Source organism: Oncorhynchus masou, chromosome 1 (genome assembly GCF_036934945.1).
Source record: "Oncorhynchus masou masou isolate Uvic2021 chromosome 1, UVic_Omas_1.1, whole genome shotgun sequence".
Classification (NCBI taxonomy): Eukaryota; Metazoa; Chordata; class Actinopteri; order Salmoniformes; family Salmonidae; genus Oncorhynchus; species Oncorhynchus masou.
In genome coordinates this window covers 35,858,262-35,970,761 of record NC_088212.1, presented here as the reverse complement: position 1 = coordinate 35,970,761, position 112,500 = coordinate 35,858,262, and the positions used below count along the sequence as shown (strand labels likewise).

Genomic DNA, 112,500 nt, shown 5'->3' with positions numbered 1-112,500 from the left:
TTTTTTAAATTATTATTATTTTTTATTTTTTTTACCACTATTTTGTGATATCCAATTGGTAGTTACAGTCTTGCTCCATCGCTACAACTCCTGTACGGACTCAGGAGAGGTGAAGGTCGAAAGCCATGTGTACTCCGAAACATAACCCTGCCGACACGCACTGCTTCTTGACACACTGCTTGCTTAACCTGGAAGACAGCCACACCAATGTGTTGGAGGAAACACTGTACAACTAGTGACCGTGGTCAGCTTGCAGTATCCTGGCCCACCACAAGGAGTCGCTAGAGCATCACGGCCGGCCAAACCCTCCCCTAACCCGGACAACGCTGGGCCAATTGTACACCGCCTCATGGGTCTCCCGGTCACACCAGAGTCTGTAGTGATACCTCAAGCAATGCGATGCAGTGCCTTAGACTGCTGCACTACTCGGGAAAGCTATTAAAGTTATTATCTTATCATATAAAGTGTGCATATTTAACATAGCATGCATATGTCATCGGAGGTCTGTGGAGATCTTCACAATTCCTGAAATAATCTGCTCAGAATCTCGAATGGCATTGAGCACTTGAACCATGTACTTTTATTGTAGTCTCAACCGCAATCCAGGTAATTTGGTTATGCTATTAGATGAAGAACAGTGATTACACATACATGTGTTGTATAAATAAACAAAATATCTGACATTGTATTCCCATTTTAACTTTTATGTGCTTTTAAATGGTTAAAAGTGCAGTGATAGACATTTGGGTGACAACTAAACCAAAAATATGACATTGTTTTTCCATTAGAATGTGGTTGTGCTTTTAGATGGATGAAAGCATATTGATAACACATTGGAAATTCAACTAACTTTTGGCTGTTTTCTTTTCAGTCTGTGAATATGGTTGTAATCTCATTGATCAACATCTCAACCAAATATTACCCAATTATCCACATTAAAATGATGTAGTGTGCCCAGTGGGATATGTCATCATATGTCATATGTATCCTCCATACCATTTGGGCATCAGGAAGGGATGGCCATAACAATACTAAAGATTAAGAAATGCTCATATCTCAGTGTTCCTGTTCCCCCATTAATAGCATTAGCTCTTCCGGCATACAGAATCATTCTGTTTTGCGAAAGCACTGATGGCACCATGAATCATTTCTTGGTGTAATGTATTGTACTAATAAGGCCTTATGAGCAAGAAGGGAGAAGGATAATCTGACCATTGTAACCGCTATTAGTCTTAATTGTGGCTTCTGAGTGAGGCGGAGCAACCCGATTTGATCACTTGAATTTATTTTATAGTGGATTATTATTGGGGAACAGTGGAGTGCTTCCAATCTGTCTCCTCTCTGAACAATCAACAGTGCTATAAGGGCAATCTAGAACCAGTCAATCACAGTGAGCAATGATTCCCACTAGCAGGCTTCTCTTCTTTCCCTCCCCAGGCAGACAGTGATAGTTCTTAAAGAGGGGAGGGGAGGGAAGGGAGGAGGAGGAGAAGGAAAAGGAGGGGTTGAGATGGGATGGGGAATAATGTTGAGGATTATTTTCAATATTTTCAATCTAATCAGGGTATCAGTCTTCATCCTGAGAATTATCCTGAGAATTATGTGTGGATGGATGCAAAAGATACATTGAGGAAATAATGTGGATTGTTTGCATTCATAATTTTGGCAAATGAAAAAGCATAACTGCTGTGTAAAGCCCTGTGAGCATTGTGTGTACTCTGAGTATGCTTGCTGAACAGATGCCCATTTTGGTGCTTTTTATCAACATATTAATATCAGGGATCAGTGTAACTGGCAGAGAGCATGTGTTTATTTGCCCTTTGAAATCAGTGGGGTTTGGCAATGGATAGGTCCAGTTTGCTCAATTGGACAGTGAGTCACATCCCACTGGGCACAAACTGGTCGAATCAACGTTGTTTCAAAGTAATTTGTCAATATATTGTTGCGTGGAATCTCCGTGAAAAATGTTGTTTTGAGGGTGACATTTTAACCACAGGATTTTGTCATCATGGTAACCAATTTTCAACACAGACAAACCTTGTATAAAATATGTCGAATTTTTACCTTTTTAAACAATGTCGGATCTGGGCAAGACCTCCTACTGGAGCTATCCATTTCGTCTCCCACTCAGGCTTTTAACCAAGCCCAGCTCTGCTTAGCTTTGATATTTGACACTGACAACTACCAATGTGCTATTGTGAGAAGTTGTTTTGAGCGAGTTGGTGAATAAAGGTGGAGATCTCATTGCTCAACGTCTAAACCAAATACTACCCACATTTCCATGTTGAAATGACGTGGAGTGCCAAATGGGAAATGACAGAATGACATTAAACATCGCATGGATTTGTATTAATTTTAAAAAGTATTAATGTGAAATATAGGCCAATATTGCACTATGTTTAGGAAGACTATAATATAGCCCATATGTCGTATGTGGAGAATTAACACAAACACCGCATACAATTCATAGAATACACAATACATTAACCAGCATGTGTAATTAGGCCATGCATGATTGTATCCATGTTCTGGTGCAAGAGGATAACCACATTTAAATTAGGCTTACTATACATTCATCGCAGACTGCTTATTGATTTTCTGGGGGGGGGGGAGCACTTGACCGCACAGAAGACATCCCTCAGGAACCAAACACCTGAAATGCATTCGTTTTTCCAGTATTTTACTGAAACCCACTGGCGCGTAATCGTGTCATTGGCGCGACTCGCAGATTCATGATATTTTAAGCATTCATATTTTATTAATTACGTTAGAGTAGGGACAGATGCAATAACATTGACACATTGCAATTTACAACAGTAACCTAGCTTGCAACACGTTCGCTTGCACGAATGTCCATAGACAGTAGCCTAACGTCACAAGAAAATCAAATTAGTCACAGTGACACGTTCTTTGCAATGACCGAAATAAACTTTCACATTTTACATTGGGCATGTAAGAGCTACCCACTGGGCACACACTTGTTGAATCAACGTTGTTTCCACGTCATTTCAAGGCAAATTACGTTAAACCAACGTGGAATAGACGTTATTAAATATATGTATGTGCCCACAGCCTGTGCACAGTGGGTAGCGACCAACCAAGGTCTAACGATCAACAACCCTTACAAATAGATCCACTCTCAAGGGGATATGAATCCATAATTAGACTATAGCCTATTTATCAAATAATTGTTCATGTTGGCTTATTAAGAGCTCATGTGTTTTATGATGGACATCTACCCCAAGCGAACCAATTTATCATTCCGCTGATGTGTGTCATTTGGCGCTATAAATGTGACTAACGTCACCGAATAGCTCAGGTGAATAGCTTACATTAGATACATCCTTGTTGTACATTTGATTTCACTGGTAAGTTTAACTAACTCACCTGTCAACACTGATCACGCACAGGGTCATGATGGAGGCTGTGCAGCACATTACATCCATACCAATGAAGATGTTGCAAAACACCTCCCCAAAAAGCCACTTGCCTCCAGTTAGGTCTGTCACTATAACAAAGGGCATGACAACTATGGCCACGGAGAGGTCTGCCACAGCCAGGGACACAAGAAGATAGTTTGACGGTTGTCTTAATTTTTTCACCACGCAAACCGCTATGACAACCAGTGTGTTTCCCATTACCGTGACCGCTGTGATGATAGCCAACATCACTCCGATTATTATCTTCTCTCCACTGCCGAAATCAAGTAGTGTCTCCCCGCACGTATCGTTCCACATGGCTGTTGGACCAGCTGTGACCAGGACGTTATAGAAAATCTCCAGAGTGCCATTGATAACTTCGGAAACATCCTCTCTCTTATTGGAAGTGGGATCGACGCCCGAAGTATTGAACATTACGAAAACGTGATCCCGGCGGTGATGCAAGGGACACCTCGCCAGTGTACTCCAATTAAGCGCATTCTTGATCAGTAGGCTACGCCTGTGATCTTGGGTCCAGTAGTTTATTGTTTTCCTTTGTAACAAGACAGCCAGTACTGAGAAACTTAAGTCCAAACCTTAAAGACATGCACAGTCAGAGCGTTTCACCTTCCCAAAAGAGTGATCCGCGCCTCTCCAAATGCGCAAGAAGAGGCGAAAAACAATGATGAATTTTATGGCCAGCATCGAGTTATCTTCAAAGAAATCTTCCCAGAAAAATCACTAAAACGTCATAAAAAACGTTGCATGTTTAGCTATTTTTAGGTTGATTTCACAACGCGCTTGTTTTCCAGTGTGGCTTAGGGTAGGCTAATTCGCTGACAGAAATACATTTTCCCACGAGCGGTTCAGATCCATCTGCGAACGCTCAAACACGAAAATGTGTTCACAAAGATACAAGTCCATGCAAGGTAATTGAAACGTATCAAACATTTTACTACTCATGTACTTAAAGCTATAGGACTTGGTGCATACCTGCTATTATGATATATTGTTCGATTTTTTTCCAGCAGGGAAAAAAGGATTTAATCAAAAAAGCAAACGGATCATATTTACATAATCTCTAAACTTAATTGAGGACAGTAGGTCTATACTGGTTCAAATTGAGGACATCAATGTAGGGTACTAGTGGGTAACTAGCCCCTGGGGTAAACTGCCCACTCTGTAATTCACTTTAACACCACAAGATGTCACCAAATTATTTTTTCCAAACATTTCCGTGGCTGCCACTGCTCTTGCTCAACAAAAAAATGTCCTCTGTGTCATCACAACTTTTGTTGTCACTACAGATCCGGGTTTGATCCTGGGCTGTGACGTAGCCGGCTGTGACCGGGAGACACACAAGGTGATGCACAATTGGCCCAGCGTTGTCCGGTTTAGGGGAGGGTTTGGCCAGCCGGATGTCCTTGTCCCGTCGCGACTCCTGCGACGGGACTCTTGCGACTCCTGTGGCGGGTGGGGGGGGGGGGTGCATGCACTCTGATATTCCAACTAATATGTTTTTTTAAATTAATTATAAACAACTATCGAAAACCTTTTGCTTCTGAATGCCATTTTAAAGACTGCTGGGATTTAAAGTCTTGCATTATTAAAATAATATTTAGTGCATTTGTACATAATGTATTGTACGGAAAAGGAACAACATAGAAAGAACAAAGCAAATTAATGTGCGGGTGAGTTAAAAAGAGAGACTTTACATCAAATCTCCTCATGGTGCATATATTAATGGTGACATGTGCAACACCATTTCCCCCCCATATTTTATTTTTTAAATAAAAATAAGACAACTAGACTTAGCTTTTAAGCATTCATTACTAGAGAATGTATAAATTAAACTGATTAAATGGATTTTAACACACTTGTGTGAAACCCTGTGTCATAATCGTCTACTGGGATAACTGGCACCCCGGTGGCAGTTATCCCGGGACATAAAAGAAACGCAAATTTTCTAAAAACAAAAAAAGTGAAATAACAAAAAAAGTGTCAACTGTCGCCATTTATTTCCCTTTATAGTTTATTCACCTAGGCATGACCTTCATCCACATACCAATTTTTTTCCAAACATTGCTTTTCTGTGTCAGCAATTAGACATTGTTCTTAAGGGGGACACGTTACCCCCTTGTACCTACTAGTCTAATATAGGATGGGCCAAGGGCAAAATTGTGGTGCAGATATGTTGGAAGAGAACAGTATACCGGGTCCGCAGGGTATCCCAGTTTTTTATTTGTTTTATTTTAAAATGTGTTTCACCTAATTCAACAGTTTGACATGACTTATTATGCCTCTTTTGTGGTATTTTAAGGGGTATTTTGAAAACAGTATACATGGAAGGATAAGTAGAAGGCCCCCCAACGCCCCAATGTTTTAATATATATATATATATATATATATATATATATATACAGTACCAGTCGAAAGTTTGGACACACCTACTCATTCAAGGGTTTTTCTTTATTTTGACTATTTACTACATTGCAGAATAATAGTGAATATATCAAAACTATGAAAGAACACTTATGGAATCATTTAGTAACCAAAAAAGTGTTAAACAAATCTAAATATATTTTATATTTGAGATTCTTAAAAGTAGCCACCTTTTGACTTGATGACAGCTTTGCACACTCATGGCATTCCCTCAACCAGCTTCACCTGGAATGCTTTTCCAACCGTCTTGAAGGAGTTCCCACATATGCTGAGCACTTGTTGGCTACTTTTCTTTCACTCATCCCAAACCATCTCAATTGGGTTGAGGTCAGGTGAGTGGGGAGGTCAGGTCATCTGATGCAGCACTCCATCACTCTCCTTCTTGGTCAAATAGCCCTTACACAGCCTGGAGATGTGTTTTGGGTCATTGTCCTGTTGAAAAATAAATAATAGTCCCACTAAGCACAAACGAGATGGGATGGCATACCCTGCAGAATGCTGTGGTTGCCATGCTGGTTAAGTGTGCCTTGAATTCTAAATAAATCACAGACAGTGTCAACAGCAAAGCACCTCCTCCTCTATGCTTCACGGTGGAAACCACACATGTGGAGATCATCTGTTCACCTCCTCTGCGTCTCACAAAGACACGACGGTTGGAACCAAAAGTCTCTTACTTGAACTCTGTGATGCATTTATTTGTGCTGCAATTTCTGAGGCTGGTCACTCTAATGAACTTATCCTCTGCAGCAGAGGTAACTCTGGGTCTTCTTTTCCTGTGGCAGTCCTCATGAGATCCAGTTTCATCGTAGCGTTTGATGGTTTTTGCGACTGCACTTGAATAAACTTTCAAAGTTCTTGAAATGTTCTGGATTGACTGACCTTAATGTCTTAAAGTATTGATGGTCTGTCGTTTCTCATTGCTTATTTGAGCTGTTCTTGCCATAATATGGACTTGTTCTTTTACCCAATAGGGCTATCTTCTGCATACCACCCCTACCTTGTCACAACACAACTGATTGTCTCAAACACATTAAGAAGAAAATAAATTACATAAATTAACTTTTAACAAGGCACACCTGTTAATTGAAATGCATTCCAGGTGACTACCTCATGAAGCTGGTTGACAGAATGCCAAGATTGTGCAAAGCTGTCATCAAGGCAAAGGGTGGCTAATTTGAAGAATCTCAAATATAAAATATAATTTGATTTGTTTAACACTTTTTTGGTTACTACATAATTCCATATGTGTTATTTCATAGTTTTGATGTCTTCACTATTATTCTACAATGTAGAAAACAGTTCAAATAAAGATAAACCCTGGAATGTGTAGGTGTGTCCAAACTTTTGACTGGTACTGTATTTATTTCCTGCATTTCAACACATTTTGCCATGGGGTAGAGAGAAAGATGTGCAGTTTATAATGCTAATCAAACATTTTGAGAGAATAATATTAATGCTGAAAAGCTACTTTTAACATAAATAGTTTTTCTTCCAAAACATTAAGTATGTCACGATTTACTAAGAGTGGTGGGTGGAATCAGGCCCAGAGAGCAGGTTTCAGTAATTTGTCAGTTTATTCTCCGGCGCACAAACAACGATCACGCCAACACACAGGGTGAATACTATTACCCAGCCCAAACACAGGAGCAAAATAGTCCGGAGAATAAAACACACGAAAACCACCATATAACAGGATAACAAAAACAATCCCGCACAAAACAAGGGCGGGACAACCTACTATATATAAGGACGCTAATTAAACTAAAATACACACAGGTGAAACTAATAAGACAAAACCAACAGACAAACGAAAAAGGGATCGGTAGTGGCTAGTAGGACGTTGACGACGACCGCCGAGCACCGCCCGAACAGGCAGGAGAGCCAACTTCGGAGGAAGTCGTGACAGAGCCCCCCTGACGCGCGGTCCCCGCAGCGCCCCGCCACCGGCCTCTAGGACGACCCGGAGGACGAGGTACCGGGCGATCCGGGTGGAGGCGGTGAAAATCTCTCAGGAGAGAAGGGTCCAAAATGTCCCCCACCGGAACCCAGCATCTCTCCTCCGGACCGTACCCCTCCCAGTCCACGAGTTACTGTAGGCCCCCCACCCGGCGTCTCGAATCCAGAATTCCCCGAACTGTGTATGCCGGGGACCCCTCGATGTCCAGAGGGGGCGGAGGGACCTCAGGCACCTCACCTTCTTGCAGGGCACCAGCCACCACCGGCCTGAGGAGAGACACATGAAACGAGGGGTTAATACGGTAATACCTAGGAAGTTGTAACCTATAACACACCTCGTTTATTCTCCTCAGGACTTTGAACGGCCCCACACACTGCGGCCCCAGCTTCCGACAGGGCAGGCGGAGGGGCAGGTTTCGGGTCGAGAGCCAGACCCTGTCCCCCGGTGCAAACACGGGGGGCCTCACTGCGGTGCTGGTCAGCGCTCCTCTTCTGCTGTTCTCCCACTTTCCTTAGTGAATCCTGAACGGCTTTCCAGGTGTCCTTGGAGCGCTGTACCCATTCCTCCACCGCAGGAGCCTCGGTCTGACTCTGATGCCATGGGGCCAGGACCGGCTGGTAACCTAACACACACTCAAAAAGGACAAGTTAGTTGAGGAGTGGCGTAGGGAGTTCTGAGCGAGTTCAGCCCAAGGAACATACCGTGCCCACTCACCAGGCTGGTCCCGGCAATAGGACCACAGAAACCTGCCCACATCCTGGTTTACACGCTCCACCTGCCCATTACTCTCGGGGTGAAAACCTGAGGTTATGCTGACCGAGACCCCCAGTCTCTCCAGAAACGCCCTCCACACTCTGGACGTGAATTGGGGACCCCGATCAGAAACGATGTCCTCAGGCACCCCATAGTGCCGGAAGACATGGGTAAACAAGGCCTCCGCAGTCTGCAGGGCCGTAGGGAGCCCGGGCAACGGGATGAGACGACAGGACTTAGAAAACCGATCCACAACGACCAGGATCATAGTACTTCCCTGGGACGGGGGAAGGTCGGTAAGAAAGTCCACCGATAAGTGTGTCCACGGCCATTGTGGAGGGGGAGGGGAGGGGTTGTAACTTCCCTCTAGGCAGGTGCCGAGGAGCCTTGCTCTGAGCACACACTGAGCAGGAGGAGACATAAAATCTCATGTCTTTAGCCAGCGTGGGTTACCAGTATCTCCCTCTCAGACTCCGCACTGTCCTCTCGATGCCAGGATGACCCGAGGAGGGGAGAGTATGAGCCCACCGGATCAGCTTGTCCCGGACCCCCCTCGGCACGTACAGAGTCCCCACTGGACAGTTAGGGGGGGCCGGCTCTAACCGTGAGGCCTCCTCTATCTCCGCGTCCACCTCCCATACCACCGGTGCCACGAGACATGACGGTGGAATGATGGGAGTTGGCTCAACGGACCGCTCCTCGGTATCATAGAGGCGGGACAGTGCGTCGGCTTTGGTGTTTTGGGAGCCTGGCCGGTATGAGATGGTAAACCGAAACCTGGTAAAAAACATGGCCCATCTAGCCTGACGTGGATTTAGTCTCCTCGCTGCCCGGATATACTCGAGAATATGATGGTCAGTCCAGATGAGAAAAGGGTGTTTCGCCCCCTCAAGCCAATGTCTCCACACCTTCAGAGCCTTGACTACAGCTAACAACTCCCGGTCCCCCACGTCATAGTTTCGCTCCGCTAGACTGTGCTTGCTCAAAAAGAAAGCATACGGGCGGAGCTTGGGTGGCACGCCCGAGCGCTGGGACAACACGGCCCGACCCCAGCCTCGGACGCATCCACCTCCACTATGAACGCTAAAGAGGGGTCTGGATGCGCCAACACGGGCGCATTGGTGAACAGCTCTTTCAAACGACTGAAAGCTCTGCCCGCCTCTGCTGACCAACGCAAGCGCACCGGTCCTCCCTTCAGCAGTGAGGTGATGGGAGCAGCCACCTGACCAAAACCCCGGATAAACCTCCGGTAGTAATTGGCAAACCCTAAAAACCGCTGCACTTCTTTCACCGTGGTCGCAGTCGCCCAAGTACCTTACGCACCAGAGACACATGCGCCGCACGTGTGGCAGAATAGATCAAGATGTCATCGATGTACACTACCACTCCCTGCCCGAGCAGGTCTCGGAGAATCTCATCTACAAAGGATTGGAAGACAGTTGGAGTATTCTTCAACCCATATGGCATGAAGCGGTACTCATAATGACCAGATGTAGTACTAAATGCGGTTTTCCACTCATCTCCTCCCCGGATACGCACCAGATTATACGCGCTCCTCAGGTCCAGTTTTGTGAAGAAGAGCGCACCGTGAAATGATTCCACCGCCGTAGCGATGAGAGATAGTGGGTAACTAAACCCCACTGTGATGGAATTTAGACCTCTATAATCAATGCACGGACGCAGACCTCCATCCTTCTTCTTCACAAAAAAGAAGCTTGAGGAGACGGGCGATGCGGAGGGCCGAATGTACCCCTGTCCCAGCGATTCAGCAACATATGTTTCCATCGCTACCGTCTCCTCCTGGGACAATGGATACACGTGACTCCTAGGAAGTGCAGCGTTCTCCAGAAGGTTTATCGCGCAGTCCTCTCGACGATGGGGTGGTAATTGGGTCGCCCACTTTTTACTGAAGGCGATAGCCAAATCGGCATATTCAGAGTGAATGTGCACGGTGGAAACCTGGTCTAGACTCTCCACCGTAGTCGCACCAATGGCAACTCATATACACCTACCTGAACACTCCTCTGACCACCCCTGAAGAGCCCAGGTCGCCAGGACATCACCGGTTGTGTTGAGCTAGCCAGGGAACTCCCAACACCACTGGAAACGCAGGTGAATCTATAAGGAACAGACTAATCTGCTCCTTATGATCCCCTGTGTTACCATGTCCAGCGGCAACGTAGCCTCCCTAATTACTCCTGACCCTAATGGTCGGCTATCTAAGGAGTGCACGGGGAAAGGTTGGTCTAACGACACCAGGGGAATCCCTAGCCTTAACGCAAGCCCACGATCCATGAAATTCCCAACTGCGCCTGAATCGACTAGCGCCTTATCCTGTAGAGAGGGAAAAAAACAGGGAAAGAAGTCAACACATACACATGACCGACAGGAAGTTCTGGGTGAGTCTGGTGCTTACTCACCTGGGGTGATCGAGCAGTGCTCCTCCTGCCCTCCCGACTCCCAGACGAGTTCCTCCAGCACCGGTCGGCCTTGTGCCCTCGTCGACCACAACTGGTGCAGGAGGACACTCCTCCGGTCCCCTCGAAGCCGCCCCTCCTAATTCCATAGGGATAGGGGCAGGAGGGATGGGAAGTGGAAACGACAGGGCCTGATCCGAACGCCCGCGGGCAGCCAGCAGGTTGTCGAGACGGATAGCCAAGTCAATAAGTTCATCCAGTGTGAAGGTGGTGTCCCGACATGCCAGCTCCCTGTGGACCTCCTCCCTGAGACTGCATCTGAAATGATCGATCAAGGCCCTGTCGTTCCACCCTGCTCCTGCGGCCAAGGTCCTGAACTCTAGAGCAAAGTCCTGTATGCTCATCGTCTCCTGACGCAGGTGGAACAGCCGTTCACCCGCCGCCCGACCCCTTGGTGAATGCTCAAACACAGCTCGGAATCGTCGGGTGAACTCTGGGTAATTATCCCTCGCCGAGTCCGGACCATTCCACACTGCGTTGGCCCACTTGAGGGCTCGCCCAGTCAAGCAGCAGACGAGGGCGCTCACGCTCTCCTCTCCGGAGGGAGAAGGACGCACGGTAGCCAGGTATAGTTCCAGTTGGAGAAGGAAACCCTGGCACCCAGCTGTCGTTGTGGTCAGATGGAACAGGAGGTGCTGAAGAAGGGGGTGCTGGAGATGAGGTGGGAAGGCCACTCCTCTCCCATCGATCCATCCTCTCCATCATTTGGTCCATGGCCGAACCAATCCGGCGAAGCACGCTGATGTGATGGAGGACCTTCTCTTCCATCGATGGGAGAGGAGACGCGGCTGCTCCTGCTGATTCCATTGTTTTCCGGTGCGGGATTCTGTCACGATTTACTAAGATTTGTGGGCGGATACAGGCGCAGAGAGCAGGTTTCAGTAATTTGTCAGTTTATTCTCCGGCGCACAAACAACGGTCACGCCAACACACAGGGCGAATACTATTACCCAGCCCAAACACAGGAGCAAAATAGTCCGGAGAATAAAACACACGAAAACTACCATATAACAGGATAACAAAAACAATCCCGCACAAAACAAGAGCGGGACAACCTACTATGTATAAGGATGCTAATTAAACTAAAATACACACAGGTGAAACTAATAAGACAAAACCAACAGACAAACGAAAAAGGGATCGGTAGTGGCTAGTAGGACGGTGACGACGGCCGCCGAGCACCGCCCGAACAGGCAGGAGAGCCAACTTCGGCGGAAGTCGTGTCAATTTAACCCATATTGTAGTTAATTATAGGTCATATTTCATGGAAATCTATATATACATTTTTAGGAACTCAGTCAGGGTCTCAACTTACTGTTGAAAGTTAGAATAGTATAATACACAAAATTTGGTTGTGCATCAGCAGTTTTTCTCTTGTTATGTGAGACACTGACAGTCATTCAATTAGCCCAAAAACTGAAAACATTTCTCTCCACACTATGGCTGTATGGGTAGAATTGCAGAAAAATTTGTTGTAAAAACGCTTTTTTTCCTATCCAACCCATGGCAAAATGAGTAGAATTGCATGAAATGAGTTATAAAATTGCTATCTTCTCCCTATCCCATGGAAAATTGTGTAGAATTGCAGTAAACTTGTTTTAAAACTACAACAATTTCTCTCTACCCAATAGCAAAATGTGTAGAATTGCAGGAAATGAGCTATAAACCTTAAAAAAGATATATGCGATGTCAAGAGGGGGGCCATAAATATCCTTACACATTATTAAACATAAACCAGCTAAATGACTGCTTTCTGTTCTTTTTCATCTCAATTTTATCCAGAAGTTTTGGACATATTACTGTTTTGCATTATATAGGGAATGAAGGGTAATCATTGCTGGCGATTGAACCAGTGACCCATGGAGTTATGGATTGGATTAGTGTATTATCGCCTGTGCCATCAACACTCAGACCTCTTTGCAGAGGTCATAGTATGATTGATTACAGGGATGGTATACAAAACTAATATGTTTGGAAAAGTGATATATTTTAAAGACTTGAATTGATTATCCTGCCAAAGCTAGGTCATGATTGTTTATAAAGACCATCTTAAATTGTGTTGGTTTTGAGGTGTCAAGTACATGGTGATTGGAATTAGAATAAAACAAATAAATACAATATATCTTGCTTTCTATTAAATATATGGTAAAGGACCTGATTTTTTTCCATGCAAATGATCTGTGGACAGTGACATTGCAGGTCAGACAAGAAACAGTCCTTCTGGTTCCCTTCTATGCCACCCCTGGGCATAACAGAGGGCACCTGTTAATAAAAATAAACCGATGAGGAATATTCAGTCAAAACCACTGTAGTTTAAAACATATTATTTTCAACATTGGAAATATGCTGGGGGAGACAGACAGTCCACACTGCAAACTGCAAACAGGACATAAGGGATAGAGCGCTTCCCAGGCTGTTCACGTCATCATCCAGGGAACAGCTGTGGTACGTTAACCCTTTTGGGCCTTGGGAAGGCCAGCTCCTTCCCACATACCACCACTGCCTGGGCTGTCTGTCTCTCCCCCGGATGTGATCACCAGCACAGCCTAGGACTTTGCTCGCAATTACCCACTGCTGGGTCTGATGGGCATGCTGGTGATGATGATTGTTGCATTAGATTACCAACAGTGTCTAGTGACAGTGCTTGGCCAGCCCTACTGTCATTGAAATTGCCCCACTTACAATGAGGCACATGATTAATTATTATTATTAATCAATGGTTTGGATGCCAAGGAACGGTGGTACATGTTGTTACCCAGGAAAACAGGGAGGGCACAAGCATCGAGATCTTATGAAAACAACCTGTCAGCAGACAGTCAGTCTCTTGTAATGGGAGAGGCGGGGAGAAGTAGATGTGATTAAATGGGATTTAAACTGCTCTGGGAGACTGGTGGAACATTCCTGCTGTGGAATTTTATGCAAGAGTGCCAGTTTATGCAGTGAGTGACAGCTCAAACTAACTGTAGATAGTAGCTGCTGATTGGGATGTCACTTTGGCTTTGTGACAGTCCGTCGACAGTCAGCCCAGCAATCTCTGTTCTTTTTGTGACTCCAGGTAATTCATCAGTTCCCTAAAACTCTGCCTTTTGTAATACTTGATTAGAGTGAATTATTTTGTTATCAGAGATGAATAAATTGGGAGAAATGGGTATCTGAGTCAGTCTTCCCAAGCTACTTAGTCTTTGACAGGGTAAAAATAGCAATAATCGTCCTGGCCAATCAAACACAGAGCTCCCTTCGCTGCTGTCTTCTCTTTTACCAGCAGATTGTACATTCTGTGGGAGAGTTTGTGTGATTATGATGGCTCATTCTAGGTGAGATGAAGGTAAACGTTGTTCATCTCATTTAGTTGCTGGTAAATTGAGGATTATTTGTTTCTGTGACCTTAAGCCCTAGACATTATCTGTCAGGGGAAACGGTTCTGGGATGTGAAACAATCACATGATGATGATAACGAATGCCAATAATCAGAGTAATTATAAAAGTTGTATTCAGTGGTTTGTGGCTGTCCAACAGCTTCATCTCCTTGAAGGTAATAATTAACTGGACTAATGTCTAGGATAGGTGATGAATTGATTTCTGACAGGATTGCAAATGATTACATTTCTTGCTTGATAATATTTACAAAGTATGCAACATCATTAAACCCATCTGGCTCCCGAGTGGCGCAGCAGTCTAAGGCACTGCATCTCAGCGCTAAAGTTGTCACTACAGACCCTGGTCCGATTCCAGGCTGTATCACAAACGCCCGTGATTGGGAGTCCCATAGGGTGGCGCACAATTGGCCCAGCATCGTCCAGGTTAGAGTTTGGCCGGGGTAGGCCGTTATTGTAAATAATAATTCATTCTTAACTGACTTGCCTAATCACCAACAAACTATCATCTTCCAAATACACCAACACAGTTTTGAAGAGGACACGACAACACCTTTCCCCCTCAGGAGACTGAAAATATTTGGCATGGGTCCCCAGATCCTCAAAATGTTCTAAAGCTGCACCATCGAGAGTATCCTGACCGGTTGCATCACCACCTGGTATGGCAACTGCTCTGCATCTGACCTTAAGGCGCTACAGAGGGTAGTAAGTACAGCCCAGTACATCACTGGGGCCAAGCTTCCTGCCATCCAGGACCTATATACTAGGCTGTGTCAGAGGAAGGCCAAAAAATTATCCAAGACTCCAGTCACCCAAGTCATAGACTGTTCTCTCTGCTACCAAACGGCAAGCGGTACCGGAGCGCCAAGTCTAGAACCTAAAGGCTACTTAACAGCTTCTTCCCCCAAACTATAAGACTGCTGAACAACTAATCAAATGGCCACACAGACTATTTACATTGACCCCCCCCCTTTGTTTTTACAGTGCTGCTACTCTCTGTTTATTATCTCTGCATAGTCACTTTACAAATTACCTCGACTAACCTGTACCCCTGTACATAGCCTCGTCATTGTTATGTACATTTCTTGTGCTACCTTTTGATTGTTGGTTAAGGGCTTGTAAGTAAGCATTTCACAGTAAGGTCTAGACCTGTTGTATTCGGTGCATGTGACAAATAACATTTGATTTGTTACGGTTATTTTATTGTTGTTTTTCTATTTTCTTATTTTTTTCATTTCAATTTGAATTTGTATTATGCCAAGATAATTCACCCAACTGACAGGTGTGGCATATAAAAAAGCTGAATAAACAGCATGATCAATAGACAGGTGCACTTTGTGCTGGGGACAATAAAAGGCCACTCTAAAAATTTCAGTTTTGTCACACAACACAATGCCACAAACGTCTCATGTTTTGAGGGAGTGTGCAATTCAAATCAAATCAAATTTATTTATATATCCCTTTCGTACATCAGCTGATATCTCAAAGTGCTGTACAGAAACCCAGCCTAAAACCCCAAACAGCAAGCAATGCAGGTGTAGAAGCACGGCACAATTGGCATGTTGACTGGAGGAATTTCCACTAAAGCTGTTGCCAAAGAATTTAATGTTAATTTCTCTACCATAAGCCGCCTCCAACATTGTTTTAGAGAATTTGGTGACTCAGCCTCACTCCCACAGATCACGTGTAACCATGCCAGCCCAGGACCTCTACATCCCGCTTCTTCACATGTGGAATTGTCTGAGACTGGACAGCTGATAAAACTGTGGATTTGCACAAATGAATAATTTTTGCACAAACTGTCAGAAACCGTCTCAGGGAAATGTCTACCTAAGCCATCTTTCGGAGTTCAATTTAAGAGTCTGCTATCACGACCTAAACATTCACAATAAAGGCTGCCCTTTTATAATCTCCATCCACTCAATAGAGGAAAATGAAGTGTTCATAGATTCCTGGAGCAAGAAGATATGACTTGCGAAGCACAATGAAACTATTTGTTTCATGTCAAACTTTAGCATGCAACAGTGCTTCCAGTGGGTGGTGTCATGTTGCCAAGTTTGAACTATCTTGCTCCCTTATCTTTTTCTGAAATGTTGCCCAAAATTCCACTTGTCAGGACACTGCATCTCTCTTATATGGTAGATTGGGCAACATAACTTGTGAGTCACACCAGACAGGAATAGGCGAAGCGAAAAGGATAATTGAGCCCAAAATCTATTTTCTCCAGCAGGTGGCGTTTTTTCTTTGGCACATGACGGAGTACAGGGAGTGGTTTAGCTCAAGAGATTGAAGGATTCTACATACAGAACTGCCCACTTCCTCCGCAATATCTGCCGAGCTCACCGGGACAGTTAATCAAGATTTCTTTCCCGCGGCTACGTTTACTTAGGTTTACTGGAGCTGCTTGCTTGTCAAGTCATAAATTATTACACGAATCACTTGTTGGTTAAATACAAAATTACTATTATAACAATAGTTATAGGCCTATATAATTGTTTAAAAACCAGATTAATTCCCAAAGATGTTCATGAGCTAGGTCCTTTATTTATAAACTGAATATCAACTGTTGGGGGACAAAATCGCGCAACTCCACACACAGCTGATTGCTGAGTGCAAAGAAATGTGTTCTAATAGGCCCAGTCACTGCGCAACATTCCTAAACGCAATCTCTGAAAATACAACAGTTTTGATGGCAATTATTTAACAGAGCAGCATCCCAGATTTTCAGTGCTGTATGATTTATTTCTCAACACATCATTTTATTAGTGCCCGTTGTAGTTTTTTTAGGACATTAAATAAGCAACAAGATCATATTTAGTGTCTGTGAACTAGCTGATGATTAGCCCATTGTGGTAAACAATGCCGAGGAGCAAGCCCATGCTTCAGCCATGTAGTCACGATGCTGCATCAGGCTACAGGTGATACTGCTTTTGCTAAAATAGAACACCTGCCTGATAATATGAAACATGTACAGGCCCTAAAGATATTGCTTTTCATCAATATGGGCCAATTGAGATATCGCGCATGACTATCATATTTCAGTTACCGTGTGTGACCACATATGATCAATTATCTTAACCACTCAAAAATGGCAACTGCCTGCAACACAGGGTATGTTCAATTTTATCTCGTTGCAACACATCAAGCAAATATCTCACATCCCCTTGTTTGCAGCTATCAAAAGTATGAAGGAACTGTAATCCAAACAGCAGGCCCACCATCCATCTTCCACTCAAGTGATTTGTGCTACTGATTTTGGTGATATTTTTTTAAACCTTTATTTACCTAGGCATATATTATATCCTGTTATCATCCAGAAGCAGCATCAGAAGATTTAGAGGACTGCAATGACAAGTCACAAGACAAAACGTTTTACTTGACTCAGGTGCCCTCTAGTGAGTTTAAACATTCAGAGAAATAAATAAAAACGACTTGCTACTGTAGTCTATAACCATACTATATAACCTTCAAAGTCAATGGTAAATCTGACTGATGATTAGCATTGATGCATGCTAAACAACTGTCTTACAGGTAATGGTAATGATGGACATGTTTAGAATTGGCCATAGCATCTTCTACAAAATCATGTAAAATATTATAAAATAGATAACATTTTCACAGCATCATTTGTGGAAATGTATGCTGTCAAATAAAGTATTGCATTATAATGTTCTTACACACATACACACACACACACACACACACACACACACACACACACACACACACACACACACACACACACACACACACACACACATATATATATATACATTTAATTCACTTGTATTTTGTCAGACTAGCTTGGTTTCCATCCAATTGCTGACAGAATTTCATGCAAATATTCTAAAATCGGCATAAAATAATGCGCATTTTCCCACCAGAGATGTTTCCATCAAATTGACTTGTTGCAGATAAAATGCTGTGCATGATGACATAGTGCATATAAAAATACATTTTGCTTTTAAATGACCAGGTGCTGAAAAAATAAATGGGCTCCCATCGCTTTTTCAACTCAACTTTTTGGTGCTATCGCTGTTGGCTAGAGCGCATTTATAGACTACATGATACTATTTCATATTATTATGGAAAAATAAGCGAGATTATTTTAATTTGTCCAACGGCAGCCAAGCATTGATTATCACGTCACCAGAATAATACCCTCGATATTTACTCCAAAGAGCATCAAACTCAACCTTGCACTTTCATCACCCTGTGAAGTTATCTCTAAATCCACAGGACTAAACTGCATGTTTAAAAAAACTCCTATTGTGGACCACAAAATCACAAATGTCACAGTGTGACTCCCAAGTTTACTACGATATGATCTGATTTGATGGTTATTATGTCAATATTTGTGCATAAATGCGTTTCCGCCGACATTCTCGTATAATTCATTTTACCGACACAAAAATATCCCACCTTGTCTTGCGTATTTTGATTTGTTGACATTTGGAAAATTTACCGATTTTTTTTATTTTTCCATCCATCAGCCTGTCATGAAATGTTGTATCCGACATTTAGTTACTCCATAAAAAAGTGACTGAAACATGGTTACTGACAGCTCTCGAGAGCCTTACACTTTTGACAAATTTGTTCTATTAACCAATAGTTTATTACCATGGGCGTGTCCAGGTGGCCAAACATTTCCCGGTAATTTTGACTACAGATGGCAAAAGGTCTGTACCAATGTTGAGAAGAAAGTGCTCCATACGCATTTAAAGTCAGTATAAGAAAAATAAGGTTTGGAGTTATATTTGAATTGTGAAGAACGTACGACGCAACGAAATATGCATTTAAGTTCCTGAAAGTGTTTATCTCTCGGCTCCCGTTTTTCCCCTGGTGCATTTGCTTGTAATCAAAAGCAAGCACGCTAGCCAGCTAACGTTAGCTAGCTAATGACGAACCTATTAACATTCATTTGCTTTTGCTAAAACATACATTGCTAGCTATTGCAATATTTAATATACCTTTGGTGTGAAATGTAACCATCTATTCTAGCAAGTAGCTATTAGTCTTGTACATTTTAGGGAGAAAATATGCAGGCAGGTAACTAGCTATTCCCAACTGGGGTGTATTCATTATGGAAACAGTAACTTGTATGTTTGGTGTATACGGTTTCTGTTGCAAAACGTTTTGCAACAGAATCGGCGTAATGATTACACCTCTTGGCTGCAACCGCTTGCGCAAGCGTCGAGATAGACATTGCGACGTTTGACCTGACATTAACAATAATGGTGTCTACACCTTGCTGATTGTGCTCAACTCAGGTGGTTCTCAGTCTGAGTAAGGTACACTCGGCAAGATGCTCCCTATCTTTTGCCCCATCAATACATTTATCATAAATGTTTTGATACTAACAAAGTAGCTAGTTCTTTCATTATGACTAAATACAAATGACACGCCATCTGGAGCGTTCACATGGTTTAGCAAGTTTACACAATTCCCCTTGCCAATAAGCCTTTGCATTTGCACTGCAGGCATTGCATGTGAGAGGAGCTAGCTGGAATGGATCCAAAGAAGCCTTGTTTCCCAGGCCTCCCTGGTGCAACCCGCATTCCTTGGCTGCAGCAGCAAGCATGGGGTCGAGGACTGCGTTCAGATGAACCAGCAATAGGACGAGCCAGAGGCCTTATGTTTGCAACAGATGGGTCTGCTAGCTTAGGAAGAGCCAGGGGTTTCACCACCGCTGGTGATACACTGCTTATGCAGTACGGGAGAGGAGTGCCCTTCCCAGTGAGCGATCCCTTCATTGGCTTTGCCAGGGGGATACCCATGCCTACATCAGAAGATGGTGGGATTAGCCGCCCTAGAGGGTGGCTTCTCTCGACAGCTGATCCGACCGTAGGTGTGGCAAGAGGGGAACCCCTTCTTGGTTTGGGGCCTCACCCTGGACAAGCCACTCCAGGTCAGCTTGCAAAGCAAGACTTGCCTGAAGAGATGCCAAGTCTGCAGGCAGAAGAGGAAGTAGTAGCCAAACAGGTTTGTGTTGTGTTCCTTGGGGTTGTAAAGTCTTTCTCCTAACTTCTACCCAGACCAGGGTTCAAGGTTTGCACTTATTGGACTAGTCTATTAGTTCCATGCAAGCTCAATCAAGGGCAGATGAAGTATTTTAAATTGTTAAAATACCATTTAAGCCAAGTTATTTTTTTCTCTTATAGCTCTTGTAACGATATTGTAATTGGCAGGTGGACATGTCCACCCAAGGCCAGGGATCGTCACTGGTGTCCATGTTCAGAGGCATGGGGATCGATCCCTCAAAGACCTGGGGCAGGGGAGGGCTGCCAGTGGGTGAGTAATCTTGAGTTTATGAAAAACTAGGTTTTTATTCCAAATGGCACTCCATTCTCTATGGGCCCTGGTCAAAAGTAGTGCACTACATAGGGAATAGGTTGCCATTTGGGACACAGTCCATAGATGAAGGCATACTGGATGAAACTACCTGGGAAGAGTATCACGTGTTCTCCTCCAGCTCAAATGGCATGGGTTAAAAGTAATGGTTGGCCTTTACATTTAATAAATTTGAAGATTGGAAATCCATCATATTGATGCACTCTGATTAGGGCTGGGCAATATGGCCTAAAAATCTTCTTTTTTTCTCTAACATATGGGCGATTCACAATATGTCTAGATTTAAAAAAAATAAAGTTTTCTCTAAATAAGTGTTGTTGTACAATTTAAAGGTAAAATACACTGCATTTCAAACAGTCAGAAATAATCAAATTAATTCAGGGTTTGTGACGTTATACCTAGGCTAAATAGACTATATATACAAAAGTATTTGGACACCCCTTCAAATGAGTGTATTTGGCTATTTCAGCAACCCCTGTTGCTGACTGTTGTATAAAGTCAAGCACATAGCCATGAAGTCTCCATAGAAAAACATTGGTAGTAGAATGACCTTACTGAAGAGTTCAGTGACTTTCAACGTGGCACTGTCATAGGATGCCACCTTTCCAACATGTCAGTTTTCACACATTTCTGCACTGCTAGAGCTGCCCCAGTCAACTGTCACATTCTGACTAGACAGGACACGTGCGCATGTTGATTTTGTCCATCCACACCAGACGCAAACAGAATACGCAGGTTGAAATCTGAACTCTGAAACAACTATATTAATTTGTCGAAACACATGAAACATTCATGGCCATTTAGTTAGCTAGCTTGCAGGTGCTAGCTAATTTGTCCTGGGTTATAAACATTGGGTTATTTTGCCTGAAATACACAAGGTCCTCTACTCTAACAATTAATCCACAGATAAAAGGGTAAACCAAGTTAGTTTTTAGAAATCTCTCTTCCTTCAGTCTTCTTTGGACTGTATGTGGCGGTTAGCAACTGACTTTCAGTTGCATTAACACCACCGACTGGAGTGTGGACCTCAGTTCATCTTTCAATCACCCACATGGGTGTATGCTCCTAAAAACCAATGAAGAGATGGGAGAGGTGGGACTTGCAGTGCCTCAAGTGTTAAAAAAAACAACAAACAAATGGAATCAAGTTCTATTTTAGAGCCTTGCTATGAAGACGCTCATTGGCGCGCGAGAGCAGTTTGGATGAAATTATTGAATAACATGTATGTGTACATTTATTTTGCAATGCCTACGCATGTAACGCGGGCGGTGTGGTCAGTATATAAGTGCTGTTATTGTGAAGTGGAAAAGTCTAGGAGCAACAACGGCTCAGCCGCGAAGTGGTAGGCCACACAAGCTTACAAAACGGGACTGCTGAGTGCTGAAGCATGTAAAAATCGTCTCCCCGGTTGCAACCCACACTACCAACTTCCAAACTGTTTCTGGAAGCAATGTCAGCACAAGAACTGTTCGTCAGGAGCTTTATGAAATGGGTTTCCATAGCCGAGCAGCCGCACCCAAGCCTAAGATTACCATGCGCAATGCAAAACTTAGTCTGGAGTGGTGTAAAGCTTGCTGTCATTGGACTCTGGAGCAGTGGAAATGCGTTCTCTGGCGTGATGAATCATGCTTCACCATCTGGCAGTCAGGGACTGGGTTTGGCGGATGCCAGGAGGACGCTGTCTACCCGAATGCGTAGTGCCAACTGTAAAGTTTGGTGGAGGAAGAATAATGGTCTGGTGCTGTTTTTCATGTTTTGGGTTAGGCCCCTTAGTTCCAATGAAGGGAAATCTTAACACTATGAACACCTTTTGGGATGAATTAGAACGCTGACTGCGAGCCAGGCCTAATCACCCAACATCTGTGCCCGACCTCACTAATGCTCTTGTGGCTGAATGGAAGCAGGTCCCTTCAGCAATGTTCCAACATCTAGTGGAAAGCCTTCCCAGAAGATCGGAGACTGTGATAGCAGCGAAGGTGAGACCAACTCCATATTAATGCCCATGATTTTGGAATGAGATGTTCGACAAACAGGTGCCTAAATACTTTTGGTCATGTAGTGTATATAAGCCTGCCACAACCATGATCATTTTACCAAAATAGTTCAAATGACTGTCAAGTTTATGAAAATGCCCTTTTGTTAAAAATGTAACTAGAACCATGCATAATGCACATTCACCGAATAATGACTTCTTGTAGCAGGCATTAAACTATAGAAAAGTAACAGGTCTCATCAGCAATCTCTCAAGCCCATGTGCTAGTGATTAGCCAGATAATCTTTATTTAAAGTTTTGCCAACTTGGATCTATTTGCTAGATAACAAGGTTGAACAGTTGAATTGTAATGTGCACACCCTTCTCTGTCGCCAACTATTTGCAAAGCATGTTAGCCTGTCCACTTTGTTTAGATGTTGAAATCAAGTGGCCTACCTTATTTCTCGGAATGAGAACGAGTTGCCAATTCCTTATGTAATTGTTTTATACTTATTGCACATTTATAAAACAGACTAGACAGCTACTATAAGTCTTTGGCTAAAATGCTGCTAGCAGTATGTGGTACCCCAATGCCACGCGTGACAAACTGCATTAATTTACCATAATCAATGTCCATTGATACTGTTGTTTTCATAGTGTCTGCTCTGCGTGCAATTTGAGTAGTTGAGGCATAACAAAAAAAAATTGTTAGAAAAGTTAACTTCGCCTCTATTATAGTAAAATAATGTCTCAGTATGTTTTGGTGTCCATATAAACCATTTCTGTTCGACCAAACCTCATGCAAATGGCGAGTTGAAACTGCTTGTCAGAGAGGAAGATGTGATCTCTCAACTTTGTTGGTGTGAGTGACAGGTGGAGGGGCTTGGTGTGTGTGTGTAAGCCAGAGGAAGGGGTGAAGTGAGAGTGCAAACATCTGTCCAAAATAAGCAAAATCTGTTTCTATGGGCTTGTTTTGGACCTTAGCTTTCTCTTGCCTCCCTGCCTTAAGGACAGCCTTTCCCATTGTTAGGGTGGAGACAAGTGCATCTCATCTTTATATACAGATCTCTGTTGTAAATAGAAGGTGCACGCAGCAAAGGAGACAATTCCAAAAAGATGTGAGAACAAGCGGACATTAACACTAATAAAAACGAAAAATAGGAATTTGGAATAATGCGCAAAAACATAAATTCTAATTAATCGCCCTAACTCTGACGCACTAAAGTTGAACCATTTTTGTTACACAATAAATAGATTTGCCTTATCCAACATAGCCTCTAAGTTCTGAGCACTCTGTCAAAATGTAGACAGAATCAAAGAGTAATTTGAGCTTTAAAATATTTAGGGATGTTGCTTGATTTCCTTATGCTGCAACTGAGGCCTTGAGGATGAATCCACTGAATCTTATTGTGTTTTCTCTGGTGTTTGGCCCAGGGAGGGGTGCTTTTGGAGCAGAGCTCCAACCACAGACAGCCCCTGTTGGAGCAGTGGCAGTTGCCGGCCCGGGTGGAGACAGATTCCCTGAGGACATGATGGGCCAAGGTAACAGGTGAGAAGAAGAAGGTGATGAGCTCAAACCCTGCGACTTAACCTGTTGCTAAAGCAGGCCAATTCCTCCATGCTTCTAAGGTCCTTAGGGTCCTGACAGTAATGCTTCTAGAATGCATCATTCATGCTGTGCACATACACAGGTCCCTCTCACATATCCCCATCCTTTTCAGTATATGCCCATCTCATTTCAAATTATTATTGAATTATCCGTTGTTAATGTGGAGGTAATCAGACTTTCCACTTTTCGGTGTGACTTATTGTCAAGGTTCGTTCCCGATAATTCAAAGACAACTAGGCCAGATAATGAAAATTGAGAATTTTTTCTTCAGACAAATAGATGAGCAGTAAGATTAATTCGATAGCAGCTTTTTTTCCTAATACATATTATTTAACGCAGTTATGGATGGGAATTTAAAACAAATTAAATGAAGAACTTGTAATGCTTCTGTTTCTGTCTGCAGCTTCCTTGGCCGAGGTGTACCATCTCAGATGGTGGGAATGGGACGAGCGTCGATGCTCCCCTTGGGTACTGGGAGGGGACCCACTGTGCTCCCTACTCTCCCTCCATCCCCACCCAAAGAGGCTCATATGACTCCAGGTTGCTCTCAAACTAAGGGAGAACTTAAGATGGAGGCCACCTGGTAAGTACTATTATTTGTAAAACCATGTAATGAAACCATCTATTATGAAGCAAATTATGTTGCTTAAAATTATGTTACTATCGTTGAAGGCAGTCAAATGAGGCAGAAATGTATTTAAGTCAATTATGAATTGTTTTATGAGGACTATAACTGTTGTTATGCCTATTCATTGAAAGGTTATTTCCTCTCCCTTTGCAGTGAAACATTACACAAGACTGGTACCAAAGGAACACCATTGCCCATAGGCTCAAACCACATCACCATTCACTGCAGAAATGAGGCAGTCTATCAGTACCATGTCACTTTCACGTAAGTACATGTATTAAGTCAAAAGTGTTAGCTACATATTTTATGCAGCATTCATGTGTAAAATATCTGCTCTGGAAATATCATTTGGTCTGTTAAAGAGGAGTAACTTATTACATTTTATCCCACTTTTCAGTCCTAATGTGGAGTCGATGGGTATGCGATTTGGCATGATGAAGGACCATCGCCCCACTACTGGGGAGGTTGTTGCTTTTGATGGCTCAATTCTCTACCTCCCTGTGAAGATGGAAGAGGTATGTCACTTTTCTCTGTCTGGCCTACTGTGTCTGTGACTATAGATGTGTATTAATTATGTGCAGATAATTGGCTTATACTTGTAAATACACAAAACGGGAACAGTTGCTTACGCATTTGAGTTATAGTAACTACTGTTTTAAAAGTGTCTTCAATCAACTAGACCCAACATTAACACGCAATACGGATGTGGCACATAGGGCAGCTACACTCCTGTCTTTAGCCATCTTCCCCTCTGTGCCCCATGTTGTGATGTTAATCTTTCCTCCATACAGGTGGTTCACCTAAAGAGTGTGAGACGAACTGACAACCAGGAGGTTGACATCAAGGTCCAGATGACTAAGATCCTTCCACCCAACTCTGACCTGTGCATCCCCTTCTACAACGTGGTGCTGAGAAGGTGACAGGGCCGTCCTTATTCATTTGGGCAAAACTTAGCCATCATTATGGCACACTGTAGCAAAATATTTTACAATGGAAAACAATGTTTCTTATTGGACAAATTTGTGTAGTCCCTGCTGATTTTCTGTTTGCTTCCATTTTGAATCTAATAATAACACACTGATGCTGCAATATAAACTGCTAATTGCTAATTGACATTTTCACTTTAAATTAGGATATATTGGGGGTGTTTTTCAACAAAAGGCCTGTGGTCTACTTACGAGGGAAGTTCTCTGTGCGCTAAGCTGGCCTTAGTGTACCCATATTGTCAGTAATGAGCTAATCTCTTATCTATTGTGCTTGCTTGATAGCTTCATGCAAAAACATGCTTTATTGCGAGGCTTCAGCTGTTTTACACAGAAAACCAGACTTCTTTTAAAACGTTCCATTTCCCCCTAAATCCTAAAGATTTTTCACTGAAGTAGCGAATTATACACTGAACAAGAATATAAATGCAACATGTAAAGATGATTAAACAGCATGATTATTACACAGGGGCACAATGTGCAGTATTTATCGCAACACAGATGCCAGGTTTTGAGGGAGTGTGCAATGGGCATGCTGACAGCAGTAACGTCCACCAGAACTGTTGCCAGAGAATTTAATGTTTATTTCTCTACCAGAAGCTGCCTCCAACTTCCTTTTAGAAAATTTGGCAGTACGTCCAACCGTCGTTGTGTGGGCGAGCGGTTTGCTGATGCCAACGTTGGGAACAGAGTGCCCCATGGTGGCGGTGGGGTTATGGTATGGGTAGCCATAAGCTACTAACAACGAGCATAATGGTAATTTGAATGCACAGAGATACCGTGAAGAGATCTTGAGGCCCATTGTTGTGCTACCATCACCTCATGTTTCAGCATGATAATGCATGGCCCCATGTCACAAGGATCTGTTCACAATTCCTAGAAGCTGAAAATGTTCCAGTTCTTCCATGGCTTGTATACTTACCAGACATGTCACCCCTTGAGCATGTTTGGGATACTCTGGATTGATGTGTACGAGAGCGTGTCACAGCCATTGAAAAGGAGTGGGACAACATTCCACAGGCCACAATCAACAGCCTGATCCACTCTTTGAAAAGGAGTTGTCACGCATTTGTGAGGTCGGACACTGATGTTGGGCAAATAGGCCTGGCTCGCAGTCGGCGTTCATCCCAAAGGTGTTCAATAGGGTCGAGGTCAGGGCTCTGTGCAGGCCAGTCAAGTTCTTTCACACTGATCTCGAGAAGTATTTCTGGATGGACCTCGCTTTGTGCATGGGGACATTGTCATTCTTAAACGGGAACGGGCCTTTCCCAAACTGTTGCAATAAAGTTGGAAGCACAGAATTGTCTAGAATGTTATTGTATGCTATAGCGTTAAGATTTCCCTTTACTGGAACTAAGGGACCTAGCCCGAAACATGAAAAACAGCCCTAGACCATTATTCCTCCACCACCGAACTTTACAGTTGGCACTATGCATTCAGGCAGTTAGCGTTCTCCTGTCATCCGCCAAACCCAGATTTGTCTGTTGAACTGCCAGATGGTGAAGTGTGATTCATCACGCCAGAGAAACCGTTTCCACTGCGCCAGAGTCCGCACTTTACACCAACGATCGGCATTGCCCATGATGGTCTTAGTCTTGTATGCGCTGCTCGACCATGGAAACCTATTTCATGAAGCGTCCCGACAAACAGTTCTTCTGCTGATGTTGCTTTCAGAGGTAGTTTGGATCTCTGTAGTTAGTGAGTGTTGCAACCAAGGCCAGACATTATTTTTTACACGCATCAGCACTCTGCGTTCCCATTCTGTGAGCTTGTGTGGCCTACTACTTCTCTGCTGAGCTGTTGTTGCTCCTAGATGTTTCCACTTCACAATAAAAGCACTTACAGTTCACCGGGGCAGCTCTAGCAGGACAGGAATTTGATGAACTGACTTGTTGGAAAGGAGGCATCCTATGACAGTGCCACGTTGAAAGTCACTGAACTCTTCAGCAAGGCCATTCTACTGCCAGTGTTTGTCTATGAAGATTGCATGGCTGTGTGCTCGATTTTATACACCTGTCAGCAACGGGTGTGTCTGAAATAGCCGAATCCACTAATACGAAGGGTGTCCACATCCTTTTGGCCATGCTGTGTATCTGTGACCAAAATATGCATATCTCTATTCACATGTATTGTGAAATCCATAGATTAGGGCCTAATTAATTTATTGCAATTGATTGATTTCCTTATATGAACTGTAACTCATTAAAATCTTTGTTGCATGTTGCGTTTTATGTTTTTGTAAAAAAAACACACAAAAAAAACAATAATAATAATAAACATCTCACTGGCTTTACCAAATGTTAAATTTGTCTGGTGCAGCAAGACATTGTTCTCCTCATGTGTGTTGTCAAGGGTAATGAAGATCCTGGGACTGAAGCTTGTGGGGCGGAATCATTACGATCCAAAAAGCGCAGTCATACTTGGGAAGCATCGGTAAGTGATTAGATTAGAAATTATACTCCAATTGAAATCTCAATGATCATAGCAGTTGACTCAAGCCCCTTGGTTTCTGTCTTCTGTTATCCTAGGTTGCAGGTGTGGCCAGGTTACTCAACGTGCATAAAGCACACTGACGGAGGCCTGTACCTCCAGGTGGATGTGTCCCACAAAGTGCTGCGAAATGACTCTGTCCTCGACTGCATGTGAGATTATTTCAGTGCACCTTACACCACATAGAAGCATTGTTGCATTACGTAACTTACTAACTTTTGTGATACTCTAAAATATGCATGATAAATCTCTTCTCTTGCCAGTTATTTGTTCACATGGTGTGCATATCCACATGATGCACTGTCTACAGTATGTGATGAGTTCATAAAATTTTAAACAGGCCGTATTCTTATGCTGGTCATAGAGATATTTACAAATAGCATATTCATTGATACACCATGTACAGTTGAAGTCAGAAGTTTACGTACACCTTAGCCGAATACATTTGAACTCAGTTTTTCACAATTCCTGACATTTAATCCTAGTAAAATATCCCTGTCTTAGGTCAGTTAGGATCACCACATTATTTTTAGAATGTGAAATGTCAGAGTAATAGTAGATAATTATTTATTTCAGCTTTTATTTCTTTCATCACATTCCCAGTGGGTCAGAAGTTTACATACACTCATAGTATTTGGTACCATTGCCTTTTAAATTGTTTAACTTGGGTCAAATGTTTTGGGTATCCTTCCACAAGCTTCCCACAGTAAGTTGCGTGAAGTTTGGCCCATTCCTCCTGACAGCTGGTCTGTGTCAGGTTTGTCGGCCTCCTTGCTCTCAAACACTTTTCCAGTTCTGTCCACAAGTCATCTATAGGATTGAGGTCAGGGCTTTGTGATGGTCACTCCAATACCTTGACTTTGTTGTCCTTAAGCCATTTTGCCACAATTTTGGAAGTATGCTTGGGGTCATTGTCCATTTGGAAGACCCATTTGTGACCAAGCTTTAACTTCCTGACTGATTGAGATGTTGCTTCAATATATCCACATCATTTTCCTACCTCATGATGACATCTATTTTGTCAAGTGCACCAGTCCCTCCTGCAGCAAAGCACCCCCACAACATGCCACCCCCGTGCTTCACAGTTGGGATGATGTTCTTCGGCTTGCAAGCCACCCCCCTTTTTCCTCCTCTGAACATAATGATGGTCATGGCCAAACAGTTCTATTTTTGTTTCATCAGACCAGAGGACATTTCTCCAAAAAGTATGATCTTTGTCCCATGTGCAGTTGCAAACCGTAGTCTGGCTTTTTTATGTTGCTTCTGGAGCAGTGGCTTCTTCCTTGCTGTGCGGCCTTTCAGGTTATGTCGATACTGGACTCGTATCTCTAAGAGACAGAACGTGTCTCCTTCCTGAGCGGTATGACGGCTGCGTGGTCCCATGGTGTTTATACTTGCGTACTATTGTTTGTACAGATGAACGTGGTACTTTCAGCTGTTTGGAAATTGCTCCCAAGGATGAACCAGACTTGTGGAGGTCTAGAAAAAACAATCTGACGTCTTGGCTGATTTCTTTTGATTTTCCCATGATGTCAAGCAAAGAGGCACTGGGTTTGAAGGTAGGCCTTGAAATACATCCACAGGTACACTTCCAATTTACTCAAATTATGTTAATTAGCCTATCAGAAGCTTCTAAAGCCATGACATTTTCTGGAATTTTCCAAGCTGTTTAAAGGCACGGTCAACTAAGTGTATGTAAACGTCTGACCCACTTGAATTATGATTCAGTGAATTATAAGTGAAATATTCTGTCTGTAAACAGTTGTTGGAAAAATTGTCATGCACAAAGTAGATGTCCGAACCGACTTCCCAAAACTATAGTTTGTTAACACAAAATTTGTGGAGTGGTTGAAAAACTAGTTTTAATGACTCAAACCTAAGTATGTAAACTTCCGACTTCAACTGTATATTTCCACACACATCAAGCTTTCACGGAAAGTAAATCTGCCTGCTCTTAGAGGTTTGGACACCGTTTCAAATTGGTTGAGACATACTATCTCATGGACTTGAGACTGTGGGGTTATGTCAAGGCTAGGGCACTAAAGGGTCACATGCAAGGAACAAATGAGTTTACATTTTAGTCATTTAGCAGATGCTCTTTTTCAGAACGACTTAGTGCATTCATCTTTAGGTAACTAGGTGAGACAACCACATAGTAAGTACATTTTTCCTCAAAAGTATTTATCAGCAAAGTCAGTGGTAGAATAAAAAGACAAGTGCGAGTGTTATTCCCTTGTTTTTTTTCTTTCGTTCTTTTTACTTGGCGGTTTTAAATGGAATGACATGCAGAGCATAAATGGGGTGATTTTCAGGCCAAATTGGGGTGAGTTGCGGGGCCCTGATTGGTAACCTTTGACCTTTTGACCCCTCTCCCATCCAGGAACGTGATCTACCAGCAAAGCAGGGAGAGCTTCCAGGATGAGTGCACCAAAGAGCTGATAGGCAGCATTGTCATCACCCGATACAACAACCGCACCTACCGCATCGACGACATTGAGTGGGGCAAGTCCCCCAAAGACACCTTCACCATGGCCGACGGCACAACGACCACTTTCGTCGAGTACTACAGGTAAGGCTGGAGAATTGTGTGCATTTGTTATGTAGAGTTCTTCTAGCGTTAGCGCAATAGCATGCTAGCTGTTCCCATAGACTTCCAGTCATTGAGCCAACAACTATCCATTTAAAAGCGCCTTGGCAGGAATGTGTGTGTGTATATACACTGCTCAAAAAAATAAAGGGAACACTTAACCTCTAGCGTCGAGAAATCCCGTATCTGGGAGTGTAATCATAGCCTCAAGCTCATTACCATAACGCAACGTTTGTTATTCATGAAAATCGCAAATGAAATAAATATATTCAAACACAAGCTTAGCCTTTTGTTATGCTTTTCAACCAAAGCGACACACGCATTTGTGTAAGAGTATTGATAGCCTAGCATAGCATTAAGCCTAGCATTCAGAAGGCAACATTTTCACAAAAACAAGAATAGCATTCAAATAAAATCATTTACCTTTTGAAGAACTTCGGATGTTTTCAATGACGAGACTCTTAGTTAGATAGCAAATGTTCATTTTTTCCAAAAATATTATTTGTGTAGATGAAATAGCTCCGTTTTGTTCATCATGTTTGGCTAAGAAAAACACCGGAAAATGCAGTCACTTACAACGCCAAACTTTTTTCCAAATTAGCTCCATAATATCGACAGAAACATGGCAAACGTTGTTTAGAATCAATCCTCAAGGTGTTTTTCACATATCTATTCGATAATCTATCAGTGGCAGTTGGCTTCTCATCAGAAGCAAACGGGAAAAATACTGCAGCTGGAGATTACGCAATAATTGTGACGGAGGACACCAAGCGACCACCTGGTAGATGTAGTCTCTTATGGTCAATCTTCCAATGATATGCCTACAAATACGTCACAATGCTGCAGACACCTTGTGGAAAACGTAAGCTGACTCCAAGCTCCTTCACAGCCATATAAGGAGTCATTGCCGTGAGGGGGTTTCAGAAAATGCGGCACTTCCTGATTGGATTTTTATCTGGGTTTTTTCTGTAACATCAGTTCTGTGGCACTCACAGACAATATCTTTGCAGTTTTGGAAACGTCAGTGTTTTCTTTCCAAAGCTGTCAATTATATGCATAGTCAAGCATCTTTTCGTGACAAAATATCTTGTTTAAAACGGGAACGTTTTTCATCCAAAAATTAAAATAGCGCCCCCTATAGCCAAGAAGTTAAACAACACAATGTAACTCCAAGTCAATCACACTTCTGTGAAATCAAACTGTCCACTTAGGAAGCTACACTGATTTCACATGCTGTTGTGCAAATGGAATAAACGACAGGTGGAAATTATAGTCATTTAGCAAGACACCCCCAATAAAGGAGTTGTTCTGCTAGTGGTGACCAGACCACTTCTCAGTTCCTATGCTTCCTGGCTGATGTTTTGGTCACTTTTGAATGCTGGCGGTGCTTTCACTCTAGTGGTAGCATGAGACGGAGTCTACAACCCACACAAGTGGCTCAGGTAGTGCAGCTCATCCAGGATTGCATATCAATGCGAGCTGTGGCAAGAAGGTTTGCTGTGTCCAAAGCATGGAGGCGCTACCAGGAGACAGGCCAGTACATCAGGAGACGTGGAGGAGGCCGTAGGAGTGCAACAACCCAGCAGCAGGACCGCTACCTCCACCTTTGTGCAAGGAGGAGCACTGCCAGAGCCCTGCAAAATGACCTCCAGCAGGCCATATATGTGTCTGCTCAAACGGTCAGAAACAAACTCCATGAGGGTGGTATGAGGGCCCGATGTCCACAGGTGGGGGTTGTGCATACAGCCCAACACCGTGCAGGACGTTTGGCATTTGCCAGAGAACACCAAGATTGGCAAATTCGCCACTGGCGCCCTGTGCTCTTCACAGATGAAAGCAGGTTCACACTGAGCACGTGACAGAGTCGGGAGACGCCGTGGAGAACGTTCTGCTGCCTGCAACATCCTCCGTTCTGCTGCCAACAACCGGCATAACCGGTTTGGCGGTGGGTCAGTCATGGTGTGTGGTGGCATTTCTTTGGGGGGGCCGCACAGCCCTCCAGGTGCTCGCCAGAGGTAGCCTGACTGCCATTAGGTACCGAGATGAGATCCTCAGACCCCTTGTGAGACCATATGCTGGTGCGGTTGGCCCTGGATTCCTCCTAATGTAAGACAATGCTAGACCTCATGTACTGGAGTGTGTCAGCAGTTCCTGCAAGAGGAAGGCATTGATGCTATGGACTGGCCCGCCCGTTCCCCAGACCTGAATCCAATTGAGCACATCTGGGACATCATGCCTCGCTCCATCCACCAACGCCACAATGCTTTAGTCCAGGTCTGGGAGGAGATCCCTCAGGAGACCATCCGCCACCTCATCAGGAGCATGCCCAGGCGTTGTAGGGAGGTCATACAGGCACGTGGAGGCCTCACACACTACTGAGCCTCATTTTGACGTGTTTTAAAGACATTACATCAAAGTTGGATCAGCCTGTAGTGTGGTTTTCCACTTTAATTTTGAGTGTGACTCCAAATCCAGACCTCCATGGGTTGATAAATTTGATTTCCATTGATAATTATTGTGTGATTTTGTTGTCAGCACATTCAACTATGTAAAGAAAAAAGTATTTAATAAGAATATTTCATTCATTCAGATCTAGGATGTGTTATTTTAGTGTTCCCTTTAATTTTTTGAGCAGTGTATAAAGATAATTCCATATTTTTTTGCAGCTTTGCCACAGCTGCTAAATGAATATATGGGAAAACTTGTCTATTTTAACTTTTTTCCTATAATCTGAACAGCAAAAACTATGGCATCACCATAAAAGAGATGGACCAACCCATGCTTATCCATCGACCCAAAGAGAGGTCCAAGCCTGGGGGAAAGGTAAAACTATTTCAAAGGATATTATGAAATGTAGCTTTATCTTGACATAGTTAACTTTTTGTACTTATTTATTTCATACTCATTGATTAACAGGATCTTGTCTTTCCTCACACACCCAACTACCCTGTAACAAAGTACTTGTCTGTATCCTTGTAACAGAATGACACCTTGTGGCTTGAGTCTGTATTCATTACGTCTTTATGTTCTACTATCACACATGCTTTGTAGATAGTCATTTGAGTTTTTGAGTTGGAGCCATTTTCTCCATAAAGATACAATATACATTATATTTTATTGTGTGTTTTTGTCTTACAGCAAGTCATAACCGGCGAGATCCTGCTTCTGCCAGAGCTCTCCTTTATGACTGGAATCCCTGACAAAATGAGAAAGGACTTCCGCGCCATGAAGGTGAAGTCATTGTCGGCAATGAATTCTCCCTAGGGAATGTTCTATGACATCCACTGTACATGAAGGCAACACAGTAATTTGATAGCAATAGTAACCAGCCAATTTGTCTATCAAAGACTTTAGCTGCGCTTGCTTTAGTTTTCCTGGCGCAATGAAATCAATTGAATAGGGGGGGGGGGGGGGGAATTATATTTGTACCCAGAAACGTCACATAGTAACTCGGGCAGAGAGTCTAGTACTGTATAGATTCTGAAAGTGCTGGTTTTACCGTCCCAGGACTTGACGATGCACATCAATGTGAGTAGTGAGCAGCACACTCACTCCCTGAAGCAGCTCCTGAAGAACATCAACACCAACCCAGAGGCCCAGACAGAACTGGCACGCTGGGGGCTGGAGATCAGTCAAGACATCCTGGTGGTGAGTATACACTGCACAATCAAACAATACATATAATTTATCTCGGAGACAAATTAGTTGTGTAGCTAAAGTCACACATATAAAGACACAATTAACATTTATTTATCTGTTGGTGAGTAGGTTGGGGCAGTATTCAGATTTTCTAACCGTTCCTGAACCATACTGGGGTATACGGCAGTGTACACAAGGGGTGCTTTTTCTTTCCAATGAGAAAAAAAACAACAGCACAAAAAATAATAAGTCATCAAGGATCTTGATCCAGGAGGGGATTATTTATCTCTGCTGTATCCAAGAAGCTTGATCTGGCATGCTAGCTGCTTACCTAGTAAGTTAGCAAACCAAATGCATAGCTGGAGCCCTGAGCTGGAGATCATTTATTTGGCACCACCAAGCCTAGTGGTGAGTAGGGTGACCACATTCCCGGATTATACGGGACAGTCCCACATTTTGTCCCTTTGTCCGGCGACCAACAAGCATGTCCTCACAGCAACTTGCCCAAGCCTTCCCCATTTCTCCTTCATCCAAATCCAGATTGCTGATTGCTGATGTTCTGAAATAGTTGCAAAATCTGGATCCCTACAAGTCAGCTGGGCTGGACAATCTGGACCCTCTCTTACTAAAATTATCTGCCGCAATTGTTGCAACCCCTATTACTAGCCTGTTCAACCTCTCTTTCGTGTTGTCTGAGATCTCCAAGATTGAAAGCTACTGCGGTCATCCCCCTCTTCAAAGGGGGTGACACTCTAGACCCAAACTATTAGACCTCTATCTATCGTACCCTGCCTTTCAAAGGTCTTCGAAAGCCAAGTTAACAAACGGATCACCGACCATTTTGAATCCCACCGTACCTTCTCCTCTACGCAATCTCTTTTACGAGCTGGTCATGGGTGCACCTCAGTCACGCTCAAGGTCCTAAACGATATCTTAACCTTCATCGATAAAACAATGCTGTGCAGCCGTATTCATTGACCTGGCCAAGGCTTTCGACTCTGTCAATCACCACATCCTCATCGGCAGACTCGACAGCCTTGGTTTCTCAAATGATTGCCTCGCCTGGTTCACCAACTACTTCTCTGATAGAGTTCAGTGTGTCAAATCGGAGGGTCTGTTGTCCGGGCCTCTGGCTGTCTCTATGGGGGTGCCACAGGGTTCTATTCTTCGACCGACTCTCTTCTCTGTATTCATCAATGATGTCGTTCTTGCTGCTGGTGAGTCTCTGATCCACCTACGCAGACGACACCATTCTGTATACTTCTGGCCCTTCTTTGGACACTGTGTTTTAACTAACCTCCAAACGAGCTCCAATACCATTCAACTCTCCTTCCGTGGCCTCCAACTGCTCTTAAATACAAGTAAAACTAAATAAATGCTCTTAACCTCTTGAAACTCCCCATCCCGGATCCGGGATTGTGACTAAGCCTCAGGCTCATTAGCATAACGCAACGTTAACGATTTCTGAAAATCGCAAATAAAATTAAAATAATGCGTTTGCTCTCAAGCTTAGCCTTTTCTTAACAACACTGTCATCTCAGATTTTCAAAATATGCTTTTGAACCATAGAAATTGACTAATTTGTGTAAGAGTATGCAAAGCTAGCATAGCATTTTGTGTAGCATGTAGCACGCAACATTTTCACAAAAGCCAGATAACCAAATAAATAAAATCATTTACCTTTGAAGAGCTTCTGATGTTTTCAATGAGGAGACTCCCAGCCACATACCAGATGCGCACTGAAAGCGTCTGTGTGTAGGAGAAATCGTTCCGTTTTCTACATTGCGCCTGGCTACCGAAACGAACCGAAAATGCAGTCACTTACAACGTGAAACTTTTTCCGGATTAACTACATAATATCGACCGAAACATGGCAAACGTTGTTTGGAATCAATCCTCAAGGTGTTTTTTCACATATCTCTTCATTGACATGCAGTTCGTGGAAGCTTGCTTCTCTCTCTGTGCCCCATGGAAAAATACTGGCAGGTGACTTTGCGCACCAATTTCGGCGCAGGACACCGGGCGGACACGTGGTAAATGTGGTCTCTTATGGTCAATCTTCCAACGATCTGCCTACAAATACGTCACAATGCTGCAGACACCTTGGGGAAACGACAGAAAGGGCAGACTCATTCCTCTTGCGTTCACAGCCATATAAGGAGATCATGAAAGACAGAGCCTCAAAAATCCTTGTCATTTCCTGGATGCCAAGTCATCTTGGTTTTGCCTGAAGCTCACGTTAAAGGGCACGCACAGAGAAGATATTTGTATTTCTGGACACGTCAGAGTGTTTTCTTTCGAACAGTAGCAATTATATGCATAGTCGAGCATCTTTTTGTGACAAAATATCTTGTTTAAAACGGGAACGTTTTTCTTCCAAAAATGAAATAGCGCCACCATAAGTGTAAGAGGTTAAACCAATCTCTGCCTGCACCTGCCCGCCTGTCCAACATCACTACTCTGGACGGCTCTGACTTAGAATATGTGGACAACTACAAATACCTAGGTGTCTGGTTAGACTATAAACTCTCCTTCTAGACTTACATCAAACATCTCCAATCCAAAGTTAAATCTAGAATTGGCTTCCTATTTTGCAACAAAGCATCCTTCACTCATGCTGCCAAACATACCTTTGTAAAACTGACCATCCTACCAATCCTCGACTTCGGCGATGTCATTTACAATATAGCCTCCAATACCCTACTCAATAAATTGGATGCAGTCTATCTGTTTTGTCACCAAAGCCCCATACACTACCCACCACTGTGACCTGTGTGCTCTCGTTGGCTGGCCCTCGCTTCATATTCGTCGCCAAACCCACTGGCTTCAGGTCATCTATAAGTCTTTGCTAGGTAAAGCCCCGCCTTATCTCAGCTCACTGGTCACCATAGCAGCACTCACCCGTAGCACTCGCTCCAGCAGGTACATTTCACTGGGCACCCCCAAAGCCAATTCGTCCTTTGGCTGCCTTTCCTTCCAGTTCTCTGCTGCCAATGACTGGAATGAATTGCAAAAATCACTGAAGCTGGAGTCTCTATCTCCCTCTCTCACTTTAAGCACCAGCTGTCAGAGCAGCTCACAGATCATTGCACCTGTACAAAGCCCATCTGTAAATAGCCCATCCAACTACCTCATCCCATATTGTTATAAAAAATGTTTTGCTCCTTTGCACCCCCTATCTCTAATTACACTTTCATCTTCTGCACATCTATCACACCAGTGTTTAATTGCTAAATTGTAATTACTTCGCCACCATGCCCTATTTATTGCCTTACCTCCCTAATCTTACCTCATTTGCACACACTTTATATAGATTTTTGTTCTATTGTGTTATTGACTCTACATTTGTTTATTCCATGTGTAACTCTGTGTTGTTTGTGTCACACTGCTTTGCTTTATCTTGGCCAGGTCGCAGTTGCAAATCAGAACTTATTCTCAACTGGCCTACCTGGTTAAATAAAGTTTTTTTTTTTTTTTGCAATCAATTCATACACCCATATTTCAGTCAGACAATCCTACCCGTCTTTTGCAGTCACGTGGCGTTTATGAAAACATACACTATATATACAGGTGTGTGGACAGCCCTTCAAATTAGTGGATTTGGCTGTTTCATTGCTGACAGGTGCATAAAATTGAGCACACAGCCATGCAATCTCCATAGACAAACCATTGCCATCTTTCCAACAAGTCAGTTCGTAAAATGTCTGCACTGCTAGAGCGGTCTCCCTGTCAACTGTAAGTGCTGTTAATGTGAAGTGGAAACATCAACGGCTCAGCCGCAAAGTGGTAGGCCACATAAGCCCACAGAATGCTGAAGCACGTAGTGCGTAAAAATGGTCTTTCTTCAGTTGCAACACTAACTACCGAGTTCCAAATAGCCTTGAAGCAACGTCAGCACCAGAACTGTTTGTCGGAAGCTTAATGAAATTGGTTTCCATGGCCAAGCTGCCGCACATAAGCCTAAGATCACCAGGAGCAATGCCAAGCATTGGTTGGAGTGGTGTAAAGCTCACGCCATTGGAATCTGGAGCAGTAGAACTCCGTTCTCTGGAGTGATGAATCAACCTTCACTTTCTTGCAGTTCGAATGATGAATCTGGGTTTGACGGATTCCAGGAGAACGCTACCTGCCTGAATGTCTAGTGCCAACAGTAACGCTTGGTGGAGGAGGAGGCCCTTTCCTGTTTCAGCATGACAATGCCCCTGTGCACAAAGCGAGGTCCATACAGAAATGGTTTGTCGAGATCGGTGTGGATGAACTTGACTGGACTGTATAGAGCCTTGACTTCAACCCTATCGAACACCTTTGGGATAAATTGGAACACCGACTGTGTGCCAGACCTAATCGCCCAACATCAGTGCCCAACCTCACTAATGTTTTTGTGGCTGAATGGAAGCAAATCCCTGCAGCAATTTTACAACATGTAGTGGAAAGCCTTTCCAGAAGAGTGGCGGCTGTTATAGCAGCAAAGGGGGGACCAACTCCATATTAATGCCCATGATCTTGTAATGAGCTGTTCGTCAACCAATCATATTTCTCTAATCCTTTCGGGCTAAATTCCAGCTAAACTTGGAAAAGACAGGCTTAACTACTATAAAAAAAAATCTGCTTAAGATATACAGTAATTTCATCAAACTTGCGAAGCTCTCGTGCTCATTAGTTGCTCTTTCAACATATTTGCTTCTACTTCATTCAATCCTGTTTTAAATCTTAAGTAGATTTTTAATCTACCAGCCACTCAGATTTTTTTACCAGCTAAAATATTTTTTCATAGTTAAGTACAAAAAAACCCAGATGCGCATGCTTTCGTAAACAAGAAATGTATTAGTAAGAAGTAATGTGGTGTAATGCTTAATTTCATTTTTTTGTGACCGGAGTCTTTTAATAATCAAAATATCAATGTTCAGATGCTCCTTTAAGGCCGGGAGGTTACCTTCTTAACGTTGCCACTGGAGTCTGTTTGTGTGAGATTTGGAATCTGACTAGGATGTCTGTTCGCTATCAACTGATGCAGTTGACTCTAACGTTTGAAAAACAACTGAAATTGTGAACAAAATCTAAAAAGTCCCCAAAACTCACGAGGAAAAAGTCTCACTTAGTAGACTGTCAAGTAAACTAGACCAACTTTTATGCATGTGCCAGTGCCTCGAAATGATTATCACCACTCATTGCGCACATCTCCTATGCAAGGCAGTTTATGCTCGAGATGAGACAGGATTTGTATTTCTTTGTGCAATTAGCAGCTATGAAACAAAAGGGCAGGAATACTTAAACAGCTACCGCAGCATTGTTCTAACTCGCACGTGCTCATACTTTTGACAATTTTTATTTGCGAATGTAATGCTCTCAATGGAGAGCCCTGCAAATTGACCACCCAGCAACGTGGTTGGTGAAATAGACATTCTTACCCGCCAATAACTAAACCTACCCACGTTTGGCAGGTGTTAATTTAATGCCTTGTTATAACGTCACTGTTACACCAAAAACACCACCACATTTCTTATACGATTTTAGAAAAATAATGTAATGTGGCCAAAACTCAACAGTGCGGACCACTAGGCAGAATATGCTTTGATTGAAACAAAATAAAGGGAGGCTATATACTTTAACACCATCTACTACACTGACCCGCAATGTCCCGCAAAATAATCTTGTCACGCTTTTGGCTATTTTAAATGTGGTCACACTAGTGGTGAGACTCCACACAGCTCATTACAAAATAAAAAACATTCTCACTCAAACATTTTTCAAAAATGGCCGGGTACTGGATCGTCGTTAGTGAAATCCATTGACGGTAAATGGACAAGAGGTCAGTCGTGTGTTAAATTAAATTCACAATTTATGATTACTATGAAATTTAATGAAGTTCTTCTGGTCCTTAATCACTTGCTATGGTTAGGTCTATTGAGCTTGTCCTGTATGCAGAAAGGTTCCCAGCACAGCTCCCAGGGTCCACGTTGAAGCTGAGTTTAGCCTTCGAAAAACAACTTAGAACTGTCCAATTTGTAAGTCGCTCTGGATAAGAGCGTCTGCTAAATGACTTAAATGTAAATGTAAAATGTGAAAAACAGGGCAACATTTAAACGTTGTTGTCCCCCATGAATGATGTAGCGCCCCCTTGGGCCAATCAGTGTAATTTTGTAAATGGTGGATCTCTATGGCAAGACCCAACTTTTGTCAAAATCGGGCCAGTGGTGTCTGAGATTGCAATGGTCAGCTAGACTTATATCCCTGAGCATGTGTGCCATATTTCATCTCACTGAATATAACAGATCAAGAGATATAAGCATGTGCCTGTTATAACACCACCGTGTTGTCGATATGAATGTTTTTTTGCATATGTTGAGTCTTGACAGTGTTTGCAACTTGTGTACCAAATGTTGTTATAGTACTAATATCCTTGACTGATTTATGTGCCAGACCACACATGTTCTTTTAGGTACTAGCCTGGCAAGGATTACGTTGAGACCTTTGTCCATAGATGCCACATATCAAGTTTTGTGCAGATTGATCATTCGGTGCCATAGGAATAGTGTTTTAAGTGTGTTTTGTTTTACAACTTTTTCAATTCCATCATGTCGCACCTTATGAGACCCTGAGGAAAACGTGTTCCTTGTGAGGAGAGGGACCTTTGTACCGAATTTCATGACTTTAGGTCAAACAGTGTTTCGGGCGTGACCTTTCAGATTTAGCATTTTCAATCGCTTGTTATAGCACCACCATCTGGCCAATCAGAGTAATTTTGTAAAATGCCAGATCTCTGTGGCAAGACTCTCCAAAGTTGAGTCAAAATTGGGCGAGTGCTGTCAGATATCGCGTGTGACGAATGAACGTACTAAAGGACATAGACGGATCCACAGTCCCCACCCTGATTTTCATCTTGGGGACAAACCGCTTCTACCTTAATGTTTACCCACAAGAGCATATCATAAATTGTCTAAAACCTGCTTTTAAAAGTCAAGTAATTAAAAGCAATTCCCAGGGGTGAATCTCAGTTGATTAACAATTTGCAGTGACCTGCTTGCATCTCCTAATGGGTTAGAATAGCTCTTAATGGGTTAAAAAGTCTCCTAAAAATACATACCTGGTGAGTTAATGAGACTCAAGGGTAAAGAATGTTTATACAGAGCTCTTACCCTGACTCCTTAACCACGGTAGTCTATATCCACTACTCTCCGGTTTTACTTTTCCCCACGCTGGAGACGTTTTATGCATACAGGCTCACAGACCTTTCTTTGTGTAACTATAAAAAGTAGTCAAGTAATAAAAGCAATTCCCAGGAGTAAATCTCAGTTGATAAGCAAGATCGTGTTTTCCACTAGCACCGGCTGTCGGGTATACAGCCGATTACGGACTCATTTTCAGCTGGCTACTTTTTCCACTTAAATTAAAAGGCAACTTTTCAATTCTCTTCAGACAAAAAGTCATGCTATTTTTATTTGAGCAAAATTTATGACCGTTCATTCAAGCACCACCACGCTCCCGCAAGGCCCAAATACCTGAGCATACATGAGTTGATGCCTTCACACAGCACATGCAAGCTGAGCTTATTTATTTTAGGGAAAGTGATTTACAGAAGTAAACCTTCAATAGTGAACATACTAGCAATATGATGGCTACTGTGGATAGTCTGCAAAAATAAAGCTACAAAAAGATGCCGAGCATTAGTCTTGGGTAGCCTACTGTAGCCATGTAGATATCTATTTTGGAATCTTTGTCTTAGAGGCAGTGTTCTATTTTCAAATCTTTTCAAAATGACATGCTTTTGAAGCAAAAATGTATGCAATTAATACAACGCGATTCTAAAGAATAGAGTAGACTTGTATTGCTAAATTATTACATAGCATCTTAATACATATCATAATAACCAAATATAGCCTATTAATAGCTGAATATAGAGCGAAAGCATCCTATAGGTCCTGCATGACCCCAATGCATTTAAGAACTATACCATACTGGCCCGGTAACGTAGTTATATGTCCAAGGTATCGCATTGGTGCAAGTTAATTAACCTCTTGGAACTCCCCATCCCGGATCCGGGATCGTGACTAAAGCCTCAGGCTCATTAGCATAACGCAACGTTAACGATTTCTGAAAATCGCAAATAAAATGAAAATAATGCGTCTGCTCTCAAGCTTAGCCTTTTCTTAACAACCCTGTCATCTCAGATTTTCAAAATATGCTTTTGAACCATAGAAATTGACTAATTTGTGTAAGAGTATGCAAAGCTAGCATAGCATTTTGAGTAGCATTTAGCACGCAACATTTTCACAAAAACCAGATAACCAAATAAATAAAATCATTTACCTTTGAAGAGCTTCTGATGTTTTCAATGAGGAGACTCTCAGTTACATACCAAATGCGCAGTTTTTCCTGAAAGCGTCTGTGTGTAGGAGAAATCGTTCCGTTTTCTACATTGCGTCTGGCTACCGGAACGAACCGAAAATTCAGTCACCTACAACGTAAAACTTTTTCCGAATTAACTACATAATATCGACCGAAACATGGCAAACGTTGTTTGGAATCAATCCTCAAGGTGTTTTTTCACATATCTCTTCATTGATCTATCGTTCGTGGAAGCTTGCTTTCCTCTCTGAATCCCATGGAAAAATACTGGCAGCTGACTTTTGCGCACCAATTTCGGCGCAGGACACCGGGCGGACACCTGGTAAATGTGGTCTCTTATGGTCAATCTTCCAATGATCTGCCTACAAATACGTCACAATGCTGCAGACACCTTGGGGAAACGACAGAAAGGGTTGACTCACTCCTCTCGCATTCACAGCCATATAAGGAGACAATGGAAAACAGAGCCTCAAAAATCCTGCTCTTTTCCTGGATGCCGTCTCATCTTGGTTTTGCCTGAAGCTCACGTTCTAGGGCACGCACAGAAAATATTTTGGTAGTTCTGGACACGTCAGAGTGTTTTCTTTCGAAAGCTATCAATTATATGCATAGTCGAGCATCTTTTTGTGAGAAAATATCTTGTTTAAAACGGGAACGTTTTTCATCCAAAAATGAAATAGCTCCCCCAGAGCATCAACAGGTTAACCAAAGATCTCATTTGTATTTCCGATATGCAGTCCATCAGGATTTGCCAGACAGTGGTGTTTTTAAGTGAGTAACTCGGCAGTAGCCTACCGAATCGCATCGGTAAGACGTTCATTTGGCTTCCTAATTTGCATACTGGTATGCTTTTTAGCAATTATCTGCAGATAAATTGTTGAAAAAAACATGAAGATGGTGAATCCTCCTCACTGCAGGAACAATAGGTAGGCTAGTCGAGAGTGGTTCAAAATATGATAAAAGGAAATGGATTGAATGGTTCTAATGATACTTATCTGGGATTTTCAAAGAATATTGATTTTACCTGTATTGCAGATAGCTGAGAAAATGCCTCTTAAAAGCCTGTGGAAGTCAGCAGACTCTTACAGGATTATTTAAATGCCCAGTGCAGTAAAATATATTTTCCCTGTGTTTTATATCATATTGTACAAGAGCTGATTTAAAATAACCTTAAAAGTGTGAAAAAATGTGATCAGTGTTATTTCGTGATAGTTGCTGGCCTACAATCTAGCATCAGAATGAGCAGAGGCCACCAAAAAAGCGCTTGTTTGGCAAAAATGGTGGGTCGGGGGGCCTATTACTTTTACACACACACACACACACACACTATGGCTAGGGTGATAACCGACAATTATCGACCCCGCAGGCATTTATTTGGGGGGGGGGGGGGGGGGATGCTTGTGGAAACTTGAACTATTCTGTTGTTCCATCCAGACTATAGGAAGAATTCTGCCTATGGAGACCATCTGTCTGCAGTCAGTGTCCTTTGTCACCGGAGCTGATGTCAGCTGGTCCAGGGAGGTTATCAGGGATGCTTCTATCAGTTGTGTGAGTCTCACGGTCAAAGGGTCAAGTACAGCACACTAATGATGTCAGGAGAATGACTAGCTTACTATTATTTGTGTCTGTATTGCAGTCTGTTTTAGGGTTGATTTAAGGATATCAGTCTCCTACGCAGTCACTTTAAACGTTTTGATTTAGTTGAAGAAAAAGAAACGGAGGAATCAAGAAATCAGCCTGGCTTTGGCCAATCATAGTGCATTATATGGGGCGGCAGGGTAGCCTAGTGGTTAGTGTTGGACTAGTAACCGAAAGGTTGCAAGTTCAAATCCCCGAGCTGACAAGGTACAAATCTGTCGTTCTGCCCCTGAACAGGCAGTTAACCCATTGTTCCTAGGCCGTCATTGAAAATAAGAATTTGTTCTTAACTGACTTGCCTAGTTAATTAAATAAAGGTAAAATAAAAAAATATAGGGAATAATGCCATTTCAGTCTCACACTTCTCTGGCCCGTTCTGTTGTTTTTCTCTCAGATCCCCATGAACTGCTGGGCCATTTTCTACCCTCGGCGCTGTGCTGAGCAGGCCGAGGAGCTAGTGTCCTGCTTTGGGAAGGTGGCCGGACCTATGGGCCTGAGGCTGGATCGGCCCATCCGCGTGGAGCTGAAGGACGACCGCACCGAGACCTACGTCAAGAGCATCCACTCCCAGCTCACTAGTGAGGTAGGACATGACACTACTGTCTCTGAGCACCTTAGAACAGTCTTTTTTTTGTGATCAATTGTTGTTATTGAGTCACAGAATCTGTATAGGCCATGAAGAGAAATACAGTAAAAATGTTCTGAATATCTTCCCAACCCCTCTTACACCCCAAACCTTTGAGCCTACTTCAAACATTTGACTAGTAAAAATGTGGAAGTTAGTTTGTTTCATGAATGTATCTCAACTTCGTGGTTATTTCTATGATGCTGTATGAGTTATTCACATCAGTAATACATAAACGCGGGGGGTAGGGAGATTTGTCCTTTCATTCTAAAGCTCTTTGATGTGGAAAAGCGCTATATAAATCCTATTAATTATGAATCTATTATGAGCTTTCTCTTTTTACCTTGGCCCATTTTTCAGCCCAATGTGCAGTTGGTAGTGTGCATCATGACAGGCAACAGAGACGACCTCTACAGTGCCATCAAGAAGCTGTGCTGCGTCCAGAGTCCCGTGCCCTCTCAGGTTAACTCTGCCACATCTCCAGACAATTCACGATTGCTCTTCATTTAGCCAGGATTGTCCACTCTGCAACAAACACACAACATACAGTAAACATACAAATAACATGGCTAGGTGCCAGCACTGTTTTTCTTAACCTACACCTCGGCAGTGGTAGAAAAAGTTGTCAAAGTTGAGAAAAAGTAAAGATACCTTAATTGGAAATGACTCAAAACTCACCCAGTAAAATACTATGTAAGTAAAAGTCTAATTATTTGTTTTTAAATATACTTAAGTATCATGAGTAAATGTCATTGCTAAAATATGCTTAAATATCAAAAGTGACGTGTAAATAATTTCAAGTTCCTTATATTAAACAAACCAGACGGCAATATATATACACTGCCCCATAAAATAAAGGGAACACTTAAACAACACAATGTAACTCCAAGTCAATCACACTTCTGTGAAATCAAACTGTCCACTTAGGAAGCAACACTGATTGACAATAAATTTCACATGCTGTTGTGGAAATTATAGGCAATTAGCAAGACACCCCCAATAAAGGAGTGGTTCTGCAGGTGGCAACCACAGACCACTTCTCAGTTCCTATGCTTCCTGGCTGATGTTTTGGTCACTTTTGAATGCTGGCGGTGCTTTCACTCTAGTGGTAGCATGAGACGGAGTCTACAACCCACACAAGTGGCTCAGGTAGTGCAGCTTATCCAGGATGGCACATCAATGCGAGCTGTGGCAAGAAGGTTTGCTGTGTCTGTCAGCATGGAGGCGCTACCAGGAGACAGGCCAGTACATCAGGAGACGTGGATGAGGCCGTAGGAGGGCAACAACCCAGCAGCAGGACCGCTACCTCCGACTTTGTGCAAGGAGGAGCACTGCCAGAGCCCTGCAAAATGACCTCCAGCAGGCCATAAATGTGCATGTGTCTGCTCAAACGGTCAGAAACAGACTCCATGAGGGTGGTATGAGGGCCCGACGTCCACAGGTGGTTGTTGTGCTTACAGCGCAACACAGTGCAGGACGTTGGCATTTGCCAGAGAACACCAAGATTGGCAAATTCGCCACTGGCGCCCTGTGCTCTTCACAGATGAAAGCAGGTTCACACTGAGCACGTGACAGAGTCGGGAGACGCCGTGGAGAACGTTCTGCTGCCTGCAACATCCTCCGTTCTGCTGCCAACAACCGGCATGACCGGTTTGGCGGTGGGTCAGTCATGGTGTGTGGTGGCATTTCTTTGGGGGGGCCGCACAGCCCTCCAGGTGCTCGCCAGAGGTAGCCTGACTGCCATTAGGTACCGAGATGAGGTCCTCAGACCCCTTGTGAGACCATATGCTGGTGCGGTTGGCCCTGGGTTCCTCCTAATGCAAGGCAATGCTTGACCTCATGTGACTGGAGTGTGTCAGCAGTTCCTGCAAGAGGAAGGCATTGATTCTATGGACTGGCCCGCCCGTTCCCCAGACCTGAATCCAATTGAGCACATCTGGGACATCATGTCTCGTTCCATCCACCAGATGTTGCACCACAGACTGTCCAGGAGTTGGAGCATGCCCAGACTGACCTCAGGAGCATGCCCAGGCGTTATAGGGAGGTCATACATGCACGTGGAGGCCACACACACTACTGAGCCACATTTTGACTTGTTTTAAGTACATTACATCAGTTGGATCAGCCTGTAGTGTGGTTTTCCACTTTTATTTTGTGTCACTCCAAATCCAGACCTCCATGGGTTGATAAATTTGATTTCCATTGATATTTTTGTGATTTTGTTATCAGCACATTCAACTATGTAAAGAAACAAGTATTTAATAAGAATATTTCATTCATTCAGATCTAGGATGTGTTATTTTAGTGTTCCCTTTATTTTTTTGAGCAGTATATATATATATATATATATTTAATTTACGGATAGCTAGTGGCACACTCCCAACACTCAGGCATAATTTACAGACGACGCATGTGTGTTTGCTGAGTCCGCCAAATCACATGCAGTATGGATGACCAGGGTTGTTCTCTTAATAAGTGAGTTAATGTTCCTGTCCTGCTAAGCATCATAATCTAACGAGTACTTCTGGGTGTCAGGGGAAAGTGTATAGAGTATATAGTACATTATTTTCTTTAAGTGTGAATTAAAAGCAAAAGTTATATAAAATGTAAAGTCGAGAGACCCATAAAAACTGCTTAGGTAGGGCTACATTACACCACTGTAACTCGGGTCCTAAAAGATCTGTGAATACTAAAGGTGTAAGGTTCAAGGAAAGAGGCAAGGAACCAAAAGGTTGATCAACTGCCTAATGCAAAGGTTAATCTAAAATGAAAAATGTACATTTCTTTGGCTTTGTAGGCCATTAACGTCCGGACCATCTCCCAACCCCAAAAGCTGAGGAGCGTAGCCCAGAAAATCCTGCTTCAGATGAACTGCAAACTGGGAGGAGAGCTGTGGACCGTGAACGTCCCTCTGGTTAGTGATATATTTTTCTCTACTGATATGGTTTTGGCTGATGTTGACTATGTTTGTGTGTAGGGATGCTATGTGTCCACTAGATGGAGACAGTGAGACATGCAAGTCAGAATTAAAGCTTTGCATAAGATAAAGCGAGACAGGAATCAGGAATTCAGAACAAGTCACAAATACCTTATTTTATAGTGTAATGTACAACATGAGCACCAATTTACCCATAAAGAAAGTGACACATAAATGCCAAGGGGATAATATAAAACAGGTAGAGTTTATAATGCAAAATTACTTTTTCAGTAAGCAGTCTGAAGAGGTAAGAGGTTTTATTTTTGTCAAGTCAGCTGTTTAAAAAATGTACTTGCAACTCACGGTTCTGGTAAAGGCAGGGCCCCTTATTTTACTCTTTTGGAGGGGGGACCGGAGGAGAGATGTGACCAGGATTGTGTGTTGCCATCGACAGCTACAGGTTTTTGGACCCTATAAAATTCTTGTTGCGGAAAACGTGGATGGAATCCAGACATTAAAACGGAAGTCAAAATATTCCAAATGTATTGAACTTAGTAGGGAAAAAACTAAATGTCATTTTTATCATAACACATGAATAATATGCACCAGTGATTTTGTATTTTCTTTCAACTTTCTGAAGAGGCAACGGCACAGGAATGCCCTGGCTCTGACTGCACAGGAATGCCCCTATGTGCGTTTGTCTACCACTCTGTGTTGCTGTTAGCGATGATGCAAACTGAATGACAACAGTCTTCTGGGAGATGGAAAGGCTTTCCCTAAACCTTCTCAATTAAATGTTAACTACGAATTAGCCTATTCCCACCTGGCAGAAGGATATCATGATTATTTGCATCGATCCATTGGCCATTTGTTTAACAAATTCTGCAATCACATGAGCGCTACAGAAACATCAGTAACAATGCTAACCAAACAATGGTCTCTGGCTGATGTGCAGTTGATTTAAAGGGTAACTACACCCCAAAATCTACATTTCTCAACCTTAACCTCAAGTGGTCTCTTGAGGTGGTTTAAGCGTTGTTGTGGACTTAGAACATCCAATTTGGTTGTTTTTCTATTAAACAGAAGGGGGGTTGTCAATAAGTGATTGAATTCAAATGGATTTATCCAGCTGTTAGATTTCCTGTTTTAGTTTAGTATTTTTAGCGCCTGTCTTTGCTTTACGTTTTAACAGAAACATCTGATGGTGATTGGAGTGGACGTCCATCACGACACCAGCAAGAAGAACAGATCCGTCATGGGCTTCGTCGCCAGCCTGAATAGGTAAACACGCCCCCTAAAAGACCCTATATAGTGTACTACTTTTTACCAGGCCCCAAAGGGTGCACTATATAGTGTTATTTGGGATTCAACCTATGACATTTCCTCCTATTCCTCACCCAGCCTGCTGACGAGGTGGTACTCCAGAGTGACCTTCCAGATGCCCAACGAGGAGATCATCAACGGTTTCAGAGTGTGTCTGCTGGCTGCACTGCAGAAATACTATGAGGTGACTGTTTTAAAATAGGCCTACTATGAGTTGAGGCCTTTTATTTATTTTTAACACAGTGTACTAAAGGCCTTTCAGCCCAGCCTGGGATTTTTTTATATATCTACACTACCGGTCAAAGGTTTTAAACACCTACTCATTCAAAGGTTTTTCTTTATCTTCACTATTATTCTACAATGTAGAAAATAGTAAAGGCATAACAACTATGAAATGACACATAATGGAATCATGTAGTAACCAAAAATTTGTTAAACAAATTAAAATATATTTTATATTTGCGATTCTTCAAATAGCCACTCTTTGCCTTGATGACAGCTTTGCACACTCTTGGCATTCTCTCAACCAGCTTCATTTGGAATGCTTTTCCAACAGTCTTGAATGAGTTCCAAATATGCTAAGCACTTGTTGGCTGCTTTTCCTTCACTCTGCGGTCCGACTCATCCCAAACCATCTCAATATGGTTGAGGTCAGGGTGATTGTGGAGGCCAGGTCATCTGATGCAGCACTCCATCACTCTCCTTCTTGGTCAAATAGCCCTTACACAGCCTGGAGGTGTGTTGGGTCATTGTCCTGTTGAAAAACAAATGATAGTCCCACTAAGCCCAAACCAAATGGGATGGCGTAACGCTTCAGAATGCTGTGGTAGCCATGCTGGTTAATTGTGCCTTGAATTCTAAATAAATCACAGACGATGTCATCAGCAAAGCACCATAACACCACCTCCTCCCATGCTTTACGGTGGGAAATACACATGCTGAGATCATCCGTTCACCCACACCGTGTCTCACAAAGACACGTGGTTGGAACCAAAAATATCCAATTTGGATTCCAGACCAAAGGACAAATTTACACCGGTCTAATGTCCATTGCTCGTGTTTCTTGGGTCAAGCCAAGTGTCTTCTAATTGGTGTCCTTTAGTAGTGGTTTCTTTGCAGCAATTCGATCATGAAGGACTGATTCACACAGTCTCCTCTGAACAGTTGATGTTGAGATGTGTGTTATTTGAAGCATTTATTTGGGCTGGAATTTCTGAGGCTGGTAACTCTAATAAACTTATCCTCTGCAGCAGAGGTAACTCTGGGTCTTCCTTTCCTGTGGCAGTCCTCATGAGAGACAGTTTCATTATAGCGCGTGATGGTTTTTGTGACTGCACTTCAAGAAACGTTCAAAGTTTTAGACATTTTCTGTGTTGACTGACCATAATGTCTTAAAGTAATGATGGACTGTCATTTCTCTTTGCTTATTTGAGCTGTTCTTGCCATAATATGGACTTGGTCTTTTACCAAATAGGGTTATCTTCTGTATACCCCCTACCTTGTCACAAAACAACTGATTGGCTCAAACGCACTAAGAAGGAAGGAAATTCCACAAATTAACTTTTAAGAAGGCACACCTGTTAATTGAAATGCATTCCAGGTGACTACCTCATGAAGTTGGTTGAGAGAATGCCAAGAGTGTGCAAAGCTGTCAAGGCAAAGGGTGGGTAATTTGAAGAATATCAAATACAAAATATATTTTGATTTGTTTAACACTTTGTTGGTTACTGCAAGATTCCATGCAGTAACCGCATGTGTTATTTCATAGTTTTGATGTATTCACTGTCATTCTACAATGTAGAAAATAGTCAAAATAAAGAGAACCCCTTGAATGATTAGGTGTTCTAAAACTTTTGACCGTGTGTGTTCTCAAATCTAGTTACAGTAAAATAAAAACAGTTTTTACTGGCAGTGGGCATGGGTCTTTTCAATAAATAATGGTTCAGTCTTTTTGCTCTTTATCTACGGACGCGACCCAGTCGTTCATTATAAATGTTCCGTTGCCATATTGGCTGTCAACATTCTTATCCATTGCTTGCTAGCTAGCCAACTACAGCTAACTTAGTCACATCAAAAAGTGCAGCCAGAATAACAGCAAAGTAGCTGCATTTGGGTAAGCTGTTTTTTAGTGACATTATTTTGGATACATTCATAACAATGGAAAATGTGCTCACTTGTCAGGACACTGTTGTTTAGAGGAGCTAGCCACAACACAGCTAACACACTTAACTTCAAACTGAAGCTGGAAAGACCGCAACCTACCTGCACTTCATTCCGTTTTAGCTTTTTTCAATTTACATTACTTATATCCATAAAAATGATGCCAGCTGATTCATGATTTCGACTGGTCTGTCTCAACCCAACTCCTGACACGTTCATTACTATGGGATCGAATTTGTATATTGAAACAATGTTGCAAAATGTCGAAGAGACGGACGGCAAGGTTTATACACATCTCTGCTGTTAAACTAAATGTTAGTTTGAGATGATGTCTAAATGGTTTTTATAGTGGAGATCAAGTTTATAAATTGCCTGGCTGGTCTGATGAGACAATGGATTGCGCAGTCAGATGGAACAGAGTAAATAGGATTTTTACGTCATAGATTTAGCCGGTGGTAACTTATGGAATAGACACCTGGAATGCCGTTTTTAACCAATCAAGATTAGACCCACCTGTTGTATAATGTTATATAATTGTACATATAGGGCCTATTATAAACTGGGTGGTTTGCGCCCTGAATGCTGATTGGATGACAGCTGTGGTATATATATATATCTTGCTCTAATTGCGTTTGTAACCAGTTTATAATAGCAATAAGGCACCTCAGGGATTTGTGGCATATGGCCAATATACCACGGCTAAGTGCTGTATCCAGGCACGTCTTGTGTCATGCATAAGAACAGCCCTTAGCCGTGGTATATTGGCCATGTACCACACCTCCTCGTGCCTTATTCCTTAAATATAGAATCACATTTATTCATATAGCCCTTCTTACATCAGCTGATATCTCAAAGTGCTGTACAGAAACCCAGCCTAAAACAGCAAGCAATGCAGGTGTAGAAACATGGTGGCTAGGAATAACTCCCTAGAATGGCCAAAACCTAGGAAAAAACCTAGAAGAACCAGGCTTTGAGGGATGGCCAGTCCTCTTCTGGCTGTGCCGGGTGGAGATTATAGCAGTACATGGCCAAGATGTTCAAATGTTCATAAATCACCAGCATGGTCAAATAATAATAATCACAGTAGTTGTCGAGGGTGCAACAAGTCAGCACCTCAGGAGTAAATGTCAGTTGGCTTTTCATAGCCGATCATTAAGAGTATCTCTACCGCTCCTGCTGTCTCTAGAGAGTTGAAAACAGCACGTCTGGTGAACAGGTCAGGGTTCCATTGCACCAGGCAGAACAGTTGAAACTGGAGCAGCAGCAAGGCCATGTGAACTGGGGACAGCAAGGAGTCATCATGCCAGGTAGTCCTGAGGCATGGTCCTAGGGCTCAGGTCCTCCGAGAGAGAATTAGAGAGAGCATACTTAAATTCACACAGGACACCGGATAAGACAGGAGAAGTACTCCAGATATAAAAGACTGACCCTAGCCCGCCGACATACAAACTACTGCAGCATAAATACTGAAGGCTGAGACGGGAGAGGTTGGGAGACACTGTGGCCCCATCCGATGATACCCCCGGACAGGGCCAAACAGGCAGGATATAACCCCACCCACTTTGCCAAAGCACAGCCCCCACACCACTAGAGGGATATCTTCAACCACCAACATACCATCCTGAGACAAAGCAGAGTATAGCCCACAAAGATCTCCGCCACGGCACAACCCAAGGGGGGCACTCAAGTGACACACCCCTCCTCGGGACAGCATGGAAGAGCACCAGTAAGCCAGAACCACCCCTCTCCCTAAAGAGTGTAAAAAAGTAGGCCATTACCACTTTAAGAGAGAATTATTTACTTGCCAATTCATTAATATTAAAACTATTATTATATTCTGAAATAAGTGAGAATGTGGCGTGACGAAATAGGTTGGATGCATGGGGATTTTTCTGTCGCATATGTGGCCGATACAGGCACACATAATAAAGCCATGAATAGCGGTAGCAATTTTGAATCTCGCCATCGCTTTTTTTATGAGAAAGTGACCCAAAACCTTTCTTAATGGAAGGATTTGTATGGAAAGCCAAGTTGAAACCAACATTGCATGTTGTCTTCCTCATAATAACAGCACAGGTTTTACCGCAACAGAGTAGAGCAACGCCATTCAATTGAAGCGGTGGGAAACAAACCAAGGTGGGCACGTCTCTCACAAAAACTGATTAAAAAAAAAATTGCTGATAATTATTAGTGAACAGGAGAACTTGTACATTTGTCTACAATAATTACAATAACCTTTCAAGCATCAAATTGAAGGTAGGCCTATTCCAGTACTTGCATTTCTGAGCTCCAAATTCAGGTTCAATTTTGCTACTTCAAGCCCCTTACATTGTTTAAAATTGCTGGTGTAACATGGAAAACAAAATGCATGTCATTTTATTTCATTACCAGATCATATTGTGAATAATCCCACTAGGCTATGTAATTTGTCATTATATCCAGAATAATTAATAGGAATAGCGTTGGGTGTTGTGCAATAGTCTTTCCTAGGCAATTGTGTGTGTGGTAGGCTGTGTCCAGAAACATATGAAAACATTAACATATTACCTTGATGCTTTCTGTTAAATCTAGGATATTAGATTGAATCTGGATCCAGGCACAACTGTCTTCACCGGTGTAAGGAATTTTCAGGACATTTTTCACGGTGTAAATAATCAGCTGGACACCAAATGCGCATCCAACAAGTATTATGCATAATTGAAGAACCACTTTAATGACAGTATCGATTGTAGTTGTTAAGTATCAAGCAAGGTAAGGCGACTCTTTGATTTAGGGGCATTCGATTTTGCAATCACATTTATTATTTTGGATTTGTTGAAACTATTTTCATTCGTAATGTAAGACACAATTTTACTGCATTTCCCGGATCTATACAAAAAACTGTCCTGACAGCTAGGATCCAGGATTCTTACAAGTTCAATGTCTAATTTAACTGATTGGGCATGTTTTTCATCTGGATGTGAAAATACCGCCCCCAATCCCAGAGAGGTTAACTGATTTAATGCTTAATATATGATATAAAGACAACTTTGCCCTCCGTAAATGCAAGGACAGAAGAGTAATGTTTTGTGTCATACAATTTTGGACAAATCCGTCAAGACATCAACCTTGATAAAGGATTAAACCGGTTTTAAATCAACTCGTGAATCTTATGATCCCCATTATATCTTAATGTAATGACATTGAAAATGTTTGCTAATTATTATCAATGACTTATTATGCCACCATAAATCTAGTTGGCAGTAAGGGCCAAATACCTACTGTATAGTTAGTTGTCCAGTGCAGGAGATCCTCACTGGTATCCTAGTTTTATAGAAAGACCCATATGCTAGTGAAAAATATACCGTGATTTATGTTTTTCCAGGTGAACCATAACTTTCCGGAGAAGATTGTGGTATATCGGGACGGAGTGTCTGACGGCCAGCTGAAGACAGTGGAGCTGTATGAGATCCCTCAGCTGCTCAAGTGTTTTGAGACGTTCCCTAACTATGAGCCCAAGCTCGCCTTCATCGTGGTACAGAAACGTGTCAGCACCAACCTGTACTCCTGCTCCGGAGACCGCTTTGGAACGCCTCCGCCAGGAACTGTCCTGGACCACACAGTCACCAACAGGGAATGGTTAGTCCTGGCTCTGTCTTTAAGGGATACTTCAGGATTTTGGCAATGTGGCCCTTCATCTACTTCCCCAGAATCAGATGAACTCGTGGATACCATTTTTATGTTAGAGGTAGTTTCGTGAGCCAATGCTAACTAGCATTAGCGCAATGACTAGCATATACCCATAGACTTCCAGTCATTGCACTTAAGCTAGTTGGCATTGTGTCTTGAAACTACCTCAAACTTCATTCATTCTGGACACAGACATAAAAATTGTATCCATGAGTTTATCCGACTCTGGGGAAGTAGACAAAATCCTGAAGTATCACTTTAATGGAGCGCAATGCTGGTTCTCTTCCCCTTTCTCCCCCTCTGACCCTATCCATGGGGGGGGGGGTGATGAACAAGTGCATACTTCAGGGGAGAAGTGGACAGAATTAGGCTTAGGTCATCAGTTTTGTAACGCTTCATCATTTATCAAATTATTTATATTTCTCTCCCCAGGGTTGACTTCTACCTGATGGCGCATCACGTTCGACAGGGCTGTGGCCTGCCTACACACTACATCTCAGTCTACAACACAGCAAACCTCTCCCCTGACCACTTGCAAAGGTAATGTTAGATGTACAGTGAATTAAGCCACCATAAATCTCTAGTTGGCAGTCAGGGCCAAATAGTATCTGCCAGTTTACATAACTCAGTTATTGTTGACTTTATACGTTGGTGGGTGGAGTGGATGCGTCACATGAAAGCCTGTCATTCTTGCAGCATTAACATATAACCTTGTTAACACAATCTAACCCTTGGTCTCACTCTAGGCTGACCTTCAAAATGTGCCACATGTACTGGAATTGGCCCGGGACTATCCGAGTGCCTGCGCCGTGCAAGTATGCCCACAAACTGGCCTTCCTGTCGGGCCAGTACCTCCACTCAGAGCCAGCTATCCAGCTGGCAGACAAGCTGTACTTCCTCTAATGTGTGCCTCCTTAGCCTCAGCCCCTCTTAGAAGGAGCATACCAGTCTGCACAACAATGAACATGTTGCAACAGAGAAAGCCGTGAAGAAGAAGAAGAAAAATGGAAGGAGGAAAATAAATGAGAAAGGGGGAGGCTTTCACATTGACTTTTGGATCAGATAAAAACGTTTTTTTGTTTAGCAGCCAGTGTTATAATGGTGTCTGACATAGACACCCACCCCCAAGCACTGTTGTCGTAGAAACTTTGTCCTATTGCCGGTGTTATGTTGGAATTTAGAAACAATGCTCTGTTTTTAAATGTAATCTATTTTTGCTGCATGAAGTAATCCAACAAGGTATACACTGCCATTATAGAGCATCGTTGTCAATGAGAGAAGACCATGATACTCTTAAGATGGCGGCGTATAGATTGTTGGACTACTTCATGTAGCTAATTTAATAATGAAGGATTTCCTAAATTCCAATGTTCCCCCTGTAACTAGCTATGGGAGTTCAGAAAACACTGACTTGAGAATGAAGAAAGTATTGACTAAAGGTTGAGTCAAAGATCCTGATTATGGCTACTGATTACTGCTACACATCAGCTTGTGCGTGCCCTCACACAAGCTTTCGCTCTGCTGCTGAGGTTCGATTTTACATGGCTAACAGTTTGAGAGTTAAGAAATATAGCTGCTTTCAGTGCTTTGAGGAATGGGAACAAATGTTTAGAAAACAAAAAAGGGCCAGTTTTCCACTGTTTGCATGACCCACAGAGACCAGAGGAGATTTTATTTTTGTGAAGTGATAGTGTGAAATTCAAGTCTGTTGTAATTTAATACAACCATAGTGGGTTTTATTTGTGTTGTCCTCTGTTTTGTTGCTCCAGATACATTGCTGTTTGCAAATAAAACTGGTGTGTGTATGGGAAGTTTTCTTAAGTTGTTAGTCTGGTCTTTTTTTTCTAGACTTTTTGTGGGGCCATTCCCCAATTGTGCTGCATGTCCAAGTGATCAGAAAGCTTTCAATGAAATTGACTTAGTCTAGTAGACATGCTGTCCCTTCTCTGTAGTTGTATAGGTAACTAGGCACAGACCAGAACAATCAACAGTTAGTTGCCTTAATGCCGAAAGGTAATTGCTTCGAAAGCTATCAGCAAAAACATGGAAGTCTTTCACTTTGACAGATAATACTGACTGATGATAGATAAATAAAGCTGGAGGAGAGAAGCTGTCACTGCTTAACTGGATGCATGATTAAGTCACAGGTACTGTAAGGGCTGTTTTTGTTATTTTAATGCCCCCAACACTCTTGGGGGGGGGGGTGGAAATGGCCATGTGATGGAAAATCTGATAGAAATGGAGGATCTGGTGTGACTGAATAATGGCTGAGGGACCAGGCTTGATGTTGCCACAGGGAAAGTGTCTGCCTTGGACCTCTGGTATCTAGTGCGATGGCATGAATATGGGAGGAGTTAACAGTATTGATTGATCAATACCCCATAGTATACACAGTAGGCCGGATGTGTCAGTGGATGGAGCAGGCATGTGGGTGTTTGTAAGGGTAAAGTGAGATCAGTTTCAGGAGCTGAATGAGAAGGTGATGGCTCGGGTGGATATGAGAGGGGATGTGGATAGTATGAATAACTGGGTGAGAACAGTGTTAGTGGGGGAAGCTCCTGGGGCTATACTTAAGAGTTCAGGGACGAGGAAAGCAGTCCCGTGGTGGACAGAGGAGTGTGGGACAATGGTGAGGAGTAGGAACAGGGCATTTAGAGTACTGAAAAGGACAACTTCCAACATCTGATTCAGTATAAGCAGTCTCTGTTGAAGAGAACTATTCGTCAGGCAAAGAGGTCATGTTGGCTTCGGTGCTGTGACACCGTTTGAAGGGTGACACGTGGGAGAAGTGTGGGGGATGATTAAGAGGATGAGTGGGGTCAGAAGGGAGTGGGATTATCCATTGTTGACGAGTGGGACGGATGTGGCAGTAACAGATGAGAAGGCACTTGTCCATGTGCATAGCTAGGCAAATTTGTCAGAGGAGGGGGGGAGAGAGAACGAGAGAGGAGCATCCTGGAGTGCTGGATAGGAGGATGTAAATGATGTGTTGAATGCACCATTTACAATGGCAGAGGTGAAAAGGCCAAAAGGTAAGGTCGGGTTAATTTCACCTGGGAAAGATGAAATGTTTTCCCATCTTGGTGATGATACACTGGATAAGGTATTGGTGTTGTACAACAGAGTATGGGAGAAGGGGAAACTACCAGGCAGTTGGAAGGAGAAGGTAGTGGTACCAATCCGGAAGCCAGGGAAGGACCTAATGAGGCTAACAGGCTATCTGCCAGTAGCAGAGGTTAACTTACTTTCTGGAGAGCTAGTATCATCACATTAGAGTGGAGGAACTATGGACCCACTTCTCTGCTTAGAATCAAGAGGTCAGGAAGGCTCAGGTGAACTAGGAGACTGTTGTAGCTGTAGTGGGGCGTTTCGGACCTCCCCAGTATCTGCACTCCCGGTGGAGATGGGGGATATGCAATTGCAGATTAGGAGACCGCAACTGGCAATGAATTATTGGGTCAACCTACAGGGACATGGGGTGTCTCAGCCTGCAAAAGGGATTTTACAGGTATGCTGGGAACACGAGCGAATACAGAATACAAGCTTTGGGTGGGTGGGTAATGCCCAGGCGAAGGAGATGGGATTGTATGGAAGGGAGTTTAGTCCAATGGTAGCTATTCCTGTAAATCCACCATGGCTACTCCCACCTCCAGTAGTTGATCTAGAAGTGTTGGAGAGACTACAGAAAGATAGTGTGTTGATCCATCTGATTTGTTTAAGAGACGTCTGGATACTGTGTATCAGAATTTTGTGGCTATTTTCACAGATGTTTCAAAAGATCCAAGGACAGGAAACACTTGGTCAGAATTTGTAGTGCAGGAATGTGGTGTGGCGGTCAGGAAACATATTACAGATCACCTGGTTGTATATACGGCAGAGCTGATGGCCATACTGTTGGCCTTGCAGTGGGTGGAGGAAGTCAAACCAGACAGGGTCATTATTTGCTCTGATTAATGTACAGTGAGTCTCCAGTCGTTTAGCTCACGTAGCATACAATACCTGCTGTATGAGGTGCTACAAACCCATTGCCAACACCTCTAAAGCCAACACCTCATTTGGCCGCCTTTCGTTCCAGTACTCTGCTGCCTGTGACTGGAACGAATTGCAAAAATCCCTGAAGTTGGAGACTTTTATCTCCCTCACCAACTTCAAACATGTGCTATCTGAGCAGCTAACCGATCGCTGCAGCTGTACACAGTCTAATGGTAAATAACCCACCCATTTTCACCTACCTCATCCCCACACTGTTTTTATTTATTTACTTTTCTGCTCTTTTGCACACCAGTATCTCTACCTGTACATGACCATCTGATCATTTATCACTCCAGTGCTAATCTGCAAAATTGTAATTATTCGCCTACCTCCTCATGCCTTTTGCACACAATGTATATAGACTCGCCTTTTTTGTACTGTGTTATTGACTTGTTAATTGTTTACTCCATGTGTAACTCTGTGTTGTCTGTTCACACTGCTAAGCTTTATCTTGGCCAGGTCGCAGTTGCAAATGAGAACTTGTTCTCAACTAGCCTACCTGGTTAAATAAAGGTGAAATAAATAAAAAATAAAAATAAAAATTGCAGGATTAGACAAATGAGTACAGATAAGATTTACTTCAGTTCCAGCCCATGTGGGGGTGGCAGTTAATGTACTGGCTAAACAAGCACTTAGTAATGGGGATGTTGAGGTTGTAGTTTTAATGACCAAGGCAGAGGAAAAAAGACTGATATGGACAGTGATGTTGCAGAGATGGCAGGAGATTGATAGGCAGGCATTTATTTCATGTACAGAGGAAGGGGAGGACGGCAGGAAGGTACAGAAGAGAGGTGGCTAATTTGACAAGATTAAGGGCGGTATACAGCCAGTTGAATAAGACCTTAAATGTGATAGGAAAGTATCTAACAGGAAAGTGTCATTGTTGCCAGGAAACAGAGACCGTGGAGCATGTATTGCTACAGTGTGGGCAGTATCAGGGGGGAAGAGAGAGGTTGAGCTCTAGTATGAGAGAGAAGGGGATACAGGAAATTAGTTTAACGGGTATATTGAGTTGAACGTCATTAGATATAGTCTCAAATATTGTATATGTTTTATTAAGAGCAAGGGGGCTGACAGGTATGATTTAGTTTCTCCCAGTCGCTGGCCACACTCCAGTACAGTAGGTGGCGGTAATGCACCATAACGTTGGATGCCATCCGCCGACAAATCCCACTGAAGAAAAATAAGAAAAAGGCTGTTTTTGTTTCCAGTGAGCTGCTGCGAAAATGGCGGTGTCTCGTCGCTCATCGCAGCAACAACAGCTGGGTAACCTGCAATCTCCGCCACGAAACAGTTCTCTTTCTGTAAGTCCTCCGGACTCTCTGCCAATTGATATTGTGGCAGCGACGTCAGTGCCCCCGGATGGTGAGCGTGGATGCAGCGCAGGCATGGAGAATCCTTCGGGCTCTCCGGATCTTCCAGCCCCGGCCCTCAGCACTGGGAGCAGCACAAGCCCGACCACAACAACCTCCGGCGGGGAGAGTAGTATTGTCTCGAGCCCCGGTTCAGGAGGCACGAGCCCCGGCGACGGCAGTAGCGGGATCGGTGGAGCTTTCAGGGATCTATTTGAGGCCTGTCGGAATGGAGATGTATCCCGTGTGAAGAGACTCGTAGACTCGGTGAATGTTAATGCGAAGGACATGGCCGGGCGAAAATCTACCCCTCTACATTTCGCTGCAGGTTAGCTAAGCGCTAGCAAGCTTTGTTTTTGTTGTCAGCGGGAGCTGGATCGTTGACGTGTTTTCGCACATCGCCTTACTTGTGCGTGCTAGAATATTACAATCTGTGGTTGTCACGACGGGAATGGCTCTCTAGTTATTAGTTAACAGTACATGTACATATTTTTATTCGCTAACGTTAACTATCTGTCTAGTTTGCCAAGATCAAGGCCCATCGAAAACGGCTAGCAAACTATAACGCTAAAAAACAGTTTGGCACACCGACCGATGGGAACAGAAGGCCTCAAATCTAACTCATCCCTCGTAGCTGCTAACTACTTACTAAGTGTAATCAAATTCACGGATGTGTTGTTCCATGGGTGTTAATACATTTAATCATTGGCGACCCCCAGTGTTTTAACTTGTTTTGTTCTTACCCAGTACTAACACACCCCTGTTCAGAAACGCAATGGTTGGTTACCAGCTGATTTATGGAATCCGGACTGTTTAGTGCAGGGCTTGGACACAATTGTGCACACCCCGTTTTGACATTCTAGAGGATCTGCAAAAAAGAGTAGTTTAGGTTGTTGATATTTTGCTCTCTGTATTTTTCTGTTTTCTTTTGTAAAAGTGACATTACTTTACCATTTAGGCAAAAGGTCACCCCCTCCTATACATTTAGATACTTTTACCCAAAATGACTTACAGGAGGAATCACGGTTAAGTGCCTTGCTGACGTGCACATAGACAGATTTCCACAGTCAGCTCGGTGATTCTACACTGCAACCTTTCGGTTACTGGCCCAACCTCTTAACCCCTAGGCTACCTGCTGCCTTATAAATTGTGCCTTCCTGTATTGTACTTATGCTAAAATGTTTATTCTGTTCGACTGAGCCATTTACTTTATGTTGATATTCTTATCTTTATTTCTTATTGTTGTTGCAATGTCGAAAGAACCTGCAAGTAAGCATTTAGTTGGACGTGCATACCACGTGTCTCCTTTACATGCACCTAATGAAACTTAACTTGTATTCGCTGACCAGGTTTTGTCTGTTGCCATGTCAGGTTTTGGACGAAAGGATGTGGTTGAGCACCTTTTACAGACTGGAGCAAATGTGCATGCTCGAGACGACGGTGGTCTCATTCCCCTTCACAACGCCTGCTCCTTTGGCCATGCCGAGGTGGTCAGTCTCCTGCTGTGCCAAGGTGCAGACCCCAATGCACGGGACAACTGGAACTACACACCTCTGCACGAGGCAGCCATCAAAGGCAAGATTGATGTGTGCATCGGTAAGGATGGATTACCATGATGAGTCTGTTTTGTTTTGTCTTTGAATATAATGAGGGTGACATGCACATCCTAAACCTGTGCTGGGCCCTTTTTTTTTGTGATAAATGAATGAGAGGTCCACACAATATTGCTGCTCCCAGTGCTTTATTCCTCCACCCAAATATACTATTTTGTTTCTTTCAACACTGTTAACTTTTCCAAAATTAACAAGGTTTATGTTGACTCTATTGAATTTACGTAATCTACAAGGGTACCTAGGTGCATGACTATAGTTAAATTAAAGTACGCTAAACTCAAAGGTATAGGACTATAATTGAATTAAAATTTTGAAACTGTTTCCTGTCTCCTTCACAAAGTGCTCCTCCAGCATGGCGCCGATCCCAACATCCGTAATACGGACGGCAAGTCTGCCCTGGATCTGGCAGACCCCTCTGCCAAGGCTGTGCTCACTGGTGAGTTTCATACAACTATCCCCTTTCAGTCAGTTATCTCCTCCATTATGTTGGGTATGTTCCAAGGTTGTCTTTCTGTTTTAACTTGACTGCAACTTTAACGACCTTGACTGTAACCTTTTATGTGAATCATGGCTTGTCTTGACTTTACTGTTCTAACCTGTTATTTTGTATTCAGGTGAGTACAAGAAGGATGAACTCCTGGAAGCAGCAAGGTCAGTGCTATTTTTATGTTACCTGTCACATCTTTACACATTTTATAATACAACATATGTAATGTCTCTCCTCTGTTATCTGTGTGCTACAGGAGTGGCAACGAGGAGAAACTGATGGCACTACTGACCCCGTTAAATGTCAACTGCCATGCCAGTGATGGCCGCAAGGTAAAATATCACCATCACAACCTTCCATCCCCACCCATTCTGTTAATGTTGTATACTATTGTAGCAGATGCTTGAATTGTTCATAAGATTTGCGTGACCAACAGCAACAAAAGTATGGAGTAACTCTGTCAGCCTAATTACCAAAACAAAGTCACTGTTGTGTGGGGATTAAAAACACCATCTCAACCTAGTCTGCATAATATGAAAAGGATTTGTCATTGGATTGGTTTTAAGCAGGGGAAGCTTGACTCAATTTACTGTATTGACTTAAAGGGATACTTGGGATTTATCTGCTTCCCCAGGGTCATATGCACTAATGGATACCATTTTTATGTCTGCATCCAGTATGAAGGAAGTTAGATGTAGTTTTGTGAGCAGATGCTAACTAGCATTAGCGCTATGTCTGGAAGTCAGTGGGAAAGATTTTTATATATCCAAACCAAGATAGACCACAGCCTGTCGTTTCCAATAGGACCAAATGAGTCATAGTGGGCAGAACATGCAAGGAGGTGGGCAGAGCCAAGCAAGAGCTAGCGAGATCCTACTGGTCCGTTCTAGCAAGCGTCTGCATATTTCCTTTAGGTAACGCCTAGTCAGTGAAGTGCACTGAGTAATAACTCAATTCACCTTTGCATTCCTTTGAAACAATGCCATTTTTTAAGTTTTGGCAAAGGGTAAAGTCTACAAAACTTAGTCCACTCTGTTCATAACAGATTGTAGTTTTGGCAACAGAAAACTGTATTGAGATCAAATGTTTCATCGATGAGACAATTTGCTAAATGTTGGCCAAACTCCATCTCCTTTCATCTTTTGCCGGCCACTGGGCTTCCTCTCACTACTATATTTTGTATTAAGTGGAAACACCAAGCGGGTGCTTCATATTTATACATCTGGTGAAATATCTGTCTCATTGTTCTATCTGTGTCTATGGTATCTATTAGCATGCTCGCAATTACCATAGACTTCCAGCCATTGCGCTAAAACTAGTTATCAATTGCACTAACGCTAGTTAGCAACGTCTTTCACACTGCACAGAGACATAAAAATGGTAATGGTATCCACGTATTCATCTGACTCTGGGGGAGAAGATAAATGGCCAAAATCCTTCAGTATCCCTTTAATGGTTATCTATCAACATGGATTTCTCTGATATTTGACCTAAAAGATGCCCATCTGTCTAAAATATTTTTAGCTCCTGTGATCAGAGTCGAAATGTAATCCGTTTGTTTCATTGTATATTAACATGGCTCACCCTGTTCAACCATCCCTTGTGTAGAAGTTAAGTAAAACATGTTTTGCTGTGGTTAAGACTAAAGCTCTTATCTTATTGGCAAAAACTATTTTCACTTTTATTTTGGTCCCTCAATTACCCCTAACCCTAGAAACACTGATCTTCTGTCTTCTGCACACCCAATGTTTTCCATAACCTAGTTGTCACTATATCCATTGAATTTTCCTAATTCCAAACAAAACTGTTATCTTGAGCTCTAATTGAATATAATAGCTCTAAGCTTTCAGCTCTTTTTCTTTATGTAGGCCTAGCAATCTGTTTAATATTAGGTCATGGTTAACCACGTCCATTCCTATTCTATCATGTGGTGTATATGTTATGGGAATTTAATTTTAGATCATTGCATTCTGCCTCCTTTAGCACACTGTGTCACTGTCATTGGCTTGCTGTCATGACTCATGCCAGGCTTTGTCGGCATATTGTAGATCTTTGCGTTATTGTTTTTAGCTGTTGATGCGTGAGTGTTTAGATCAAAGAGCATTGTGCTTCACCAGAGCCTTCCTTTCTCTACTCGGGCGTCAGACAATTAACTTCAATCTGAGGAAAGTGTGTGCTTGAAAAGTCACAAGGCTCCACTTTGCATTGGTAATTGTGGAGTAGGACTGGGTTGTTTTTGATTTTTATATTTTTTGTTTACCCCTTTTCCTGTTTGGCACCAGTTTTTAAATATTCAGTTTTTCACCCCCAGTGCATTCTCATAAGTAGGGAAGTCCTAGTCAAAAATCTCCTAGTTGGCAAGAAACCATATCTTGGTCTCCTTTTCGTTATCATGAGTAATGTGTACTCTTGAGGCTATTGATTAGGATGAGCAGTATTTTTCTGCCATCATATTTCACTCTGGCTAACCAGGTCCCTGAAGTGCATACATTAAAATCCTAATCAATATTCTTTGATATAGGTTTTCCAAGCACATTACCTTGTTCTCAACTGACATTTAGGAAATCCTTAAAAAAAATCTAATCATAGCAGCTTTTCTTCCTCCATCTCTGATTTGTTGGTGGAACATAATTTGGGTTTATGACTGGGCCTCTTGTCCTTAGGGGATAACCATGGAGCCTGGCTGCCTTTATTTAGAATACCTCTGAGAAGCCATGAGAGAAGTCACATTTCCCTTAAGCTGTGTACTCATTGTACCTGGTGTCACTATGAATTTATATAAAGTGATAATTCTGGTGTGTTTTTCAATTACTTTAAAAGGCTGATAGGCTAGAAGTATCCTCTCTTGCTGTGAAAAATGCTACAATTTTGTAATTTTTTGTTTTGTTTTGTTTTTTTGTGTGAATCTGGCAACATTGTCGATCAGTCAACATCCCAAAAAATGCTGGTAAGTTTCTCGATAACAGCCACCTGATTGTTGCACTTTTGTGATGTACATCTTTTCTTTAATCCGTGTTTTATTTGACCAATACGCTGGCTCTCACTCATAATTGCACATCATGGACCTGGGTCTACTGGTCACTTTCATATTTCCCACCCTAATGCTCGTGCGTGTGTGTGTGTGTGTGTGTGTGTGTGCGCGCCAGACCTGGGTTGAAATACGATTTGTTCTCTTTCAAATACTTTAGCTGTGTGTGATTGAGCTTGTCTGGTACAATGGTAATGATGGCGTAAGACGAGTCCCCAAAGTGTAAACTACGCCCATTTGACACTCCAGGCAGCCTCAATCAAGTTCTGAAAGTATTTGAAAGAAATCAGATGTGCCTACTATTTGTACCCAGGTGTCTTGTGTGTTAGTGCATGTGGTGGAGGTTGGAAGGTGGTTCTAAGGCCACTGCCGCTCAGCTCGTTGGATTTGGAAAGGAGCTCAAATTCCACATTGCCTGCTTTTCCAGAGTGCTCCCTCCTCCTTTCTGCACCCCTCTATCTAACTGCTTTACTCCCTTTCACCTCTGCCAAGTTTCAATCACTTCTTGCTCTTCAATCATTCTATTTATTGTAGGCCTGTGACTTTCCTTTTTTTTTGATAATCATATGCGCATGTCTGGAAGCCTCCACCTGCATTTTGTCAATCAGTTCTTGTACTGTTTGTGATTTGGTCACTGTCCACTTCTTGTAATCTTGACTAGGTCACATTCCTTGGTTAAAAACGAAACAAATAATTCCTCATCTTTAAGTGCTGTGCCGTCGTCGCTGCTCATGCTTTTTGTATTAATGCATTTCTTTCCTTGTGATTGCCTTCATCGAACACTGAATGATCCTATTATTAGTCAGGGCCCGGTTTCCCAAAAGAACTGAAGACCATTCATTGCCTTAAGATGCTTTTGGGAAACTGGGCCCTGATTTGATTTGGTTAATCTGTCGTGTTCTGGTGATTCAGTGCTCATCCTCACTATGTCTGAGTTGTGCAGTGGTCTTATTTTTTTCTTAATACCAGTGCATGAATGCTGCTGTTTCTTCCTCTCTGTCTGCAAGGTCAACTGTTGGTAGACTCATGGTTGGATAACTGTTATCTATGACACAGCTTTGCGTACACTAACGTTGTAATGCTTGGTTCACATAGGCATCATGTGATTTGGAATGGGCATACACAAACACATTTTCATGAGTACACAGTAGATTCAAGCCTTCCTTAGCCAGCCTTTTAGCAACCTATATGTTATGTTTTGTAAGGGGTGTAGTTGAGGGACAAACTCTGTTTTGACTAGCTCAATGTTTACATTTCACATTAATTTGATGTATGTTGGAAGTCAGATTTCCCTTTTCTCCTTTATTTTCAGAGGTAAGCTCGTGTCAGTGTGTGACTTGCATAGATAGGGCAGTTGTTAGTGCTAAGCGATTAACCACTTTTTTTGTGGGGTGGGGGGCTATTAAACAACTAATTGACCAACGTCTGTTAAACTCCTTGAATTGAAAGGTTTTTTGCGAGGCGAACTTGCCGTTTCTCTAGAGAGAAATCAAATAATTCACGGGAGAAATCAAGTCAAGAACTGTGGGAAGCTGGGCTGAAGAGGGTTGTAGTTTTCATTAAGCAAATATTCAACCTAGTTCTGCTCAGGAATGTGGTAATGACCATAACCCATTGCGCCTGTTCTTTCCATCTTGGACGGCGATAGATAAACTTTTATGCCTGCTACGTTAGATTAAATACACACAGACCGCATGAGGGTGGAATGTACACAACAGAACGAGAGAGGGTTAGAGACAGTTCGTGGAAGTATGCCTTATCTACTTTGAAGAACTAATAAAAAATAAATGTCAGACTGCTCTGCAGCCTATTTAGGCAGACGAACCGAGCTAAATAGGATGACTAATGGCAGTACGGTATGGAGAACATAGAAATAATATTGTCTGGCTGCTACTGCCTGAGCAGAGACTATGACTTTAAGGAATTAAAAATCAAGTAATCAAATAACTAAGTAACATACACAACTGATATTTTAACATGTCATGGTAATTCCCTTGATCTATACTCATAGTGAACCTGGCAATTGAATGTTCACTATTTTTTGGCCTTTGGAATTTCCATTAATGCATTTAATGTATAGATGGATGTATTTTTTAATAATCAAACCGATCCGACTTCAAAAAGCACTAGTTGTTGTTTTGTGGTGGACTATAGCCTTTCTGAGCTTGCATCCTTCCACCATTTACCCTGACTGCAATGAAAACACACAGACCACCTAGTGTATACAGTTTGCTTCCAAGCATAATCAGCCATTCACTCACTCTGGCTCCCTAAAGGCAGTGTGTTCTGAGGTGCATTGACTCTGAGCTCTGTGTGTCTAATAACATGTCCCCTCTTCCAGTCCACCCCACTGCACCTGGCGGCTGGTTACAACCGCGTACGCATCGTCCAGCTACTGCTGCAGCACGGGGCAGATGTCCATGCCAAGGACAAAGGGTAAGACAATTCTGAAATGGACTGCATCGCAAAAACGCAATATAGGCCCTGGTTAAAAGTAGTGAATTATATTAGGAGCCATTACCCTGTTTCCTCGTCTAAGAATCATTCTCAGACATTTTCACAGCTGAGAAAGTCAACCATATTGTCATGGTGATAGAATATGTTAATTTGTAGAACTTGAAATGAATGATGATCATTCAGTTAAAAAGCTGTATATTTGTCATACAGTGGCCTGGTCCCTCTTCACAACGCCTGTTCCTATGGACACTTTGAGGTCACAGAGCTTCTTCTCAAGGTAAGGGTTCTATAGACCTGTTATTGAAACCCCACTTTAATTCGACTTTTAGAATGTCGAATGCTTTTATTGATGGAGAATGACTGATTAACTCATCTATGTGTTTACAGCATGGAGCATGTGTGAATGCCATGGACCTGTGGCAGTTCACCCCTCTCCACGAGGCCGCATCTAAGAACCGTGTCGAGGTCTGTTCTCTGCTGCTGAGCCACGGGGCCGACCCCAACCTGCTCAATTGCCACAGCAAGAGTGCCGTGGACTTGGCCCCCACCCCTGAACTCAAAGAGCGGCTCACCTGTGAGTTCTGCTGGGAGACATGCATACACACACACACACACACCCACCTTATACATGTTAACAAATTTTAAAAACATACTTATATACACACACATCACTCCCTATTCACAAAGACTATAGATGGCACACAACACACTCTCACACGCCTTCTAAACTGAAGATAATGCCTGCCTGAGCACTCAGATCTTCTCACATTAATGTCAATATCCTCTTTCTACCATCCAGATGAGTTTAAAGGTCATTCGCTGCTCCAGGCAGCTCGGGAGGCAGACATGGCCAAGGTGAAGAAGACTCTGGCTCTGGAGATCATTAGCTTCAAACACCCACAGACCAACGAGACAGCCCTGGTGAGATCCATTCTCCTTCTGGCTAATGCTCAATGTCACAGTGCTGACACCTAACATTATCTCATAATATACAGCTATGGATGTGTCACAAATGGCAAACTATTCCTTTAGTGCACTACTTTTGAAAAGTGGTCCGCGGTCAAAAGTTGAGCACTATATAGGGGACAGGGGTGCCATAATAATATTTTGTCTCTATCAGAACGCGTTTGTGTGACATGCATAACCTAGGATGACCACTATAAAACGAGTTCAAAACCAGAAGGATTTTGCATAAACCATGTGATGGAAGGAGTTGTCCCTCTGTTTCAGCACTGTGCCGTTGCTTCCCCTCACCCCAAACGGAAGCAGGTGACCGAGCTGCTACTGCGTAAAGGTGCCAACGTCAACGAGAAGAACAAAGAGTAAGACACCATTAAAACTCAGAGACCATGTATCAGTGTTTCTCCTACCACTGTAAAAGACGCCCCTCCCCCCACCAAAAATACTTTGGTACCTATTGGTTACAATTGAGAGTGTTGGTGTTTTTGGGACCTTTGCACGCCGTCTGGAAACACTGCCATATGCATTCATATAGCACCTGAGTGAGGTACGAATGGTTGTCTCTGTCTCTCTCTCGTCCTGTCTGTAGCTTCATGACGACTCTGCATGTAGCGGCTGAGAGAGCACACAACGACATCCTGGACGTGCTGCAGAAACATGGAGCCAAGGTGAACACTGCAGGGTCTCACTATTACCATATCATTTAATGTACCTTTTCATCTCGCTCTCTTCTCTCCTTTCTCTCTCTCACTTGCTCCTAGCCTATCTGATAACGTGACTGATAACGTGAAAATATATCATGAAATAAATGTATCATATTTAGCTTGTGAGTATGTTGCTGTTTGAGTGACTGGCTCTTCCCTCTATCCGTCTCTCTCCCTTCCTCCAGGTAAATGCGGTGGACACCCTGGGTCAGACGGCCCTCCACAGGGCAGCCCTGGCGGGCCACATCCAGACATGCAAACTACTGCTGAGCTACGGGGCCGACCCGGCCATCGTCTCCCTGCAGGGCTTTACTGCCTCACAGATGGGCAACGAGGCCGTGCAGCAGATCCTCAATGGTACAGCAGTAGAGCGTCTTGGTTAAATACAAAGATTATTTTTCATATTCTTCTATCTACATTGTGATTGACAATGTTGCTTGTGTGGATGTAAGATGCATGGCCGTAAATTCTACGCTATGCCAATCAATGTTGGAAAGTTAGCAAGATGTATAATAGAGAAACTATTGATGTATGAGCAACATAAATCTTAGTGTTTTTTAAAACGTTTTATCTCTCGGTATGTTATTTAACAATGTTGGTCTCTTTCATACAGAAAATATTCCAACTCGTAACTCTGATGTCGACTACCGGTTTCTGGAAGCTGCCAAGGCTGGAGATTTGGACACTGTGCAGGTAAGCTGATCAGCTACATTGTCTCCGGTTCGTGAGTTCAATCCCGTTACATGCATCAACGATCCTCTACATACCACCACGAATCCAAGATGTCTCCCTCAATCCTCTCACGCTTGATCTTCTGTCTGTGTGTTGTAGCAACTCTGCACTCCTCAGAACGTGAACTGTCGGGACCTGGAGGGTCGTCACTCTACCCCTCTGCACTTTGCTGCAGGCTACAACCGTGTGGCCGTGGTGGAGTACCTGCTACATCACGGAGCTGACGTACATGCTAAAGACAAAGGGTACGTGTCGTCCACCCTAGGAGGACAATGTAGCCTAGCGGTTAAAGCGTTGGGCGAGTAACTGAAAGATTGCTGGTTCGAAACCCTGAGCCCGACAAGCAAAGAAAATCATGTCTGCTCTTGTCTCGTTCCTTGAGCAAGGCATTTAACCCTAATTGCTCCTGTAAGTCACTCTGGATAAGAGCGTCTGCTAAATGGTTAAAATGTTAATGTATTATCTTGGTCTGTCTGTTTTTACAAGACTGTGGCATTTGCATCAGATAGTCCATAAAAAGGCTTTCATTCTGTTTTGAATAAGTCTTTATCATTGGATTTTATTTTGCATTAAATACACACGGTACTTGGAACTTTCAATGATTTGATATGCATCATTTATAGGATCTATGTTCCTTCGGTGGTGTAACTAGTTAGCCTCTTCTGTATGTCCTGCAGTGGTCTGGTGCCCCTCCACAACGCCTGCTCCTACGGTCACTATGAGGTGGCTGAGCTGCTGGTGAGACACGGGGCATCGGTGAACGTAGCTGACCTCTGGAAGTTCACCCCGCTCCACGAGGCTGCCGCCAAGGGCAAATACGAGATCTGCAAACTGCTGCTCAAGGTTAGTCTTCCCGTGCCTCTTCTGAAATGATCAGGACCAAATGGCCTGAGGCTACAAGGAGGCATTTATATAGTCAAAACAGGGAAATATGTATAGCTATAAGAGATTTTCTACAATAGAACAAACTATTAAACTATGAGATTTTTGTATGTATACTTAACAATATGTAAAGTGTTGGTCCCATGTGTCATGAGCTGAAAAAAGATCCCAGAAATGTTCCATGCGTACAAAAAAACATATTTCGCAAAAATGTTTGGTACACATTTGTTTGCATCCCTGTTAGGGAGCATTTCTCCTTTGCCAAGACAGTCCATCCACCAGACAGGTGTGGCATATCAAGAAAGTGATTAAACAGCATGATCATTACACAGGTGTACCTTGTGCTGGAGACAATCAAAGACCACTCTAAAATGTGCAGTTTTCGCACAACACAATGGCACAGGTGTCAATTTGTTTTTGACTGCAGTTGGGCATCGTAACCGACTTCAGTGGGCAAATACTCACCTTCGATGGCCACTGGCATGTTGGAGAATTGTGCTCTTCACAAATGAATCCCAGTTTCAACTGTACCTGGCAGATGATAGATGTGGTGTCGTGTGGGTGACTGGTTTGCTGATTTCATTGTTGTGAACAGAGTGCCCAATGGTGGTGGTCGGGTTATGGTATGGCATAATCTACGGACAACGAACACAATTGATTTTATTGATTGGATATTTGAATGCACAGACATACCATGACAAGGTCCTGAGGCCCATTGTCGTGCCGTTCATCCACCGCCATCACCTCTTGATTCAGCATGAACAATGAACCATGTTGCAAGGATCTGTGCACAATTCCTGATTGCTGAAAATGTCCCGGTTCTTCCATGGCCCGCATCTCACCAGACATTTCACCCATTGAGCATGTTTGGGATGCTCTGGATCAATGTGTACAATGGCGTGTTCCAGTTCCCAACCACTTCAGTCATTGAAGAGGAGTGAGCCAACATTCCACAGGCCACAATAAAATGGTGGTCAAACCAGACATCCACACCCCTACCTTTTTTAAGCTATTTGTTACCAACAGATGCATATCTGTATTCCCAGTCATGTGAAAACCATAGGTTAGGGCCTAATGAATTTATTTCAGTTGACTGATTTCCTTATATGAACTGTAACTCAATGAATTTGTTATTGTTGCTTGTTGCGTTTTTATATTTTTGTTCAGTGTATATTTATGATGTTTTTCCAGCATGGAGCGGACCCCACCAAGAAGAACCGTGATGGTAACATGCCTCTGGACATGGTGAAGGATGGCGACACGGACATCCAGGACCTGCTGAGAGGAGACGCTGCGCTGCTGGACGCTGCTAAGAAGGGCTGTCTGGCCCGCGTCCAGAAACTCTGCAGCCCAGAGAACATCAACTGTAGAGACACACAGGGACGTAACTCCACCCCTCTGCACCTCGCAGGTACTGGACGTACCAGCCCTCAGAATCTATTCATGGAATCAAATCCATTTTATATTTTTATAAAGCACACTTTACATTAGCAATTGTCAGTGCTTTACAGTTACCCAGCCTAATCCCGTAATAGCAAGCAAAGCAGTGGAATCAATTCATTTAATAGCAAATGTGGGACACACACACAGACGCTTATCTCCTTACATACAATTATGACAGGCAGATCATCAAACCCTGGGGATTTAGATCATTTGGAGCTATATTATTACTTTGACACATTACAGAAATATCTTTCATGTTGTCATCCTTCATGTTTCTCCCCTCCTGTAGCTGGCTACAACAACCTGGAGGTGGCGGAGTACCTCCTGGAGCACGGGGCTGACGTCAATGCGCAGGACAAGGGAGGCCTCATCCCCCTGCACAACGCTGCCTCCTATGGGGTGAGTTCGCGCCAAGTCTACATCAGGCCTTGGAACCCATTGTACATGCTGTACGTTTTTTTTTAGCATAGACAATGCATACAAAACACCTACCCTGTGACCTTCTGGCCTAAAATATGTAACAGCTTGGAGGATTTCTTAGAAGGTATTGTATGCATTGTTTAGGTTACAAAACCTTATAGAAAACCATACAGGACAGGAGAAAACACCCACACTGTGAAAGTGACCTTGTGGAAAGCTTAGATATGTAAGAGCTTGGCTGTCATCAGTTTTTGGGCATGTCATGATTAAATTGTGTTGCTGATCTCCTCTCGTGTCTCATCTGCTACTTCTATCTTCTCTGCTCCTCTCCGCTGTCTCTCATCTACTCCTCTCCTGTCTTTCCTCTTTCTCTCCTCTTTCTCTCTTACAGCACGTGGACATTGCTGCCCTTCTGATAAAGTTCAACACATGTGTGAACGCTACAGATAAATGGGCCTTCACCCCGCTCCACGAAGCAGCTCAGAAGGGCCGTACCCAGCTGTGTGCTCTGCTGCTGGCCCACGGAGCAGACCCCACCATGAAGAACCAGGAGGGACAGACCGCACTGGACCTGGCTACGGTAAAACGTCTTGCTCCCCTACTGTTAAAGCAGTTAGCAATGCCACAAAATCAAGTGTTTTTTGCTCTAAATGGCAGGCATTTGCTTGAATTATGATATGCTTACCATTTTTTCCCCATCTACAGTGCATTCGGAAAGTATTTAAACCCCTTGACATTTTCCACATTTTGTTAGGTTACAGCCTTTTTAAAATTTTTATTATTGATTAAATTGTTTATTTTCTCATCAATCTGCACACATTACCCCATAATGACAAAGCAAAAACTGTTTTTTAGACCCTTTACTCAGTACTTTGTTGAAGCACCTTTGGCAGTGATTACAGCCTCGTCTTCTTGGGTATGACGCTACAAGCTTGGTACACCTGTATTTGGGGAGTTTCTACCATTCTCCTCTGCAGATCCTCTCAAGGTCAGGTTGGATGGGGAGTGTTGCTGCACAGCTATTTTCAGGTCTCTCCATAGATGTTTGATCAGGTTTAAGTCCAGGCTCTGGCTGGGCCACTCAAGGACATTCAGAGACTTGTCCCAAATCCACTCCTGCCTTCTCTTGCCTGTGTGATTAGGGTCATTGTCCTGTTGGAATGTGAACCTTTGCCCAGGTCTGAGGTCCTGAGTGCTCTGGGGCAGGTTTTCATCAATGTTCTCTCTGTACTTTGCTCCATTCATCTTTGCCTCGATCCTGACTAATCTTCCACTCCCTGCCGCTGAAAACCATCCCCACAGCATGATGCTGCCATCACCATGCTTCACCGTAGGGATGGTGCCAGGTTTCCTCCAGACGTGAGGACCAAAGTGTTCAATCTTGGTTTCATCAGACCAGAGAATCTTGTTTCTCATGGTCTGAGAGTCTTTAGCTGCCTTTTGGCAAACTCCAAGCCGGCTGCCATGTGCCTTTTACTGAGGAGTGGCTTCCGTCTGACCACTCTATCATAAAGGCCTGATTGGTGGAGTGCTGCAAGATGGTTGTCCTTCTGGAAGATTCTCCGATCTCCACAGAGGAGCTCTGTCAGAGTGACCATCGGGTTCTTGGTCACCTCCCTGACCAAGTCCCTTCTCCCCCGATTGCTCAGTTTGGCCAGATGGCCAGCTCTAGGAAGTGTCTTGGTGGTTCCAAACTTCTTTCATTTAAGAATTATGGAGGCCACTGTGTTCTTGGGGACCTTCAATGCTGCAGAAATGTTTTGGTTCTCCAGATCTGTGACTCGACACAATCCTGTCTCGGAGCTCTACGGTCAATTCCTTCGACCTCATGGCTTGGTTTTTGCTCTGACATGCAATTTCAACTGTGGGACCTTATATAGACAGGTGTGGACATTATTTGGAAAGGCAATTAATTGAATTTATCACAGGTGGAATCATCAAGTTGTAGAAACATCTCAAGGATGATCAATGGAAACAGGATGCACATGAGCTCAATTTCGAGTATCATAGCAAAGGCTCTGAATACTTATGTAAATAAGTTATTTCTGTTTTATATTTGTAATAAATTACATTTCTAAACCTGTTTTTGCTTTGTCATTATGGTGTATTACGGGTGTGGTATTATGGGTGTGATTTATAAAAATGTATAATTTATAAATCCTTTTATAATAAGGCTGTAATGTAACAAGATGTGGAAAAAGTCAACGAGTCTGAATACTTTCTCATATATATATATTTCAGGCTGATGACATCCGTGCCCTGCTGATGGATGCCATGCCCCCGGATGCCCTGCCCAGCTGCTTCAAGCCCCAGGCCACGGTGGTCAGTGCAGGCTCGGTCATCTCCCCAGCCTCCACGCCCTCTTGCCTGTCTGCAGCCAGCAGTATCGACAACCTGGCTGGGCCCCTCAACGAGCTCGGGGCCGCAGGGACCTCCGGAGTGGCCGACGGGGCTGCAGGCTCCGACAGGAAGGAGGGGGAATGTGAGTATAGATGAAGAGCCTGGATCGAAACTGAGCTGGGTTTTAGCAAGCAGCTGATATTCTACTAGTTTTGGTAGAATATGGTTGAAATCTTAGTCAGTACAGATGAATCAGTCATTTTACTCACATGCTGAATTGGCTCTTGTGGTGTTTGTATTCCAGTGGCGATGTTGGACATGAACATCGGTCAGTTCCTGAAGAGCTTGGGTCTGGAGCATATAAGGGAAATCTTTGAGAGAGAACAGGTGAGTGTTCATTGATTTGGGTTTCATGTTATAATTTTTAATTCAATAGGGCTTCTAATTAGTCTAATATTTTATCTATCTTTGCCCCTCTTGGAGTAGCTGTTGTCATGTCACAGTTCAGGATCCCTGCTCTGTACGAAATGTCCTGTTCTTTCCCAGATCTCTCTGGATGTGCTGGCTGACATGGGTCACGAGGAACTGAAAGAGATTGGGATCAACGCTTACGGCCACCGACACAAACTCATCAAGGGAGTGGAGAGGCTGCTGGGGGGACAACAAGGTCAGGACATTCCCAGAGAAATCTCTGAGGCGCTGATGTGATGTTTCCCATTTATTGTTGCATCAAATACTTCCCAGACTTTTCTTCCTATTCCTGGAATGTTGATTCTCTATTGAAAGTTATTTGTAGTCCAGGATTAGGCCCAATATGTGTCTGGTATACTTGCCCTTAAAGCATAGGTGGAAAACCACCCCAATATATATAACCAAGTATGAGTGTGTAACAGGTGCTTTGTTTGTTCTCCAGGTGCCAACCCGTACCTGACATTCCACTGTGCCAACCAGGGCACGGTCCTGATCGATCTAGCCCCTGACGACAAAGAGGGCCAATCAGTGGAGGAGGAGGTGGGTACAGATGTGTGTGTGTGTGTGTGTGTGTGTGTGTGTGTGTCAAATCAAATGTTATTTGTCACGTGCTGAAAATTCTTACTGTGAAATGCTTATTTACTTGCCCTTAACAAACAATGCAGATCAAGAAATAGTTACGTTTATTTAGTAAATATTTTCTAAAGTATTTTTTAAAATTACATAACATAAACGGTGCTATATACAGGAGGTACCGTTACCGAGTCAATTTGTGGGGGTACAGGTTAGTTGAGGTAATTTGTACATGTAGGTAGGTGTAAAGTGAAGGCTCTGTGCAGGACAGTCGTTCTTCCACACTGATCGACAAACCATTTCTGTATGGACCTTGCTTTGTGTAAGGGGCATTATCATGCTGAAACAGGAAAGGGCCTTCCCCAAACTGTTGCCACAAAGTTGGAAGCACAGAATCATCTAGAATGTCATTGTATGCTGTAGCATTAAGTTATAAGTTCCCTTCACTGGAACTAAGGGGCCTAGACCGAACCATGAAAAACAGCCCCAGACCGTTTATTCATCCGCCACCAAACTTTACAGTTGGCACTATGCATTGGGGTAGGTAGCCTACTCCTGGCATTTTGTAGAATAATAATGAAAAAAAAAAACTGGAATGAGTAGGTGTCCAAACCTTTGACTGTGTGTTATTTAACACACCACACACACACACAGTACCAGTCAAAAGTTTGGACACCTTCTCATTCCAGTTTTTTCTTCGTTAATTTTCTACAAAATAAAAAATAAAGAGATCAAAACTATGAAATAACACACATGGAATCATGTAGTAACTAAATAGTGTTAAACAAATCAAAATATATTTTATAGTTGAGATTCTTCAAAGTAGCAGCTCTTTGCCTTTGACAGCTTTGCGTTCTCTCAACCAGCTTCACCTGAATTGCTTTTCCAACAGTCTTGAAGGGGTTCCCACATATGATGAGCGCTTGTTGGCTGCTTTTCCTTCACTCTGCGCTCCAACTTACACCAAACCATCTCAATTGGGTTGAGATCGGGTGATTGTGGAGGCCAGGTCATCTGATGCAGCACTCCATCACTCTCCTTCTGGGTCAAATAGCCCTTACACAGCTGGAGTTGTGTTGAGTCATTCTGCTGTTGAAAAACAAATGATAGTCCCACTAAGCGCAAACCAGATAGGATGGCGTATTGCTGCAGAATGCTGTTGAAGCCATGCTGGTTAAGTGTGCCTTGAATTCTAAATAAATCAATGTGTCACCAGCAAAGCACCATCACACCTGCTCCTCCATGCTTCACGGTGGGAACCACATATGCGGAGATCATCCATTCACCTACTCTGCGTCTCACAAAGATAAGGCGGTTGGAACTGAAAATCTTAAATTTGAACAGTTGATGTTGATGCCTTTTACTTGAACTCTGAAGCATTTATATGGGCTGCAATTTCTGAGGCTGGTAACCCTAATGAACTTGTCCTCTGCAGCAGAGGCAACTCTGGGTCTTCCTTTCCTGTGGCGGTCCTCATGAGAGCCAGTTTCATCATAGCGCTTGAAGGTTTTTACGACTGCACTTGAAGAAACTTTCAAAGTTCTTGAAATTTTCCACATTGACTGACCTTCATTTCTTAAAGTCACAATAGACTGTCGTTTCTCTTTGCTTATTTGAGCTGTTCTTGCCATAATATGGACTTGGTCTTTTACCAAATAGGGTTATCTTCTGTATACCCCCCTACCTTGTCATAACACAACCGATTGGCTCAAATGCATTAAGAAGGCAAGAAATTACACAAATTTGTAACAAGGCACACCTGTTAAGTGAAATATATGCATTCCCGATGACTACTGACTTCTGAATTTTTATAATGAGCATTTCTCTAATTGAATTCGGCGCTCTGCAACCTCACTGGATGTTGGCCAGATGGGACGCTAGCGTCCCACATACCCTAGAGAGGTTAAGAAGACACACCTGTTAATTGAAATGCATTCCCGATGACTACCTCATGAAGCTGGTTGAGAGAATGCCAAGAGTGTGCAAAGCTGTCATCAAGGCAAAGGGTTGGTACTTTGAAGTATCTCAATTAGAAAATATATTAATATATTTTTACATGATTCAATATGTGTTATTTATAGTTTTGATGTTTTCACTATGATTCTACAAGTTAGAACATTTGTTGAAAATAAATTACAACCCTGGAATGATTAGGTGTCCAATCCTTTGACTGGTACTGTCAAAGTATTAATGTTTAATATGTGTAGCCTAGAAAATAGCCCCCAAAAAATTAAAGCATCTAATCAACAATTGCATTATTTCCTTCCAACTATTGACTTTTTTCCCCCAATTGCAACCAGTTTTGCCCCAAAACATTTACAACAAGGTCATATTGACATTTTTATAAAATGTTTTATTTATTTTACAATTTCATGCTGAAACCCTCATATTTAACAGCAATGGTATTCATTAAGTTGATTGTTTTATATTTAGGATGTTTTACTGCTTTGTTATTCAGTTTTTCCTTTATTTAAATGTTTTTTTATACATGTTAAACAGGGGGTCGGAGATAAGACGCCACTAATCTAAAGTACCCGGAAACGCCACTAGATGTCGTCGGGAAAAAATAATATATTCCTTGATGGTTACCAAAATTCTAATAGTTTCCGATCATATACCCTCCCTTTGCAACTCTACTCAAGGGTGAAAGAGTGCCATGTTTGGAGAAATGTAATGAAATCCTGTGCTTTTTTAAGACTAACTTTTTATTTTTTCTTCTCTCTGCTCAAGATGCAAAGTAGCATCAGAGAACACAGGGATGGAGGGAACGCAGGAGGGGTGTTCAGCAGATACAACATCATCAAGGTCAGCTTTACATTCAATTACAGTACTACACACACTACTATCTACATTTGCTCATATGATGGATCTATTTGAGATAGAAATACACACATCTTTACTTTGGTACTACCCTTGATCACAGTTATTGGTTGGTAAGAATCCACTATGGTTTCAGGAACTCGGGCAGTGTTAACAATCCCATCTTCTGAAAAGGAAGGAATATTAGAAGTCCTCACTATTGCTTCTCTAGTTGATTCCTGTCTGTGTGTCCATGCAGATCCAGAAGGTGGTCAACAAGAAGCTACGGGAGCGATACACACACCGCCAGAAGGAGATATCGGACGAGAACCACAACCACCACAATGAGCGCATGCTCTTCCATGGTAACAAGACATGTTCATATTATAAACGGTTGTATTTATTTTTTACCACACTCCTTGTTATTTCTTAATAGCAATAACGTCTTAACTGATCATCACTGGATAAATGTTAACCCTGTTTATCATTTATTTATTTTTAGCGATGTCAATTTCAATCGTATTTGACATTGTTCTTGTTTCATGTTTTTTGGTTCTCCAGGTTCTCCGTTCATAAATGCCATCATCCACAAAGGTTTTGACGAGCGGCATGCGTACATCGGAGGGATGTTTGGAGCAGGGATCTACTTTGCTGAGAACTCCTCTAAGAGTAACCAGTATGTTTATGGCATCGGGGGCGGCACCGGATGCCCCACACACAAAGACCGCTCCTGTTACCTGTGCCACAGGTGAGACATGATCTATAGAAAGAACACATTTAGGTGCATTTAAGGCTTTACTACTCTAACTCATGAAAAGAGAGCACTTGATGACTCGAGAGCATTCTATATCACTGTTGCCAAACTAGTGCCCCTCAATCAATTCCTGCCTTCATCAGAGATTTGTTAATTGTGAAACATCATTAGTGAAACATAATTTGACGCCTCTTCTCCCTGTTCTTTGTGACCTTCAGGCAGATGTTATTCTGCCGTGTAACCCTGGGGAAGTCCTTCCTCCAGTTCAGTGCCATGAAGATGGCCCACGCCCCCCCTGGACATCACTCTGTGATTGGCCGGCCCAGCGTCAACGGCCTGGCCTACGCAGAGTATGTCATCTACAGAGGAGAGCAGGTGAGATTTCAACTCCATTCAATACAACTTTAATTATATCCAATTATATCCAAATTCCAGACATTATGGACACAGATTAAGCCTCGACCTGGACTAAAAAGCATCCACAATGGAAAATAATTTGTACTCCATTACACTGAACAAAAATATAAACGCAACACGTAAAGTGTTGGTCCCATGTTTCATGAGCTGAAATAAGATCTCCCTGAAATTGCTGACCTGGAGAGCTGATGAAACTGTGTGTTTGTGCAACTGAAGAAATCTGGCACAAACTGTCAGAAACGGTCTCGGGAAGCTCATCTGCGTGTGCGTCGTCCTCATCAGGGTCTTGATCTGACTGCAGTTCGGTGTTGTAACCTACTTCGGTGGGCAAATACTCACCTTTGATGGCCACAGGCACCGTGGAGAAGTGTGCTCTTCACAGATTAATCCTGGTTTCAACTGTACCGGGCAGATGCAAACGGCTTGTGGGCTAGGGGTTTGTTGATGTCAACGTTGTGAGCAGAGTGCCCCGTGGTGGCGGTGGGGTTATGGTATGTCAAGGCATAAGCTATGGACAACAAACACAATTGCATTTTATTGATGGCAATTTGAATGCACAGAGACACCGTGACGAGATCCTGAGGCCCGTTGTCGTGCCATTCATCTGCCACCATCACCTCATGTTTCTGCATGATAATGCACTGTCGCATGGATCTGTACACAATTCCTAGAAGCTGAAAATGTCCCAGTTCATGCATACTCGCCAGACATGTCACCCAGTGAGCATGTTTCGGATGCTCTTGATCGACGTGTACGACAGTATGTAAGACAATGTGTTCCAGTTCCTGCCAATATCCAGCGACTTTGCCCAGCCATTGAAGTGGAACAACATTCCACAGGCCACAATCAACAGCTTGATCAACTCTATGTGAAGGAGGTTTTGCGCTGCATGAGGCAAATGGTGGTCACGCCAGAAACTGACTGGTTTTCTGATCCACTTCCTTACTTTTTTTTTAAAGGCATCTGTGACCAACAGGCATATCTATATTCTCCAGTCATGTGAAATCCATAGATTAGGGCTGAATTCATTTATTTCAATTGACTGAATTCTTTATATGAACTGTAAATCTGTAAAATTGTTGCGTTTTAATATTTTAGTTCAGTGTATTTGCTCTTCTCATTGGCTTCTGTCCCATGTGTGTTTGCAGGCCTACCCAGAGTATCTCATCACCTATCAGATCCTTAAACCGGAGAGTACGGCCGCGTCTGCTGCAGGAGCGGAGCAGAAGTCTTAGTCCTGCACCACCAGACCAATCTCACACAGTCCTCCTGACCCACAACACACAAGACTGAGACTTTTTAGTGTTTTGTCTCTGTGCTTTTTTGTTTTATTGTAATGTCTAAACCTTTTTTAAATTTCTTCACAGCCTGAGTTCCAGTTCAATTCTTCTTGTCCAGTAGAGGTAACAGTAGACTGCTCAGGCGACATATGAAGTATACTGTAATATATTATCTGCTTGTGGTGATAGTTTTGGTTTTCTTTGCATTGGCTGCATGCATAGACAGACGCATGTATAGCCCAATAGCGTGTGTGGGTTCCCCACTAGCTACCCCTGGAGAGGGTTGTAGAGATTCACCCTCTCGTCTGCCCTACAGTGTCAGAATATTAACAATTCGCTACCATTCTCACCTTATCATGCCTTGTGACTTGGAGAATCCCCTCTCTTCAACCCTGTTGTTTTCAACCAGAGTATGTAACCCCTGTAATACTGGCCTGCCCCAGCCATCCTTACATGCATACATACATACTATACATGACCAAAGGTATGTGGACACCTGCTCATCGAACATCTCATTCCAAAATCATGGGCATTAATATGGAGTTGGTCCCCACCTTTGCTGCTTTAACAGCCTCCACTCCTCTGGGAAGGCTTTCCACTAGATGTTGGAACATTGCTGCGGGGACTTGCTTCTATGCAGCTACAAAAGCATTAGTGGGGTTGGGCAATTAGGCCTGGCTTGCAGTCGGGGTTCCAATTCATCCCAACGTTGTTCGATGGGGTTGAGATCAGGGCTCTGTGCAAGCTAGTCAATTTCCACCACACCAATCTCGACAAACCATTTCTCTATGGACCTTGCTTTGTGGATGGGGGTATTGTCATGCTGAAACAAGAAAGGTCCTTCCCCAAACTGTTGCCACAAAGCAAAAAGCACAGAATCATCTAGAATGTCATTGTATGCTGTAGCATTAAGATTTGCCTTCACTGGAACCAAGGGGCCTAGCCCGAACCATGAAAAACAGCCCCAGACCATTTTTCCCCCTCCACCAAACTTTACAGCTGGCACTATGCATTCGGGCAGGTAGTGTTCTGGCATCTTCCGAACCCAGTTTAGTCCGTCGGACTGACAAATGGTGAAGCCTGATTCATCAATCCAGAGAACTCATTTCTACTGCTCCAGAGTCCAATGGTGGCAAGCTTTACACCACTCCAGCCGACGCTTGGCAATGCGCATGGTAATTTTAGGCTTGTGTGTGTGTGGCTGCTCGGCCATGGAAATCCATGTCATGAAGCTCCCGATGAACATTTCTTGTGCTGACGTTGCTTCCAGAGGCTTTTTGGAACTCGATAGTGTTTGTCTATGGAGTTTGCATGGCGGTGTGCTCGATTTTGTACACCTGTCAGCAATGGGTATGGCTGAAATAGCCAAATCCACTCATTTGAAGGGGTGTTCACATACTTCTACCAGTACACACGTTTAATGGGAAGAGAACAATTATCTACTCACACATTATTATTGTTGTTATTATTATTGTTCATTGCACAAGAAATGATGTGAACTCCACATCCCGGATTGCCATGGTCTTATTCAAATCCATGTGTAAGGATTTGCACTTTTAAGTAGAAAACTATTTAAGTTATTTGAAATTAATTGCAAATGTTATGGGGGGTGGGGGAAATGTATGTACAGGTTGTGTAAATGGATGTGTATAACTTGATGTTTTAACTATGTAATTTGAGTTTTATTGTAAATTAAGTCCTGTTCTGGTCTTGATTCGCTCTACTTTTTGAATAAACATTATCCACGTAAGAGCAGTTTGCCAAGACTTTATTCACTTGTTGGCTGATTATTCTCTACTGTTAGTAAAATAGTATTCAGTTACTTTAGAAAAACATTTGATACAAAACTCATATCAACAAATATTTGCTCATGATGGCAGAAGTTATACATGTCTTAGTTGTAGAGAAAAGTAATTACACAGAGCTGATGGATGACCCTTAAAAGCACAAAAGTTTAAAGATACTTGAGGCATGGATACCTTAAACAAATCCCAACAGCTTGAGCTGTTCAACACCTGATTAGTTATTACAGTGCCATAGATAATACAAAAGTCATGTATTTAATAATAAGCAAGTCAGAATGTTTTAAAGCTAGTTCCATTACAAAACAGTAGCTACAAGGGTTTTCTCCAATGAGTTTCTGGATCTTTGTCGAGTGTCTTTGTGGCTGGTGAAGGGTTAACATCTTCTTGAGTCTCTGGCACTGGAGTAGGGACTAGTCGGGGTACGAGCTGGTCTAGGATTATAGTTGAAGTGTACCTATGATGAAAATTACAGGCCTCATCTTTTTAATTGATCTCCTTCTAGTGTGGTGATGAGGATGAAGAAATTCAGGACGTGTTCTCTTTCATTTGTAAATGCATTAAGACGTGTGAGGTGGAGTTCTCTAATATATTTAGAAATATTTAGAAATGTCACATTCAATAAGTAAAAGCTTTGTGGGGTTTTGTTAACCACCTTGAATCTTTTTTTAAGCTCATCAGACCGTGATAACATTAGAATGCTCATGTCCATGGACAATGTATTCACAAAGTCACTGACAACGCAAAGTTACCTTCAAATGTTTTATTGTCGCCAACACAAACTGATGAAAAGTGAATGAGTGAAACAACACTGTGGTGTTAATATTGATTTAGGTAATTATGTGATGTACAGTACACCACATTCAGTACATTTTTCTAAATCAATTGAAGTGATTGGGTTGGTGCAGGTGTCACGCCCTTTTATTTAAGGGGGCATAGAATTACTTTCATAAAAAAATCATTTGTATGCAATTTCCCTCTTCAGTCGTCAGTAGGTGTCTCTGTCCAAGCCAGTAGGGATCCTTTGGCAGCACAAGTTCCTTTGTGGTAGACGTTTAGCAAGCTCCTGTTGAGGAGAGGGTATGAAAAATGGGGTCAGGTGGGGAATGAACTTCTAGAACATAGACCATCCAAAAAAACACTTTGTAATGACTTGATGTAAGAAGGGCTGTATTAATAAAATGTCATTGGACACTTACCAGACTGCAGCACAGGCTCAAACTGTCCGGCCATGCAGATCTCCTCTTGCTTGGCGCGAATGCTCCTCTGGATGGTTGGGGGCAGGCCACGGGGGTTACGAGAGAAGATAAGGGAGTAACCATCCTCACAGCTTCCATCGTCCTTTAGGGTACGGCAGGCATAGGTGATGGCGTAGTTTTCATAGTCGGTGTCAATCACCCAATAGTTGTCACCTGAGAAAAGAGGAGAGTATACTGTGAGTCTCGAGGGTGGCTTACTGTTGGTTGTTAATGATGTGTCTCTGTGCCTGTAAGTGTATAGGCATATTGTCTATAAGGGTATATTGTGGTCTTGTAGTGCTCAGTTGGTAGAGCATGGCGCTTACGACACCAGGATTGTGGTTTTCGCTTCTAGGGCCACCAACACATAAAAATATATGCACGCATAACTAAGTCGCTTTGGATAAAGCGCTGGCTAAAAGGCATATATATATATTTATTCAGAAAATGTACCTCCGCTGGACAGATAGCTGGCCAGGCCCTGGTAGTTCATGAACATCTTTCCAGGGTTGGCAGAGTCAGGCACAGTGTACTGGGCAGCCATGTCAGCGCACACAACCCAGAATCTGAAGATGGATGTCAATGGTGGAAAAAGCTATTGTAATGTACAGTACCAGTCAAAAGTTTGGACACGCCTACTCATTCCAGGGTTTTTCTTTATTTTTACTGTTTTCTACATTGTATAATAATAGTGGAGACATTAAAACTATGAAATAACACACATGGAATCATGTAGTAACCAAAAACGTGTTAAATCAAAATATATTTTATATTTGAGATTCTTCAAAGTAGCCACCCTTTGCCTTGATGACAGCTTTGCACACTCTTGGCATCCTCTCAACCAGCTTCAATTAACAGGTGTGCCTTGTTAAAAGATAATATGTGGAATTTCTTTCCTTCTTCAGAAGATAGCCCTATTTGGTAAAAGACCAAGTCCATATTATGGCAAGAATAGCTCAAATAAGCAAAGACAAACGACAGACCATCATTACTTTTAGACATGAAGGTCAGTCAATCCGTAACATTTCAAGAGCTTTGACAGTTTCTTCAAATGCAGTTGCAAAAACCATCAAGAACTATAAGGAAACTGGCTCTCCTATAGGGAGGAGGTCAGAGACCTGGCCGTGTGGTGCCAGGACAACAACCTCTCCCTCAACATGATCAAGACAAAGGAGATGATTGTGGACCACAGGAGAAAGAGGACCGAGCACACCCCCATTCTCATCAATGGGGCTGCAGTGGAGCAGGTTGAGAGCTTCAAGTTCCTTCGTGTCCACATCACCAACAAACTAACATGGTCCAAGCACACCAAAACAGACCTCTATACCAAGCTGTGTCAGAGGAAGTCCCTAAAAATTGCCAAAAACTCCAGCCACCCTAGTCATAGACTGTTCTCTCTGCTACCGCATGGCAAGCGGTACCAGAGTGCCAAGTCCAAGAGGCTTCTAAACAGCTTCTACCCCCAAACCATAAGACTCCTGAACATCTAATCAAATGGCTACCCAGATTATTTGCATCGCCCTCCCCCCCTTTTTTACACTGCTGCTACTCTCTGTTGTTATCATCTATGCATAGTCAATTTAATAACTCTACCTACATGTACATATTACCTCAACTAACCGGTGCCCCCGCACAGCGAACTCTGTACCGGTACCCCCTTAATATTGTCTCGCTATTGTTATCTTAGTGCTGCTCTTTAATTACTTGTTACATTTATTTCTTATTCTTATCCATATTTTTTTTAACCTGCATTGTTGGTTAGGGGCTCGTAAGTAAGCATTTTACTGTTAGGTCTACACCTGTTGTATTCAACACATGTGACTAATACAATTTGATTTGATGAGGACCGTCACAGGAAAGGAAGTCCTAGAGTTACCTCTGCGGAAGAGGATAAGTTCATTAGAGTTACCAGCCTCAGAAATAGGCAAATAACTGCACCTCAGACACGTCTCAACATCAAATGTTCAAAGGAGATTGTGTGAATCAGCCCTTCATGGTTGAATTGCTGCAAAGAAACCTCTACGAAAGGACACCAGTAATAAGAAGAGACTTGCTTGGGCCAAGAAACACGAGCAAGGGACATTGGACTGGTGAAAATCTTTCCTTTGGTCTGATGAGTCTGAATTTGAGATTTTTGGTTCCAACCAACGTGTCTTTGTGAGACGCAGAGTAGGTTAACGGATGATCTCTGCATGTGTGGTTCCCATCATGAAGCATGGAGGAGGAGGTGTAACGGTGTTGGGGTGCTTTGCTGGTGACTCGTCGGTTATTTATTTAGAATTCAAGGCACACTTAAACAGCATGGCTACCACAGAATTCTGCAGCGATACACCATCCTATCTGGTTTGCGCTTAGTGGGACTATCAATTGTTTTTCAACAGGACAATGACCCAATACACCTCCAGGCTGTGTAAGGGCCATTTGACCAAGAAGGAGAGTGATGAATCAGATGACCTGGTCTCCACAATCACCCGACCTCAACCCCATTGAGGTGGTTTGGGATCAGTTGGACCGCAGAGTGAAGGAAAGCAACCAACAAGTGCTCAGAATATGCAGGAACTCCTTCAAGACTGTTGGAAAGGCATTCCAGGTGAAGCTGGTTGAGAGAATGCCAAAGCTGTCATCAAAGATAGTGTACAAAGCTGTCATCAAGGCAAAGGGTGGCTACTTTGAAGAATCATGGTTACTACATGATTCCATATGTGTTACTTCATAGTTTTGTAAAAAATAGTTTTAAAAAATGTATTGAGTAGGTGCGTCCTAATCTTTGACTGGTACAGTATATACACTGAACAAAAATATAAACACAACATGCAACAATTTCAAAGATTTTACTGAGTTTCAGTTCATATGAACAGTTCATAAGGAAATCAGTCAATTGAAATAAATAAATTAGGCCCTAATCTACAGATTTCACATGGCTGGGAATACACATATGCATCTGTTGGTCACAGATACCTTAAAAAGTAGGAGTGTGGATCAGAAATCAGTCAGTATCTGGTGTGACCACCATTTGCCTCATGTAGCACGACACATCTCCCTCGCATAGAGTTGATCAGGCTGTTGATTGAGGCCCGCGGAATGTTGTTCCACTCCTCTTCAATGGCTGTGCAAAGTTGCTGGATGTTGGCGGTGTCGTACACGTCAATCCAGAGCATCCCAAATATGTTCAATGGGTGACATGTCTGGTGAGAATACAGGCCATGGAAGTACTGGGCCATTTTCAGCTTCCAGGAATTTTGTACGGATCCTTGCAACATTATCCGTGCATTATCTGTAAGGTTCTGATTTTCTATTCTTTTTCATTCACGTGATCTATGGTTGTGATGCCAGTTGGATGCACTGCCAAATTCTCTAAAACGATGTTGAACGCGGCTTATGGTAGAGAAATTAACATTCAATTACTTGGCAACAGCTCTGGTGGACCTTCCTGTAGTCATCATTCCAATTCCACACTCCATCAAAACTTGAGACATCTTTGGCATTATGTTGTGTGACAAAACTGAACATTTTTATTGTCCCCAGCACAAAGTGCACCTGTGTAATGATCATGCTGTTTAATCAGCTTCATGATATGCCACACCTGTCAGGTAGATGGATTATCTTGGCAAAGGAGAAATGCTCACTAATAGGAATGTAAACAAATGTGTGCACAACATTTTAAATAAATATGTTTTTTTGTGCATGGACAATTTCAGGGACCTTTTATTTCAGCTCATGAAACATGGGACCAACACTTTACATGTTGCGTTTATATTTTTGCTCAGTGTAGTTACTCATCACAGATACAGTAGTAGAATACAATTACGAGCAACATGTACAGGTAAGCCTTATGTTTTCACTCCAACAAACTGAATGACTAGGGAATGGCACATTTCTAAGACTATTACCATTTCATCAGAAATCATCTCTAGCTCTCTTACCCGAACAGTGTGACACGGCCCTTGGAGGAGGCGACCATGGAGCCGTCGTCACCGATGGTGTACTCCGCTGAGATGTTGTCCTGGAGGAACAGACCCTCAGGGTCCTTCTTCTGCAGAGCATACCACTTCCCTGCGTACTGGTGCGCACACGCATAAACAACAACAGGTTAGTTGAAGGGCCTTGCATGTAGGACTGTTGTAGCCTCAGCAATAATAATTTCCTGCATACTGGAGAGTGGCACAATATTTGTCTAACTGCGTACGGTAGTACTGGCACACATGAAACAGATAGATGTACTGCAACCTTGCAGGTAGGTCTGCTATAGTCTACGTACTACACAACCTGTGTATTGTCGTCTGTACTCACTCTCTTGGGGTCAAAGTCCTCCTTGACTGTGAAGCTGTCCACCACACAGGAAGCAGCCCAGCTCTGCTCCAGACCCACCAGGAGCACGACCACCAGGGCGAGCATATGGAAATTCATTTCTAGAGGAGACAGAAATTCCATTAGTAGAATTGTATACGCATGTAAGAACAAATTAAAGTGACATTAGCATGTCTATTTTGATAGAGCACAATAGCTATTCCTCTCAATTGTTAAAAATTCCATGTCATAACTTGGTAAACTGACAAGCTGACTATGGTGGAGCGTTTCAAAGTTTATCTCATCTTCTCTCAAAATTTCTCTACAAATGGTCCCAGATAAAACTATTTACAAACCATTTTATAAAAAATGACAACGTTATAATATTTAACAAAGCCAAATAATCAGATAAATCTATATTAGCAACAACATTTGAACAACAATCCCATGAAAAGTTCCAAAACTTACCTGTAATGGAACAAAGCAAGTGGTGAAGTTTCAATGAAGTTGTAGGTATGTGTTTCTCTTCGACTGTGTTTGTCTTCTGTCTAGGATCCTTATATACCCAAGGAACAGACGAGCTCACTGATTATTTTCACATTCTGGTCCTAAATCTAGCACTAATCCAGTTAACTAAATCCTGTAAGCCGTTGAATTTTCCCATGCAGCACTGAAATGGCTTTATGTAATTGTATCAGTGGTGTATAATAGTCTAAACTCATAGAAAGCACATGTCTAGGGAATTAGTTCACCTCAGCCAAGCCAAAGTACTGTTTACACATGGGAATGGCAATACTAGTGTTTTTTAGGCTACAGAAGTGTATTGTTAGATAGTTCCTTATTGACATGCAAATTAAATGGAAATAAATTACACATGTATTTATCACCAGTTGGTATCACTTCCTTTTAACTGAATTTGAATAATATGAAGGATAAATAAAGAGGGACTGGATGTCAAGTTGGGGCAGATGAAGTAAAAGTACCGATCAAACGCACCATTTACACAGGCTGCCCAATTCTGGTCTTATTGTCACTTATTGGTCTTTTGACCAATCAGAATAGCTCTGAAGAAGTTCTGATGTAAAAAGATCTGATGTTCAAAGTTGAATCAATGTCATGCTATCCAAATGTTATCATGTTATGTTATGCAAATCTGCATGCCAATCATTGAAATGAGAGCATGATCAGTAGTCCATAATAACTTGCCCAAGAATACACGTTGTAAGAATACACGTGTTATGAAATGTCAAGGTCTGTGTGGGACTTTATGTTCCTGCCCCTGGGTTAAGTCACATGGTCTGTTGCACCAGCTTGCTTCTGTAATCCCAGACAAAACGTTCTGGGGCAGGAGACTGCTGAAGCACATTTCAAGATGGTTGTCAACACGAGGTTAAATGGGTGTCATGACCCTGTCATTTGAATATTTTCTCAGTGAGGAAGGCAATACATTGGAACACGTCCATTAATCATTTTTAATAGTGCACTATAGTTGATAACAGGTAGGATGATATACATAGTTGACAAATAAAGCTTTTGGCTCATGCTATAATGAACCACTTCTGTCATTGTTGCTGCTTATATTTAGATTGGGGATGAGCTTGAATTACTGTGGCTTGGCACCTTTGCCTTTCAGCCATGCCAACATAACACATAAAGTGAGTGTCAGGTCAGATGTTTGCTTCACCTGAAGTCATTTGTTGGATCCACTCCAGTCATGACAGCAGACGGACCACAGCCCCCGTATTCACGTGCATGGCCATGACAGGGAAGACAGTAAGACTTTGTTTATAATCAATATTTAATCATTTTTGTAATATCAGTTTCATAGTTTCTAAAAGTTTAGAAAGTACCCTAACATATATTTGAATTGGCGGATGAAGATTTCTTAAGTGTAACTTTTTCTTATTCTATAATAAACTCAGCAAAAAAAAGAAATGTCCCTTTTTCAGGACCCTGTCTTTCAAAGATAATTCGTAAAAATCCAAATTACTTCACAGATCTGCATTGTAAAGGGTTTAAACACTTAAACAGTTATGAAAACTTAGGACACTAAAGAGGCCTTTCTACTGACTCTGAAAAACACCAAAAGAAAGATACACCAGGGTCCCTTTTCATCTGCATGAACGTGCCTTAGGCATGCTGCAAGGAGGAATGATGACTGCAGATGTGGCCAGGGCAATAAACGGCAATGTCCGTACTGTGAGTCGCCTAAGAGAGCACTACATGGAGATAGGACGGACAGCTGATCGTCCTCACAGTGTCAGAACATGTGTAACAACACCTGCACAGGATTGGTACATCCGAACATCACACCTGTGGGACAGGTACAGGATGGCAACAACAACTGCCTGCGTTACACCAGGAACGTACAATCCCTCCATCAGTGCTAAGACTGTCCGCAATAGGCTGAGAGAGGCTGGACTGAGGGCTTGTAGGCCTGTTGTAAGGCAGGTCCTCACCAGACATCACCAGCAACAACATCACCTATTGGCACACACCCACCGTCGCTGTACCAGACAGGACTGGCAAAAGTGCTCTTCACTGACGAGTTGCGGTTTTGTCTCACCAGGGGTGAGGGTCAGATTCGCGTTTATCGTCGAAGGAATGAGTGTTACACCGAGGCCTGTACTCTGGAGCAGGATCGTTTTGGAGGTGGAGGGTCCGTCATGGTCTGGGGCGGTGTGTCACAGCATCATCGGACTGAGCTTGTTGTCACAGCAGGCAATCTCAATGCTGTGAGTTACAGGGAAGACATCCTCCTCCCTCATGTGATACCCTTCCTGCAGGCTCATCCTGACATGACCCTCCAGCATGACAATGCCACCAGCCATAATTCTCATTCTGTGTGTGATTTCCTGCAAGACAGGAATGTCAGTGTTCTGCCATGGCCAGCAAAGAGCCTGGATCTCAATCCCATTGAGCACGTCTGGGACCTGCTGGATCGGAGGGTGATGGCTAGGACCATTCCCCCCAGAAATGCCCGGGAACTTGCAGGTGCCTTGGTGGAAGAGTGGGGTGACATCTCACAGCAAGAAGTGGCAAATCTGGTGCAGTCCATGAGGAGGAGATGCACTGCAGTACTTAATGCAGATACTGACTGTTACTTTTGATTTTTATCCCCCCCCTCCCATTTTTTCACACATTATTCCATTTCTGTTAGTCACATGTCTGTGGAACTTGTTCAGTTTATGTCTCAGTTGTTGAATCTTATTATGTTCATACAAATATTTACACATGTTAAGTTTGCTGAAAATAAACGCAGTTTAGTATAATCATGACTTGATAGCAAAACAAGTGTCAGGACAAAGGTGAAGCAAGTGCAATGTAAATGAAGAAAGAACAACAATTGAAATGTTTACCATGTATTTATCATGTAGCATTTATGACATTGTTGTCACGCCTTGGTCTTAGTATTTTGTGTTTTAGATAATTCGTTGGTCAGGCCAGGGTGTGACATGGGTTTATGTTATTGTGTTGTTGTATTGGGGTTTTTGTAGGCATTGGGATTGTGGTTGATTAGGGGTGTGTTTAGTTTAGGTTTGGCTGCCTGAGGCGGTTCTCAATCAGAGTCAGGTGATTCTTGTTGTCTCTGATGGGGAACCGTATTTAGGTAGCCTGGGTTTCACTGTGTATTTCGTGGGTGATTGTTCCTGTCTCTGTGTAGTTTCACCAGATAGGCTGTAATTAGGTTTTACGTTCCGTTTTGTTGTTTTGTATTTTGTAATCGTCATTTGATTCATTCATTAAAAACATGAGTAACCACCACGCTGCATTTCGGTCCGACTTTCTTGCGACAAACTAAGAACGACGTTACAGAATCACCCTCCACACATGGACCGAGCAGCGTGTTAACAGGCAGGAGCCACAGGAGAGGCAACAGAAGCAGCTTCAGTGGGAGAGGCTGCAACACTTGGAGAATTGGACATGGGAGGAAGAACTGGACGGAAAAGCACCCTGGGCTCAGCCTGGTGAATATCGCCGCCGCAAGGAGGAACTAGAGGCGGATAAAGCGGAGAGGCGCTGGTATGAGGAGGCAGCACGGCGACGTGGATGGAAGCCCGGGAATCAGCCCCAAAAATTTATTGGGGGAGGCTTTCAGGGAGTATGGCTACGCCAGGTAGGAGACCTGCGCAAACTCCCTGTGCTTACCGGGGGGCTAGAGAGACCGGGCAGGCACCGTGTTATGCAGTGGTGCGCACGGTGTCCCCAGTGCGGGTGCATAGCCTGGTGCGGTATATTTCAGCTCCGTGTATCGGCCGGGCAAGATTGAGTGTCGAGCCAAATGCCATGAAGCCGGCTCTACGCATCTGGTCCCCAGTGCGTCTCCTTGGGCCGGCTTACATGGCACCAGCCTTGCGCTCGGTGTCTCCGGTTCGCCTACATAGCCCAGTGCGGGCTATTCCACCTCGCCGCACTGGCAGGGCGACCGAGAGTATTCAATCGGGTAAGGTTGGGCAGGCTCGGTGCTCAAGAGCTCCAGTGCGCCTGCACGGTCCGGTCTATCCAGTACCACCTCCACACCCCAGCCATCCGGTAGCAGCTCCCCATACCAGGCTTCCTGTGCGTGTCTTCGGCCCAATACCACCAGTGCCAGCACCACGCATCAGGCCTACAGTGCGCCTCGCCTCTCCTGCGCTGTCGGAGCCTTTCTTCTCTCCTGCGCTGTCGGAGTCTCCCGCCTGTTCAGCGCTTCTAGAGCCTTCCTCCTCTACAGCGCTGCCGGAGCCTCCTGCCTGTTCGGAGCAGTCTGAGCTGTCAGTCTGCATGGAGCAGCTAGAGCTGCCAGTCTGCATGGAGCAGCTAGAGCTGCCAGTCTGCATGGAGCTGCCAGTCTGCAAGGAGCTGCCAGTCTGCATGGAGCTGCCAGTCTTCATGGAGCTGCCAGTCTGCAAGGAGCTGCCAGTCTGCAAGGAGCTGCCAGTCTGCAAGGAGCTGCCAGTCTGCAAGGAGCTGCCAGTCTGCAAGGAGCTGCCAGTCGGCAAGGAGCTGCCAAAGCTGTTAGTCTGCATGGAACAGTCAGAGCTGTCAGTCTGCAAGAAGCCGCCAGAGCTGTCAATCTACATGGAGCAGCCAGAGCCGCCAGTCAGCATGGAGCAGCCAGAGCCGTCAGTCAGCATGAAGCAGCCAGAGCCGTCAGTCTGCCAGGATCCACCAGTCAGCCAGACTCTTCCAGATCTGCCAGTCAGCCAGACTCTTCCAGATCTGCCAGTCAACCAGACTCTTCCAGATCTGCCAGTCAACCAGACTCTTCCAGATCTGCCATTCAACCAGACTCTTCCAGATCTGCCAGTCAACCAGACTCTTCCAGATCTGCCAGTCAACCAGACTCTTCCAGATCTGCCAGTCAACCAGACTCTTCCAGATCTGCCAGTCAGCCAGACTCTTCCAGATCTGCCAGTCAGCCAGACTCTTCCAGATCTGCCAGTCAACCAGACTCTTCCAGATCTGCTAGTCAACCAGACTCTTCCAGATCTGCTAGTCAACCAGACTCTTCCAGATCCGCCAGTCAGCCAGGATCTGCCAGAACTGCCAGCCAGCCAGGATCTGCCGGATTCAACTGCCTGGCTGGGCTTCCTCTCAGTGCTGGGCTGCCCCTCAGTCCCGAGCTGCCCCTCAGTCCTGAGCTTCCCCTCAGTCCCGAGCTGCTTCAGTCCCGAGCTGCCCCTCAGTCACGAGCTACTCCTCAGTTCAGTGGGGTTCTGGGTGAGGACTATTAGGCCATGGTCGGTGGCAAGGGTGGATTATCCCAGGACGCGAGGGGGAGGAACTATGACATTTATGGAGTGGGGTCCACATCCCGAGCCGGAACCGCCACCATGGACAGACGCCCACCCGGACCCTCCCTATGGTTTTGAGGTGCGTCCGGGAGTCCGGACCTTAGGGGGGGGGGGGGGTTCTGTCACGCCTTGGTCTTAGTATTTTGTGTTTTAGATAATTAGTTGGTCAGGCCAGGGTGTGACATGGGTTTGTTATTGTGTTGTTGTATTGGATTTTTTGTAGGCATTGGGATTGTGGTTGATTAGGGGTGTGTTTAGTTTAGGTTTGGCTGCCTGAGGCGGTTCTCAATCAGAGTCAGGTGATTCTTGTTGTCTCTGATGGGGAACCGTATTTAGGTAGCCTGGGTTTCACTGTGTATTTCGTGGGTGATTGTTCCTGTCTCTGTGTAGTTTCACCAGATAGGCTGTAATTAGGTTTCACGTTCCGTTTTGTATTTTGTAATCGTCATTTAATTCATTCATTAAAAACATGAGTAACCACCACGCTGCATTTCGGTCCGACTTTCTTGCGACAAACGAAGAACGACGTTACAATTGTCATGAGGCTGTGTAACTAGGGTACAAAACATTTAACTTCATTTACAATACTGCATTTGTGATGTTACAGTTCTGAATCCAAAAAGAAAGCCATTATTTTGTATGCCATGTAAATAACTACAACGTACTCTATCTGGTTTCAAAGTGAGGGTTTATAGGTTAGAGCGCACACGTCAATAAAACAACCGCCAGAGAGTTTTTGACCAAGTATGTACAGGAAGAAGAGAGTGGAACATTTCAAGAGCTTTGTGAAGAGCTTCACAGTAACTTCTTCCAGTGCCTGCTCATTTCAAAATGGACTCTTCACTGGCTGTAGTGAGAGAGCAGAGAAAAGTAGATGTCAACTTTCTATACAGAAACAATTAAGTGTTGGAATAACAATGCAGCAGTTTACTGCCGTAGGTTATTATTCAGTCTATACCTAGAGAATATACATTGCTGTTCAAAAGTTTGGGGCCACTTAGAAATGTCCTTGTTTTTCAAAGAAAAGCATCTGGAGCATCAGCATTTGTAGCTTTGATTACAGGCTCAAAATGTCCAGAAACAAAGAACTTTCTTCTGAAACTCATCAGTCTGTTCTTGTTCTGAGAAATTAAGGCTATTCCATGTGAGAAATTGCCAAGAAACTGAAGATCTCGTGCAACGCTGTGCACTACTCACTTCACAGAACAGTGCAAACTGGCCCTAACCAGAATGGAAAGAGGGGTGGGAGGACCTGGTAAACAACTGAGCAAGAGGACAAGTACATTAGAGTGTCTAGTTTGAGAAACAGACGCCTCACAAGTCCTCATCTGGCAGCTTCATTAAATAGTACCCGCAAAACATCAGTCACAATGTCAACAGTGAAGAGGCGACTCCGGGATGCTGGCCTCGGCAGAGTTGCAAGGTAAATGTCATATCTCAGACTGGCCAATAAAAAGAAAATATTAAGATGGGCAAGAGAACACAGACACTGAACAGAGGAACTCTGCCTAGAAGGCCAGCATCCCAGAGTCGCCTCTTCACGGTTGATGTTGAGACTGGTGTTTTGCTCAGTTGTGCACCGGGCCTCCCACTCCTCTTTCTATCTTAGGTGATTGTCCTGTTGAAAAACAATTGATAGTCCCACAAAGCGCAAACTAGATGTAATGGCGTATTGCTGCAGAATGCTGTGTAAGCAATGCTGGTTAAATGTGCCTTGAATTCTAAATAAATCACTGACAGTGTCACCAGCAAGCACACCCACACCATCACACCTCCTCCTCCATACTTCATGGTGGGTACCACACATGCAGAGATCATCCGTTCACCTACTCTGCGTCTCAAAAAGACACAGTTAGAATCAGCGGTTAGAACCAAAAATCCCAAATTTGGACTCATCAGACCAAACAACAGATTTCCACCGGTCTAATGTCCATTGCTTGTGTTTCTTGGCCCAAGCAAGTCTCTTCATCTCATTGCTGTCTTTTAGTAGTGGTTTCTTTGCAGCAATTTGAAAATGAAGGGCTGATTCACACAGTCTCCTCTGAACAGTTGATGTCGAGATGTGTCTTTTACTTGAACTCTGTGGAGCAGTTTTTGGGGCTGCAATCTGAGGTGCAGTTAACTCTAATGAACTTATCGTCCACAGCACAGGTAACTCTGGGTCTTCCTTTCCTGTGGCGGTTCTCATGAGAGCCAGTTGCATCATAGCGCTTGATGGTTTTTGCGACTGCACTTGAAGAAACTTTCAACGTTTTTGAAAATTTCCAGATTGATTGACCTTCATGTCTTAAAGTAATGATGGACTGTCATTTTTCTTTGCTTATTTGAGATGTTCTTGCTATAATATGGACTTGGTCTTTTACCAAATAGGGCTATCTTCTGCATACCACCCCGACCTTGTCACAACACAACTGATGGGCTCAAATGCATTAAGAAGGAAAGAAATTCCACATATGATCTTTTAACAAGGCAGACCTGTTAATTGAAATGCATCCAGTTGACTACCTCATGAAGCAGGCTGAGAGAATGCCAACAGTGTGCAAAGCTGTCATCAAGGCAAAGGGTGGCTATTTTGAAGAATCTCAAATATAAAATATATTTCGATACGTTTAACACTTTTTGGGTTACTACATGATTCCATGTGTGTTATTTCGTAGTTTTGATGTCTTCACTAATATTCTACAATGTAGAGAATAGTAAAAATAAAGAAAAACCCCTTGAATGAGTAGGTGTGTCCAAACTTTTGACTGCAACCAGGACTGCACACAAGACATGCAAACAGAGGTCTCTTCACAGTCCCCAGGACAAGAACAGGGGCTGGGAAACACACAGTAATAAATAGAGCCATGACTACATGGAACTCTCTGTCACCCCAAGGTGACTCAAACTAGCAATAAAACCAGATGTTTTTTTTATATATAAAAGAACATGGCACGACAGGGACTGTGAAGAAACAAACAGATGTTTTTACATATTTTGTATTATATTTTGCGATTTATTGTATTATGTAGTGTCATGTACTGTATATTACGTATTTTATGTATTCTATTTGTTGTGTTTTGTTTCCTGTTTGGACCCCAGTAAGAATAGCCACTGCCTTGAAAGCAGCTAATTGTGGATCCTAATAAAATACTAAGTACAACAAAGTTGACATTTTATTACAAGTTTTCTGACAAATTATAATTGACTTCATCCCTAGGAACATGCATTTGTTTATTATAGTTTTACTACAACTTTGTGTATTTAATTGAAGAAAATGCAGAAATGGTGTTTGTTGCTGACTAGACAGAGCTGGTCAATACAGTCATTATTGAAGTTGACAGGAACAGATCAAGACTTATTAGGGTGTAGTCACAAGCAGTATCATACCATAGGTTTATGCGGATCTGCTACTTTTAAATTTTTTTTGCCTAAAATGACATACCCAAATCTAACTGCAAGTAGCTTAGGCCCTGAAGCATGGATATGCATATTCTTGATACCATTTGAAAGGAAACACTTTGAGGTTTGTGGAAATGTGAAAGGAATGTAGGAGAATATAACACATTAGATCTGATAAAAGATAATAGAAAGAAAAAATCTAGTGTTTTTTTGTATATTTTTGTACCGTCATCTTTGAAATGAAATGGTATAATGAATTATTCTATCCCAGGCGCAATTTAGACGTTGGCCACTAGATGGCAGCCCTGTATGTGCAAAGTTTTAGAGTGATCCAGTGAAATCTTGCATATCTATTCAAAATGTTGTATCAAGACTGCCCAAATGTGGCTAATTGGTTTATTCATACATTTTCAAGTTCATAATTGTGCACTCTCCTCAAAGAATAGCACGGTATTCTTTCACTCTAATAGCTACTGTAAATTGGACAGTGCAGTTAGACGAACAAGAATTGAAGCTTTCTGCCCTATCAGATATGTCTCTGTCCTGGGATTTTGTTTTGTTTCTTACAACCTCATGCTAATCACATTAGCCTATGTTAACTCAACCTCCCCGTGGCTGGGACACCAATCCTGAAATAGAACTTCGAAATGGATTGCCAAGCATGTTCAATCTTCGCAGGGTAGATTAAAAATTATGAATATTACACATCCTCACACAGGTACTTGAATAAGAGGCTTTAAAATCTCAATCAACATTTTATATATTGTAATGAATACAATTCCCAATGCAGACAACAACAACTTATTTCTTTCAGTTGGACGTTTTGAAAAACAGTGCCTAATAGGTGCTTCCTGTGGGGATTCAAAAAGTGGACAATAGATAAGAAGATGTACAAAATAGAGGGTATTTCTGAGCAGGCTATTAATGTTAATATGCTGCTCTATCCACATCATCCAATGAGAATGCATTTTACCCCACAAGTGGCTTTGAGCGGTTTAAGAGTTGAACAATCCCAATGCATCAGATTACAGACTGTTATCATCTCAGGACAAAAGGGGGCTAACCTGTTCGCAGGTTTTTATCTACACAACGCAGTAGATGCATTGACCTTCTCGTTCCTTTCGCATGGTAGACTAAACAGTAATGGCCCAGATTGGTCAATGCTCTCTATACGTTCCAAATAGGAACATTAAAAAAGTAAACTTAAACATTAAAACGATTATTTTTGAAGAAGTGGAGCTATTAGAGAGAAAAACAATTCTGTATCTGTGTGTCACCAGTAAATGATCAATGTGTGTTGCATGGTGGAAAACATATTTGACATGAGCTGTGGTATCTCTCAACAAAAGTGTTTCTGTAATACTGGAAAAAACAACAACACCCATTTGCTCACTCACTGCATTGCATTCATATCAGAAGTTAAACACCATCTGCTCCAGGGTCTCTGTGTCATTCTGGGTCCAACATTCAATTGTACAAACTTTACATTGCAAGTGTAGATCAAGCTGCTAACTAATCTAAGAATGTATCATCATTCAATGATAATTGAGGACACAATGAGAGTAACGAAGACTGCACAACAGTTGGCAAAAGTCTGCAAATCCCCTGTAGTAAGTTTTGTAGTATAATCAAAATCCCAAACACATCCAGCAGCACACGAAAAGGAAGTACTCTTTCTGATCTCTGTCCTTTTTCTAAATGTTTAAAGAGCATTTATTTACAGATGGTGGATCCTCTTTTGCAGGTACACAAACAGGTTGTTGACAATGTTAATGGCAGCAATATGTGTCATGTTTCAAAACAAATCAGACAAAAGTGTATTTTACCTTTATTTACCTAGGCAAGTCAGTTAGGAACAGTGGGTTAACTGCCTTGTTCAGGAGCAGAACAACAGATTTTACCTTGTCAGCTCAGGGATTTGATCTTGCAACCTTCCTGTTACTAGTCCTACGCTCTAACCACTACCTACCACCAAATATCTTGAAGATTGTTTTATGAAAGACTGAGCAATATGAGGTACGGTATATCTGAATCTTTATCACTGATATCGTGCAGAAGATACTAGTGAATCATTTTCATGAGTGTTCTTGCCAGTTGCAGGCCCTCCAGCTCACAAAGCACTAATGTAGGCGTCAGCAATGTGCAGCTCACTAAGACAAATTAAAATTGTGTAAAATTGTGAAAATTATGATAATGCCCTTTTAGCTTAAGAGCTGTTTGAAAAGACTGCCTGAAATCTTAGCCTGTTTTAATGGGATGGGGTTTTAGTAAATGAGTTAATAGACCAATAAGAAAGAAAGTTCCAAACCTCTCTTGCCCATAACAGCAAATGTTCCGTTTTCACCTCCCCACTCAGACCACTACCAGACAGTCCTAGCAACATTTTTGCTTGAGAAATTGCTCTTTACTAAGAATATATTTTTGTTTCTTTTTGACCATTTTAATTGGAGAAAAAATAAGAAACCCACACACTGCTCTTGCTAGTATCACTGCTCTTTATTAAGGTTTACGTATCGGCCTCAGGGCCTTCGTCAGAGCTGTCATCTTATTAAACTGCAACAAGGATGTGCAAGTGACTGACAGGAAAGTACTTAATTGTTGCCCAGAAATGATTTGATATTGAGATAAAAATGGCTGCATTTGACCTTTAAAGCTAGAATCCTTAATGGTGAAACATTACAACAACAAAGAAGTTACTGCTAACAGAAAATACAATTTTTTTCGCCTTGGACATCATTACACGGCAATACATGCAAACATTTTTACCATCCTGCGCGACAACGCTCCTAAGCTCGACAACAAAAACAATAACAACCGTGGCCAGTGGCGCTGTTTCCCTCTACTTCGGATTCCAGCTTTAATCAAAGATATTCTAGTTTCCTCTCAGCTTTAAATGTTATCGCCTCTAGCAGGAACTGGCTGAGGGCTAGTTATGTATACTACAGTAAAACAACCTGGCACAGCAGATATGTCATCAGTGCTTCCCAATTGAACTGGCTGCTGGGGAGTTAGGCCTGGTACTGAGGAGACTGGTGGAGTTGTTGGCTGCTCCATAATGGGTATGGGGTATGGGCTCGGGGGAAGAGTTGTGCCCACATGGAATTCTTGGATTGTAGCTGTGTCAATGATTGATGGAAGAGCCGTCGTGAGCATAGACCTTATATGGGTTATGACATCAGAAGTCAGACTGGGAGAATCAGTCACTGTGATTATGGCTGGATGTTGTGAGGTAGTCTCAGTTTCTGTCCCATTTAGTGAGTCTGCCAATGAGGCTTCAGTTCCAAGTGCAGTTTGTGAAGCGATCAAAGCATCATCAACCTCTGAGGCTGTTTCAGAGGGTATAGCATCGCTTTCTTGTGGATCGGTCTCCTCCTCTGTGTCTGGTATTGCAGTCTCAGCGCCAGTGACCATTGGCTGACCATTGGGTGTCTGTGGTGCTACGCCAATGTTCTCAGAAGACTCGTTGGACTCAGAAGACTCTGAAGATTCCAGGCTGTCAGCCATCAGGTTTCTGAACTGGAATCCATGCAGACTGACCTGTTTTCAGAAATAGAAATACATATTTTAGTGTAGAAACAAAGCACAGCACACTTTTTTTACACAGTCTGTTTTTACTGACTTTGTGTCATGGTGCACATTATAGTGCAATAGTGACAAATTTATAAGAAAAAATATGATGGAAAAACAACATGGGCATTCTTACTGGTTTTGAATAAGATACTGTCACCACAAAGAAAACACAAAGGGTGGTCCTCAGAATCTCCTTTTTCATTTCCATCATTTCTGAAAGAGTAAAATAAATGTCAACGTTGTTATATTTTTTTACATAGTAAACTTCACAAGTATTGGTGAGAAACAAAGGTTTATGGAATACATTATAATTTAACATAATTATTTCAACACTAAATGACAAAGACATGCATGCTATTCTAAGAATTACCTTGATTAGGTTGAGTATCCCCTTGTCTTCAGCATGAAAAGGGAAGGGTTTTACAGTCCCAATGAATATGAATTTAAAGATAATGTTTCTGCAGTACATCCAATGCTGATAGGATGTATGAATGAACAATAGACGTTATTTGAATGGGGCATGCTTATATGCATGATGTGGTGCGTGGGATCAACCAAGTGTCACTATGATAATTCATTTCCTTTGCTGACTCATTTCCATGGCAATACTGGTATACCCTTTAGTCTTGTCTATATTTTAAGAATGGAAAGCTCAACATTAAATCCTTCAAAGTGTTAAATTAGAGAGAAGCAGAAATAACACACAGACAGATGAACCAATGTCATTTGAAGACAAAGCTACAGTATAAGCCTGGTAAACATGTTGTTGTGGTTCCATAATTCCAGTGTAAACGACGAAAAACAATTGTATACTTTTAGAAAAGCTTTCTTCATAACGCAGGGCAATATTCTGTCAAGATTCTAGTTATTAAAGCAAACCACCAAACTGAAGGAGCACCCTCATTCCTGAGTGGGGCGGGACTCAATTTATTTGAGTGACCACAAAAACAAATAGACCAATACACATTTTGCCTGAAGCAGAGAAGGCATAATCACTTTGCGCGTTAAAATACCAATTGTATAATCTTTATGATATAAATAAAATTTTACAGATACACTGTAAAATCACACAATTACACAAACACACAATTTCATATGAGTTTGACTAATCTATTTCAGATAATTGCTCTTCATCCAATAGTAAACATAAATATGTAGACAGTATAATATGTACATCTAGGTAGAGTTATTAAAATGACTATGCATAGATAATAACTGTAATGCTGTTCTATCCTGCTGATAGAGTGTATAACCCACCAGCTGTATGTTATTAATGTCATCATTCAGACACGACTCCGTGAAACATACGATGTTACAGTTTTTTTATACAGTTTTTATGTCTTGTTGGTAGGATAAACGTGCTTACAGTTCGTTCCATTTATTTTCCAGTGATTGAACATTAGCTAACAGTACGGATGGCAAAGGCAGATTAGCCACTCAAAACCTGATCCTCACAACGCACCCCGATCGCTTTCGGCAAAATCTCTGTTTCTTTCTCCAGCTAATGACGGGGATGAGGGCCTGTACAGGTGTTTGGAGTATATCCTTCCTGTCGGACTCATTAAAGAAAAAAATCTTTGTCCATTTTGAGGTGAGTAATTGCTGTTCTGATATCCAGAAGTACTTTTTGGTCATAAGAGACGGTAAGCAGCAACATTATTGTAACGGTTTTCTTTCTCCTCTTCCTCTGAAGAGGAGGTGCAGCAGGGATCGGACCAAAATGCAGTGTGGTTATTTGTATACATCTTTAATACAGATGAAAACTAGAACAGTATACAAAAACAATAAACGTGAAAAAACCTAAATAGCCTATCTGGTGCAAACAAACACAGAGACAGGAAGAATCACCCACAAAACCCAACACCAAGCAGGCTACCTAAATATGGTTCCCAATCAGAGACAATGACTAACACCTGCCTCTGATTGAGAACCATATCAGACCAAACACAGAAACTAGACACACAACATAGAATGCCCACTCAGATCACACCCTGACCAAACAAAACATAGAAACATACAAAGCAAACTATGGTCAGGGTGTGACAATTATGTACAAAAGAAGTTACGAACAATGCAAAAAAAATAAAAAATAGCACCGTTGGTAAGAGCCAATAGAACGGCAGCCATCCCTTCCGGCGTCACCTTCACTATCTGTGGGATGAACTGGGGAAAACTACCTTGAATCAGTGCAGTTGGAATCTCAGAAGCCGTTTTTACATCTCAGATGTTTTCTCCAGGGATGTGAATGAAAACACCAGGGTGAATGAGGATGGGAGGAAAAACAGAGTCAGGTCATTGGGGAGGAGATGGCATGTTGACATCTGAAGTTGTATTACTTGAATCAGTGTCATCTACCTCCCCTTTACCCCACTGTTGCCCATCCCAGTGGCCACCTTAGATGGGAATACACAGATGGGTCCAGGAAGTCCCTCTGCTGCCTCCTCCCCCAAGTCTGGGTTCTGTCCTGGAGGAAGTAGAAAAATGGGCATACAGGGTGGGATGGAGGCTGAACTGTGTGGTTGGCCACCGGATGCAGAGGGCAGAATGAAAACTCTGGGCTGCTCCTTAGAGGCTGTGAAAACATAGACCGGAGGGATGCCATTTTCTTGTGTGGGCACACAGGGCAGGCCTCCACTTTGGTCTGTGTCCCCATCCCCATGTATAGAGTCTGAGGGTTGGGGGAAGTTGGCTCAGGCTGGAGGGAGGCAGAGTGCCAAATAAGGTATCACAATTTCCGCTAAGGAAACAGGGAAGGTATGTAATTCCAGTGATAGGTGGGACAGTGCCCTTGATAGGAGGGATAGAGAAGAGTTGTTGTGTCTGTCTGGTTTCTCTTGTGGGGGTGGTGGTGTGGTTCAGAGCAGTGAAGGAGGGACAGGTTTGGGGATGTGGCGAGGGGGCAATGGAGGGTCCTCAAAGTAAAAGGTGGGAGTGAAGGAGTCATAGTCCCTGTGCATCTGTCATAGCGGATGAGGTTTTCTGCTGTTTCAAATTTCTTTACATGTTGATTTTGAACGTTCAATGTGAATAAATGGTCATTTATGGGGTAACTGAGGGAGAATCCAATCAAGATCATGAAAAAGATTAAACCACATCCTTCTGTAAAAAAAGGAACCCCAATTTTATCCCCTTTAGAAATTAATCAACAAAAGTATAAAATGAATCACAGTGTCATATGTATAATTGAAGATACAATAATTAAATCAGAACGGATGGCTATCTTGAAGAAAAAAGTCAACATTACCCTTAAGAGATGACAATCCAGATTGAGTCGTTGCTTATCTTATAGAAACAATCGTGTTGTAAGGATAGGACAGGGCTACAGTTATTTTTAATGCATGTAATCAAAGAGTGTGGATGGGTGTTTGAGGTGTGATGGTACATTTTTCCATGTTTCACTGCAGGCCCATCTGAGGGGTGATACACCCCTAAGGTTACAGACTCCACACCTAGATCAATCTGTCATGACAGCCTTAATAAAGTAGCGGATTGGTTCTGGGTTACGATATTATACCTAGATAACGACATCCAAATACATGAGGAATAATAACGGTAGTTACTGAAGCTTTTCTATTGGCACATTAAATAGAAACTAAGACAGTCCGGTCCGATACACACGCCCTCTCAGGTTTTGCAACAAAACAGTGATACACCAGACCACCATATAGCTCAAAGAATCATGTTAATTGTTTTTGTATTCATAAAAGCCAAAGACCTGTATAACTAAATTATTTTTAAATATTTTTTATTTAACCAGGTAGGCCATTTGACAACAAGTTCTCATTTACAACTGCGACCTAGCCAAGATAAAGCAAAGCAGTGCGACAAAACAACACAGGGTTTAAAAAAAACATACAGTCAATAACACAATAGAAAAATCTGTATAGAGTTTGTGTAAAGTAATTAAGGAGGTAAGGCAACAAATAGGCCAATAGTGGCAAAGTAATTACAATTTAGCAATTTACACTGGAGTGTTATGTGCAGATGGGGATGTGCAAGTAGAAAAACTGGTATGCAAAAGAGCAAAAAAAACAAAACAAATATGGGGATGAGATTAGGTAGTTGGTTGGATGGGTTATTTACAGATGGGCTGTGTACAGCTGCAGCGATCGGTAAGCTGCTCTGACAGCTGACTCTTAAAGTTAGTGAGAGAGATATAAGTCTTCAACTTCAGTGATTTTTGCAATTTGTTCCAGTCATTGGCAGCAGAGAACTGGAAGGAAAGGCGGCCAAACGAGGTGTTGGCTTTGGGGATGACAAGTGAAATATACCTGCTGGAGCGCGTGCTACAGGTGGGTGTTGCTATGGTGACTACTGAGCTAAGATAAGGCGGAGCTTTACCTAGCAAAGACTTATAGATGACTTGGAGCCAGTGGGTTTTGCTACGAATATGTAGCGAGGACCAGCCAACGAGAGCCTAGGTATTTATAGTTGTCCACATATTCTAAGTCAGAACCGTCCAGAATAGTGACGCTAGTCGGGACAACAGGCCCTCCGATTTGACACACTGAACTCTCTCTGAGAAGTAGTTATTGAACCACGCAAGGCAGTCATTAGAGAAACCAAGGCTGTTAAGTCTGCCAATAAGAATACGGTGATTGACAGAGTCGAAAGCATTGACCAGGTCTATGAAGACGGCTGCACTGTACTGTCTTTTATCAATGGCGGTTATGATTTATCGTTTAGGACCTTGAGCGTGGCTGAGGTGCACCCGTGACCAGCTCGGAAACCAGATTGCATAGTGGAGAAGGTACGGTGGGATTCGAAAGGGTTGGTGATCTGTTTGTTCACTTGGCTTTCGAGAGACTTTAGAAAGGCAGGGCAGTATGGTTATAGGTCTGTAACAGTTTGGGTCAAGAGTGTCTTCCCCTTTGAAGAGGGTGATGACCGCGGCCGCTTTCCAATCCTTAGGAATCTCAGACGATACGAAAAAGAGGTTGAACAGACTAGTAATAGAGGTAGCAACAATGGCGGCGTAAAATTTTAGGAAGAGAGGGTCCAGATTGTCTAGCCCAGCTGATTTGTAGGTGTCCAGATTTTGCAGCTCTTTCAGGACACCAGCTGTCTGGATTTAGAGTGAAGGAGAAGCAGGGGGGGCTTAGGCCACTTGCTGCGGGGGGTGCAGAGCTGTTGACCAGGGTTGGGGTAGCCAGGTGGAAATCTTGGATTTATAATGGTGACAGGGTTTCCTAGTCACATGGCAGTGGGCAGCTGGGAGGAGGTACTCTTATTATCCATGGACTGTACAGTATCTCAAAACCTTTTGGAATTAGTTCTGCAGGATGCAACTTTCTGTTTGAAAAAGCTAGCCTTTGCTTTCCTAACTGACTGTGTATATTGGTTCCTGACTTCCCTGAAAAGTTGCATATCGTGGGGACTATTCGAAGCTAGTGCAGTACGCCACAGGGTGTTTTTGTGCTGGTCAAAGGCAGTCAAGTCTGGAGTGAACCAAGGGCTATATCTGTTCTTAGTTCTACATTTTTTTGAAAGGGACATGCTTATTTAAGATGGTGAGGAACGCACTTTTAAAGAACAGGTGGTAAGAGTAGGGAACAACACATCTGCCACGCTGATCCTCAACACTGGGGCCCCTCAGGAGTGCTTGCTTAGTCCCCTCCTGTACTACCTGTTCACCCACGACTGATTGGCCAGGCACGACTCCAACACCATCATTACGTTTGCTGACGACAGAACAGTGGTAGGCCTGATCACAGACAGAGATGAGACAGCCTATACGGAGGAGATCAGAGACCTGGCAGTGTGGTGCCAGGACAACCACCTCTCCCTCAACATAAGCAAGACAAAAGAGCAGATCGTGGACTACAGGAAAAGGAGGGCTGAACACGCCCCCATTCACGTCGACAGGGCTGTAGTGGAGTAGGTCAAGAGCTTCAAATTCCAAACTGTTATGATCCAAACACACCAAGACAGTCGTGAAGAGGGCATGACAATGCCTTTTCCCCCTCAGGAGACTGAAAATATTTGGTCATGGGTCCTCAGATCCTCAAAAAGTTATACAGCTACACCATCGAGAGCATCTTGACTGGTTGCATCACTGCCTGGTATGGCAACTGCTCGGCTTCCGACCGCAAGACACAACAGAGGGTATTGCGTACTGCCCAGTACATCACTGGGGCCAAGCTTCCTGCCATCCAGGACCTCTATACCAGGCTGTGTCAGAGGAAGGCACAAAAAAATGACAAAGACTCCAGCCACCCTAGTCATAGACTGTTCTCTCTGCTACCGCACGGCAAGCGATACCGGAACGCCAAGTCTAGGTTCAAGGGGCTTCTTAACAGCTTCTACCCCCAAGCCATAAGACTCCTGTACACATAATCAAATGGCAACCCAGACTATTTGCATTGTCCCCACCCCCATTTTTACTCTGCTGCTACTCTCTTATCCATGTATCGTACTTTTACTGGATTAACAGCATAGCCAATGTATTCAACCTTTTATGTCTCTTGTTTATGTTTGAATGTTTATTCTTTTAAGCTTGGAAAATAGACCCTTTAACCCAGACTTGGACCACACACCCACTCCACTGAATAGCAGGTTAGCCACTGATTCTTTTCAAACCACAAATTGTTGAATTTACGATTTCCAACTTATTGTGTAATGTTTATGTCCAATGGCTGATGAGCACTGATATGTTTTATCTATAATTTCTCTTCATATGACGCACGGTGATCGCCTGTCTGTGTGAATAACTGATTTTTGATGTAACAGCATCCTCTAGTGATAGCTTTGAAGAACACCAAGGTTTAGTGTTATTCCCATAATATTTAGATATACAGTGGATGGCACTCTAGGACCAGTCCTTCCTTAAATCAGTCTTAACTCTTAAGAAGGAGATGAATCATTCCATCGTTTGACATTTATTTAGAAAGTAGGAAATAGAGAGGGGGAGATCTGAGAAGTTAGACATGGCATGAGGACAAGAAATGGCAGACTGGGGATTTTAACCCTTGGGACTTATTCATCGAGTGACTAGCAGTGCTGATTGACAATCAAATTAAAGTTGATTGTCAAACAGGTAGGCTACACAAATGATCAAATTAAAAAACAAGAAATCAAGAAATGTCGGAACAAATCCAATGAACAAACCAAATAGCACCTTAACAGTAATTCAAATGCCATCTATACCTACAGTGTCTTCAGAAAGTATTCACACCCTTTAACTTTTTGTCACTGACCTACACACAGTGGGGATCCCTAATAAATACAAGTACAATATGCCATAATGTCAAAGTGGAATTATGTTTTATATTTTTTTAATATATTTATATAGCCCTTCGTACATCAGCTGATATCTCAAAGTGCTGTACAGAAACCCAGCCTAAAACCCCAAACAGCAAGCAATGCAGGTGTAGAAGCACGCTGGCTAGGAAAAACTCCCGAGAAAGGCCAAAACCTAGGAAGAAACCTAGAGAGGAACCAGGCTATGTGGTGTGGCCAGTCCTCTTCTGGCTGTGCCGGGTGGAGATTATAACAGAACATGGCCAAGATGTTCAAATGTTCATAAATGACCAGCATGGTCGAATAATAATAAGGCAGAACAGTTGAAACTGGAGCAGCAGCATGGCCAGGTGGACTGGGGACAGCAAGGAGTCATCATGTCAGGTAGTCCTGGGGCGTTTTATGTATTCCTTATTGTCTTACGTTGGAGAGCGCGATGGACGTCTGCACTCAACAAGGTTTCTCACTGTGGCTCCCTTACATCAGAGCATTTCCCTGATGCTTCCCTGTGAGGTGTCATTACTTGATGCATTTTATTTTGTCTCACAACCCCCTTCTTCCCCTAACCCTAAAATCTCCCCATCGCTCCCATGAGGAGACTAGCCTACCTATATGAGGACAGACTGCTTCATTTTTGGTTTAGGTCCTATAAGTGCAGACATCCATCGCGCTCTCCGACATAAGACAATAAGGAATACATAAAACGAAAAAGGATACATAAAACCTTTTTCTTCCTTGTTGTGGTTGTTTGAGCGCTTAAGGATGATTTGTTTCTCTCTCACACACACACGACGTGTTTGGGTCAAGGAAAGGGACAGCAGGAGAGTTTAAAAAATAATAATATTAATGACAGTTAGTACTAAGAACTATGACTAAATCAGTGAATCAGATTCAGATTTACTGTCTGAAATTATTAGGTCTGTCTTTGCTCTACGCAACAATCTAAGCAGTTAAGTACACACACACACACACACACACACACACTTGTAAACAAATGACTGTAAGCAGTTACAGACAGATGGAGGTGAAGTAGGAAAATATGGGGTGTGGGGCTCGTGGTGAGGAGGAGGATTATTTAAGATACTGTTTGAAGAGGTAGGGTTTCAGATGTTTTCTGAAGATAGGCAGGGACTCTGCTGTCCTAGCTTCAGGGGGAAGCTGGTTTCACCATTGGGGTGCCAGGAAAGAGAAGAGCTTGGACTGGCCTGAGTGGGAGCTGCCCTCCCGTAAGGGTGGGAGAGCCATGATACCTGAGGTGGCAGAACGGAGTGCTCGGGTCAGGGTGTAGGGGTTGAGCATAACATGCAGGTTGGGAGGGAATGTTCCATAGGTAAGCACCATGGTCTTGTAGTGGATGCAAGATTCAACTGGAAGCCAGTGGAGTGTGCGGAGGAGCAGGGTGATGAGAGAACTTGGGAAGGTTGGAAACCAGGCGAGCTGCTGCTTTCTGGATAAGTTGCAGGGCACAAGCGGGGAGCCCAGCCAACAGTGAGTTGCAATAGTCCAGACGGGAGATGCCGGGATTAAGACCTGCGTCGCTTCCTGTGTGCGGTAGGGTAAAACATCAAGCTGTTTTCCCTTCATTTTAGAAATGCTGTTCTGAGCCATTAACCAGTTATAGAAAGACCATCAAGGATGACCCTTTGTTTCAAAACGGTTAAAGATATGTTCTCAAATGTTTTGAGAATGACACAAATATTAATTTCCACAAAGTTTGCTGCTTCAGTGTCATTAGATATTTTTGTCAGATGTTACTATCGAGTACTGAAGTATAATTACAAGCATTTCATAAGTGTCAAAGACTTTTATTGACAATTACATGAAGTTGCTGCAAAGAGTCAATATTTGCAGTGTTGACCCATCTTTTTCAAGACCCCTGCAATCCACGCTGGCATGCTGTCAATTAACTTCTGGGCCACATCCTGACTTATGGCAGCCCATTCTCTCATAATCAATGCTTGGAGTTTGTCAGAATGTGCATTTTTGTTTGTCCTCCCACCTCTTGAGGATTGACCACAAGTTCTCAATGGGATTAAGGTCTGGGGAGTGTCCTGGCCATGGACCCAAAATATTGATGTTTTGTTCCCCAAGGCACTTAGTTATCACTTTTGCCTTATGGCAAGGTGCTCCATCACGCGGGAAAAGGCATTGTTCATCACCAAACTGTTCCTGGATGGTTGGGAGAAGTTGCTCTTGGAGGATGTGTTAGTACCGTTCTTTATTCATGGCTGTGTTCTTAGGCAAAATTGTGAGTGAGCCCACTCCCTTGGCTGAGTAGCAACCCCACATATGAATGGTCAAAAGTCTTCACCTCACTGTGCGTGCAGATGCACTCACACCTGCCTGCTGCCATTTCTGAGCAAGCTCCGTACTGGTGGAACCCCGATCCCGCAGCTGAATCAACTTTAAGAGACTGTCCTGGGGCTTGGTGGACTTCTTGCGCCCTGAAGCCTTCTTCACAACAATTGAACCGCTCTCCTTGAAGTTCTTGATGATCCGATAAATGGTTGATTTAGGTGCAATCTTACTGGCAGCAATATCCTTGCCTGTGTAGCCCTTTTTGTGCAAAGCAATGATGTCGGCATGTGTTTCCTTGCAGGTAACCATGGTTGTCAGTGGAAGAACAATGATTCCCAGAACCATCCTCCTTTTGAAGCTTCCAGTCTGTTATTCGAACTCAGTCAGCATGACAGAGTGATCTCCAGCCTTGTCCTCATCAACACTCACACCTGTGTTAACGAGAGAATCACTGACATGACGTCAGCTGGTCCTTTCTAGGCAGGGCTGAAATGCAGTGGAAATGTTTTTTGGGGATTCAGTTAATTTGCATGGCAAAGAGGGTCTTTCCAATTAATTGCAATTCTTCTGATCACGCTTCATAACATTCTGGAGTATATGCAAATTGCCATCATACAAACTGAGGCAGCAGACTTTGTGAAAATGTATTTTTGTGTCGTTCTCAACTTTTGGCCACGACTGTAGAGTGGGCTGCTTGTGTAATGAATACTCAGTGAGAAAAAGGTGTAGCCGCAAGGTTTAGCCCAGTGTTTATTTTCGCAGAAGGCAGGAATCATGGTCACAGGCAGTCAATGTTCTTACACAA

At 42.9% G+C, this 112,500-nt stretch overlaps 4 protein-coding genes and 1 long non-coding RNA gene across 6 annotated transcripts in view; 2 read left to right on the top strand and 3 right to left on the bottom strand.

The window, feature by feature from the left end:
• LOC135543241 (5-hydroxytryptamine receptor 7-like) overlaps positions 1-3,944 on the bottom strand; it is a 40,393-nt gene extending 36,449 nt beyond the window's left edge. The window contains exon 1 of the mRNA XM_064970369.1: positions 3,388-3,944. Coding sequence (XP_064826441.1) covers positions 3,388-3,854 — 467 coding nt within the window. The 5' untranslated portion in view covers positions 3,855-3,944. The remainder of the gene's footprint in view (positions 1-3,387) is intronic.
• Positions 3,945-19,930: 15,986 nt separating this feature from the next.
• Positions 19,931-57,180, top strand: LOC135552605 (piwi-like protein 2). The gene is made up of 22 exons (XM_064984356.1): positions 19,931-20,404; positions 20,611-20,713; positions 24,180-24,294; positions 24,758-24,937; positions 25,136-25,246; positions 25,380-25,497; positions 25,774-25,898; positions 28,318-28,398; positions 28,494-28,607; positions 30,836-31,024; positions 33,781-33,865; positions 34,181-34,273; positions 34,550-34,690; positions 44,462-44,575; positions 45,060-45,248; positions 45,651-45,752; positions 48,088-48,204; positions 49,400-49,488; positions 49,609-49,714; positions 55,055-55,308; positions 55,792-55,899; positions 56,106-57,180. The coding sequence occupies exons 1-22, from the start codon at positions 19,931-19,933 to the stop codon at positions 56,260-56,262; spliced, it is 3,165 nt and encodes a 1,054-aa protein (XP_064840428.1). The 3' UTR covers positions 56,263-57,180.
• A 3,394-nt stretch (positions 57,181-60,574) lies between these two features.
• Positions 60,575-83,853, top strand: LOC135543177 (poly [ADP-ribose] polymerase tankyrase-1-like). Of its 2 annotated transcripts, none has more exons than XM_064970278.1 (28): positions 60,575-61,071; positions 62,115-62,339; positions 62,697-62,792; positions 62,971-63,007; positions 63,100-63,175; positions 65,770-65,790; positions 68,213-68,307; positions 68,539-68,605; positions 68,716-68,902; positions 69,128-69,249; positions 69,559-69,650; positions 69,878-69,956; positions 70,178-70,349; positions 70,606-70,685; positions 70,824-70,969; positions 71,402-71,567; positions 72,798-73,017; positions 73,339-73,448; positions 73,861-74,049; positions 75,711-75,951; positions 76,114-76,196; positions 76,356-76,476; positions 76,723-76,820; positions 79,584-79,658; positions 79,912-80,017; positions 80,214-80,400; positions 80,625-80,781; positions 81,972-83,853. In XM_064970278.1, exons 1-28 carry the CDS (start codon positions 60,618-60,620, stop codon positions 82,056-82,058), a joined length of 3,789 nt encoding a protein of 1,262 aa, XP_064826350.1. In that variant the 5' UTR covers positions 60,575-60,617; the 3' UTR covers positions 82,059-83,853. The 2 variants fall into 2 exon arrangements, with proteins under 2 accessions (XP_064826350.1, XP_064826341.1); XM_064970269.1 differs by having other exon boundaries at positions 79,912-80,019; positions 80,207-80,400.
• Positions 83,854-84,653: 800 nt separating this feature from the next.
• LOC135552528 (purpurin-like) lies at positions 84,654-90,210 on the bottom strand. The gene is made up of 6 exons (XM_064984245.1): positions 89,899-90,210; positions 89,434-89,552; positions 89,067-89,203; positions 85,597-85,709; positions 85,105-85,317; positions 84,654-84,971 (listed from the first exon to the last, which is right to left on the bottom strand). Exons 2-6 carry the CDS (start codon positions 89,548-89,550, stop codon positions 84,961-84,963), a joined length of 591 nt encoding a protein of 196 aa, XP_064840317.1. The 5' UTR covers positions 89,551-89,552; positions 89,899-90,210; the 3' UTR covers positions 84,654-84,960.
• Positions 90,211-100,401: 10,191 nt separating this feature from the next.
• On the bottom strand, positions 100,402-102,638 carry LOC135552473 (uncharacterized). Its single transcript, XR_010457459.1, has 3 exons — positions 102,529-102,638; positions 102,292-102,371; positions 100,402-102,125 (listed from the first exon to the last, which is right to left on the bottom strand). It is a non-coding gene; the product is annotated as an uncharacterized LOC135552473 (long non-coding RNA).
• Positions 102,639-112,500: the final 9,862 nt, after the last annotated feature.

Bases quoted from the DNA above. Each gene is read 5' to 3' on its own strand.
- LOC135552605 (XM_064984356.1), top strand. From the start codon at position 19,931: ATGGATCCAAAGAAGCCTTGTTTCCCAGGCCTCCCTGGTGCAACCCGC. The intron at 25,498-25,773 runs GTATGTCACTTT...TCCTCCATACAG, and splicing joins TCCCTGTGAAGATGGAAGAG to GTGGTTCACCTAAAGAGTGT. The intron at 44,576-45,059 runs GTGAGTCTCACG...TTTTTCTCTCAG, and splicing joins GGGATGCTTCTATCAGTTGT to ATCCCCATGAACTGCTGGGC.
- LOC135552528 (XM_064984245.1), bottom strand. From the start codon at position 89,550: ATGAATTTCCATATGCTCGCCCTGGTGGTCGTGCTCCTGGTGGGTCTG. The intron at 89,204-89,433 runs GTGAGTACAGAC...TGTGCGCACCAG, and splicing joins AGGACTTTGACCCCAAGAGA to TACGCAGGGAAGTGGTATGC. The intron at 85,318-85,596 runs GTACATTTTCTG...CTCTTTTCTCAG, and splicing joins CAGCTATCTGTCCAGCGGAG to GTGACAACTATTGGGTGATT.
- LOC135543177 (XM_064970269.1), top strand. From the start codon at position 60,618: ATGGCGGTGTCTCGTCGCTCATCGCAGCAACAACAGCTGGGTAACCTG. The intron at 74,050-75,710 runs GTAAAACGTCTT...TATATATTTCAG, and splicing joins CCGCACTGGACCTGGCTACG to GCTGATGACATCCGTGCCCT. The intron at 80,020-80,206 runs AACAAGACATGT...ATGTTTTTTGGT, and splicing joins AGCGCATGCTCTTCCATGGT to TCTCCAGGTTCTCCGTTCAT.